The sequence below is a fragment of the Ictalurus furcatus genome, chromosome 28 (genome assembly GCF_023375685.1).
Source record: "Ictalurus furcatus strain D&B chromosome 28, Billie_1.0, whole genome shotgun sequence".
NCBI lineage: Eukaryota > Metazoa > Chordata > Actinopteri > Siluriformes > Ictaluridae > Ictalurus > Ictalurus furcatus.
The window spans coordinates 12,280,466-12,416,660 of record NC_071282.1 but is presented as its reverse complement, the minus strand read 5'-3'; the positions used below and the strand labels follow the sequence as shown (position 1 = coordinate 12,416,660).

Genomic DNA, 136,195 nt, shown 5'->3' with positions numbered 1-136,195 from the left:
TCCACTCTCCCTCTCTGTGGCTGAGACTTGAAGATGTGCGGGGGTGGCAGCTATGACACACCAAACGCACACTAACACACAGGCGCTTCCACTCATACTGGGAAAAGAACTAACAATCTGAGGTTTCACCGTGAGACGTGTGCATCCCGCAAAACAAGTGCTGCTGTAACTGCATGCCGCTAACCCTTAAAGAGCTCAGAACACACGCAAAGAAACGACATGGATCAGGAGCTCTCAGACTTGCTGCATTAAAAGATCACAGCACGTATTTATTTTACGAGAATAATCATTCATTCATTCATTCATTCATTCATTCATTTTCAACAACACGATCGCACACTTATTCACCTAGGGGCATATGGAGAGTTCCAAAACCATCTACTGACATGTTTCTGGGAGGTGGAAGAAAACCAGACAACCCAGACTAGACCCATGTGGACTGGCACACAGAGCTGAGGAAGCTAATGCAACCCTTCCTGTCTTATTGCACAATATGCAAACGTATCATTAATCATTTAATCAGCGAAAGCATTACAGCTTCTGAACTTTCCAACTAAAGACCCACACCTGTTAAAAATATTCAAAATTGCCATATCACCAGCACTTCTTCTAGTTTCTGTAAAACCACATACACACACGCACGCACGCATGCATGCACGCACGCACGCACGCGCGCGCGCACACACACACACACACACACACACACACACACATGTATATATATATATATATATATATATATATATATATATATATATATATATATATATATATCTGTGTTTACATACACTCATCATGAACATGAATCTTATGGGAATATTGGGTTTTCAATAATTTCTTTGAACTGTTCTTTTTCTGGGGCAGAATGAGGTGCCTCATTTTATTACATAATAATTTAAAAAAAAAAACAAGAATTTGGTTCACGAGTTTTAATTTATTCGGGGTTTTCTGTAGTCAACACAAGGTCAAAATTATACATACAGGGTCAAAAATATACATACAACACACTTAATATTTACTTGAATGTCTTACTTAGCAAGTTTCAGCTCGAGCAGGCACTTTTGGTAGCCGTCCACCAGCTTCTGGCATTATTCTGCTTGGATATTTGACAACTCATCTTGGCAGAATTGGTAAACTTGAATGAGATTTGTTGGTTTCCTGGCCCTGACTCGACTTTTAAGCACAGTCCACAAATTTTCGATAGGGTTGAGATCAGCACTTTGGGAAGGCCATTCCAAAAGGTTAATGTTAGTCTGCTTTATCCATTCCACAACCAGCTTTGATGTGTGTTTGGGGTCATTGTCCTGTTGGAACACCCAATTATGTCCAGGTTTCAACTGTCTGGCTGATGGTTTCAGATTATGCTGAATAGTTCTAAGGTAGTCCTCCTTCTTCATTATTCCATCCACTTTATGGAATACACCAGTTCCACTGGCAGCAAAACAGCCCCAGAGCATACGTCTGGTCATTGGTCAACTCAATGTTTATCTCATCTGACTTTCCTCTAGAAGGATTTTTCTTTGTTTATGTGATCAGCCGCAAACTTTAGATGGGCTTGAAGGTGTCCATTTTGGAGCAGGGGCTTCTTTCTTGGACGGCAGCCTTTCAGTCCATGGTGATGTAAAACTCGCTTGACTGTAAACAGTGACACTGATGTTCCAGCAGCTTCCAGTTCATGGCAGCCCTGTGCCCTGGTGATTCCTGGGTTTTTCCTGACCACCTGAACCAATTCCTCTTCATTCCAATTCATCTGAGGGTGACATTTTGGGTCTTCTTCCAGACCTTGGCAAAGTGGCTACACTTCCCAATACCTGTACTTACGTTCAATTGTTTGGGCTGATGATCTTGGAATCTGCAATTGTTTAGAAATGGCTCCACAAGACATCTGCACTGTGCTCCTTGGACTTTCCCATAGTACTGTGTGTTGGTCAATCCAATGAGTTCTGTAGTCAGTCATGAACAGGAAATTAAGAGGCCTTGGTTTTTGCAAATTAAAGGACATTTGGGAACTTTCAGCACCACTGAATTCATAATCTAAGTGTTTGTATGTATGATTTTGACCCTGTATGTATAATTTTGGTCCTGTGTTGATTACAGAAAACCCCAAATGAAGTAAAACTCATGAACCAAATTCTTGGTTTTTAAAAAAATATATTTTGATTAAAGATATATGTTGTACAATCATTCTGCCCCAGAAAAAGAAAAGTTCAAAGAAGTTATTAAAAAGGCCAATATTTCCATAACATGTCCTTGATGAGTGTATGTAAACTTCTGACTGCAACTGTGTGTATGTATGTATGTATGTATGTATGTATGTATGTATGTATGTATATATATATATATATATATATATATATATATATATATATATATATATATATATATATATATGTACACACACACACACACACACACAAATCTCTCTCTCTCTCTCTCTCTCTCTCTCTCTCTCTCTCTCTCTCTATATATATATATATATATATTATACACACAGCATCTCACAAAAGTGAGTACACCCCTCACATTTTTGTAAATATTTGATTATATCTTTTCATGTGACAACACTGAAGAAATGACACTTTGCTACAAAGTAAAGTAGTGAGTGTACAGCTTGTATAACAGTGTAAATTTGCTGTCCCCTCAAAATAACTCAACACACAGCCATTAATGTCTAAACCGCTGGCAACAAAAGTGAGTACACACCTAAGTGAAAATGTCCAAATTGGGGCCAATTAGCCATTTTCCCTCCCCGGTGTCATGTGACTTGTTAGTGTTACAAGATCTCAGGTGTGAATGGGGAGCAGGTGTGTTAAATTTGGTGTCATCACTCTCACACTCCCTCATACTGGTCACTGGAAGTTCAACATGGCACCTCATGGCAAAGAACCCTCTGAGGATTGATACAAATATTTACAAAAATGTGAGGGGTGTACTGACTTTTGTGATTTTATATATATATGTCTACAAATATATAGCAATCAAGTAGACATTATTGCTGCTTGTTGAACATGTAGATATATGTAGAACATATACTATATTTGTATTCAGACCCCTTCACTTTATTGTATAATGGATTTAATATAAAATGAATTGAAATTTTTTTTTGCCATGAAGCCACACAAAATAATGACAAAACGAAAAAAAAAAAATCTGCAAATTTTGAAATCTCTTTTATTTAACCATTGTTAACCCTTATTCAGACCCTTGTCTAAAGCACTCTACATTGAGCTCAGGTGCATCCTTTTTGCTATAATTATCCTCATCTCTAGAACATGACTGGAGAGCACCCGTGGCAAATTCAATTGGCTGGAGATGATCTAAAAAGGCATAAACCTGCTGATCTGGGCTTTATTTTAAATTGAGTTGTGTTGCACCACTGAATTTTAAACACAGATTAACAAATCGGGGATTAGAATTCTAACCTGCAATTCAAACCTCCATTTACGATTAATTTTCTCCATCCTGATGGATTCGCCATTGACAACATTGCGGCAGTGTATGTTTATTTCACAAACGTGGAAATATATGAATTCACCAGTGTAACTAAACTGCAGCACTGTAACTCTTCCACTTCCACTTGAGTGACTACAAAGGGATCGTGAACTTTAAACTTTGAATTAAAAAAAATTCAGCTGCCATTATTAGCCGCTCATTCGCGTAACCCATACAGGTTGAGAAAATGAAAAAATTAAAATAAAGAAAATTTAAAATCTCAGTTTAAAGTGATGGAGTAACAACATTATAGTTAATCCAGGTTTATTGTGAAATTAAAGCCAGGATTAACGTGATGATTTAAATTTAAGCCTGCAAATTTTTAAACAAGGTTTAAAGTTTGGTGCAACAGAATTATTAGGTAAACCTTGATTTAATTTAGATTTAAACTTAATCCTTATTGGTGCAACCCACCCTTAGGGTATAAAACCCTTTCTAACACTTCAGCTGTTGCTAGCAGCACAGTCGGATCCATCGTTGTAATGGAGTTTGAAACTACCAGGACTCTTCATAGAGCTGATCATCCAGCCAAACTCAATAACTGGGCTAGAAGGGCCTTGGATAGAGGGGTGACCAAGAACCCAATGGCCACTCTAACAGAGCTTCAGAAGTTCTCAGCTGAGATGGATTATCTCAGACATACTCCATCCCTCAGGCCTTTATGGTAAAGTGGATAGATAGAAGACACAGTAAAATGTATATGGCAGGCATGTAAGGCATAGAGAAAGATTCTCTGGCGTCATGTGACAGAAACTGAACTCCAACGCTATGTCTGGCCTTTCTGTTGTGTGCGAGAAAAAAATTCCAGGAGATCAGCAGTTTCTGAAACAATCAAACCAGCCCTTCTGGCACAAACATACATGACACGGTCAAAGCCACTGAGCTCACATTTTCCCACCATTCTGATGTTTAATGTGAAGCTCTTGACCTGCACAATTTTTGGCATTGTGCCTCTGCCACATAATTGGCTTATTGGATAAGTGCATGAATGAGCAGGTGTATAGGTTAGATTACATTTTAATAAAAACTATAACAACAGTGGTTGATCATCACCTTCACTGTTACATCATCATTAAAAAACAAATCATAAAATCATATACCACCTGGCTGTCACAGGATGGTCATCCACGTAAGCTCACACCAAGAACCACTGTATAAAGTTATGTATAAATATATAAAAACAGGATTATAATTAACAGCCATTTGTGCATGTATTTGCAATGGTTGCTTACCGTTTCTTTAATTCGGGAGCTAATATTAGTAAGTATTCAAAAATGCTTTGAAATTCATTATAGCACTTCTAAAATTGAAGTAAAGGTGAATTTCATATGGGGTACACTGATAACGATAACAGACATGGTGTGCAGGCTATTTATTGTACCATATATCAATTTTTGGAAAATCATTTCATTAGTGAAAAAATTCAGTAGTGAACAAATACAAAATAAGCAGGTAGACACAAACACAAAGCAGCTCCTGCTTGTATTTAGTGTCACTCTAGAAGTATAATATACAGTGTTGTGGTTTTTGATGTGCTGAGAATGAAAAATACAATATGACTTCAAAGTTTTATGATGAATGTTTTGACTAACAAACCTTACAGAGTGTTTGACATTTCTATAGCTCAAGAAAAAATGAGAAACCAAGACCTATTTGCCAGAGGCATGGATTGCTATCTCAGTGAGCTCAAAGCCATCTCTGCTGCACTTTATGTGTGACGTGATCTTTGAAGAAAGTGAATAACTTTATCTAGTAGAACTGTAACATATACAAATGGAACATGGCAATAACCATCAACATCAGTGAGAACAAAACCGCAGTGCTTCAAGGAAAGGCTAGCTATGACACACAATCCTTCCTGATCAAAAGCAGTTGTGTCATAGCAGTAGACAGTAGTGGGCAGATTGTGATCATGAATGCTCCAACTCAGCCAGCTGGGTGTCGAAAGATCTGAAAGATCTTTACCTCTCAGCCTAACTGGCCTTAGACTGAGCGTTGGATTAGAAAGTACTGTTTGTCTAGGGACCACCGTTCTCGGTTTTTCCCCCAACATCTCTGAACAATGATCCAATCCAAAATCGAACCTCCGATTACTTGAACAAACAAAAGTCAGCATATGCTTAAGTGTGGGTGTGGAGCGCACGCCTGCACTAGCTTCTGCCATGTATGTGTTTAGGCTCTGATCACCTCTTGTTCAGCCGCAAATGTTTGATTTCCTGTCATATTTTTAATATGACTCATGTTTATCACTCAAATCTATTTACACAACAAACGTCTTATTTCCAAGATGGGGACTATTTCCCATATCTTCTCAGAGGAAAACCGCTACCCAACAGTTCCAGTCAAGTCGGAAGCCACTGAACGACAGGTCTTATCCTTCTTAAACCTTGATGATGTCAACGTGCTGCAATTTCCACTCTACCATTACGCTGACAAGCACGGTCTTCCGTGCTTCCCCTTTAAATTATGTAAACAAACATTAAAGCTGTGAAGGCCATGGAGCCACCCAGACTTTTGTATGGTTAAACATTCATCAAAGGGAAGTCACCTCGCAGCCATCCATGTTGGATCTGATAACATGATCTCACAGGCATTTTTATATCGGTACACTATGAATTCCACTCCATAATACTGACATTTTATTTTAACTGCAACTCATCTTACTGTCTGGCAAACTATACATATTTCCCATTATATCTTATACTGAGCGCTACACTTTTATGCATGTTGTATGTTGAATTTAAATCTAGGTCAGAACTAGCCAATTGCATTTGGTCATACTGGACACGAGTAAAAGTCTTATATGCATCTTGTATGCGTCTTGTATGTATAGTTTTATGGGACTTTATGGAACACTTGACTTCTCAGGTCAATATCAGTGATTCAAGATTCATTTATGAGAAATTATCACATTTAAGATAAATGTGGATGAGGTGGATGAGGTGGCTCATTGATGAGGTGACTAATTTGTTTAGTCTGGAACCAACCACCAGCACCATACAGTCCCTTTGGGATGCAGAATCCATTCACAGACAACATTAAAAATCTTCCTACGTGTCACAGTAGCAGGGTTTCACAAGAAGCTGAGAGAGACAGGAAAGACTCTGCTCAGTTTCCACTCGGTGCTCTCCATTATCGAAATGGAAAACTAGTACAAACTGGGGCAGGGTATGAGAGATTAATATCAGCGAGTGTCAGCATACTCATTCTCTGACACACAACATGAGACAGGTAATAAGAGCAAGTTACATTAAACTTGAACTGTGAAACAACAATTGCAACAATTAGTCATATAGGGCTCTTCTGGGACATCAACACACTGCTAAAATGTGGTTGACTCCATGTTTACTAAACCCACACTTTAAATACAAGGTCTTCATTTCTCAATTCAAAGAGCACCCATTTTACACCAGTGATCGTAAAGGTGAACTCCACCCTGAAACACATTAAATGGGTTTATATTGAAATATTTCTGACGTGCTAGCGATTCTGGTGCTCATTTCTTGATTGTTGCTGTACTTTCATTATTTCGGTGAGAAGATCGTGGTTGTGTGACACTCTGACGTCACCGGAGAATATTGCTAGTGCAGTTACAAAGGTGTTTAATAGGAAAGAAAATTAAAATCATATCAAACATGAGGGGCAACAGTCATGTTTTATTGTTAGCTCCCACACTCACCATTTTCCAGTGACGTTCAAGGTCACATTAATGAAAAGTCCAATGGAGAATCAGTACATACCATAAACACTGGACCCAAAGCGCCAGAATTCAATGCAGCTATATGATGCAGCAGCATTAATTGAGTTAAGGTAGAGACTCTGCTCGGCAGCTTGGTGCTCTATGAGACGATTAGAGTGATGGCACTGACAGTGTGTGTGTTAGCATAGAAGTTGAAGCTTTGAAAGCTGGTCTGTTTGAGCAGAGTGTATAGATGAGGAGGTGAATGAGCTGGACAGAGTAAAGCACCACTACATCACTCTGAAGTAGCGATGATGCAAGGACTAAATTCCACTAGAGCTACAATCAGCAGGAAGTCAAACAGCATTGTGGGTAATGTAAGAACAAGCTGGAAATAGACCAGTATGTCGATGAATGACGTTTAAACTAATATGTAAACTTCCGTCATATAATACACTTTGGTAATTCTAAACTTTACCATGCAAGCCATTCAAGGTGGACTTTTCCTTTAAGAAATAAACAGCCTCCTCATACAGGAATGCGCTAACCACAATGCTAATTAGAACATCAGTTACATGGAAATCCAATATATTTGGCTGAGGGCAAAAATTCTGGCTGGGAATTTACTGCACTCAGCTCAGGAGACATTCATGCTCTTGCCTGTTCCACTGCACAGTGATTCATGGAAAATACTCAAGCAACTGCTTGATCACTAATCACTCCTACAGTGGTGTAATGGTACTCATGAGTTATGAAATGTTTCACATTTTCATAACATTTTACATTAAGATTCCCTTAACTAACTTCAAAAGAGACGGGGGAAAAACAGAGAGGCTGGTGATGGAAAGATTGTTTATACCTGTTTATAGGAACTAACTTGGTATGAATAGGCATATGAATGTGTATGTGATTGTGTGCCCTGCAATGGATTGGCACCCTGTCCAGGGTGTACCCCGCCTTGTGCCCGATGCTCCCTGGGATAGGCTCCAGGTTCCCCGTGACCCTGAAAAGGATAAGCGGTATAGAAGATGGATGGATGGAGGAATTAACTTGTCTTGCGGATGTTCCTTAACATTAAATGTAACTATAAACAGTTCAAATGTGTGATGTGTCATTCCTAAATAAATGAAATAATTGTAATATCTGTGGTATAAGCGGAATAACACACTTCAGACCTTGTTGTGATACGAAAATGTATATGAAAATAATATAGTTTGAGTCGGGCCGTATTGCACCAACAAGAATAATTTTTGTACAAAAGCACGATCTGCTGCGTGTTATTCCTTACTTATGCCACACTGTAGCTGAATTCTTGAATCGGATTGGTCAGAAGGTGTGCATTATTTCGTACAACAGCATGGCTCGGACAGTAGTTCCGGCTGTAACATGAATGATAGGTCAATATGAATGCGCTCGTTATAATACATTATTGTTTCTATAGTAAGAGATCATACATGGGTACGTGTATGGTGTAAGCTCCACATGATCTAAGACTAAAAATAAACGTGTAAAAAAAAACATTGTTTAACTATGTGAAACCTACAGTCATTGATGTGATGACGTTTTTGTTAGGAGATATACATTTAACGTTTATGGATGGAGCATCGGTCGTAAGTGCATCATAATGGTCAAAATGACGCTTTCCAATTTCTAGATAAAATGACAAGCGGGGTTTTTTTTTGAGAGACTGAGAGAAAAAAAGAGAGACGGTGAGAGAAAGAGAGGGAAAAAGAGAGCGAGAGAGAGAGAGAGAGAGAGAGAGAAAGAGGCTGGGGGGGAAATGCAATCATAGCTGTAATGTATGTGAAAACAAGAATTAACTTGTATCTTATACGTGCACAACATTAACTGTAACTATAAATGGAAAAGTATGTGATGCACCATTCATGAATAAATGAAACATTGTAATCGTTGGTAAATTGCCGTGGTAATGCGGGCTGAAGCGTGTTATTCCGCTTACGTCATGCAAAAATAATGCAACTTAAGCATACTCCTACAATGTTTATTCATTCCATGATGAAACAAATACAGAGCACTTTTTAAAAAAAAAAAAAAAAAAAAAAGCTGACAACTAACTGATCTTGAGCCTCCAGTTTATTGGGGTCTCCTACTACGTTATTAATGTTAACAAACAAATGAGCAACTCGGTGTGGTCTTATAATGCATTAGTGTTTACCACAGAACTGGAAATTGTGACTGAAATGTCAGTCTTTAATTCTGTGAAGAACTGGTGTCCAATTCCGAGTGTATTCAAATCTCCTGCCCTGTGTTCCCGGGACACGATCCAGATCCACTGGAATCCTGATCGGGATGAAGTGCTTACTGAAGATGAATGAATGAATGAATGAATGAACAAACTACTCAGTGGTTAGACGTCATAAAAATTTGTGTTAAAATGCATTCTGTATATAATTCTATAACTCTACTGATGATTCTCAAGCTGTAAATTTCAACTGGTCTTTAAAGATGGTACTTTACGATCAAGCTCTAACATGGTGTGGATTAAGAAGAGGATGCAAATGTAATACCTAAATACAAAACATAGCCCTTATTTGCTTAATAATCAAAACATTACCAGGATATTGATTTTGGGCTAGAAATGACACAACAATAATTTCTGTTTGGTATTGTAATATTTTTTCTAGTATTGAGTATTGTTTTTGGGGGTGGGGAATCATGGCATCAAGTCAATAACCGCATGATAAACAGAATTCAATGGCATAAGATGGGAGTAAAGTACAGACACAAACATTCAATCTGACCTAATACAGTTGTGTGTGTAAGTATTTGGGCAGTGACACAAACTTCATAATTTTGCCTCTGTACACCACCACAATGGATTTGAAATGAAGCAATCAAGATGTGACTGAAGTGGAGACTTTTGGCTTTTCAAGGGGTTTAACAAAAGTATTGCATTAATTGTTTAGGAATTACAGCCTTTTTTTTTTTTTTTTTTTTTTTTAAACAGATTCCGTTTATTTTCACAGGCACAAAAGTAATTGGACAACTGACTGAAACAGGTTCATGGCCAGGTGTGGCCTGTTCCCTCATTAATCCATGGCAGATTAAGGAGATAAAAGGTCTGGAGTTGATTCCAAGTGTTGAATTTGCATTTGATAGCTGTTCATGGGAACTGCTCAATATTCGGTCCAAAGAGGTGTTGATGTAAGTGAAGGAGGCCATCATTAAGCTGAAAAAACAAAACAGACCTATCAGAGAGATAGCAGAAACTTTAGGAATGGCCAAATCAACAATTTGGCACGTTGTTAAAAAGAAGGAATGCATTGATGTGCTCAACAACACAAAAAGGCCTGGAAGACCACAGAAGATAACTAAAGTGGATGGTCACAGAATTCTTTACTTGGTAAAACAAACAAACAAAAACATGGGGTCCAGATTTCAGGCACTAACTGCAAAGGATTTGCATCCAAGAATTAAAAATAATCCTTATTATTATGATTGTTAGTTTGTCCAAATATGCTTGAGTCTGTGAAAATGGCTGTGATTCCTAAATGGTTAATGCAGTACTTTTGTTAAAACCCTTGAATTAAAGCTGAAAGTCTACACTTCATTTCAAATCCACTGTGATTGTGCATAGAAGCAAAATTATGGAAATTGTGTTCAAATACTTATGGACTTGACTGTATGTCACTGCCTGGAACATTACAGAAACAACTAACAGTGGATTTGAATCAGCATACTTCACATGAAGCCAATTTTAGATCAATAAAATGTGTATATCATTTAGTATAATTTCCAGATGGATGAATTCATTTTTAACAACTGACTTTCTTCTTCATTCCCATTCTAGAAATCACGATGCTCTCAACTGAGATGCTCATAAACTTAATGCAAGTGTTGATATAAAGGCAAAGGGACATGTCTTAACCTGCCTAAACATGACTCAACATGATGAGTACAACTAGTACCACAAAGGTCACGAGTACAGGCACAAAGGAGGCAAAAGTAACGGTCCCACTCAATATAAACTGAAGATGACTGATGACTAACATACAATGCACTGTTGCGGGCAGATACAGGTGTTTTATTATGATTCACATACTGCTTTCAGGTAACTTCAGTCACCTACACTTTCATTCTGGAAGAAAAGAATGTGGTGTTAGGTGATTTTCTGCTGAAATAGGTAACACAAGCTGCATCTTTTCCACTACAGTTGTTACTTTATAATCCAAAATGACTCTCACTGTGCGAGTTCATTTACTACTTCCTAATCCAGGATGAGATTCACAATTAATTGCGAAATTAAGAGCAATGTAAGAAGCAAAATGTAATTGCCTGTATGTAGGAGAGGGTCATGAATAAAATACAGATAATTACAAAGTCCCTTAAGAGTGTCGAGTACTAGAGCAGAGAAAATACCAAGCTGAGCTAGCTGACCACTACAACATTAGACAACAGTTTATCATGGGAATCAAAGTGGTGACAAATCATCTTTTACCATCATTCGTTTGTGTATAAATATTTGATATTGCTAATATGATATCTGTCCCACAGCTTTCCACACTCTCGCTTACGAATGACGATACGACATTGTGGCTTTCTGTTGCACACCACAGTGTCTATATATCACAACACATACAGAATCACATCACCATCCGGCAAGCGAGAAATATTTATGATTTACCTGCTATATGCTCATTACCTGTTTATACGCAACAACCATTAACGAAGAAACCCATTCATTTTGTTTGCAATATACTGGTAGGTTACGTAAGGACTACTCATATTTTGAGGTAATGGAGCTGCATAATGGTGGTGCTAAGTAAGTTTTGCTCAACATTGCAGAGAAAGGGATGCTTGAATGCCTTACTAGAATTACTGATTAACCACAATGCAGAAATGAAAACAAATATAAAAAATTAATAAGTCTCGTATGTCAGCCATCTTATAAGGCAGTGCATTGACAGTTATGAAAAAAAAAACACCATTTGTGATTGGCTTCAAAGAATATTTCACAACATTAACAGGATATCGGCATTACCAAACTCACGAAGTCTGTTAGTCACGGAAAAAAGTATCATTGGGATAAAATACAACAAATATTTCTCACTTGATGTAGAAACTTAAGACAAAACCAATATGCTTATTTGTGCACAGAATGCACCCCCTCTTCTTCAGTGTGGTTTTTATGGGTTGCTGACACACACACATATAGATAGATCATAAGATATACAGGACAGTGAATGGCATGCATCTAAGCAGAATCAAAAAAAAGAATTGAATAGATAAAGGGGCCTCAGAAGGCAGCATATTCTGTGCGAACATTTGATTTAGACATGCCTATTTGTCTTTCTGCCTCCGAACACAGCCTTAGTAGACAGGCAGCATTACTTATGTTTCAGGCACACTGTACAATCTTCCTTTGTGCACATGCTGATTCACAGCCACCAGCCAGTTCTCCCCGATCATACAACGGCTACCAAGTGAGGAGGATGAAGGCCAACACGTGCTTCCTCTGAGACATGTGAATCCAGCCAACTGTGTCTTTTTGACCTGCTGCGTCACAGGGCAGCATAACCCGCATGCTATAGGAAGGTGCTATCTACCCTGTTCCACATACATGAGCTCACAACTGGTGTCGCTGTGATTGACAGGGGAGGGAGAGCACTGACAATTTTTCTCCCTTGACTCCAAACAAGCAGGTGGCTGTGGAATTCAAACTCGTAAGCTCTCATCTCCATTTCTAACTTACTGATGGCTGATGAGATGAAAGTGTTGCAACAAGTAACAGAGACTCATGGGAGAACACGCACACACAAAGACAATGGAAATCAAAAGATTATGTGAGTGATTCCATGATCCATGGGCCATTCAGTTCCCAAGGTAACATCTAAGCAATATAAAGGCCTCTCTCACATTGGCTTAAGTTAATTTTCATAAGTCCACCATCAGGAGAACACTGAAGAACAATGGTGTGCATGGCAGGGTTGCAAGGAGAATGCCACAGCTTTACAAATAAGAACATTGCTGCCTGTCTGCAGTTTGCTAAAGGTCACGTGGACAAGCCAGAAGGCCACTGGAAAAATGTTTTGTGGATGGATGAGACCACAATAGAACTTATTGGGTTAAATGAGAAGTGTTATGTTTGGAGAAAGGAAAACATTTCATTCCAGCATAAAGAACCTTATCCCATCTGTGAAACGTGGTGGTAGTGTCATGGTTTGGGCTTGTTTTGCTGCATCTGGGCCAGGACAACTCGCCATCATTGATGGAACAATGAATTCTGAATTATACCAGCGAATACTAAAATAAAAGCGTCATTACCATGAACTGAATCCCAAGAGAAAGTGGGTCATGCAGCAAGAAAATGACCCTAAACATACAAGCTTTTCTTCCAAAGAATGGTTAAAGAAGAACAAAGTTAATGTTTTGTAATGGCCAAGTCAAATTCCTGACCTTAATCCAATAGAACTGTTGTGGAAGGACCTGAAGCAAGCAGTTCATGTGCAACATACCAGAGTTGAAGATGTTCTGTACTGAGGAATGGGCTAAAATTCCTCCATGCTTACTGGAAACGCTTAGCTGCAGATATTGCTGCACAAGGGGGTCACACCAGATACTAAAAGCAAAGTTTCAATTTTTTCACATTTGCCACTCACAGATATGTAATACCGTATCATTTTCCTGAATAAATAAATGACCAAATATAATATGTTTGTCTAATTCTCTAAATTGGGTTCTCTTTATCTACTTTTAGGACAAATCTGATGACGTTTTAAAAGTCATATTTATGTACAAATGTAGAAGGGTTCCCAAACTTTCAAGCAATTCAATTCAATTCAGTTTTATTTGTATAGCGCTTTTTACAATAGACATTGTCTCAAAGCAGCTTTACAGAAATATCAACATGGTATACAGATATTAAAGGTGCGAATTTATCCCAACTGAGCAAGCCACTGAGTGGCGACGGTGGCAAGGAAAAACTCCCTAAGATGTTTTAAGAGGAAGAAACCTTGAGAGGAACCCGACTCAGAAGGGAACCCATCCTCATCTGGGTAACAACAGTTAGTGTGAAAAAGTTCATTATGGATTTATATGAAGTCTGTATGGCCTTAGGAGCAGCCGTAGTCCCAGCAGTCTGGAATTAGAGAAGATTTGAGCTCCATCCAGAGGCAGAAAGGATCTGGATCTCTAGTATCTCCATAAATTCATGTTTGGCTCGGCGAAAGGAGAGAGGGAGAAAAAAGATAATTATGACTGCGAAGTAGTAGAACAGAATCTAGTCAGGGTAGGCTTGAGTAAACAAATACGTTTTAAGCCTAGACTTAAACACTGAGACTGTGTCTGAGTCCCGAACACTAATAGGAAGACTGTTCCATAACTGTAGGGCTCTGTAAGCGAAGGCTCTTCCCCCTGCTGTAGCCTTCACTATTCGAGGTACCGTCAAATAGCCTGCATCTTTGGATCTAAGTAGGCGTGGCGGATTATATAAAACCAAAAGGTCGCTTAGATATTGTGGCGCGAGACCATTTAGTGCTTTATAGGTTAATAAAAGTATTTTATAGTTAATGCGAGATTTTACTGGGAGCCAATGCAGTATTGATAATATCGGTGTGATATGGTCGTACCTTCTAGTTCTAGTTAGGACTCTAGCAGCTGCATTCTGGACTAACTGGAGCTTATTTATATTCCTACTGGAACATCCAGACAGTAAGGCATTACAGTAATCTAATCTAGAGGTGACGAATGCATGAACTAGTATTTCCGCATCATGTAGTGACAATATGTTTCTTATTTTAGAAATATTTCTGAGATGAAAGAAGGCTATCCTAGTAACATTATCTACATTAGCATCAAATGATAGGCTGGAGTCAATAATCACTCCAAGGTCTTTAACTGCTGCACATGATGAAACAGAAAGACCATCCAGAGTAACCATGTGATCAGAAAGATTACTTCTAGCTACACGTGGGCCTAATAAAAGTATTTCTGTTTTATCAGAATTAAGTAGAAGGAAGTTAGTTAACATCCAATGTCTAATGTCCTTTACACAATCCTCAACTTTACTAAGCTTCTGTCTGTCCTCTGGCTTCGCTGAAACATACAACTGTGTATCACTGTATATGCATGCTTCGGGTAAATAACTAAACATATTAAAAGAACCAACAAACCTAAGTCTTTAATGACCACATGCCATTGGCATGGATCCTAATAATGCTCATACGATCCCATAAAAATCAACCCTGTTACAAAGTGCAAAATGCAGCCATCGTCAGCAAAGAAATCGTGTAAAAATGAGATATTGTTGCCTGTGATAGGTTAACACATTTTTTAATGTTTAAAAGCTGAAAAAAATTACAACAGCTAAATGTATTCAATCAATCAATTGTGAACTCAAACGTGTGACTGCATGCATGGTACAGTGATCACCATACACAGTCAAATTGGTCAAAATTTTTTTTTATTGAAATCATTTACAGAGTTAGTTGTGTGGTTGGTTGCATGGTCTGCACTTTAACACAAAGCCTAAGACCAGATAAAATTAGCCATCCTTTCTCTGGTCACGATGAGATGGTCTGAAATCTACTGTTTGAATGTGTGTGTGTGTGATTATATATATATATATATATATATATATATATATATATATATATATATATATATATATATATATATATGGCATCTCCCCCAGCGTACCAACTGTATACAATACAATAGCAGCATCTTTATTTACAACATAATTTCTCTGTACAACATGTATTTACAGTATAACCACACCCCAGGTGTGGGGGAGAACCTGAATTTGAGAAGAGAGCTATTGAATGTAGCAGAAGATGCAAGATGGGACATGTACACACTGCTCAGTGCTTCAGTTAAAAGCTGCCTAAACCAAACAGTTCACTTGTGCTGTGATGACAGTGATTTTATTTATTTTTTTAAACCACACACACACACACACACACACACACACACATCACTCACCTACTATTTATAGCTCTGGCTCAAGTTATTTCCTCATTCATTTAATTGACTTAATAAAGTCCCTTTGAATTTTTTCGTTTTTGGTGTTCTTCCCATCAACCAGTCAGTTTGCTAACTACAAATATGTTTATTTCATCACTTGCTCATTCACTCATTCAGCCTGGCTTTCCTTGGCCAGACAGTCTGACTCATGACAACACATTTTCCATGCGAGTGCTTCCACCTATATGATTCGAAACCCATTTCTAATTAGTCAAATCTAGACTTTCAGTGATTAACAGTAGGAAACTGAGGTGTCACTCATTAAAAATAAAAAATAAAAAAATCCCATCAAGCTGAAGACAAATGTACAGTACAACAGAGAATCTAATGTTCTGTAAAAATGCTCACTGGCCAGCCATGAGGTTCACTCATGGGACTCTGGGGCGAACAAAATAACAATTTATATTAAAATCTTTTTTAAAATGCCGGTAGTACCACAGAGAAGCAGTTGCTGAACATGTAGTGCATGTTCTGAGAGATTAGCGGGTAAGTGCGTGGTGTCCAGCAGCGCTTTTAGCTCGCGATTAAATACTGCCCTCTACAGGCACGCCTGTGAAATTGCAGTGATGGGGACTGATTCAAAACTAATTCGATTCAACTAAAAACAGCTCTTGTATATTCAATATTCTCCTTTCAGAACTAATCTGCGATTAAGAGCATAAATACCGTTATACAAATCAGCATTACTCTGTGATTTTATTTCATTATTATTAGTAAAATTCCTATAATGTAGGCAATGTACATATAAGGACATGTCCCTATTTCAGTAACTGCATGTGTTTCTATTCCATCCCATAAGGCAGCGCCCCAGCCTGAACATCACTACATGGATGGAAATGGATGCCTGAGTACCATCATCAGTGTTAACACGTGGCGTTTGTACCCGGCGACCACATGGCACAACACTCAACGTCTCCTCCTCCTTTGTGCAATTCTTTTCTTTTCTTTAGGTCTACGTTTGTGTGCGTAGCTTTTCAGCAAAATCTAAAGCATCAGTGCATGTCTGGTCACACAACAACTTGGTTAAAGTTAAACAAAAAAGTTCAGAGTGCCGGGTGCCACAGTCACACCCTGTAAAACCTGGCTGATCTGCTGAGACTGTGTGATGGAGGCGGTCTCGCTTTCCAAACCCTCCATTGTGCATTTCTTCACATGTATGTGTCAACACTTCCTGTAAAACCAGAAGCATCAAAGCAGGTCCTTTTGTCTCAACCATAAGCTGAACGTTAAACAAATAAAACTCTTTGTTATGGCAGTGTAATCCAGACTTAACTCAAATTTACTACGCTAATTAGAAAATGCAAATTCCTACACGTATTTATGATTTCATTTCAAACGTGGGTGTGCATGATTTTGTAACCGAAATTCAATTGCTAAACATGTCAATTGCCAAATGTCAGAGCTTTCTGCCTTATTGCAAATGGGGGCTCTTCGTATTTCAATTTCACTTCATCTTTACACTGAATCGTTGTGCAATAGATTTTGATTTAATGCTCATATGACTGATGCACACTCACAAAGAGAAATACAATTCCAAATACAGGATTGTATCACAATTTTCTAATTAGCATCGCAAACTGATTAGTTGATATTATGCTACCATAATTCACTGATGGTCACGTCACGGCATGTATAAACTCCCCGTGCTGTTGAGGGTGAGCTGCCCGTTGGAGGCTGCCTCACACGCCTCATCGTCCAACAGGCCTGAGGCGTCCGCATTGGTCAGGCTGTCGTGATAGCTGTTGAAGCTGATGTTGTCCTCCTTCAGCTCGATCGTCCAAAAGGGTGCGTTGATCTTGCGGTTCTGGTACTGGCGGTAGGTGTAGATGCCGCCTGCTGCACCCAGCAATGCCAGGACCAGCGTAATGATGACGGCCAGCACGATTACATTGAACTGAGCCCAGGAGACTGCTTCAGGGGAAGATGTGCCGTTGGCAGTGGGGCTGGTCAGGCCGGAGAGGAGCGCCGTGGACGAGGTGGGGAGCTGATCAGTTACATTAGGGCTGGGGGTCATAGTGGAAGAGTACACAGGTGTAGTAGGCACTGAGGAGAGAGAGAGACACATATGTACTTGTAGAACACCTTTTTATGGATTTAAGATGCAATCCTCTTGTATATACGTATAAGCATGCTCAGCCAGCTTCATTTTAAGCTTGGCATTTTGTTAACATGAACATGCAAGCTATACATAGAAAGAACGATAGAAAGAAAGACAGATGGTGAATAAATTAAGCTTTTTAATCTATTCACAAGAGGACAGCTGGTGAAACCATGAAAACATTACTTTTAACCAGCTCTATTACTTTATTTTATTTTATTTTATTTTTAAAAAATGCATACATTGGCTCTTAAAGCTGTGTATGAATGTATTGGGACTGAAGCTTTAATAAATTATTTTGGAATATTTGTCTCATTCATGATGAAACTCTTGCAGCCTGAGGACTATGAATCATTATAGGATCTGTAAGTTTCTATAGGCTTCTTTTCCTGAAAACCCAGTTTGATTGGCACACACAGTCATTTGATCTTATTATTGTGTTTATGTACTGATAATTACAATCATAGTTTTGCGATACGCAAACACAAATTGAGGCTTTTCTATCAGCTGTAGCTGATATTATAAAACCACCAGTTTAATCACAGTGCAAGATGGTGCTTTCTTTTGAGCGACTCTCGTCCAGTTCTGAGTTTCCAGCGAAAACTAAAGGCAAATTTGATCATTTTAGCACCCCTTAAAAGCATATACATTTTGATCTCTGTAGTTACTCCCTTGTGCGCCTATGTGAATTTAGTGGCTGCCTTATGTGCGTTGCAGCTACAATAAATAACTTAAGGACTCTTGCTACTGTTCAAAATAAGTACGTATCAGAGACATTTAACTCCAAAGGCAGCAGAATCTGGAACGTTCTGTGGATTAATCTGCATCAACAGGATTATTACTTTGGATTTCTAGAACACCTAAAACAATGATAGTTTCACTCAAAAAAGGAAAATCATGGTACAGTGCAATCTGCATAAATAGCAACACATTGATGATGCATGAACCCCCCCAAAAAACAAAAGAATTAAACACTACTACTTACTCTATTTTGCATTTGTTTTTGATTAATAGGTGGCAGCAGTTTCCTCACTGTCAGCTTCTTTAAAAGCATTTGGATTGTATTCTGCCTCCCTTTGGGAATCAATTTGCATAAAAGCACCTGACTAATGAATAACTGTAAAAGTATTAGTATGGAACTCTAAGGCCATGTCCTCAGTAGTTCCTCGTGCAGTACTTACTGAAATCTAAGTTTTTTTGTGGGGTTTTTTTTCTTCACTTTTTTGCCTTTGTGAAGGCATTCAGTAGGCCTTGCTGAGGATTAGTTAGCAGCTTTGGATGTAATTGTTTTGAACCCCTAGTGGCTTACCGATGGCTGTGCAGTTCCTGGCAAGGGCGTCTCCAGTGAAACCAGGGGCGCAGTGCTGGCAGTGAGACCCGGTGGTGTTGTAGCTGCAGTTCAGACAGTGTCCGGTGTCTGGGTGGCAGATGCGGGGCGCGCTGCTTGGCTCGGAGTTCTCATTGCATTCGCATGGCAAACATATACTGTCGGCGTTGTAGTATCCATCTCGGCACTGCACGCAGTTGGGGCCCTCGTACTCAGGGTTACACTGGTCGCACACCGGCTGGCCAACTGCGTCTGTCAGAGCACAAGAAAAATAAAGTAATTTTCAGAACTCTGTTCTTCTGGTCATAATGGTCCTTGGCTAACGAAAAGGTTTAATGCTCGTTATACTTTAATCTAGTCTGATAAAGCAACTACATATTACCCTTAAGCATAACAATAATCAATCATTCCATAATAATAAGGCTGTTTACATGGCACAATGCACTTCCAACATCTTCAAATGAAATCAATATTTAATGTGTGTGTTGAACGATGTTATGGACATGCTTGTGTAACATACAGCTACAATAAAGATTTTTCATTTAACTCAGCAATTTCAAATATTTTTTTACATTTTTCACTTTTTTTCCTTATAGTATCTCACAAAAGTGAGTACACCCCTCACATTTTTGTAAATATTTGATTATATCTTTTCATGTGACAACACTGAAGAAATGACACTTTGCTACAATGTAAAGTAGTGAGTGTACAGCTTGTGTAACAGTGTAAATTTGCTGTCCCCTCAAAATAACTCAACACACAGCCATTAATGTCTAAACCGCTGGCAACAAAAGTGAGTACACCCCTAAGTGAAATGTTTTTTTTTTGTTGTTTTTTTTTTTTTTACATATTTGGACAAGCAAGCATAAGATCCTCTTTGATATTTGATAAACTATCAAATGACATAAAGTTGACATTTTGTAGTAATTTTCAGAATTTAAATGAACAAAAAACAGATCAGTCACATGGAAAAAGTAACCACACCCATACATTTATCACAGCTTCAAATCCATACACTTTGAATCAGGTGTTTAAGATTGGGTGCCAGTGATTAGACCCTGCTTAGGGAGTGCAGGTGGAATCAGTCTTATTTATACCCCTCTCATACCTCTATAGTGTCTGGTCTTCCCTTTGCTATTGAAGTACGTGTTAACATCACGTCAAGATATAAAGAGTTCTGTAAGGTCGTCAGAAAAAAGGTTGTGGATGCCTATGAGTCTGGCAAGGCATTTAAAGGGATCTCCAAATTATTTGAAATACATCATCCCACTGTAAGGAAAATCCCATTGAAATGTTGTGTGTGTGTGTGTGTGTGCGCGCGCAACTGTATTCTTGCAACTGAAAGAATATTGCTATTGTTATTTCTGTTAAAGGGGGCAGTACTAGCTTCTGAGGCCAAGGGTGTACTTACATTTTCCTCAGAAGAATTGATATTTCTATCGAATAAATGATTGAAAGAGCTAATTCCTTGTAGTTTTGGTCAAGTGTATCAACTTCATTAATAGGCACTGTTTAAAAGATGATCAAATGATTCCTTGTCCAAATATGTCCAAAAAAGCCAACAATTTCCATGGGGTGTACTTATTTTTCACATGACAGTGTAGATGTGACATCTTTTCTATTTCTTTATCAGAAGAATTATCTAGCATGCGTGGAGCAAAGACAATCTTGGGAGCTTTTATTTCCCTAAAATTGGGAGCTTTTATTTCCCTGGTGGGCTAGCTAATGAAGTTCTGAGTTGTCCATCCTTATGTAACATTATAAAATCATATGGTGGTCTATGGCACATACATACAGTGAGGTACAAAAGGCTGAGACCACTAGTGAAAATGCTTCTATTTTACACTATGTTTAATTTAGAAAGTGAAAACTGTACTTTGCTAATTTAATTTCGTTATATTATCAGCACGAACCAGAGTTAGACATATTTACGTGAATTTCAGAATTTCTTATTTGGTATGTCCACCTTTTTGCTATAATGATGTAATTGATCATGGACTCCATTAGTTTGTCAAACTTGATCATTCATGTTATGTCAAATCCAACAGAATGTCGCCTGAACATGTACTTTAATGGAATGGACTTGACCTTTTGTACAAAGCAGTAACCATTGTCAAAATTACAAATTTGCTTACATTTAAATAGAGACCTAGAAATAGTGCATCTATTGAATCTAGAATATTAAATATTCAAGTTATTGATTCACTTTCTTCTTTGTAAATATTTAAAAATTCTAAAACTTTGTTTATCTCCCATTTTAAATTTCAGATTTTCAATGTAGTCTCAGACTTTTGGAACCAACTTTATGTATATAATAATAATAATAATAATAATAATAATAATACTTTTTTAAAATGCTTTTGTTTGATAGAAGGCAGTTTTCCCTATTTTTTTTTATTTCCCTATTCCCATTTTCTTTAATGTGGTGCCTTGTGTCTTTGGATGTGCAGAAATTAACATTTAAAGAAAATAGCCTGCTCTTGTTGAATCCATTCACATTATTTCCAGTGACTGAGCATTTAAATTGGTATACAACAGAAAACCTCTGAGCAAACCCAGCAAATTAAATCAAGATCATCTGGCCTAAGCACTGTGGATTACTGATGTTACAAACATTACCCTTCTCTAAGGCAGCTGTAATGATAACACATGGACAGTGAACAAATGTGATAACCTCTGGTGCTTCCCTGAACTGTCTGTATTGGAGGAATTCAATATTACAGTCAAATATAATCTCCCCAGACAGCAGAACAGGGCAAGCACCATCCAGGTCTGCATTTCAAAATATTTCCCTTCACAACAGTAAAGGAAGATCACAATGAATAATTACTGCAGTAGATGGCCAGAGGGACTCCCCCAGGTCATACCGCACAGCTTGCTTTTTGTCACACAGTGACATTCATCTGCTTACACTATGTAAGATGTACTTATTTTTCTAAGAAAGCCACATTCAAAGGCAACAATTGAAGTTTAAAGTCTTGATATTAATCAGTCTCTATTTCAAGAAATGAAATGGCAATTTTGTAGTGAGCTGGAAAAAAAAACATTGAAATGATAAGAAATTCTACCATCAATGTTGAGTATAGAAACGTTTCAGTTAAATAAGAAACCTAGTAATAATTGTAGTGACGTTTACGAAATAATGTTTACTGCCGTGAATGTGTTTTGTATCCATCTATTAAAATTGGATATTATATGAATGGACTCACTGTATACTCAACATTGATTTAATGCCTATGGATATTTTTGAAGTCCAAGCATTTGACAGAAATTCGGTAAATAAGAACTGAAAATTGTGTAGCAATTCACTCTTCCTATTGTACCTCAGGCTTAGCGCTTATCCTTTCACATGTAAGCCTAGGAAGTTTTATGATCATCTGGGGCTTTGTCAATTGGTTCCTGCTTCTCTCCCTGTTCTGCAGTAACACAGAGGGATTTTCTGCACAAGCCCTGACTGATAACCGTGGAAGTCTTAACAGGATTGCTTCCAAATTGATTAGACTCCATTTTACTCCCTGCGGATAAATCACAAAAATCACCCTGAATACAGCAGCAAAATGGAGCAGACCGAGATACTGAAGTGCCGTGAACACTAAAATGTGATGTTTAAATAGTTAATGCCTGCTGAATGGATTATGATGGTTATAAAATGTGTAGGCGTCTTAAGAGTGAATAGTTACGAAGAGGAGTTTTATATGCAAGTCCAGATTTTGATGTCCATGTTCCAATATACATGCTCATCCATTCCAGCATTCATTTTTAATGGAAAAGGTACAGAGACACCATATTAGTAGCTTCTCTGGCATAAATAATAATAATAATAATAATAATAATAAAAACCTGAACATACTAAACATACCAAATAACACAGTCAGAGATACTTTAACACATGAAGTTTGGCTGAACAGACATGCTGATTTAGATGAGAGAGAAGGAAAAACAGGACAGAGGGAATCTCATTTACAAGTGGCAGGGTAAGTGAAAAATGAAGAGAGGTAGTGAGAAAATGAGAAATGAAGAGGAATAGTATACCCATCAGGTATAATCACTGAAAACAAACAAAAAAAAATTATATATATATATATATATATATATATATATATATATATATATATATATATATATATATATATATATATATATGCCACACCACTGCATTTTTATTTATTAGCTGCCCTAAAACATGTACAAATGTTGTGAAAAAAAACCTCAACAGTGTCCGATAACTGTGAGCTGGATTCAGAGCTAAACGTTAAACGTGTATGGTGAGGATATAATACATGGCAAGTTGGCAGTTGAGTAAAACAAAGGTCTGTCTTGGTTAAGTGTGATTTAGAACTTGAAGTGAATGTGGTGTTTTTTGTTTTTACACAAAATCGGCCTGGTCTTCATTAATTTTCATTTTAAAACAATCTCTTGCTTTCATGTTACACATCTGAGAGCATAGAGACATAACACCCCCCCACTGTTTCCTCTTCAATCCACACCGTCTTTCCCCGTTCTTTCGTATTTAAAGTCAAGTGCTTTACTTAAGAAAACATGACTACCTCAAATGTGTGAACTAATTTGCATAATCTGAATGGATAGACGAGAAGATGAACTTAAGTAACCATGGAAACAAACTCTGAATACAGATAACGTTCCCCGCATAAACACTGATGTCAATTTTAGACTTAAGTCGCTGACTCTATAAGAGCTACGACCCTATAATACGACCCTATAAGAGCTTCAGCTTCTGTGAGCTCTCCAACACACGGTACACTAAGCTGCAGAAAACACAACATCATAAAAAAATAAAATGAGGGAACCAAATTTTGCCATTTGTATTTCTCAGAAAATTAGCCCAAAGTAGGCCTATAGTAGATTTTATATCCAGATTGAAATAAAACAGAGATTAAAAAAAAAAAACATTTTAGTTGTAATAGGTCTACTACATCAGGGGTTCCCAAACTTTTCCAGGGCAAGGTCCCCCAAATGGCATTACCGATGGGGGACCGAGGCCCCCCTTTTGCAAGATGTCTTTAAAACACAATAAAAATACAGACTTCTGAATATATCCCCCTTTTTAATTAACAATTACATCTTACAACTTTACATTACATTAGGAATTGATTGTGTGTGTGTGTGTGTGTGTGGTTGTCTGAGAGTGAGAATTTATTTTTCACACCAAATTGTTGAGGCCCCCCAGGCGCACCCTGGCAGCACCCACTTTGAAAACCACTGTACTACATCACCCTGATTTATGATCATCCAACAGCATAATTTAGTGTCACGTAAAATGATTTGTGTCACCGTAAGAGATGCCTATTGGCCATTAAATAGTGGATTGTATTATAGTGAAGATCACGGACTATAAAAACTTCGGTTTTAGTTTTATACTATGGAACTTATAACTAATTCCACATTAATGCACAAAACATCATAATCAAAATTATAAACAGTACCAAGCTTTTCAGGAAAAAACCCCACAATAATAAGCTAGGCTTTCCATAAGTCCCTTAAAAGTGCATTTAAATTTGTGGCTGTGCTCTCTGGATGGGAGGGACGGCGTTACTCTCTCTCCCCTGTCAAGCACGGGGACACTAGCCATTTGTGGGCATAAGTGAGCTCACGTTTGTGGAAGAGGGCAGATAGCTTGTTCCTGTGTGTGTGTTCCCCGTGATGCAGCAGGAGCAACAGTTTGAAAAGATGCGTTTGGCTGAATTCATGTGTCTTGGAAGAAGCATGTGCTAGTCTTCACCTTCCCTGGTTGCTAGGTGTTATGTGATAGCGAAGAGATGACTGATCGGAGGGAATTGGTGACCAAACTGAGTAAAAATGTGTTTTTAAAAGATATAAAATGGTATCAAAGTATTCAAAGGTGAATGCGTATCACTTTCTTAATCAAGAAAAACAACATCTAGGCCATATCACAATTTTATCAAATTAGCAAGGTGTGTGGAAATTCCCATGACTACTGTGATAAGCCAGAAGCAATGAACTTTTGTAGTTTCAATATGTACCATTTAGATGACATCAACTTGAAGTAATCTTACTCACGCCTACCGTACACACAAACACACCCATCCCGAAACGTTCAGACTCTTTGTTAGGTCATACTCTGTTTACCTCAGGCAAAACGCTGGACCTCACCTCTCGCCAGCTGCGTGTCATGCTAGCTCTCTCGCTCTGCACCGATCAGCTATGGAGGATTTCCGGACTTGCTTCATAACAGCGCCTCAGGGATTCAGTCCAGTCAATCATTAACCTTTAGAAACAGTGCTGCTGGCAAGGTCTGTTGCAATTTCCGCATTTGTCACTCACGCACATACGCTCTGTCAACACGCTTAACACAATGGTCCCTATACAAACACTGGAGCAGACACATGCACTTGTTGAGCAAAACTGAAACTCCAAACAAAGCAAAAATCAGCAATATGCTTCACTTTCTTTTTTTAAGTCAGTCACACATCACCTATCCACTCTGTGGTTTAGGCTCTATTAGTCCAGGAAGTACTGTAGCGCGAGACATAGCGAAGAGATGTGTGCAGGAAGAAAACGAAGCACTGATCGTGAAATAAACAAGACGTCGCGAATCAAACTGGTCACCCTGTCGATGCTCGGCTCAATGCAAATTCTGAATATTCAAATCAACGTGGCAGCTACAGAAAGAAAGAAGCAGGATAATCCTATTCTACTCCCGCTGAATCAATCGATGCTTAGCGATGTTGTTTTTCCAAAACAGCTGGTTTGTTTTGAATGGAAATTTCTAATCAGATATGCCACTGGGGAAATTACTGTTTACTTTTTAATTTGTTTCCTAGAAACATTAATGTTTCAGCCTCTGCGACAAATTTGTGGTTATATTACTCATCTCCATGACAGCCATCACTATGTGGTCCGATCAACAAAGCTGGTCTACGCCTTTTGAACAAGACGACAAGTCAATGGAACAATCACTTTATCTCGAATCCGTTTGGCTGATGACTGGCAAAAATGCATCACATGATGGATTAAACAAATATAGATTGTTTACATTAATACAATGAAACAATGTAAAGTTTTTCAATGTTAATCTACTACAAAGTAAAAAAAAAAAAAAAATACAATGCAACTTCATTAAATCATACTCTCCTCCCTTCAAAATCTTGAGCTGCCATCAGCAATAGCTGTAACAAGTTAATGTAAGAGTGACAGCCAATGATGATAATAGTAGTGACTGTGCCTTCAGTTGAATATAAAAACTCCTGTTCTGCATAAGAAGGACAGATTCTCTCATGTGGAAACAACCGTGGACATTAAAATAAAGTTTAAGTTAAATGTTTCCTCAGTATCAAGATAATAGGGTTGGGCGATATGATGACGAGAGAACATCGATACTGTGATAAATTCACTAGCATCATGACTTATTATGATTAAAAAAAAAACAAAAACAAGTGCAATCTTTGTGTCAGAGTAACTGATCTAATTTATACTGAACCTGTAAAATTGTAAGATGTCCAACATTTTTTTTAAAAGAGTTTGAAATAAATAAATACAATTTCTTAGCAAACATTTCCATCATGATATATTCTGCATTGCAGGAATGTCTTCAGGAATCATGGTACGTTATTTTTGTCATATTTTGTCACCCACCCGAAAATATTCGGTATCTAAAAATATCACTCATAAGGGTAACACAGACTAGTTAACTGACAAATCCACTAATCACCGAGTTGTCGACTAGTCTAAGCAAAAAGTGGAAAAAATAATTATTTTGTTAATCTAAAAATAGTGCAGACCAGATGAAGCCAATTCTGCAATCAACCGCACAAGACTGCATTGAGAAATATCGTTTAATGTTTACATTTTCTTTTGTGTTTGAAACATTGTACTGGAACATTTGTATGAAATGCAGCAGGTCCTGAAGGAACTCCTAGTTATTTTATATACTGAAATAAATCCTTGAGTAAATTCTATTGTGACATTTAGAGACATCGGTTGGATATTACTATTCAGTTCCACGCCGCTAGATTAGAGTGTGACCAGCGGTGCAGGCTAGCTGACGGATGCTGATCCAAATTTGTTTCGGTCTCAAAGCTCAACTCCTGGGTCACTGATCAGCTGGAAAATCATCCTTGACACAGCTGATCCTCCTAAACAGTCTAAATGGCAATGGGTTGAATCATGCTTTGCTTTAATTATGGAATGACAACTAACCTACCTTTTTGAATTAAGAGTAGACTAAGACAAATGTATAGATTTGAATATGTACAACAATCAGCCATAACATTAACACTACTGACAGGTGAAGAGAATAACATTAATTATCTGGTTACACTGGCACACAGGGTCATGGGCGCCCACGGCTCATTGATGTGTGTGGAGAGTGAAGGCTAGCTCGTCTGGTTCGATCTCATAGAAGAGCTACTGTAACAAAAATTGCAGAAAAGGTTAATGCTGGCTATGACAAAGATGTCAGGACACACAGTGCATCACAGCTTGCTGCGTATGGGGCAGTGTAGCTGGAGATTTGTCAGACTGCCAGTGCTGACCCCCATCCACTGCCAAAAGCTCCTACAGTGGGAACATGAGCATCAGAACTGGACTATGGAGAAATGGAAGAAGGTTGCCTGGTCTGATGAAATCATGCTTTCTTTTCTATCATGTGAATGGCTGGGTGCGTGTGTGTCGCTTATCTGGGAGGAGATAGCACCAGGATGCACTATGGGAAGAAGACAAGCTGGCGGAGGAAGTGTGATGTTCTGGGCAGCTGGGAAACCTTGGGATCCTGGCATTCATGTGGATGTTACTTTGACACGTACCATCTACCTGAACAATCGTACAGACCAAGTACACTCACATGATAAGTTGTTGTCACAAGGTGTTGACTTGGCCTCCAAATTCCCCAGATCTCAATCTGATCGAGCATCTGCGGGACATGTCGGACAAACAAGTCCGATCCATGGATCCACCACCTCACAATTTACAGGACTTAAAGGATCTGCTGCTAACGTCTTGGTGCCAGATACCACAGCACACCTTCAGAGGTCTTGTGGAGTCCATGTCTCGGCAGGTCAGAGCTGTTTTGGTGGCACAAGAGGGCCCTACACAATATTAGGCAGGTGGTTTAATGTTATGGCTGATTGGTGTAGATTAAATATACAAAACTTTACAATAGGTGGGTCCTAATGCCCCAGTATAGTGATGGGGACACTAAACTGTTTAACAAAACAAAACAAAACAGCACAGTCTTTCGGATGAGACGTTAAACCCAGGTCCTGACTCTCTGTGGTCATTAAAATCCCAGGATACTTATAAAGAGTAGGGGTATAACCCCGGTGTCCTGGCAAAATTCCCCCCATTGGCCCTTCTCATGCCCCCCTAATAATCTCCATCTCTGAATTGGCTCCATCACTCTCCTCTCCACTAATAGCTGGTGTGTGCCGGGCGTTCTGGCGCACTGTGGCTGTCGTCGCATACTCCAAGTGGATGCTACACACTGGTGGTGGCTGAGGAGATTTCCCCCATACAATGTAAAGCGCTATATAAATCGAAGGAATTATTATTATTATTATTATTAAAAGCTATCCAGACATGTCATGGCATTTAAGACACTTCATTTTGCAAAGTTTGACAACTTGGTTGAGTACAGCTGTTTGTAATTCAAAAGGAGGCGTCCAACAACCCAGACCATGCGACCGAACTAGAATTCTTGAAAAAAAATTCTGTGAAAGCTTTGTCTTTGTCCATTCAATTAGCATTCATTTTTGTTGTGTGTGCATATGCGAGTGTGTCTCTGCAAGGATAAAGGAGCTTCTGTCTTGTTGACATGGCAAAATTACAACGCTGAAAAGAAGTGATAGAATTGTTTTGTGCAGCGTATTCAAACAAAATGGCATTCACATTAACATAACAATTGGAAGGAGCAATTATAACTGCAGGCCAATTCGTCCTACATAATCAACAAAGACATGCTCATTTGCAGGAAATAAATTATTGAGGCATTACCACAAGCAATGATTAATTATTCAAACAAAAACAAATCAGCATTGTTACAGTGTGCAGATAGCTGATGTGAAAGGAGAAGGCTCCAGAAGAATTACTCGATACATTTTTATAATAGCACTCTGGAAAATTAACTTCAGAAACACATTCACATGTAAACACTCAATACTTCCATATACACGACTTGGCCACAGAAACAGTCCAAAAGGTAGAGACATCTCTGAACTGAATACAACTAACAGAAACTTCTCAATGATGACAATACAAAGTGTTATGTGCATGCTTTTCTGTTCCAAATAAACCTTGGTACCTTTTAAGCAGCTTGCACCAGTTTCCCCTGCCCCTTACACACAGTGGAGCATTTTGGATATAAACATAAGTTTGTCCTCGTGCATAAGTTTGATTTCCACGGTGTTTAAAATGCACCCTGCTTTAGAGGACTTGGAGGTTACACACTTTCTTCCTCAGTCACGTGACGATTTCGCCTCCGTCTGATGGTGACTGAGGTCATGTTGGGAATAAAAGGTAACGCTGATAAACAGTAAACTGGAGGAAGTCATTGTCTGTGAATCGGGTGTCTGCTAATGCTAGCGTGCGTATGACGTCATGCGCCGTCGACTAGGAAGCGGCGTATACTTCCGGTTAGTAAAAAAACCCACTAGTGATATATTTGAAATGATATTACCTTTCTAAAATCCACACACTAGACGGTAGAGTGCACAGTGTAATCGTACTTCATCTGGGATACAACTTTAGTATTTACTCTCCGAAGTGTGTTTTCGGAACAGAAGTAACATAATGAGCAAATCTCCCCTGTGCTGTGCGCAGACCAAATAATCCATAATGACATTCGCTGACAACGATTTTCATTATCGATCGTTATCGATTTTATCGATTAGTTGTTGCAGCTCTAATGTAAATATATAACATTTATTTGACAAATGATAAAATATATGATATTAAATTACTACATTCTAAATTATTTTAATATATTTAAGAAATAAATATATGATAAAATTCAGAAAGAGTCCAAAAGGAAATCAAGAAAATCAAGAAATTAATAAAATATGTATTATTGCTGTATAATTACTACTTTATTACAGCAGCGATAATCAAAATTATTTATTATTATTTATTTATATGATTGCTGTTATTACTACTTTATGAAAACAATAATAATCAAACATGTATTACTATTTATTATTATTATTGTATTAATTCTTTATAACAGCAGCAATAATAACCAAAAATATTAGTAATATTTATTATTATAAAATATAAAAATCTGTTGCTTTCAGAGTTCGTAATTGTTTAAAAACTTTGTTGAAAAGTTATAAAAAATATATCACGACTCTATAACCCCGCGATATCTCAAAAAAGTGCACAGCACTGCTTTTGTGTGGTTTAGATCAGCGCCCAGAACCATCAACAGCCACACCAGCCACAGCCATGCAGCAGAGCTCTCACATGTGAAGCATTTTTTTTCTTTTACACAAAAATGTGGTACTGCTTGCAGAGCATGGAGAAGCAGACCTGAGGAAATGCATTGGAACAATTATGAACTGTTTTGCAGTAATGACATCAGACATCTTCGCAGTTTTGCTCAACTGAGATAGGAAAAGGTCTGAAAAATTTATACTATTGTGGCATTTCTAGTGCTGGCTTATATATAGCAGGGCTTCTGTGTTTTTCACTTTTAATGTGGCGTTTTTTGGGAGAACAATTTGAACAGTGTGATATATGACGACTAACAATCAAAAGCGTGAAAGAATCACGGCAGCTCGACAGTGAGGGTGGGGGCTGCATCGGGGATCTGGATCAAATCAGAGCTGCTTAATGAGCTGTGTGATGCTTCCCTCCTCTCCTCATCATCATCTCGGAGAGATCTGCTTCATCAAGGCTTTACATGTAGTACAGCAGGTTTTAGCGAATGCAGTGCTAATAATACTGGTAGTTTCGCTCCAAAACAGAACAAGAGCCAGGAGGAAATTCTGTAATGAATTTTAACACGATAAGCCACAAGAGGGCATGTGTTAATCACTCCAACACACACGCGCTTTCATAAAACTGGAACAAAAAAAAACAAACAACTATGATAAAGTATGATAAAAATCCAGTATTCAATAAATAATATAATTTGTTATTAATATTTATACCACAGCATGGTTAAATTCTCAAATCTGATTGGTCATAAAGTATGTATTATTTTGTATAACAGCACGGCCCGGTCAGTAGTTCCAGCTGTAACATGAACAACAGATTACTATTAATGCGCTCGTTCTACTATGTTAATGTTTCTATGGTAACAGTTCATGCACGGTGACTTTATGGTGGACGCTCTAAATAATCTAAGACAATAATACAAAAACAAGCAAACAAAAAAAAGTGCTCTTTAACAGAGAAAACTTTGTAATCGTGGATGTGGTTTGTAAACTTTCCCAGCACAGGGACGTCTTCAGAATAGAGGAGACTACAGTTTACGGTTCCTTGGTAAAATGATGAGCTGCATTTCTTTAAGAAAGAGACTAAAAGAGAGGCTGGTGAGGGAATGACTGCTATAACCTAAGTAGAAGCAGGAATTAACTTGTCTCTCGGATATTCCACGACATTCATTAATAAATTAAACATCCCTGTGGTGGTATAAGAGGAATACCACATACCAGACCGTGAAGTTATATGAAATGAATCCACTTTGCATCATGCTGCATCACACATGTATGTATGGATGTATCCATGTATTATTTTCATATAACCTTATCATCTGTTGTAAGTTACTCAACTTTTTTTTTTTTTTGTAATAAAAAACTCTCACCAAACAAAGTAGTCAGATAACATTACGCTTTGGTTGCTAAGCAATATATCAGAAAAATACCTGCATTAGGGTATTATATGGACAGGACAGTGGTCAGTCATTAAGTATAATGAATTTCTTGTTTAAAACCTGTTCAATTACTGTAATCACATGTGTGTGTGTGTGTGTGTGTGTGTGTGTATAGAGGATGTTACAAGAGCTCCAAACGCAGCTCAGCAAATCAGGTTTCAAGATTCATAATCCGAGTTTGAAGATCTTACTTAGTGCTGGTTAACAAGATAGGACAAAGGGAAAAACGCGATAATGATCACTCTTACTTTCCGTTCACTATTTTCCATATTTGATCGTCGTAACGACAGACGATATCAAATCAGAAAACCTTTCCTTCCCTATACACACATTTAAGTCACACAGAAACACAACTGCTGTACATGCAGAAGAGCTGTACACAATAACGCACCCGGCTCGTCTACGTACCTCCTCGTCAACTTACAGCTCCAGTGATTTCTCCAGAGGACTGGACGAGCTCTACTGTTCAGCTACTGTTTCTGCTTCTTCCAAACAAGCCTTGCTAATGAAGAGTCAAGGGCGTATGGGAAAACGGGGATTAGTTTATCACCAGTGTGCGCCTGATCAGACTGCACCATCAGTGAGACCAGGCCTGCTTAATGCTAATCACCTGCTACCCTGTGGGCGTAGGCTATTAGCATACAATGAGTCAATAACTCACAAAAGTGGTGTACATGCAGTCATAGTAAATAACACACAGACGTGGAAGTGATTAATGCCTGTAGTCTATTCAGATGAGAAATGTTTTCATTACAGTTTTGACTTTTTACACGAAGTATCTTAATATTTATTCAGACCAATCTGCTCCCCCTATTCTGATTTAACTGCATGAATGGAAAAGAGAGTGACAGTTACTCAGGCATGTTATATTATGCTATATTAATTACATTATTATGCTAATTATTTTCACTCGTACTGTTTATATTTTGAGTTGACGTCATATTATACTCAAGAATCTTAGGCTGAGCAAAAAATAACACACAGTAATGTGTTATTAGCATTGTTTGTTCATATAGTTCAATCGGAAAGTATCTTAATATATACTAATAATTATTATATATTATAATATGTACTTAATATATCTTAACTTTAATATATACTTTCGGAAATATGGCGAACGACGAAAATAAAAATGTGTGGTTCTGTAATGCTGTGGAGAGAAATTTAGTGGCAGGGATTGGGTCCACTTGTCCCTTTAGATCAGTGGTGTCAAACTCCTGTAGTACACCGATGCCACATCAGTAAATCCTCTTAAATGCAATAGTCGATTAAAATAAATCTTACTTGTACAAATAACCTGAACGATATTTAGAAGATGATTAAAAGATACTGTTTTAAGACATGACCTCAGCACAAGTGTACCAAGTGGCTGGAAAACTGTTTGGAAAACTGACTTCCAGTCAGGAATTCTTGTTTTTGTTTAGATAAGCCTCCTGTTAATCATTTTGTAGACACTCTACTGGCTACTATACGGTATATCCTGGGGGTGGAGATTTGTGAAAATGGGCAGGAACTTTGTATGGGCAAATCTAAAAAGGTACAAATAAAACTGTATAAGTATTCACTGTTGTTGTCAAACCCCCTAAATTAACCAGTTTGAAGAAAACAAACAAACAAACAAACAAACAATAAAAAACATCATTATAGCAACAAATGTTTTAGCTTGCCAATAAAAAAAATACATTTGTCAGTAGCTGAGTTTATGGCCCTGAGTTTATTTGTCTCCCTAGTGGAATTACACTCTAGACAACAAGCTCTGTTTTTTAATCATTAAATTTAATCAGGCACCACCAGATGATTTATATTTAGAACCCAGATTTAAAATTCATTTTGTGCCAAGATAAGAAACTTTATTGGGCTGTATGTTTGACACCCTGCTTTAGAAGGACAAGGGAATAACACACAGGGAATTATGTAATGACCCAGAAAATTGTTAAACAAACTCAACCTACTTTATATTTTAAATTCTTTGCAGTATTTCTGATGGCATGTCTTAAAATTCCCAAACAGATAGAGCAAATAAGGTTTAAATTAAAACCATTGGTTTGAGGGGACGCTAGGATACTTCACAAAGAAATTTAAATATAGGAATTAGATTCAATATTTGCATTCATCTTAGAAACTAATTTTAACCAAAATATACACCTTTTATTCAATATACACCGATCAGTGCCTTGTGCCACCAAAACAGCTCTGACTTCAGAGGACTACACAAGACCTCTGAAGGTGTGCTGTGGTATCTGGCACCAAGACGTTAGCAGCAGATCCTTTAAGTCCTGTAAGTTGTGCGGTGGTGTCTCCATGGATCGGACTTGTTTGTCCAGTACATCCCACAGATGCTCAATCGGATTGAGATCTGGGGAATTTGGAGGCAAGTCAACACCTTGAACTGTTTGTCATGTTCCTCAAATCATTCCTGAACTATTTTTGCAGTGTAGCAGAGTGCATTACATTTACATTTATTCATTTAGCAGACACTTTTATCCAAAGCGACTTACGAATGAGAAAATACAAGCAATGATTTACCACTATTAAAATAATCGTTACATAACTGTTATTCTAGAATGTGTCCATTGAGAAGTTACTAGTTGACCACTACCCTGCTGAAAGAGACCACTGCCATTAGGGAATACTGTTGCCATCAAAAGAGTGTACTTGGTCTGCAATAATGTTTAGGTAGATGGTACATGTCAAAGTAACATCCACATGAATGCCAGGATACCAAGGTTTCCCAGCAGAACATTGCCCAGGGTATCACACTGCCACCGCTGGCTTGTCTTCTTCGCATAGTGCATCCTGGTGCCATTTCCTCCCAGATAAGCGACACACACGCACCCAGTCATCCACATGATGTAAAAGAAAACGCAGTTCATCAGACCAGGTAACCTTCTTCCATTCCTCCATGGTCCAGTTCTGATACTCATGTGCCCATTGTAGGTGCTTTCAGCAGTGGACCGGGTCAGCATGGGCACTCTGACCGGTATGCGGCTATGCAGTAAGCGGCAATGTATTGTGTGTACTGACACCTTTCTACCAAAGCCAGCATTTTGTGCTACAGTAGCTCTCCTATGGGATCGGACCAGACAGGCTGGCCTCCCCTCCCCACGGACAACTATGAGCCTCGGGCAGCACCCATGACCCTGTCGCCGGTTCACCAGTTGTCCTGCCTTGGACCACATTTGGTAGGTGACCATAAGACCTGCTGTTTTGGAGATGCACTGACCCGGCCGTCTATTCTTCACGATTTGGCCCTTGTCAAAGTCGCTCAGATCCTTACTCTTGCCCATTTTTCCTGCTTCCAACACATCAACTTCAAGAACTGACTGTTCACTTGCTGCTTAATAAATATATCCCACCCCTCGACAGGTGCCAATGTAATGAGATAATCAATGTTATTCACTTCACTTGCCAGTGGTTTTAATATTATCATCAGTATAAGAAAAAGGTGTAAAAATCCGGGTATCGTCCCATTTTATGGAGAAACTGTTTTTCTGAAGACCTAGTTTTTAATAAGTTTTCTCATTTTCATTTCATAACCTGAAGGCAAGAATCACAGCCACTATTAAAAGCACTGATGTGGACGTGTTGTTGTGTTTATGGCGACATTTGGATTATCACCTGGAGGGTGCTCATATTAAATGTCTAACTTTTGGGTTTTGTACATCTAAATTTTCTTGAATGGTAATCTTTATATACATACATACATACATACATACACCCACACTGTCTGGATGTGTTGTATTTTGACAATATAGTCATCTCGGACTGGAACGTGTCTACAGGCACACAGCTCTTCCCTTTGTTAGCACAGTGCACAGTTTCAGTATGACTGAGCATGAAACTGAACACACTGTACAAGCCCCTGCCCTTTCGCTGGCTTGTGGTGTTTCCGCTCGTGGGTCTGTACCTGAACACAGCTGCTTGAGAACACTGCTGTCAGCATAGAGTGCACCCACACTCAGAGTGAGGGAGGGAGCGAGAGAGAGAAAGAGGGAGGGGGGGGGGAAATAGATAAAAACCACAAACATGCGCATCTTGACAAAAACAATAACTCAAACAGTGCACAAAAGAGAGAGGGGGGGGGATTAAAAACAAGTAGGAACTCAAGCAATAAACACAGACACAGTGAAACAGAGGTAAAAGTGAAGAAGTGGGGGGTGGGGGGGTGGGGGGGGAAACCCCTGAAAAGGCGGGTCAGGCGAGTCTAAACAAGTCTGCACAGCTACCTTCCTGCCTTCATAATTCATAAACAAACCTGGCAGGGGCGTCTTCTGCCAAACGGAAAAAAACAAACAAAAAAAAAAACCCAACAACAACAACCCTCTGCTCAGTTTAATGGAAATACATCTGTTTCAAAGCTCTAACGTGAATTCCACCGCATTAACAGACAAACCAGAATGACATGACACACACACACGTAAACAGAAGCATGTTAAATCTCAAAGCCTGGATTCACGTAGCAGCCCCCCTGAGGACAGAGGAAGCTAGCCTGGCTAAGCTAAGCTATGCTAGGCTAATGTTAGGAGTTAAGTCAGGGACTCACCGAGTGTGCAGTTGCCTGAAGAGGTGACGCTGGAGCAGGGGCAGGGCAAGCACAACTTGCTCGGGCTAGAGCCACGCTCCCGGTAGAAGTTGGGTTTGCACTCTGCACAGTTGGGACCCCTGGTGTTTCCCTGGCAGTTCAAACAGACGCCTGGGAGAAAAAGGCACAGAGAGAAAGAGAGCGAGAGCGAGAGAGAGAGAGAGAGAGAGAGAGAAAGGGAAGGGGTGAGAATGGGAGTTGAGTAAACAGTCTGAGAGATCTGACTGACAGGACTTTGGTCCAGTGAGGAGCTTGCACACGGAGGTGCAGGTTCAGCAGCGCAGAAGCGAACATACAAAAAAGGAAATTAAAGTGTGTGCGATTGCGAGATTTTACAAAGAAACCTGGAACTCGGAGAGGAACACGGTTATGAGAAAGGACTTGCTGCAAATCGGGCCTGATGCAGGACTGCTGGAGAGGATATAGAACAAATCCAAATGCTGGAGATGCAAAATCACATGATTCTGATAAAAGTTGACGCGTACTCTAGGAAATCCTCATCAATATAGAAGAGTACAAATAAAAAAAATTGTGCAAAGTATGCGCATTATGTTGATGAATTCTTTTCAGTATCACAAAAATGGAAAAAAGCGAGATGTGTCTAACGAGGAACAGATACAAGCATGCAGTCAATGAATATAAATAATTTAGTTGTTAACTTGACCAGTACACCATGGGCATCAATATAACACTGCGCAATTTGAGGGGGAAAAAGAAAGTTAAAAAATAAATAAATAGATGGTCGAGGCTGTGGTGAAGAGCTTCTGGGAACGGCAGCAGAATTTGTAATGATCATGATTGCATCATGATTTGTAAGACTACAAATAAATGGCAGACAGAAAGAAGTGAACTCTGTCTCAAAAAGCTAGCGTAATCTGGCGTAAGTAAATACTTACTTACTAATACTTACTACTACTACTACTAATAATAATAATAAATCAATCAAATAAAATTCTTTAAAGTAGGTCTTGGCAGGTCTATTCCGACACCAACCACACTGTAATTAAGTAAATGATGTTGATCATAAAATGATCTATGTAAACAATAATGTGTAGCTTAAATGCTTTTATTTGGAGATCATAAAGCAGCATCATCGATAATGAGAACTAACTAATGCTTGTTTTGTCCAGGGTTGCCAGATCTGTGAGACAAAGCAGCTCAATATCCAACCAAAACCAGTGCAAAAACAAGCCTATGCTAAAACTTAAACAATGCTCCTCCCAAACATGTACACTGCTTTTAAATACGGACAACACTTTCACAACAAAATGTAAAAAAAAAGAAAAAAGGAAAAAAAAAAAAAAAAGAAAGAAAAGAGTTGGTCATTGACCTGTATGAATTGGGTAATGGATTTAAAGATTATATGTTATATGGCCAAAGGTTTGTGTAACTTTACCATCACGCCCATATGTTCCCTCACGCAATCTGCGATCGATTAATGACAGACGCTTTGTAGTGCCTACTCAGCGTGACTCAAGGTCCCTTTCCAGAACCTTCACACTAACTGTCCCTCAGTGGTGGAATGAACTTCCAACCTCAGTCCGGACAGCAGAATCTGTCACTATCTTCAAAAAACAGCTAAAGACCCACCGCTTCCGTGAACACCTAACTAACACCTAAAATGCCAACCCCACAATATCCTAAAAAACACCTACTTTGCACACTTTGCTTTTCTAGAACTCAATTAAAGATCTTGTATGGTAGCACTACTTGAATTCTTCTCTGCTTGTTAGATCGCTTTGCTTGTATTTCCTCATTTGTAAGTCGCTTTGGATAAAAGCGTCTACTAAATGAATAAAAGTAAATGTAATATGTGCTTTTTGAACATCCCATTCCAGATTAATTCCTTGTACAATAAACTTCATACTTTCACTAGATTTTGGAGTATAGTTGTGGGGATGTGCTCATTCAGCCACAAAAGCATTAGTGAGGTCAGGCACTGATGTTGCATGAGGAGGCCTGGGGTGCAGTCTGTCTCCCAGTTCATTAGGGTTGAAGTCAGGGCTCTGTGCAGACCACTTGAGTTCTTCCACTCAAACCTTGGCAAACCCTGTCTTCATGGACCTCACTTTGTGCACAGGGGTACTGTCATGTCCACATACATTTGGCCATATTGCACGGTTGGTAGGTAATATCATTTTGCTCAAACAGAGCCATCATTAAAAAAAAAGTTTAAAAAGTCTGAAACAGTTGAAAATTAGCCAAGAAGAGGATCGATCACTGCTTTCAAATTGTAAATTTAGTGATTCTTGCACTTAAATGAAATGTCAAATAAAATGTTAACTACATTCATAATGATGAGCTCTTGCATGCCAGAAGCTCTTCCTGAGAGCAAAACCACAAACTGCAGCTCCCATGCTTCACTGTTTCGTTTCACTCTGTACTGTACCAGCTGTATATGGTTGCAATAACAATAAAGCCACTTGACTTGGACTTGACTAAATACAACTGGAATCATGTGTCTCATGTGAGACCAGAATGAGTGGCTTTGTGAAAACTAGCGGCATCATGAACTCTACTAAATAACAACAGCATAGATTAAATGTAAACCTGTTCCCCAGAAGATTATGACTTTGGCATTGATAGATACATAAATAAGAATCATCCCAAACATACATCCAAATAGTCACAGAAGCGGTTGAGAAAACAGTGTTTTACAATGGGTTGTAGAACCTGTAGAAAAAAAAACAACCACCAACCAACCAAAAACAAACAAACAAAACCCAATACTGTGGACTTGGCAACACTGCCTCTGTTTTCTAGACAAGAATGTGGAAGAGATACAGACAGTAAGAGTGAAAATAACTAAAATAATTAAAATGATGGAGAGAGATAATTTGACGAGAGAGAAAGCCAGGAGGGCAGAGAGGTAATTGGTATTAAAGCACTCAGACAGGATGCGACTGTGATTCTCCACATGCTGCCGAACACCTGTGATAAGCACGTCAGAGTATATTTCCCAGAAACGCGTTCGATTTTTCATATTCATCCATTTTCTCCCAGAACGGCACTTCTGGCCCAGCTCACTCCAAGCAGGTGCTCAAAATGAGAGAGTGAGATATGGCCATGCAGGCAATTAAAACACGAAAAGGAAGAGAGAAACAGAGAAATTCATGGTAGAGAAAGGAAACTAAACTGTAAATTACATTTCATTGTTGAAAGTGAAAACAAAACAGAAACACTTGAGGCTCTTTCTGGTAGTTTATTATAACTGTTCGTTATACTGATTATATGATTATAAAATGAGAGACATATTGTTTATGTACACCTTCATAGCATTCAGATGCTCTCACTGTCCATAACCGTGCATTTAAGTTCCTCTGAAACACACAGTCACACAAAAGTACTCACTCGTTGACTCACTCAAAAAAAAAGCTTGAACATTTTTACATGAGATTTTTTTTTAAAAAAAGCTTTAAAATGATGAGCTAATTTTCTAATGTAGATCAAGTTCATTTTTCTCAGTATTACTAAAAAACCTTTAACCTGTTTGTTTCAGGGTCGTAACAGAAGTGAGTGGGCAAGAGTTCACTTCTGACGGCTTCTTCACAGATGAATCCTGTCATCACCTGTACCAGGCAGATGGCAGGCAGTGTGTAGAGCACTGTGTGGGTAAGAGTTTTGCTGATGCCAGCGTTTCTGAACAGTGGTCCATGATGGTGATAAGAGTTTTTGTATTTGATGGAAATTTGATTGCACTGAGATACCGTAATGAGATCCTGAGGCCCATTAAGTTAACATTCATCCACCTCAACATTTCAGCACAATAACGCATGGCCCCATGTCACAAGGATCTGTACAAGCTTCCTGGACGATTAGAAAATGCCCAGGCTCTTCCGTGGCATGCATACTTACCAAACATGTCACCCACTGAGCATCTCTTAACGGCTGTCGCAGATCAGAAAGCTGTGAGCTCAAACCCTGAACACTGCCAAGCTGTTGTTAACACTCAACTGCTCAATTATATACTGCAAGTCGCTTTTGGATAAAACGTCAATCAAATGATGTAAACATAAGTGAAATTCAAGTCAGAGCATGCTGCCTCAGTAGGACTACAGCCAACCCATTATCCCACTCAATGGAACAAACACTAGTTACTTATTTTATTATGGAAATCTTTGCATTCCTCGGGATTGGTATATACGACCCAGCTCCTACCGATATCCGACACACCAGATACGAATATAGGAATTCTGTTTCTCTGCTATTTGCATTGTCTGACCAAAAGGACTTTTCCCCAAACCAGTTGAAATCCATAGAAAAGAGTCTAGTGAACCCCTTTCAGTTGTCAGATTTCAATTTATTTTTAATATAAAACAGGTTTACATTTACATTACATTTACATTTATTCACTTAGCAGACGCTTTTATCCAAAGCGACTTACAAATGAGAAAAGGTTGTGTGTGACCTTTATATTCGCATGCTTTCGCTACCACACGTCCTAAGCTGTCCTGAGAACAGTGTTGGTGCAGGATCATTGCTGTTCAAAGGCTTGTCCTTTGTGTAGAATAGATGGTGTCCGCAGAGTGCAGTCTGTGCAAACACTTCCTATGGTGCGCAGAGCTGAAGGTAAGTCAACACACACTGGCAGCAGACGAGCCAGAAACCAGAGGTAGTAATCAATCTAGGGTGGTGAGTGCATGCATAGTCAATGACAAGATATGCGTGCGTGCGTGTGTGTGTGAGCGTACAATGATTAAATGCGCATCTCCTATACTCCATTAGCCAAATGAGGTCTCTACATCAAACTTCCTGAGATTCCTGCAAAAGTGTCACTCACTCTGAGGAGATGAACAGGGTTGGAGTGTGAACTGCACCTGATCTGAAATGCGTGTTTAGACAGTCTTTTTGTGCCATTAACCAACCCTTATATCCAGGAGGTGGCACTGCTGTGCATGTTCATCTCCTGTGTGGAGGTGACAGCGCAGCAGTGTGTGAGACAGCAGGGATGATAATGCAGCACAGCATGCGTTAAAGCAGAGCTGTTGTGTGGTCCAATACATCAGGGGCCAGACACAAAGCTGTTAATATTCTCAATGAGATTTCATAAGGCTCTTTTTAAGGCTTTTGCACATCTGATGTTCGATTTATTTAACAAACGGGGCGGAAAAAAAACATACAATTTAGAGTGCAAAAGTGTTTAGACACACTTTCCACTGAAAACAACTTTTTAATTTTACATCACAGATCAGTCAAATAAAATGGCAAGTTAGTGTGCAGATGAGTGTACAGTTGTTTTAATGCCAGAAAATCAGAGAAAGATGAAAACAAAACACTGCTACTGGCATGCATCTAGTAAGCACTTTCTAAGAAATTAAGGTACCAAACTGTTCTTTTCCTTGTCACTGGAGTGGTATTATCAAAGTACATGCCTTGTACCTTTATTGTGTATCTTTTATCCAAAAACACTGACGTTGTGTTTCTTTAAGGTGAGTCAGAGGTCCTTAAGGCCCAATTATGTACTGTTCCTCAAATTCTACTCACATTTTCAGGTAACAGATACATAATAAAGATACAAAAGATGTACCCTTGGAGGAAGAGTATGTGTGGTAGCTTTATTATGAGCGTGCAGAGTGAATCCTTCATTTCAATGCGTTCTTGCACTGGTTTAGTGCACATATCTGTACTAACTATACGATTATTATAAACATGCATTACCAGTGACTAGTCCATATTGAGGATATCCATCCATCAGTTTGCGTTTAGACCGTGTCTTTCCTCTGTGACAGAACAACAGCTGGTTTGAGGATTGAATGGCTGCTGTTAGGTGTACGCAGTACCATAGGGAGTGCACTGAGCACAGCAGAGCAGGGTTTGTGAATATCCACTGGTCTGAACCAGTCTCATTACTGCATCATCACATTACATCTGACTACAGAAAGTGAGGACATTTAAGAACCAGACAGAAATGACCACGCTTCTTCTGAATCAGAACGTACATTTTGTTCTGAACCATGGGACCTAATTTTTCGATCATGCTGCTGCCCAAGAGGGAAGAACTTCTTGGGTCAGAGCAGCAACTTTGTGGAACTGAAGCTTGTATCCCTGTGATGTTGTCATAAGGACCTACTGATCTAATGAAGTCACCCAAAAAGCAACGTTTTCTGATGTAAATTACTCCACCACCAACCCCTGGCCTTAAAGGTCATGTTCCCCAAGGGACTTTAGGGGTGACGAGGGAGCTATTTAGGCTCAGAACTTTATCCACACTTCCAACTGTCTAAACAACTGGCAAGCCTGTGACCGAGCGCTGCTAACTTAGTTGATTGGATGTCCCTCACAATACGGTGTGCTGTTGTGATGAGCAAAACATGCCACTTGGCTGGTCTTTTTGTCTACGCCGGTTTTGCGATTCTGCAACCCGCAATCTCCTTTCCAGGGCCTCTACAGCAGCAAGTCCAAAGAAGAGCCCTGGCAAACAAGGTAGATTCCACAGGGTTGATTGATGCATGTCTGGCAAAGCAGACTGTGCTAAAAACTATAACAAGCAATTTATTAAGCCTGCAGCATTTAGGTCAGAATCAAAATTGGCCCGATGGCATTGCCACACAATCAGTGTAGGTGATGTTTGAACAGGACACGGACTCTTTAACATCATCAGTACCGAGGCAGTGAGCAAATAGCGGGTGCCATTCTTCGACTTCGGGAGCATTCAAACCGAGGACGGTGGGGGCTATGGAAAACTCAGTGAAGCTTTCAAGGAAGAAACTGACTGGCAGGAGAATGAGAGGGAAATGGAGGAAAAGCAATTCCTGTCTGGTACTGTTGTATTAGTAATCCAGCAAATGTAAGCAGCGCACTGTATGTGCAGAGAGGGTATCAACTCAAGCATGCTAGCGATGCATAGCCAGAGAGAAACGAGTTGATAAAACAGTGGGTAGTGTGGGGAAAACTCTGAGCAGAAAGAAACACAGAGGGAGGACCTGACACGACAGGGAGAATTAGGGGTTAACGATGGGAAACTATGGTTGTGAAAAGGGCTAAAAACATGCACTCAAACATACGTACACACGTTTACCCACAAAGTCATGTCCTTCTTGGCTAAAAGCTCAAACTGTGCTTCAATGGTGTAACAGTACCCATACTACCTTCACAAGGGCGATCAGATGAGCAGACATACTGCGAGTGGAGCCAGCAGAAGTGTGTTCCATTAGGTCTGCAGCATCGATCTAGACAGTGTGACTTCACGCTGTGTCACTCTAATCACGGATGCTGGCAATCAGAGTGCATCTGTGTGGATCTGCGTATCCGTGTACGGGCACTATCTGACACCAGGACGCGCTCAAATTTGCGTGAACATTTTGCTGTGCTTTCACGTCAATTGACAATTCATCCACTCACTTGGTGGTGGATATCGTATTTTCAAATGGATGGGTAACGTTAGGGAGAACGTTGTAGGAGGCAAATCAATGGGGAAAATGAATATACACAACCATAAATGAAAAACATGAGTGCAAGTCCAAATGTCTTTTCCTTATCCACAAAGATAAATAATAATAATAATAATAATAATAATAATAAGAAAAAAGATTTTGGCAAACACTCAACATGGCTCAATTATGATAATAAGCACAGCAGCTATAAATGCATTCATTCCCACATCACCTTTTTAAAGGAAGTCTGTGATAAGAGGCATTACGAGAATGTCTCACTCTGAAGAGATACAGCGAGAAAGAGAGAGAGTGCAAATGAAAGAAAGTGCATAATATGAAACGAATACTTTATAATCTTTAACAATGCTCCCAATCAGGAGCAGAAAATGGTAGATGAAATAAGACATTCACCACATGGACATTCATTCTTCTGGATCAATCTGCATGACGAAGTGATTTGTTGTGTGTGTGCAAAATCTGGTGACATAAGATGGCTTCGGATGTTTCTCCAAAATGACTGGAGGTCTTGCGATATTTCCAAACATGTTTACAAATGAAAACATACACCAAATTCTTAAGGGCCAACGATGTAATCAGAAAACCAGAAGTAAAAGACTTCTATAGACTCTTGATTAATGTCTACGGTTAAAATTCTCCAGATTTTGAACCCCTGGCTGAAGCCGCACTCATCATCACCTGCTCCTAGGTAGCAGGAAACAAAAAAGTTAAAGAAAGATACAAACACTGCATGGATGTAGTAAACCACAGACACAACTGTGGACTACGGTTGTTGCTATGGCCTTGAGACTGCAGTTACCACATGCAGCTTTGCACTCGGGTCTGCTTTGATGAACAGTGGACTAGTTAAACAAAGACTTCATGTACAAACCATAATGAACTTTCTTTTACTTTCACACTATCCGCTGTTACCCAGATGAGGACGGGTTCCCTTCTGAGTCTGGTTCCTCTCAAAGTTTCTTCCTCTTATCATCTTAGAGAACTTTTCCCTCGAAACCGGCTCGCTCAATTGGGATAAATCCACACACTTCAAATCTGTATCCTGTGTTTATATGTTTCTGTAAAGCTGCTCTGAGACAATGTCCATTGTAAAAAGCGCTACACAAATAAAATTGAACTGAACTGAACTCTGGGTGAAGATGCAGCTGGGAAAATGTGGACATAACTTGCACCTTTGTTTCACATAATAATGGGATTATAATGAAATTAGTCCTGATTCTTTCAAGACTTGAGAATTGAAAGAATTTTTGTTTCCAATCTGCCGTGATGAAACTCACTATGTGTATGATACACCATCTTAGCCTGCTTGTCTAACGTGCATGCACTTAGAAAACAGTTTAAAAATAAATAAATAAATAAATAAGACATGGGGGAGAAGTGTGAGATGCTCTATATTTTCAAAATCTTTTTTTTTTTTGGTCAGAATCTTTAAAAAAAAGTGTATGAGGCTCTCCAGAGGAAAACCTCCACTTCTCCTAGCACACTGAAAATTCAATTAAGTTGGACAGACCATCACAGCAGGCTGTTCTCAAAGAAGAACTCTAAAAGCTGATTATGCATCAGGTGCTGAAAAGAAACGAGTCACCATTTAACATCAATCACCAACTTCATGATATACAGAATGCTACGCATGTATTTGTGCACAGTATATTGATTTAAAGAGTACATCTGCATTAAGCAGGTAGCAAAGAAGGTCTGATCCAAAGATTCGAACAAAATGATTTACTAGCTCATATAAAACCAAGTGCAGCCTTGTGTTGTAGCGCAGCTTAAAGGCAAACGGCACAAAATTAGGCTTCATCCGGGTCACGCTACAATAAACCGTCTCATAAACTCGCATCATGCACTGTCATGAGGAAATGATTTTGGCAGAGTTATCAGCAATCTGCAGCACATGTCAAAGAAATGTAGTGGTATAGATGAATTCATTTGTTACTGTTGATTGCAGGTCAGGTGAAATTAGTGCAATCTGTGTAATATATGACTGCAGCTGCTCAGAGAGAGTTGCCAGACTGGGTGAGGAAAGAGGGAAAGAGGGAGAGAGGAAGAGAGAGAGAGAGCGCGAGAGCGCTTAGTGCTGCTTCACACAAATTTTAATTAACTCTTCATTGTGCGGCAGGTTTTATAACCCCACGTCGTGAGAGAAATATTTGAACAGCGTAAAGGGATTGGAACACAAGGGATGGCTGATGTGGTGGTCACTAGTAAACTAATAATTGGTTTGATAAACACATGAAACAAAGCTTCAACAAAGAGCTTTTACCAGCTCAATAGAGATCTGTAGAATTCCTCGTTAAGAAGAGGCTCGTGTCCTAAATTCGGGGCGGCAGTGTCTCAGGTGGTAGAGCGGGTTGTCCACTAATCGTAGGGTTGGGGGTTCGATTCCCGGCCCATGTGACTCCACATGCCGAAGAGTCCTTGGGCAAGACACTGAACCCCAAGTTGCTCCCGATGGCAAGTTAATGCATTGCATGGCAGCTCTGCTACCACTGGTGTGTGAGTGTGAATGGGTGAACGAGACACAGTGTAAAGCGCTTTGGATAAAAGCGATATATAAGTGCAGACCATTAAATTTGTATGCTGAAAATCCATTTCATGCAAGTTGGGACAAATCACACATTTATTGGTTAACCCACCAGGAAAGTGTGCTACACAGTCCCATGTTTTGGTTGTCTTTGGTTGAAAACTAAACTGACGGTTAAAAAGTGGCAGCTAATGTAATGCGACAACATATTGCAAGCTAGTTAAGTGCATTAATACAAACTAAAGACTACTAGATTAGCACAAAATCTTTCATTTGTTGAAACAAGCGCCAAAAGGTTGGTTACAGGTAGGTTTTTTGAGGTGGTCTTTCAATAACAGGATGACACAGGTGACCTAAGGGCTAAATTATTATTTTTTTTAAAACAACATTTTTAAAAACGACCACCCGAAATGCATACAATTCTGTAACTTGGGTTGTGCAGGGTTCTTGGTGCCAAGATGTACATTTATGAGGCAAAGAAATCCATTGAATAAAATTGACATACTGTATATTTCTGGCACACCATAGTTACATCATGAATGTGCACTGAAAAATATGGAATGTGTGTGTTCAGTCAGATTTTAGAGAACCTATTACGTATAGTTTAAATAAACAAATATTGCATTTCTTACCAAAAGGGTGATTTCATTGCTTATACCTAAAGTTCTTTGCTTATATAGCAATTCATGTAGTATTAACATAACCCAATTTCATTATGAAATCCTATGAGGAGGCTGACACTGACGAGAAACACCGGTATAAATATAGTATTAAATTAACACAGTTAGAAAACGTGTAGTTGAACACCAGCAATCGAAGTTCGAGCTTCAGCTTAAGTGAGAGGGCAGAGTTAGATTTTATTCAGGAGTTCGAAAATACATAATAAAATCAGGTTGGATGGATGAAAAATTGTGTAATAATGTAAAACTATTCAATCACATGGAACCGAAGTACATGCATTTGAATTAACTAAACTGAGCCCCCCCCCGGTGTTGCTCCACCATGAGGCACATTACACTTTAACATAAAAAAAAAAAATGAAAGCTTTTGTTTCGCAAATAAAGAGCATTTTATTCTTCTCTCTTTGTTGAATCTATTTGTATTCCAGGTAACTGTGAATAAAAAATTAATAGTCTGTACATGAAATCTGATTGAACCAGAAATCCGGACAACTGGCTACTGATTTGTAAACTCAGCTTAATATACGCACATAACAGGAACTGCAGTTAATGTCAGAATCATCAGCAATAGCAAGAAGCTTGTGATTCCTTTCAATGTGTAACTGCTTTTGTTGTGAGCACATCTTAAATTATTTATGTATTCACACATTCGGTTTCCCAATTCTGTTCGTCAATTCCCACGCACTACTTCATTCTCTCCTATCGCATGACACCTAACAGCCATGGAAGGTGAGCGCCAACACGTCCAACTCCATTGCCACATCTTTTCAAACTGCAATTCAAGTCACTCTGATCAACACGGTACAGGGTAACGGCTTCCACCCCTCCCACCCAGAGAGCAGGGACAATTTTGCTCTATTGGACTCCAGGCCATGAATGGCTGTGGCATCGTCAGGATTCAAACACGCAATCCCCCAACAATAGAATGAATGCTTTTCTGCTGAACCACTCGGAAGCTCTAACAAGGCTTTACTTCAGGCTCAGCAAAATGTCCTCGAAATGTCATTATTAAACAGAAGGCGAGGGAAACGGTTCAAGTCCCGCAACATTCTGCTCTGAAATTAGTTGGATGCCCTTCAACCCTGCACGACCTCAAAAATTATTTGAAACCTTAAAATGATTTTTATTTCCTCACTGGACTGCAGACTGCGAATTGAGACAGATTTAGAAGTTTAGCTGGTAATTGTTCTTCCATTTTACAGTTAAAAAAAAAAACAAACAGATTTTCCATCATCCTCAAATAAGTTGAAATTTCACACCCAGTTGGTTTACACTCTTTCGAACGAAGCATACACACAAACTAAATTGTGTTGTCTATGTAGATATTCATGGTACACTTTAACTCGGAGTCTTTAAAGTCTGGTGAAGTGTGTGTGCATGTGTGAATATTCTCACCTGATTGTTTGTCGCAGATGCTGGAGTGATTGTTGCACTGGCACGGTTGGCATCCTGTGCTGCTGAAGTTAAAGAAGCCCGGAAGGCAGTCGTCACACTTGTCGCCATTCACTCCCGTTTTACACGGACACACTCCTGAGCTGAGAAACACAACAAGAAAAGACAGTGAAAGTGGGTGAATTCAGGCTATTAATATACAGCATTGTTTACACCATTTGGTGTTGAAAATATAGCCCAAGAAACATATGGCCTGAAGAGTCGGTCATTTTTCCGGACTTTCCCCCCTGGACTGCGCGTTCCTTTGCCAGTGAAGATTGGTGCCTTTTACCTTCTATAAAACGGCCTGTAAAAATAACCCCAGGTTAAACTAATCACGTGCAAATGCACTCTCTGTATTTTCTTTTCAGGTAGTCGATCCATTCTCAACATTTATTCCAGTCACCAAATGCCACTTATGTACCATTTGTTCAAACAGCGTTCGATAAACAAAGTTTCAGCTCTCATCCAGTTGCTTTTCTTTTGCCTTGTCGCTGCCATGATGTTTTATTAAAAACACTGAGGTGCAGCACCATATTGCCTATGATGCACAGGGCTGCTGTGATGGGCCGTCGGCATGTAAACAATGAAGACACGCCCATCTCTGCAATTTCTACAGAAATCGAATATCCCATGCGAACTGATGACAAATATCACAGATGTCCAGATTAACAATTACTTTACAGCCATATGTCCTGAAAACTAATCCAGTCCAAATAGGGCTTTTGTTTATATTTACTGTTTTATGTCTTCGGAAATTGTTTTTTGGAATTTTATATTGATAACTCTGAATCACTGGAGAAAAAACAATGACAAAATCTTAAAACTGCATGTGTTGAGATAAAAACTACGGTATCTGAGGTGACTGCTCAACTGTGAAATAAACTTCCCATTTAAGATTTACATTGGAGCAACGTCTGTAATTTGATTTGTGATCCATCCATCCATTTTCTATACCACTTATCCTACAGGGTCATGGGGAACCTGAGCCTATCCCAAGGAGCATTGGGCACAAGGCGGGGTACACCCTGGACAGGGTGCCAATCCATTGCAGGGCACAATCACATACACATTCACACACCCATTCATACACTACGGACACTTTGGACATGCCAATTAGCCTAATATGCATGTCTATGGACTGGGGGAGGAAACCCCTGCAGCACGGGGTGAACATGTCAACTCCACACACAAACCGTGTTCCATCACATTTGTGATCGTTTAAAACAAATCCCTTATCTGTAATATAAATTAGGTATTGTTATTGTAACAGGGAACATACATTAATTTAGCCCAGAGGAGAAAGCCAGTAGAATAAAAAGATGTTTAATATAGCTGCAAGCAGCAATTAAGGGGCCAAGCACCAGAGAGACGTTTGTATATGATTTTAGGCAAAATGGTTTAAAAGTCATAAGCAATTAAATCATATAACAATTGATTGCATTATCATGTTTGACCAACAGTTGGCGCTGTCACCAAATTGATGTGGTGGGGTCAGGATGGGGTGTCAATGCCACATACAACCGTTTGGTGTGGATATGCCAAAATGTTGCAGAGATATAGCCTCAGATTCAGTTTGGCATCATGCCTTCATTTTTGTTGATAAGTTCAACAAGAATGGTTTGGTCTAATTTAAAATCTTTTGATAACTTTTGGCTGGCAAGGTCTGAAGATGATCTGAACCAAATTTGGTGAAAATCGGGTCAACGGTCTAGGAAGAGCTTGAAAAAGCTGGTTTTCAACGAAATTCAAAATGTTTTTTTTAAGCAAATTCAAAATAGCGGACAGAAATTTTGGCCATCCATAGCCTAATTGGTATCACTGTTCTTGGCCTGAGCAACGGAATCTAGGAAGACCAGTGTCATAACAATAAGCAAATCAATCAAAATCAATTAGCATTTTTAAACATCACATTATAATTTTTTGACCACAAGGGGGCACTGTTTCAAAATAACGCAGATACACTCAAGTCATGATGTCAATGACTGCTCCTACATTTGGTCTGAATACACTAATTCACTATGGAGATATAGCCTCACATTCGTTTCGTCGTGATCGCCATTGAATTCGTCCACATTTTATTTGAGATTGGTTTGATTTATCAAAAAACTTTCGATAACTTTTTGCTGACAGTCTGAAGATGATCTCTTACAAATTCCGTCAAAACTGGATGTACGATCTGGGATGAGTTCGAAAAAGTGGGGTTTTCAGAAAATTCGGACAGGCATTTTAGCCTACCATGGCATAATTGCACACATGACAATGTGCAAAAGTAGTCAAACGCTATTAGCATTTTTTGTAACTGCATTATGTTGACCACACCACGGAAACTTTTTGAGTACTTTTGGGGCATGGTCCTGATGACAACTACCAATTTTTGCAACAATGCGTAAAGTCATTCATAAAATACAGCATTTAAGACTAAATTCAAAATGGCTTACCACCAAAATGGCTGACATTCGAAAATATCAAATGACATGTTATGCCCCACTGAATCTGTAAAGACTAGTTTCATGATTTTAGGACAAACCATTCAGTTATAAGCAAAAATGTGCTTTTATCCATATCTAATGACCACTAGGTGGCACTATTCTGAAACTGTACAAGTATTCTCAAGTCATGATGGCTATGACATACACCAAGTTTGGTATGAACACTAAAGCGTTTCGGAGATATAGCCTCCCGTCCAGTTTGGCATGCTTGCCATCGGATTCATTTGTGTATTGTACGAGAACGGTTTGCTCAATCAATAAGCTTTTGATCATTTGTTGCCAGCATAGTCTGAAGATGAACTCTTTCAAATTTCGTGAAAATCGGATGAACAGGAGGAGTTAGAAAAAGTAGCCTTTTCTGAAAATTCAAAATAGCGGAAAATCTACTTGGCGGAAATTAAAACCATGGTATGCAATTGAATCGTCTTGAGCCAAGGAATCGAGGAAAAAAGAATTTAGTTTCTTTTAGGGTTTAAAAGTTATTAACAAACATGAGTTCAAATATGGACATTTGGTGGTGCTAGAGGGATTGAGTTAGAGACTCCAAATTTGCTCTATTAACAGTTCAGACTGTCTATCTGTGTGCCAAATTTAATAACGTTTCCGCAAGCGGTTCTTTGAGCTGCCTTAGACTCAAGAGTGGAAATAGAAGGAGAAGCGAAAGAAGAAGAGAACTAATGGATACAATAGGTGTCTATGCACCTTTGGTGCTTCGCCCGTTTCGTTAGCTCTGTACTTGTACTCTGCTTAATGACAAAGTTAAATCTAATCTAATCTAAATATTACGGTGTTCATTTCCGAGTTATGTGTGCACAAAAATTGAGTGTTTTTTGTATTTGCTGGGTAAAATTACTGTACGATACAGGGTCCATCCTGAAGATTCCACCTATGGTCCCACACACTCACAAGCCAGCTCTGCTAATGGAGTATACACTTTAAACCAAACACACGCTCAGTCAAAGACAAGACAGCAAAAGCTTTATGTTAGCTCTCAGTCTCCAAGATGTTAAAAAAACAGCCTCGTTTTCAGATCAAACACCGGACGTTTTCCTCTGAGCTGTCAGACTGAATGCTCACTACTATAACTCTCCAGATCCCCAGACACTTTCCCGAAAACTTTCACTCACTTCAGACCTGGCTGTCGTTAGTCTTTTACACTGATCTTGGATGAGTTGTGTATCCTTTCCCCTGCAGTGCTTATGACTGCTCCTAGGAACACAAACAGCCTACCAGTTAGCGCTTTCGCTTTAAGAACATCAAACAGCCATGACTTGAAAAAGAAACCCCATTTTCTCTCTCCAGCAGCGGCTTGATTTTCCCCCTTCTCCTTACAAGAAAAGCCGCTTTCATCTTGCTTGGAGTGTGGGAAGAGCAGGGGAAAAATTCAGGTCTTGTTCCTGAACCTGAACATCAGTCACTGATAATGCTCTACTCTGAGAGTCGCACGAGGAAGCATTTTATCAGAGTGATGTTTCTTTGGGAGGAATGTCATACGGTCTCCTCAAGATCCCCCCCTGACACTTTGTATTTTCTTCACATAAAAGCACCAAAAGCATATCGACTTTGATATGTCCTTTCTGAAGTAATGTGCATCTTGATCTCATTCTGGCTCAGAGGAACGTTTATTTTCATTTATGTTGCGCGAAAGTAGCAGACATACATTACACAGTGATTTTGGAGTGGGCTTGGTTTCTCCGAGGGTAAACACTACAGAGTGCTCGCTGTGGCGAGTGCATCTAAACATTGGAAAATTACTACTACTTCTAAAACCTTTTTTTGTGTTTCTCGTAGGCGCCATTAAGTAATGTTTTGGTGTAACACCACAGTGCTGTTTAAATTCTCAATACTGAATATATGGAGTAATTTTCTATAACAGCAGCTCTGAAAGTAGCGCGCTCGTTCCAATACGTTATCGTTTCTACAGTAACAGGGACTTTAAGCCATTATCTATGAAAAAAGTGTTGGTATGTAACAAAGAAAATGCATCATTGTTGATCTGGTGAGGTTTTCTGCAAGGAGACATTTATGTAGCATTTATGGAAGGAGTCTCCAGTGTCAGCGCTTTGTAATAGTAAGTTTTTTCCCCGCTTAGGAGTCTTTTTATTTCTCCACAAGAAGACCTTTTTTGTCTTAATAATAACAACTTCAAAAACAAGAGGAAAAACTTAAGGGTGAGGGAACAACTTGCTAAAATTTACAGCAGCTATAAGGTAAGTGATGACAAGACTAAATTTCTCGTGAATGTTCCACAACATAAAACGTAACAATATACAATTAAAACGCATAATGCGTTAAAGTTAAAACTGTAAATTGCTGCCAAATCGCTGTGTGGATTAAATATTTGCTGTTATGGGAAAATAATAAACTTCAGGAATCACACCACCCTGTTGTACTTTATTGTTTTCATACGTTATTTACATTTTTTCAGTGCTTAAAAAATGTGCCTTGCTTTCATTTTGGACTGGAGAGTTTGGCAGAGATACACCGATCAGCTCTGACCCAATGAGGCATGTACTCCACAAGACCTCTGAAGATGTGCTGTGGTGTCGGGCACCAAGACGTTAGCAGCAGATCCTTTAAGTCCTGTAAATTGTGAGGTGGGGCCTCCATGGATCGGACTTGTTTGTCCAACTCGTCCCACAGATGCTTGATCAGATTGAGATCTGAGGAATTTGGAGTCCAAGTCAACACCTTGAACTCTTTGTCATGTTCCTCAAACCGTTCCTGAACAGTTTTCGCAGTGTAGCAGGATTCATTATCCTGCTAAAAGAGGTCACTGCCATTAGGGAATACCGTTACCATGATTGAGTGTACTTTGTCTGCAACAATGTTTAGGCAGGTGGTACATGTCAAAGTAACATCCACATGAATGCCAGGATCCAAGGTTTCGCAGCTGCCCAGAATTTCACACTGCCTTCTTCCCATAATGCATCTCTTCCCCAGGTAAGCGACGCACACGCACTCCGCCATCCACATGATGTAAAACAAAACGTGATTCATCAGACCTGGCCACCTTCTTCCACTGCTCCATGGTCCAGTTCTGATGCTCATGTGCTCACTGTAGGAGCTTTTGGCGGTGGACAGGATTCAGCACCTCATACACAGCAAGCTGCAATGCACTGTGAGCTCCGACACCTTTCTATCATAACCAATATTTACTTTTTTCAACAATATGTGTTACAGGAGCTCTTCTGTGGCCACTTTTGGTAGGTAGCACCCACTGCATACTGGGAACACGCCACAAGACCTGCTGCTTTGCAGATGCTCTGACCCAGCCATCTAGCCTTCACAATTTGGCCCTTGTCAAAGTCGCTCAGATCCTTACGCTTGCCCATTTTGTCTGCTTCCAACACGTCAACTTTGAGAACTGACTGCTCCCACCCCTTGCCAGGTGCCATTGTAACAAGATGATCAATGTTAATCACCTCAAATGTCAGTGGTTTTAATGTTATGGCTGACCGGTGTACAATGTAATAATATGCCTACCTAGACAGTGCTTAATGAAGTGTCAGAGTAAAGAAACAAAAACAAAAAAGCAGATTAAAAGCCACAATCATGGGGCCACAAACAAACCTATTATTAACCCAAGTTAATCCTCAGTGATTAGAAGCATGAGCAGAACATCATAGTGGTTTCTCTACAAGACTAACAGGCTCATAAAACCTTGCAACATCTGCAATTATTCCTTTCCCTCCCACACACACACAAATAACTTTAATTTAGTTCCCTCTAATGTACCCCCAGCAACCGCCCCGCAGCTCCAATCATAACCGTGCGTTCCTGAACCCACTATAATTGGCCTACCTACTCTTGTGCTGGATATGTTTGATGCTTTCTCTCTGATAATAACCTTGAGACTTTCACCCTAATAATACATCAGTGGAGAGCCTCAAACTCATTAAAAACATGGAGGAGAAAATTAACTACAAAGCAAGTTGAAATGTACACCGGCTGCTGCACTAGTCAGCAACATCTTCATTTAAACACTTACATACACAGAATTAGATCATAAACTCAGGGTAGAAGTGTAAAAAAATACAGAAAGAAAACAACTTCATTTAATAATAGCAGTGAGGAAAAACACATCACCGATTCCTAGATGCGCTGCAATTCTCTCTTTTTTGGACTAAAAGCATCATACAGTAGACCTGCAGTGAAACTTGCTTTTATGGAAAAAGTGGACTGTACCAATATTTCCAATAAAAGTGTGTAGTACATGCTAGGGTTGTCAAAGTCGTTTTCTAAATTGCATTTGAATGTGAATTGTCTAAAAGATTTAGTATTGAACTGCATTTGAATAGTTCACTATAAGCTGAAGTTCCACCTCAGAAAAAGTGTAGTAAGTGTCTGTTATTAATTACTCTCAGGAGATATCACTTCTAGGACACATACTTGACTTGCTTTTTACATTTAATCAGAAAATTGCTAAATAATGAAATAATAAATACGCCTATAATTCCTGCACTAGATGCTTTATTATTATTTATAGTACAGTATTATTTTTCACTGTTTATTATTTTGAACGTCATTATTCATATTAATTTATTTTCACCATCATAGCTTGCTAAGTTTTATATCCACAGGTATGTTCGCCTACATGTTTATTATTACAAATAGTAACTTGGTCGATAGTTACGTAGAGAGATATCTAATGTTTGTAAAGTGTTTTAGCGGTCATTTATCCACATTTTTAAGCCACTATGGACTTTTACTGTACCACTTTAAAAAAAATTTTTAATTTAAATGTTGTTATATATTATAGAGGTGCTTATATTTATACGTTTATATTTATGAACTAGAGTCCTCCCAGTGCATCTCAGCCATTTCCAGCACCGATTATTTATTAAATATTGTCATTACCATATATCACTGCTATTACTGTTTATTATACAGTGCATTCAGAAAGTATTCAGACCCCTTCATTTTGTTATGTTGCAGCCTTATGCTAAAATGCTTTAAAAAATTTTTTAAACCATTTTCACTCCATACCCCATGATGACAAAACCAGATTTGTGGTAACTGCAAATTTATTAAAAAGAAAAAATGTAAATATGGCATTGACATTCAGACGCTTTGATAAGACGATTGAAATTTAGCTCAGGTGCACCCCATTTATCTGGATCATCTCAAGCCATGAGGTCAAAGGAACTGTCTGTAAAGCTCAGAGACAGGGCTGTGTCAAGGCACAGATCTGGGGAAGGCTGCAAAAAAAAATAAAAAATCTGCTTCGTTAAACGTTCCCAAGAGCACAGTGGCCTCCATAATTCTCGGTAAGAGAGGTGACCAAGAACCCGGTGGTCACTTCAGTTGAGCTCCAGAGATCATTTGTTGAGATGGGAGACACTTGTAGAAGGTCAACAATCACTGCAACACACCACCGATCTGGGCTTTATGGCTGAGCGGCCAAACGGAAGCCTCTCCTCAGTGCAGGACACATGAAAGCAATTAACAAAAAAGCACCTGAAGGACTCCCATGGTCTGATGAAACAAAGATTGTACTGTTTGGCCTGAGCTCCAATTGTCATGTCTGGAGGAAACCAGGCACCGCTTATCACCTGCACAAAACCATCTCAACGGTGAAGCATGGTGGTGGTAGCGTCAGGCTGTGGGGGCATTTTTCAGCTGCATGGACTGGGGCACTGGTCAGGCTAGAAGGTAAACTGAACACGGCAAAATACAGAGATATCTGTAATGAAAACTTGTGAGAGTGCTCAGGACCTCAGACTGGCCCGAAGGACACCTTCCAAAAGGATGACCCTAGGAACACAGCCAAGACAATGCAAGAGTGGCTTAGAGACAACTCCGTGAATGTCCTTGAGTGGCCCAGCCAGAGCCCGCACTTGAATTCAAACTTATCATTATTATTCTTGCCCCCCATTACATAAACATTATGAAATTCTTATTTTATTTAAAAAGGGACGTAAAATGTTTTTGTAAGACTAAAGTCATAAAGACCAACGAAAAATTCAGTCAAATGATTTTTTTTAAATTCATATTAGAAAATAATAATTTTTTACCCAATCCTCAGTATCAGATCAGTGCCATCTCTAATAGAAATAAAAATCCAGATGCATCAACATGAATAAACAATGGATTTATAAAGCACACTGTGGCACCATGAATCACCATCAAATCAGGCCGTTGAGATTCTCATCGTCATTTAATAACTACACTATCAGCTACCGTATAAGCCTCTAATCATTTGAGCACAGTTAATCTGCTGTATTTTTAGTACTACATAAATCCGCCGTAAAAGCTCTAAAATAATGCGTGGAATTCGTCTCTCTCAATCGATGCCAAGGGGTCCAAGGAAGAGGACGCCCTGCTCGAGGATACGTTCTGTGCCACAGGCAGTGGGTTTGAGATGATGACTGACTCTGTAATCCTCCACAGCAGCAGTTTGAGGCTTTGATGCCTTGCTGTGCTTAGTCTCACAGTCAGAAGAAATATATTAAGACACAAACAGAGAAGGGGAGGGGGACAGAAATGGCTGTGGTTCATCAATTTTTGTGAAGTGTATACACAGAGAGAAACTGATCCCTTCATGTAAACTCACGCCAAAGTTATAATGCAAGGAAGCCAAGTAGAAGCTTTGTGCAAATCAGTGTTATGTCACCGAGTCCATAAAGAACTTTATTCCGGTTGGATAATGGTGCTCCACTGCTCCAACAGTGTTCTCAGTGTTACATAACACGGTACTGGCAAAACAGAGCACTTTCAGTGATTAAATATCAAAACACTCAGATGGTGTGTACATCTAAAGATACACAGTTTGACACAGGTCTGGATAAGCAACACACTAACATGACCGAATGACGACAGCAGTTCCCTTTTAATGCTTAACTATTAGTGGTGAGTTTATGGCTATAAATAATACAATTTGTTATATTTGTAATCATATTTTGTTTAACCATGGTGCTTAATGTTACCACTTTTAACTAGCGCCATCGGGGGACGAATAAACCCATACTTCTCTGTCCTGTCATTTAATTGGTTTTCTAAATCATACCAGAAAGAGTAAATAAAATGAGAAATCTATAAAAATCTGTGCTAATGTCGCGAGCTCTGTTACTAGTCTCTGTTCAATCATTTACATAATTGCATGTAATATACACACAACAGGCCACAATGTTTCATGGTTAGAAAACTAGAGTCGCTGAACTGCAGCTTGTTTATATATTTATCAACTCTGCTACAGCAATTTTTCAAGAACACGGTTAATACGCTACGGGATCTGCATTCGGATTGTGTTCTGCCGCTTGACGACCCCTAAACCTGGGCTCCTAATGTCACTGATATTGATATTATACCTAAATACTCCTAAAGCTGTTGAATTTTTTAATAGTCCCCCCCCCCCCAACTTCAATAACAGGACTGTGTGTGTTCAGCATCGACTTATTACTACTTGTAAATCAAGTAGTAATAAGTCTTCTTATTAGTTTAATATGAATGAATGTTTTTTTAAACACGTGTACCAAGTTTCAAATTTGCTCGACTAGGAAAAAAAAAAAAAAAAAAAAGAACAAACCAGACTGAAACGAACTGTCAAGCTTTGGTATTTATAAAATAGCACTGGGTCCAGAACATCCTATTATTTTGCATCTTATTTTTTCATATGGTGCTCTGATGGGTGCTTGTGCGCACAACTTAATGAAGCCACACGATACTAAACGGACATCTCGAAATCATAATATATGCACGGAATTCACTATTTAAGTTAAAAATAATGTCAATGTTCTTGTTTATTCTACTGTAAAGTTCACATGTGTTTGATTTGAAGGATAAGCTGACCAAGCACTCATCCGCTACACTTAGGGCTGACTTCAAGATCATTTAAACTGTACACAACACAATCCTTAGGTTAAACAATGACTAAGATTTGGATGTCCTCATTGGAAAAACAAAACAAACAAACAAAAAAACCCACCTTTTCTGTGGAATTCACAGAGACAATATGAAAGAATCAAAAGAATGATTAATAGTGTTTTATGTATATTAATCTTTGCCTCAGTGACATTTTTTCTGTGTATTTACAATGTGCAAAACAGGAATTTCAGCTTGATACATATATTCTGGTCAAATCAAGATTCAATCAAGAAGTTCCAGTGTCAGAAGTTCACATAACTTTTCTTCACTCTGAATATGGCCCGACGTGATTAGGTAAAGGAATATACATTTACATTTATTCATTTAGTAGACGCTTTTATCCAAAGCGACTTACAAATAAGGAAATGCAAGCAAAGCGATATATCAAGCGGAGAACAATACGAGTAGTGCTACTATACAAGATTTATAACTGAGTTGTAGAGAAGCAGAGTAGAGGTGTAAGAGCAAGTTGTTGTTGTTGTTGTTGTTTTTTTTTTTAATAATGTGCGTTTGCAATGTTAGGGGTTAGTTAAGTGCTCACGGAAGAGGTGGGTCTTTAGCTGTTTTTTGAAAATTGTGACAGATTCTGCGGTCCAGATTGAGGTTGGAAGTTCATTCCACCACTGAGGGACAGTTATATAGAAATAAAATGGTATGCAACAATATATACGAATGTTTCACTCACAGAACAGCATGGAAACTTTTGTGAGTATGAAAGGACAACAGCAAACCATAAAACAACACATGAAAGGATGAAAAGGACCAAATGAGCCATGGCAGCCAGAGTGGAAAAACACACACGAGGCCAGAAGGAAGACAAAACACAGCATTACTACAGACATCACTGACACTGTGAGATTATCCAGCTTGCTTATCTGAAAGACTTATCTCATTCGATCTAAAACTGTTAAGCTTACCACACTACCCCACAAAAAGCCCTGCGGAGGCATGTTTCCATGGCAACAACCCCAAGAAATGTGAGCGGCTATGATCAGAGGGACTGGGTGAAAGTCTGCTGTAATCACAACAGCACAAAAAAAGAAGAAAAGAAAAAAAAGAAATGCGATGCATGAGTTAGAACTGAAGCACCTTCTGCTCAAACACACACAAGCAAGCTAATGGCTGTCAAATTGTGGTGCCTCCCCTTCGGAAATGACAAAGTGCTTCACTGGCCTTGAAAGTCTCCGCAATAATGAGCACATCTGCAAAAATGTATCTAGTGTCTCCGAAAACAATTAGGCATAATTAGTGGATAAAGATTGCTGATTGGTCTTATTGCCGCCAGAGGAAAGCTCTCAGAAGTTGGAAAAGGTTAGCTCTATAAAGAACAGACCTGCTGTGATTGTCGAAATGAGGCCATTTATTGCCTTTACAGCTTTTTGCTGTTGTTTGGGTCTTTTCCAGCTCATTAAGAAATAGGCACACTCCCCCTGAGTCTAGCATTGAGCTCACTCGGGTCCTGGGTATTTCCTGAGCTATTTTTTTTTTTTAACTTTATGTGCAGGACAAGAATATAATTATACAAAAACAAAACAAAACTGAATCTCTGTTCATATACTCGAGGATAATATCATTTGAGATAGTTCTAACAGTAAAAATCTACCTAATATTGTTCTGGAAATACATATATGTATCGTGTTATGTAATTGTATGAAATTATACAGATATGATGTATATCTGAGATAAGATGTACGTACTGTATATAGTATGTTGCAGTGATCTTGGTGGGCATGTTTTTCTAGATGAAGTAAAGAATAGTCTGAGCACATGAGGTCATCTTGTGCATTTCAAACAAATTTCTACCAAAGTTAAAAAAAAAAAAAAAAAAAAAAGAAAAAAAAAAAAGGAGAAGAAGATGCAAAGCTCCACTTCCCAGAAGCAAATGCTGCCAACAAATGGCAATCCATGCCAAACACCTCCCAAGGACTGATACCCATGGAGAACTCATCTGCTGCGTCCTTATCACCTTCTTAGAGCAAAAACAGCAAGACTGGGATGAGGATCAGGAGGATGCGATGCCAGCAGAGGCACATGTTATAAGCTACTCATGCTTGCACATTAAGAAGGATAATTCGCGTCCTCATTATCGTGCCGCAACATTATTGTATCGACTGAAAAACTCGACTGAAAAGCTTAAGCCAATTGAAACAGGTACATCAGTGCCCTAAAACGGAATAATACTGATTAAACACTGGAGTCTAGTTAAGTATGCTGTAAACAGACAGATTAGACAAATAGAGATTAAGTGGCAAATATCTGCAATGCAAATATTAGCTTTAACAAACTGTGGAAAATAAGCAGCAGTTACTCTGTTACTCTCTGTGTCACAACTCAGCACAAATACACCAATCAGCCATAACATTAAAACCACTGACAGGTGACGTGAATAACATTGATTATCCTGTTACAATGGCATCTGTTAAGGGGTGGGATTTATTAGTCAGCAAGTGAAAAGTCAGTTCTCAAAGTTGACGTGTTGGAAGCAGGAAAAATGGGCAAGCGTAAGGATCTGAGAGGCTTTGACAAGGGCCAGATTGTGATGGCTAGATGACAAGGCTGGTGGAGTGTTCCCGGTATGCAGTGGGTAGTACCTACCGAAAGTGGTCCAACGAAGAACAGCCGGTGAAATGGTGACAATGGTTATGGACCCCCAAGGTTCATTGATGCGGGTGGGAGCAAAGACTAGCCCGTCTGGTCTGATCCCATAGAAGAGCTAACTGTAGCACAAATTGCTAAAAACGGTAATGCTGGCTATGAAAGAAAGGGGTCACAACACAGTGCGTCGCAGCTTGCCACAAAATATCAGAACTGGACCATGGAGCAATCTAAGAAGGTGGCCTGGTCTGATGAATCACATTTTCTTTCACAGCATGTGGACGGCCGTGTGCATGTGTGTTGCTTACCTGGGGAAAAGATGGCACCAGGATGCACTATGGGAAGAAGGCAAACCAGTGGAGGCAGTGAAGTTCTGGGCAGCTGGGAAACCTTGGGTCATGCCATTCACGTGGATGTTACTTTGACACCTACCAAAACATTGTTGCAGACCAAGTACACTCCATCATAGCAATGGTATTCCCTAGTGGCAGTGGTCTCTTTCAGCAAGATAAAGCGTCCTGCCACACTGCAAAAATTGTTCAGGAATGATTTGAGAAACAAGGTGGCTTTAAATGTTGGCTGACATCCAACACTGGATCAAGGGCAAGGTCCAGAGTCAATCCCGGGTGCATTGTGTGTGAAGTGTGAATACACCATGAATGGCTCACCAGTTCATCACATTGCATCATGCACACACACACACATTCACGACTATGGGCATATTAGAGCCATCAACTCCACCTGTACGTTATTGGAGGCTAGGAGGAAACCCACATGGACACAGGGAGAACGTGCAAAACTCCACATAGAGTAAACCGTAACCCAAGCTGAGGATCGAACCATGGACCTTGGAGCAGTAATGCATCAATGCTGTGATGATTAAGAATCATCATCAAAAGAAGTTTTAAACTGGTTCTTTTCACAGTCATGTACGGAGCTTCTTTTCTAACAAATGAAGGTAATGGGAACGTCTGGAGATGATGCCTGTGCTCGGTCATCCTCATCTCAGTTTCCCCAGACACAGAGAGTGTTTCTAAGTTATCAGTGGAGCGAACGGTTACGATTATACTTCTTAAATATTTGGGGAGATTAATCTCTCATAGTTGTAAGAGCCACACATATTAGGCAGGCTAATTCATCTCATAATGCATCAAAGGCTGACTAATTGCACTGAAAATACATTTTAAAAAACGCATTTCTAAAGCAGGTAGTCGGATTTCCCCTCTATATTTTTAGCATTTGCCTTACAGACACCCACCACGATCATTTAACGAAAAAAGTGCACACCATCATTCGACCACTTCTTTAGAAAACTGTGAGCAACAAATTGGTGCTACATTAGAAGAATAAAGTCAACACAGATGTCAGAATGAAAAGAGAAAAAAAAAAAAGAGGACAGGAGCTTCAAAAATAGTGCTGGCTGAAAATGTTTTAAGTGTTGGGTAAGGCAGTGGGCACGGTGAACAAAGAAGCTCTGTACTGAGAGCTGAGCTGGAAAGACCCAACAGCCCCTCCGCCTGCATGCCAGAGCTGGTGAGAGTGAATGCAGAGGACTGACCGGGAGAGAATGAAATAGAGAGAGAATGAGGGAGGAGAGCAAAAGTGCTCTTCAAAATGACTCAATTTGCGTCTGTACAACAACCCTTCTTCCCGAGAGAAATTACAGGACGGTGTTGTATCAGCAGTCTCGAACATCACTACTCATTAGCATTAAATTCACACTCTATGATAACCTAGGCTAAAAATATCATGGTACTCATCAACCATAACATGAAAAGTATTTATCATATTGCTGAATGAGACTGTGGCTGTGAGGACAGATGGAACGTTGAAACGCCCCAAAAAATAATATATACGTGCAGTGTCGCTTAGCAAAATACAATAGCTGTTGGAAACTTGGGGAGATGCAGCCTAACACAACAGGGAGGGAAAACACTGAAGTAAAGACTCGACTGGGTGAAAAGAACAGCAGGTTGACGTAATAGATGGAAATGTATTTTAGTTTCTATCCTTCTTTTTTTATTAAAAGTTAATGGTGAGGTAACTGTCTGATAAAACACAGTGAAACTACGACACTGTAACGACCGTACTACCCTTCAGAAATACTCCGAAGTCCGTAATTTATGCAAACTGAAAGCACAAGCCATTTGTTTTCCAATTCCGAACAAGAACAGACCTCGGAGGGTCACTTGGCTGAGGCTTAAAAGATGCCAACTCGCTTGTGAAGGATGAACCTAAGGAGTACACTTGGTGAAGTGTTCTGGACGAGTAACAAAGAAAGGTGACATTTGAGCACATTGTCAGGTCCCATTACTGTCTCAGGACCAGAACCCGAGGCCTTGCACCAGCCAAGGGATTTCACCAGGTCTAGGAAATGAGATGTGATTGATTGCAGCCAAAAAAGAAGAAAAAAAAAAAAGGAGACCATCAACGTCTCAATGTCATTGATCAATTCTGTCAATATGCTTTTGAGCTGAGGAATGGCCTACCTCTCTCCTACCACAACCTAATTAAAAATGATCGGTCCATGTATAAATATGAAGGAGAAGTGAGGCTGGGTTAAATATTTTATTGAAATTTAATTGGTCATTTCCAATTCAGAATTCGCAAACCAATCAACTTCTCAACCAAACACAGAGCAGCTATGAGTGCTGGTTGATTTTTATCTGCCCACAGATTAGAAAAGGGGGATGCTACTCTACAAATGTATTCGCAATAAGATCTCATTTAGAAAATTTGATGCTAAAGAGCACGTGTGCTGCAGATGAAAAATAAAAATCATTCATGTATTACAATATCAAGGACTCTCTAAATAAAGATACTCAAATACACTCTCTGTCATTTTTTTCTATCCACTTGTACCTAATCCTCTTATGAAACAGTGATTTCACAGCTGTTTACTTTTGGAACATTGCTGTTCTGGCTGAAATTATTTTCACTCTGATGTCTTTTTCGACTTTGTGATTTCTCAGTAACACCTCAAACAATATAACATCCGCATTCACTAGTGAAGGAGAAAGATCCCACAGCAGGAAATATGTACCGCAATAACTGGATAGCAGCAACATTCTTCCAGAGTTCCTCCTCCATTAATCACTTTGTCAGAAGGTCATGGAGAAAAAGGTTTATTAGATGTCCATGCATAGCCGTGTTACAGTATTGACGGACACGGGTCAGGGCACGAGTCATGCCTGACATAGGACGAGCTGGTAGAGATAGGAAGTTCCAGCATGGATCACTGGAGACCTAAAAAACCATCTGGTTCTCATGGACTTTGCATGAAGAAAAATGCTTTAGCATGAACAGACAGTCAGTCATCACCAGTGACTGGGACACACTGTGAGCACTTCAACAAATGCACACGGACACACAAGAGATGCAATATTCCCCAACACAGATTTTAGGACGTGAAACTCAGGACAAATCAGTAATCCGGGCACCCGGGGCTAATACATTCTAATCTTGGACAACCAACATACACAGTATGGCCAAAAGTATGTAGACACCTGACGATTACATCCACATGAGCACCTTCCAAAACTGTTGCCACAAAGTTAGAAGCACATGATTGTATAGAATGTCTTTGTATGCTGTAGCATTATGATGCTCCTTCACTAAAACTAACAGGCCCAAACTAATTCCAGCATGACAATGCCCTTTTGCACAAAGCAAGCTCAATAAAGAAGTGGTTTGCCAAGATTGGCCAGAACCCAGAGCTCAAGCAGGTACACACACACACACACACACTATATGGTCACCTGACCGTCACCCTCATATACAGTATGCTTTTTGAACATGAACATAACCTCCACTCTTCTGAGAAGGCCTGCCACTAGATTCTGGAGCATAGCTATGGGCATGTGCTCATTCAGCCCCAAGAGCATTAGTGAGGTCAGGCACTGATGTTGCATGAGGAGGCCTGGGGTGCAGTCTGTCTCCCAGTTCATCCCAGAAGTGTTCAGTGGGGTTGAGGTCAGGGCTTTGTGCAGACCACTTGAGTTCTTCCACTCCAACCTGGGAAAACTCTGTCTTCATGGAGCTCGCTTTGTGCACAGAGGTATTGTCTTACTCGAACCGGTTTGGGCCTCTTAGTTCCAGTGAAGGAAAATCTTAATGCTACAGCATGTGCAGACATTCTGCATAATTGTGTGCTTATAACATCGTGGCAACACTTTGGGGAAGACCCACATATGGGTGTAATGGTCAGGTCTCCACATACTTTTGGCCATAAAGTGTATATCCTAATGAAGCCTGGCGGAGTCCCTGCATCGTTCTGAGACACTTAAACTTTCAATTCTGTGTGCTTGATTTAACTCTTTGCCTACTTTCAACAACCGTTCCACAGCAAGCCAGTCTGCACTCTGACACACAAACATGTTAGTGAGCATTGGGCACACCAAACCTTCTACATCTCTAAATCAGCAAGGATAAATAATGCTAGGGTTAGCTTGTGGTCATTACTATGACAAAAATAACTGGAAAAGAACTGCCGAAATACACTGGAAAAACAAATGATGATGATGACGAGGGAATAGCAACAGAGCCAATTTAGAAAAAATGCATTGTGTCAACTGTAGGAAACATCGAAAATTGTCCCTCTTTTTTTAAAAAAAAAAAAAAAAAAAAAAAAGCACAACCAATTTTAGAGTATAAACTATTAGAAAACACAACGAAAGCAGACTGCATAAGGAAGGTGAGACATGCGAAAACACTACATTGACAAAAGAAATGTCAGTTGTCAAAAGGTCACGATCATCACTATCACTGAAAAAAATCTACTTTTCTTACTCAGAGATGAGCTACCAATAGTTTACCTGGACTACCCGATTTGAAAAGCTGGCAGCTCAGAAAAATACTATAATCTTCTACAATCTGCTCAACCCTGATGGTTATAAAGTACATGTTATTAGCTGTAATAATTATCCATGTCTATAATCGTACTGAGAATGTGAAAGCGCAAAAGGTGTACTTTCTATAGTAAGACCGATACACTTTCTTTCAGAGACATTTTCCCTCAGGAATGCCGGTATATTTTTCATCCAGACTTTATTTGAATATTAATGCATGCCTTGGGGTTCTGCTCACTGAAGTCAACTTTGTTTAAATGTTTAATTTACCTGAGATTAAAATCTGAATATTGCTTTGCATAGGTAATGACACGGTAGGGGCAGAGTGCCCGAGGCTCGAGAGGAATTACAGGGGGGCTGCTGGAGCAGAGCTTAGTGTCCCATGAATGCCTGGCCTGCATTCGCAGCCATTTATCAGCGCCTGGCCTGCCGATAGGATTAGAAGCTCATTCCGTCAGCCCACGGCTTCTGGAGGCTGGTTACTTCTGCGCAGCTTTGTCACAGTCACATGGGGTGTGGGGAGAGAAAGTCCAACATTCAAGATAGGGCACATTGGAAGAATTATTCTTGTTTATGATTGCCCCCCTGCAAGCACCGCTCATTTCAAGAGAAGAGAAGCAGGAAGTGTAGTGACTAACAAACGACTGGGCGACTGGACTTTTTTACATTACATTTCATTTAAAACAGCGTACAATTGAGACTATTACAATCCAGGCACAGTGCTGAACAGCTCGGACTTATGCGGCTTGTTCAAGGGCAGTTCACCAACAGCACTAAGATCTGAACTCACACCCTACTAATTAGGGCTGTGACGGTGGCAGCTTTTTACCATGGTCATTAACCAACTGTCGATAAAATGAAATTTATATCACTATTTAATATAATATGTAATATAGTATATTAATAATAATAATAATAATAATAATAACATTTTATAGACTTAAATTAAACAAAACCTGTTTCGTAACAAAACTTATAGCACTTCTATCAGCGAAACAACTCGATACAGTCTTGCGTCACGTTGTTGCTATGAGAAACAGCCTCAGGGCGCTGTGGGATATGGTACTGTGATTGACCTGCGATGGGAGAAGAGAAGAGAAGGAGTATAATAAGGAGATGAAACACAGTCGCACGTTTCTCTGACGAATTCTTTATTTCTTTTACACGTGTATACCACAAGCCTATAAAACTACAAATACCAATAGGACGTTAAACTAAATAATATGTTAAAAATCTAAATATTAAATCAAATTTTAAAACGCGGTTGGGTGACATGCCTGGAGATGGCTCCTGAGATTTGTAGTGTTTGCCCGTTTAACACATTTTTTTCCCCACAAAGCAGACATATAGAATCATTAACGTGGTGTGTGATGTGACACCACCGCAGGCGGTGCGGTTGTCATGGCCACCGTCACAGCCCTACTACTACTCACTAGTTTATCATATTAAGCACTGAGCATTTTTTATTTTTTAAGACCATTGGCACTTGTTTACACTTCAGGGATGAGTAGTTGAATTTCTTCAGTATAAAATATTCATCGTCACAGAAGGCAGGTGCTTAAGTGTTCCACACAGATGATCCCTCAGAGATGATGATGTGGATTTTCTGTCGGTTTAGTGCCAGCAGCAAATGCATTATGTAATACGCTTGTGTGGTTTAAACGCCTCTATACGATTTTACACTGTCATGATATCCAACGACATGATTATATTACTAGATCTGCCAACGGAGCTCTACAAAATAATCTCAAGAGAACGCCAGTACAAGTTAGCACTTAAAAATATGCGAAACAGCAGTCTTTTTCTCTCCAGTAGAACAGGAAATGATTCAAATCAACATATTAATCTGAAATGACTTAAACATTCCCCTTTCTAACATGTTCTTGATTGGCATACAACGAAGGTCAAATTTAGAACTTTACAAATATTGTTATTGGCGATGTTGATTAGAAAGCAATTAAACACCATAAATAACCGGCTTTCGTGGTTAGCACTCAAACATGTTCAAACACTTGCAACTGCAGCTGAAGAGTGAAAATATCAGCCATGTGGACATTATACAACTATTCTGTAAAAAAAAAAAAAAAAAAAAAAAAAAAAAAAAAAGCGTTATACTGAAAAATGCACTTTTTTATTTTTTTTTTTTTTTACTGTTTACTGCAGAATCACCTAAAACATTCCAGCATCCAGCTGAGTTCTGTGATTGCTGCTGCTGGCAAGCACTTTCCGACTACACAGCTGGAAATATTATTACACCCTCCCCTACTCTCCTTAAACCCGAAATGGTAGAAATGCTCATTTTCCTGTTTTTTTGAGGATGATTAATTTAAGGAGGAAAAAAAATTCATATATTGCACAAGCCTAGTATGTAAAACTACTTATGACTGAAATAAACTTTACTGTATCTATCCTCAGCCAATACATAACTAAATTTATCACGTATTGTAGAGAGAATCTAACTTCTATACACATTAATCATTTTGTTTTTCTTGAAGGCTATATTATATATATATATATATATATATATATATATATATATATATATATATATATATATATATATATATATATATATATATATATATATAGCCAAATAAGCCAGAACAGAAGCAATGTTTGCCTGAACTATTTTCGACCAGTTGAGGGTTAGTACCTCCCTGCTTGTATGTTTCTAAACTAACAGTGCAGTCAATCAATGTTCGATCAATTTAACACTACATGCAACAAACAAACAAACAAACAAATAAATAAATAAATAAAACGATGCCTAAGACATTAGCCATGTTGTCAAAAATAAATTGTCACATTTTTTCATTACACGTCTGGAGAATGTTCGGCGTGCATCTGGATTAAGTCTAGCCGATCCAGCGGCAGGTCTAGCCAATTCCTCTTACACACAGGAAAAGGACACGTTTTAACTTGTTTGGACTGACAGAATAAGAGTGATGGATTTACAAGTGAAGTGTCCTGCTGACGGATGCTAGCACCCTTGGTCCATTCATAATTAAATCCTCCAGGACAGATTCGGCGTGAAGCATGACGGCTGGCCTCCAAGCCATGTGAAGGTGACATAACGTTCATTTTTACTAACTGTCATTGAGAATGGTAAGTCGTATCCACAGCTGAGCTCGGCACTGTTCATTTGAAAGATTTGATTTATTTCACGAGTAGCCTTCAACAAAAGTCAATTTGTGAAACATTCTTTTATTTGGCTACAGTGGTTGGGCTTTTTCACAGTGAGCGCTAAGCAATAATCACATGCTGTTACTCTGATGTAGTGCTGAACAGAGGCACTGAAGAGACTCGGTGAAGATTTTTTCTCGGAGGAGAAATGGTAATAGCTATATATACACTGTAGCTTCTAAAGCTACCTCATTAAACACAACTTAAATAACGCACTAATCAGGGTGGTTGTTTATCACATAGAAGCTAGGCTTCATACTATTGTAGCCTCAATGGCAGATTAGCAAGGCAAACTGTTACTCCCTTCCAAGCTGAATTTTTCTTCTTAATGTCTTTATACACATTTAATGTTTGTTGTATTCAAGTTTCTTTTCCATTTTTTGCATGTCAACAGTAAACGGGAACTAACTGCAGCCAGGAGTTTAAAAAAAAAAAAAAAATGTCAGACCACATATGCCATAGGATTTGTCAGAGGAATCAATTGAGCAAATTGTTTGTATTTGTCGCTTCCCTGCGTCATACCTGATCGGCACAGGATTGTGAAAATCACCCGAAATCACAGCTCCATGTCGAGCACGCACACGAAAATTAATGATCGGCTGTTGTTTTGTCACGCACTAGTGTGAATTAATCAGAAAAAATAACTGGTACTAAAAGAGTGCGTTAATAAGAGTTACAACAGTGCCGAGTACGCTTGGGAAATCATGGATATATCGCTCTGTCCCACCTGTGCCATTATTCATGGTTGAGTGTTTACTCCATCAGGACCTAGGGCAGGAGCAGAAGGGGGCAACTTCCCAGAATTAGCCAGTGTGCCTTAGGCCTATTAATGATGACTGCTTCATGACATCCTGATGACCACAACCTCCTGTACGGGTAAAGCTCCAAGCTATTCTTTCCCAAGCAGATCCTACTCTTACCGTCCCGAGCTCCTTGACTGACTGCAGATTAAGACCAACATGTCTCCTTTACCTACACCTTCACTATAATGGTTATAGTGATAACTAGCGCACTGGTATCACTGTCCATGAATTTACATCCATAAAGTCAAGAATAATCCGACAATTGCTGGTCAGTGTATGACTGGATCCACCCATTCCAAAGGTTTCCTCCTTCGCTCCAGGTTACATTTTTCCTTACTATCATCATGAGTTCAGGGTTGAGGCACTAAGACCTTTTAGTTTTGAGACCATATGTATTGTAAAAAGGAGTTTTCCTTTTAAATACAGTATAGTGAGTTAATGCGTTGTAATTTTGGCACAAAATTTTTATGCATGTTGAACCAAACCTTATATATAACCTAATAAATTTTCTTGAATACTGTTAATAGTCTGTGCACTTGTCTGGTCTGTTTAGTATGTTACATGTCATAACATGTGCACAGACCATGACAAATGTGTGACATACTTGGCAAGATAAAGAGCTTCTGAAATCTCAACAATAAAGCTACTTGGTTAGTCTGATATAGAGGTCGACCGATTGATTGGCTGTGCTGATTAATTGACACAGATAATCTGTTATCAGCAAAAATCCACAGCGATAGTTTTTCCTGGTTGTGTCTGTTGCAGGAACGGTTGAAAAGGTCCGCTGTCATTACAGTACGAGAGCGGCCTCTAGAGGCAAAATAAAAACCATTACTGACAAATTTTGTTGTGTTCATTGAAGTGTTTTTTGATTCATTTTGGATGTCTATATTTTTATTTGCTATTTGGAGTGTTACTTTATGCTTTGGATGTACATCTTTACTTTCATATTTATCAAGTTTCATTCTGCATCAATTTTAAAAACTATCAGTTGATTAATCGGTTATCGGCAGGTACTGCCCTACTTAGTTCTCAGTATTCATAAAATCCACCTCTAGTCTGATATTAACGAAAGATTTGCTGATAGTAATTATAGTACTAATACTATAAGCAACAATAAAGACAAACTGTTTAAAGTATTAATATATTAACTGTTTAATATATCTCACATCAGCAACACTAACCCTTCTAAAGCCAACCTCCTCAATCATGCTGTGGTAAGTGATCCTGACCCTCCAGGCTTTCACTCCAACAGACCTGCCCAAGTGCGTGAAAAATCTGAATAATCAAATCCCATTTCACACAACCTTTATATCAAATATGCAACTGCATAATGAGACACTGGAGGAAAGTGAAGCCTCCAGTCAAACTTAATTTCACTCTCCTGATTTCATTTAATTTTCCCTTTGTCTGCACTTCACAGCAATTCAGCCTCTTTCTCTAATCATCCGGAAACCAACCACCTCATATTAACCAATTAAAATCCTGTAAAGGTGTGCAGGAGGCTGAAGTGAACATTATCCACAAAGAATAATCTTTTTTTAATGATTTTTTTGGTACTTTTTTTATTACATGGAATAAAATGTAAAAGGCAAAGCAGGTTGTTCAAAACATGGCAAGGAAAAAAAAAAAGCAATGTTTTAAAATGCTTTTTGTTTAAAATTAAATCAAAAGCAGGATTCGGGATATTTCATATATAGACTTTCAAAGCATTGCAGGATTTCAACGAAGACATCAACTACTGCGTGCTGTATTATTTCATCAATATAAGGCACTTGGAAACAATTTTCAAAGCCCATGTCAGAATGCAACCAATGCTTTCCCCCATGGACTGCTGCTGCCAGCCAGACTAAACGTCACCGAGCTGGAGAAAAAGCGCTCAAGTGTTTCTGGAGTGATTAGTCACAGAAAAAAGCCTACAAATGTCATGTTTTATGATTCATCCTGTTGGAACTTGAGCACTGCAGGACCACAATGGACAAGTATTGGAGCAGCTTGCTTGGAGGACGACTTCAAGGAGGTCGAATATTGGCCAGATTTCTTTTTTTTTTTTTTTCCATCTGACGTGAATAAGGCCTTTTTTGATGATATCAAATGAGGCCTGTTTGTTCGCATGCAGCCGTAACCGGCGTAGGCCGGTTAAAGACATGGCAATGGCGTCAACCCTGCCCAACATTCAGGCCAATGAAAAGAGCTTTTGGAGCTCAATGAAGAATGGATCATACAAAGACAAGGGTGGGACAGAGGGAGGAAGAGGGAGAAAGGGTTGGAGAGACAAAGGAAGGCAAAGAGACACACATTAGGGCTTTTTGTGGTAGACCACATTAGCTGATTAAAGGGGAAGACGACAAACATCTGGTCCGCCCCTCAGCCAAATGGACTGATACTGTTATTAGGCTTGTGTGATATCGTTTCCCAGCTTGCGATCTACCAAGTTTACAGTTGCAATCAAAATGATTCAACCCCCATTGCAAATCAGGTTTATTGTTAAAATGTACAGACTTTCAGCTGTTTGCAATGAACAACTCAAACAAAAGCAAGTGAAATAGTTCAACACAACGAATGCTTCAAGTGGTTTCCTCAGATTCAACTGAAAATGCAACTGATAATGACTTCTCCAGTCTCAAAATGATTCAACCCCTGAACAGAATCCCTCACAACAGCACAAATATGCAAAACAGGTGTCTCAAGCACACCTGATGCAACTAATCAAAGGCTTCAGGTCATTTTTGACCAAAATATTTCGGTTGCATCCCTAATAATATAGTTCTGAATAGAAAACCAAATAAGAAAACACGTTTACAGCAACAAATTTCTCACACAGAGACAGGTAGTCTCCAAGTCGACCTGTTTAGCAGATGGTGCTGAAGAAGCATTCTTGGGAATTCTTTTCTCTGCTTCGAGGGAACTGCATGTTTCATGTGTTCACAGGCAATGCATGAGAACCTAACAGTCACATGGATCAACTTTCATTGTGTTTTTTAATCGTTTTAATCCTAAAATTGGTTGAGCCTGAAAAGGGCAGCTTTTACTGCAGTTTCTGGATGCTTCCTCCAGACAACTCGATACATTTTCTCATTTGTCTCTGGTGCTGTACAAACCTGTGTAATATCCTGTATTCAATCCACTCTAAGTGATCTTCCAGTGTATTTGGAAATTTCTTTTCCGCTTATTTTTGTCTTGGTATTGATCGTAATTCGGATTTATTCCAGTCATGTCTGCTAATGTCGAAGCTGTACTGGAGCTGCTTGCAAGGTCTTCTGCTGTTTTTTTTTTAAATCCATAACAGAGGTCTGTTCATTCTTACTACATTATTTACAATTCTTCATTGGGTGTCAGTTTCAGATCTACCTTCACTTGCTGAAACAGACTTTTCTGTCAAAAAACCCCCAACAAAACAGTATAAATTATTTGAAGGTTGGCCAAGTTATTTTAAGACATTTGAAGCCCGGTGTTTAATAAGTTATCATCAAGCAAGTTTAAGTAAAAAAAATGACTAAGCACCGGTGACTTACTAAACTACTGATTTATAACATTTACAACAATTGGAATTCATTAATCATGCTATAGGCACTATTTTTTGATGCTAACTTTCATTACTTCATCTACCTCCCGTAAATCTTCCTTAAGCGCCTTGTTTCCTCATCGATCGATTATTAAGCATGTATTTGCAAATGCTTAGGCTGTGTTTGTTAGTAAGAGTTTCTTCCACCATTCCCACCATCCATGCAATCTGATGGCTGGTAAAAACATGTTCAAATCTGTAACCTATTCGAAAACTGGTGAACAACAAATTGCTTATTGTCATTACTGGCTTTCAGATTCAATTTTGCAGAGAGGAATTCATTTACATGCGCTAATAGGTTTGGTACATCGGATCCTACGAGTGCTGCGGCATCTGCATGTGTGCAAAAATGTCAACACTCCACAAGTCGCAGAAGCTAACAGCTGGCGAGGGACCAAGAGCCGGCTGTGCAGCACAGGACAAGAACTACATCCCTGTGCAATCGTGAGCCTGCTAAACTCATCTCCATGATGGCCAGTGAGAGAGAGAGAGAGAGAGAGAGAGAGAGAGAGAGAGAGAGAGAGAGAGACATACACAGGGATAAAGGACAGAAAGGGAACAATTGTATTCTCAAGAGAGCTAGAAAATTAACGAACATCAGAGCTCGAGCTTCATGGGGTGATAACTCTACACTTGGCAGCTTGCCATCGCGCAAGAAGCATAATCGTCAGCAATGCTACAATAAAACTGCATCAGAAGCACAACAGAGGAGAACAGAATAGTCCATCATTCCCCTCACCCAAACCTTGAACTGGCAATAAAATGAGATCCAGACAAAGTAGACTGGTAAGCCAAATCTAAACACATCATGTGAGGTGCACTCACAGACAGACAGGCTTCGTCTTTCCCTTCCCTTCATTTCTTCACTTCTCCCTCAGCCTTCCAAACGCCATTTCAGTGATGAAACGTGTGTCTGTGTGTGTGTGTGTGTGTGTGTGTGTGTGTGTGTGTGTGTGTGTGTGCGTGCATACTTGGAATAATTACTCAGTGTTCTGGAGTGCAGTGGTCTCTGCTGTACCTGAAAAACCCAGTGACCTCTGTATGACTGTGCAACACACAGTCCTCAACCCCAAACCTAACCTCAACACACTGATTTATAATAACTCCGCTCAAAGGAACAGTCTGAGCAAAACACAAATAAAAATGACATTCACGTTCCAATCTGCATAATGTACAATGCATTTTCAATCAATATCAATGAGATTTGATTAACTCTAATAATGTGTTTTGATGAGTTTGGCATTTGCGTCACATGCTACTTTGTGTGGTTTATTGACTCACTGTTGCTGAGCTGCTAAACAAAATCATGGACAATAAGCCCAAACATGCTTATAATAAAGCACCCATTTCCATTCCATTCGCTTCGGTAAAAGGTTAGAGCTCAGGTGCAGTAACAAGAATGATCAAGCTTATTAAAAGAAATGCTACTGGTTTGATTTTAGACCAAAATGACATTATCTATCCTGTTCTATACTAAACTGTACCTGCTGCTGCATAGCAGGACGGAAATGCACGACAGAAATAGACCACTAAAAGCTTCATTAGCTCATGAACGAAGCTCTCTCAGGTCAATGAGAGCAGTTAAATTCCCGGTGTGTGTCTCTGGAGAATCTCAATCATTTCATTACGTCTAGCTGAAGAGTTCAGCTCACAGAGTTCTGTCACCTCAGCATGTGCTGATGAATGAGCAGAGGTGCGTCAGAGCAAGAATACACCCTCAAGATGGCAGCAGATACAATTTGAGCTCGAACATATCATAGCTAGTATGACACCAAACAATATATATTAGGAACACTTCTAACCCTGCTCATTCATGCAGTTATCTAAACAGCCAATCAAGTAGCAGATAAATAAATTCATGCAGCTACAGGTAAAGAGCTTCAGTTAATGTTGACACTAAACATCAGAATGTGGGAAAGTGTGATCTCAGTGCTTTAGCTCTTGGTGCCAGATTAGCTGGTTTGAGTATTTCAGAAGCTGATCGCTGATGGGCTTGGATTTTTAACAGTCTCTAGAGTTTTCACAGAAATACAAACAAACAAAAACCATCCAGTGAGTGATAGTTCTACAAATGGAAATGGCTTGGTTGATGAGATAGGTCAGAGGAGGAGGGTCAGACTGGTTCAAGCGGACAGGAAAGCTATGGTGACTCGAATAACCACTCTGACGACCATGGTGAGTAGAAAAGCATCCCAGAATGCAGCAAAGTTAGAAGCAGGATTTCCTCGGTCTGTAAGTGAATGCAGGAACCAACAGAAATAAAGTCTATTGCTAAGAAGCAGGTGGCATGGTGGTGCAGCGGGTTGTGTTGACGCCTCACAGCTCCAGGGTCCCTGGTTCGATCCTGAGGTTGGGTTACAGGTCTGTGTGGAATTTCAGATGTTTTCCCTGTGTTCGTCTGGGTTTCCTCTGGGTCCAGGAGAACGCGTTTCCTACCGATGAATGAATGTACCATGTTCTTTATAGAATTCTTGTTTATATGACTGAAAAGACTGCCACAATGTAGGGACGTCACGAGAACCGATACTTCGGTACCAACATTCTTAAAACGTGACGGTACATGTTTTTCTGCAGTTGCGTAGGTAATGTGATGAAGTAATGAAGGTACCGAGGTTGCAATTTTTCTGGAACTGATGGGGGCAGCAAATAAGTGTTTTAGTCAGTCCACAAGTGGTAAAGAAGAACGCCAACAAGCACACGGGAAAAACTACAGAAGATGGTGACAAGTTTAGCTCCGCCCCGACTCGTTGCGAGGAAAGGTGGTAAGAGTTAAATATGGAAATACTTCGCATTCAAGGCACATGACTTCAAGCATAATTGATGCTCTGAAGCCGGTGTGTAACCGATGCTATTGTTCATTATAAAACAAAGCAAGGAAACACCTGGAATTTGGCGAAGCACCTGAAAGACGGTCCTATATTATATTTGTTTGAGGCAGCTGCATTGTGGCTGTGAAACCAGCTAACGTTATGCTCCATGTAATGTTTGTGATAGCCAGTTATTTGTTAACGACACTATTGCGTTGCAATGTTATACACTTCCTCCTAATGGGCCACCATGCATCGCCATTCAGTCCGTGTCCCGTCAGCTAAATGTAGCCTAATGTCACTAATAATTATTCACATGTTCATGCTTTTAATAAATCTTTTTGGCCTGCCACCATATCAGTGAATTTAAACTAATGCTTGCATTCAGAGTCCCGGGGGTTGGGGTGGGGGGGTGGTATCAGTACCGACTACTAGATTTTTGGTATCGTGACATTCCTACCACAATGACTGTAACAGAACATCTTTTAAATATCTGTTGGTACAGTAGACAGGTCTCAGCATGGGCACATTTTTGTGAGACATTTCCGAGATGACACAAGTTCTGTCCAGCTATACCACACAACAACCCACAAACCACACGAGGCATTTCCAAAGGAGATCAATTCAAAGAGAATAAACACTGCAGACTGCAAATTGCATTCAAAACCCATTACACGGTTTAGATAAAACAGAACGGTGCGCTAACCTTTAATCAAGAACGATCCATTAACCCTTTAAGAACTAACGCACTGGCACCAACACTTTGTTTTAAACTTAATTACCACAACAAACTAGAGCAATGTGTTGTGTATTATTGTGTTTGGTCATAGACGGATCGTTTCACGCACAAGTGGTGAAAATGGGAACACAATTGCATGTACTGTATAAACTTATACACACAAACTACCAGTTTTATTTGACCATAAAGTGTTTTATTGTTCCTGTTATTCATTGCAGGTGTTTTTTTCTGCATGTTTTCATTGACTGTGCAGTAAAAATGCACCAAAACAAACACAAAACAAAAAAAAAAAACCTCAGTTTCCTGCTGTGATGAATATATTTTTTGCATAGTACTTTCATCTGAAATCTTACTGTGTGCTGAGGACATACATAATGTACAAATCAGAACGTTACAGTTAAAAATAAGACTTTTATATACAGGAAGCCACTTTTAAGCTTACGTTTTGAGATAAACATCAAGTTACACACTCACATTCAGCCACAGATTCATTCAGCCACGTGCCTCAAAACGTCTGGGAGGCTCTTTCGTGCCATCAGCCATCAGACTATACAATGCCACAATACCCAGTACCTCCTACTCCACAGTCTCACAAACACACACACCCAAATCTTGACTGTCATTGCAAGTGCTGGCTTGGCAGTTAAGGCTCTGGGTTACTGATCGGAAGGTCGGGGGTTCAAGCCCCAGCACTACAAGCTGCCACTGTTGGGCCCTTAACCCTCTCTGCTCCAGGGGTGCTGTATCATGGCTGACCCTACACTCTGACCCCAACTTCCTGACATGCTGGTAGAATTTCACTGTGCTATAATGTATATGTGATCAATTAAGACTCATTATATTGCACGTGTACAAATAGAACTCTAATATATGTACAAACACACAGATCTGTTTTATTGTTTCTATTATTCCTGTTGTATAGGTATTTATGAAAATTCTTTTCTTGTGCTGCTATGTCAACTTTAATTTGAGGTACGGTACATCTCATCTCATCTCCAATGCTCACGTCTGTCCATTGTTTTTTACAAATATAGACAGTCTGATACTCCGCAAGACAATTTCCAGGAAGAGATTATGTGGAAATTTATCACCATTATGGTGTCTGGTGCCACGGGAAGTGCTTCCTCCAGCAAATCCTGTTACCTTGTCTTTTCATTTTCACAGAAATGCTTCAGAATCATAAGACCCCCCCCTCCCCCTTCAGGTTCTAATCGGGTTTTTCGGTTAGGTTTGGATTTCGAAAAGGTGAACTAGGCTGCATTGTTGCACAATTTGCTGTCGTGTCATCAATGTCCAAACTCGATGCTAGTGGGTGTGCATTATTAGCAGATGGTCAACTGCTGGAAAATTAAGCAGAAGGAAATCATTTTGCAGTTCTCCTTTAATGCCTTCTCTTCTCAAGTGAAGGAGGAGGAAATGAGCTCATCAGTTCTGTGAAAGAGCCTGTGGTGAACGGTAACTATGCACAAACAACTCATAGGAATCTGCTAGCCTTATAGTCGAAGCACTCCACTCACACAATTAGTAATATTGTGTGTGAGAGACAGCAAGGTCAAGCACGCGAGTGCTTAGGAAATTAGGAAACACAAAGATGCATTGGTATGAGTTTTGTTTTGGCTATATAGAAAACTAATTCCTCAATACAAGATTTCTTCACTGAGTCATTTGTTAAGCATTAGTCTTTGCCCCCTCAGGGGAAGCCCTCTCATTAGAGGTTCTCTAACGACGTCTTTGGATATAAGCCAGTCCATGCCGGCTGATTAGAGATCTCTTTCTGATTTCCGACCCCCAAACTCGATCAATGCAACGATCGATGCAGCCGGCCAAGACTCAGACGAACGAGGGCGGCAAACCAGAATAAACAAATAAAGTGCGCGTTGACAAATCACATCAGAGCCATTTTGTTGTTTTACACCGAGAGCCAGAAGGCTTGATTCCAATGACCACGATGTAATATTTCAGGATGACGAGCAACGTGGAGATGTTGCCCAAATGCTTCCTGTTGACAGGGTCAGACTGTTTTACATCTCTGATAACATAAAATCCCATCATCTATAATGAACCACCAGAAGAAAACACTCACAAGGCGCCGTGAAGGAGAAAGGATTCTATGCTCGCCGTATCCAGACACCAACATTATGCACCCATGAGTATTTGATGCAGCGCTGCAGAGGCTAATTACCTCCACTGTAGCAGATCTGCTGATTGCTCACTGTATGTGGAAGAAGAGTGGAAAGCTCCAGGCTGGCTGTCTACTGATTCATACACTAGAGGCTTATAATAAATTCCTAATGCGCACCCCAGGTAGGTGATGTACATCAAACCGGTCCTCCTTTCGTGCTTGGCAGGTAACCAAGAAGAACATAATGAATAGCGTGGGCTCAGAAAGAACGTGGTGGAGACATGTGTATTGTGTTGTGGTTCGGATGCAGAGCCAACTGTATATGCTGTTGTCATTATGAAGTGTTAACTCGTAATGCATTAACACCTGAAACAGGATACTCAGGTGAGGAGGAAGGCATGGCTTATTTGGATTGTTAGCTGGATTGCGTTTGATGGGAATTTGGTTTTCCAAAAATAAACATAGGACCAGATAATGACGAATGGTGCACTATATAATCAGATTCGAACTCGCAATCTCCGAGTGCTAGGGTGATGCTTTTCTGTTGCGCCACTCGAGAGCCCTGCAATTACACATAAATCCGATGGCATGTGACAGGATTTTGTGAAAGTTTGTGAATTTCATCACTTGCATAAAGTTGTATTTTTGTCTTGTCTACAGCCCATTATTTTACTTACTGTGGTCACCTGTTAAATCAATGTGACACTGAAATCCTGATCATTCACAGCAGCTGTGAGTCTGTTAACAGAGGCAGATTATTTGTCGTAAGTAATTTGTCCAAGCATTAGAGAGCTTGGTTGTCATTCCAGATCAGCGTGGTGTGCCAGCAGAACCTCGCCTCACTGCAACGACCTGCCTAACATTTTTTTCATCGCCCCGTCTCCATCACCCCCCACTCACCCACCCACACACACCTTGTTAATACCAGTTTCAGAAGACGGCAGCCACAAGTAACTTCCTGTTTCCTTTGTCAGAAATAGCACAGGTCGTCTTTTTTTTTCAAGCATACCACAATGCTTTTTAGTGCAAAAATAATACTTGTCCACAATCTTTCATAATGGCAACAATTGGTATTTAAGCGTCTCGTCTTTGTTCTGTCGTCTGATTGTTCTGCTGCGAGCGATGTAAAAGGCATGCTGCAAGGCTACGCTGAGCGCGAGCCTGTTAGGAAGCTAATCAGGAAATTGCCGAAGGCATCAGACACCATCAAACAGCAGCAGCAAGTTACAATGAAGAGAGAAAAGGAATGACTGCCGCTCCCACAGCACATCATGCCAACTGTTGCACGTAGTCACACATAGTGAAGAAACAGTCTGCTAATAATTTCATTCGGAACAATTTAAGAAGTTGTGATTAAGCTAAACGTAAAGAAATGGACAAGTCAATGCACTAACAAACTTCTAGAGTTTTAGCGTACAAAGAAATACAAACTTAGAATTGTAAACGTAATCCCTTTCTATATTGAACACACCTGTTCACAGAGTCCATGACTGGTCTCCCGGGCAGGTAATAAAATACATGTATACACATGTATTCATTTTCTGTACATAATGCTGTCCTACAGAATGCCCATGTACAGTCACAGCAACCCCAGCACAGTTTCTATTTCTCCCTATAAACTGCCACGGGCTGTGGGAAACACCTGGATTCCAACTTGTGCACATGCAAACAGACCCTGACAACAAGATGTAGCTGTAAACAGATGCAGGTCAAGCCATGCAGACACGGCACCCGGTTCATGTCTGTGGATCGGTGCGACACACATTTTCATGTTGCTCCGAAACACAGACGCTTCTGAAAGTTTTGCCCTTCGGCCTTGTGACCTCAAGATTTTGGTTCCTTGGCTCACTGCTGCTTTCATGAGTTGTCAAAAATAGCATGGCAGCGTCCTCACCAAGCAGATCCGCACTCTCAGACTGGATGGCCAACTGAAGGACGGAGATCTACTCTGAATGCAAGATCAAGATTCAGATGCAAGAGCCTCTAGCACAAGCAGCACACTCGTATGCGCTTAAGTGCAAGTTATTGTGTAACTGGAGATCACGTCACTGGTTGTACACGATGCACTGGCTGATTCCTAGGTTTCCTCCAGAGACTGCTAAACAGCATCAAGTCCCTGTCTATCCTTAAGCATCACAATGCACAGCACAGTGGATGGCATTACAGCATTTCTAAATGGGAAGAGGTGCCCAAACCCACCATAGTCCCCTATAGAGATGTAACGGTATGAAAATCTCATATCACGATTATCGTGACCAAAACTATCACGGTTTATCAGTGTTATCACGGTATTGTTCAAATGTGCTGAAAATGTACAAAAGGTACTGATACACACACTGAAATCATTTAAACAGGTTGTACATTTGAAAATCAACAAACAACAAATAAAATTAGTAGCACTACAATTACAAAACAAAATATGTAAACAAATGCAAATGTGCAGCTGTTTACACTATAATTACAACACTAAATATGCAAACAAATCCAACGTGCGTGGCTCGCTGAAATTCCGGATATTTCCTGTTTATGACCGTCGTCAATCGCAACGCGGTATGACACAACGTTCATCCTGAAACTCCGCCTTCTTTCATGTCTCACGCTCGCTCCTTTCATACAAACACAACTGCTGCCATCGTGCGTCTCTGTTGTAGTTATCGATTGTATTGAAAATGAAATCAGAGGACTTCAGTATTCGTATCGGACAATTGTTTTGTAGACTGCAACGGATTACAAAATAATAAAAGAACAGGTCAAATTTTAAAAACATTCATCTCCAATCACTATTTCATGTCCCCGTAATTATTTGAAAAGCCGTGTATTAGTAGTATGAATGTACATTATCCCATAAATATCGCACTTATTTATTACTGTCTTGTTTGATCTTGTTCGTTTGTCTTAGCTCAAAGCCTTGCACTTACTAGGAACTTTTTCTTCGCAGAAGTTTGCGTTGATTACAAGTGAGATGAGAAATTATTTCAACCCAATTCAATATTTTGTGTTCAACTATTTACTTTTCCCCAACTCATGCACTGAGCTAAAAGTTAACTTACCTTGCATTCACTATAAAGTGATAGATGGTTGTCACGAAGTTGACTCGGCAGATTGGACGTGTTGCCCCATTTCACAGAGACTTTCTTCTGGCAAGCTCTGCAGACAGGGTGCACATCTTCTAAGGTTCCCTCAGCATTTGGTCCTTTTGGAAGGTTGGAAAATCTCCCGAGCACCGTCACTGCCTTCCGCCATGTTTTCACGCTCAAAAAACAACAATGTTGCATGCTGCGCCTGGGTCAGACTCTCGCTGGGTGTGTGGACGGCATTTACCGCGAGTTTTACAAATCATGATAACTGCGCATGGTTTTAACGATAATTAAAATGTGACATGATACTAACTGTCGAGGAATTTTATCGTGGTTTATCGTGAAACTGGTAACCTTTTCATCCTTAGTCCGCTAGGAGCCTACCATAGTCCCCTCCTCTGAATGTGTGAGGAGGACTTGAAGTGTCTCTGAAAAGTGCCTTCTTACTAGAAATCATTTTGGCTAAAAGTGCTGAGGAGTTGTACGCTCTGGTGATGAGCTCGCTTTGCATGTATTGATGGCCACATGACACTCGGGTGACCTTGTGGATGAATCTGGGTTTTCTGTCCAAGGTTAGATCACCCAACTTTGTGAATCAGTTTATTCACCTTGCAAGGCTTGACCACTAGGTGGAGCATCTCCTCCTCATGCACCACATTGGGAAGTCTGCCATCACCATGCACTTTTCTCAGTCTAACTTAATGCCTTCCAGTGCTCAAAGTCTGGCAGTAATCATTGAGCACTTTGCAAGAGAGGACTAAGGCGAGTCCTGTTCCTCATGACTTTGCCGGTATACGTTTTCCATTTCACACCCTTGGAAGTTAGGAGTAAACTAGGACCCTGGTTACATATGTAAATGTGGTACTAGATAACCGATACGGTTTCTTGTCATTCAGAACTTGCATTTGCTCAGCAAGAAGGTTCAAATATTGAATCATACAACATCATGTGTGACCTTGTTGGAAGATCTTGGCATGTGTGCAAATGCGCACAAGTTGGTATCGAGATGGTTTATACCGTCCTCGAAGGTTATCCGGTGTTCATATAACTGCAGTTACATACCTGATTGGGTCAGATTCGACTGCAGCAGTGTCTAAATCTGCCAGCTGAGCGTGTTGTGTCGACATTTCCACAAAGTCAGCGCAGGCAATGTCAGAGTCAGATACTGTGTCCTTTATGAGGTCAAAGCTGAGGTAGTGAGTACATACCTGGTGTCCATCTCCAGCTTCCTACTGTAGAGCCAACTGCATGAGTACATGTCTTGCAGCATGGTAATTTTTGGCTATTCGGATAGCATATTAGGATAGCATGATCTATTGGGGAAATCCGGCCCAAGTGAAAAGAAAAAGGGGTGCATTGTGTGGAGAGAAAACAAGACTCAGACCCTAGAGCTGCGGATTAGCGGAAACCCAGCTAAATTAGCAGACTCAGCAATGAATAGTGCATGCCATGTCAAGGGAAAACCACTCATCCATGCTAGCAGCATATTATCCCCCCACCCCCCTCCAATTTAAAAATGGACTTACACTTTACTTTGGGGAACAAAAACATACCTGCACAGTGCCTTCTCTCGGTCAAAAAAAATGCCACGACAATCGACAAGACGTGTGTTTAGCGCCAAAAAGCAGGATTTGTGACACAGACTGATTACGTAACACAAAAATGAATGAAAATTTAAAATGCTTTGTTCCAAATACAAGGGCCAAGACAAAAAAAAAAAAAAAAAAAAAAATCCAGATCAATTCCCCTGAAACCTTCTACATTCTGAAGACCACTAAAATGACAGGCTACGCAGAGTTAAGCCCGACTTTGACAACAGTTTTTAAAGAGCATATGTATAATCAGCAGAAGAAATGTCATAACCTTTAAATGAATGTCTTACTGACAGAGAAGCTCCTCATTCATCATGCTTTATACCAAGAAAGAGGTATTCATGTCTGAACATGACCTTCTAAAGCCTTGCATCATCAATGTAACGTGCTTTTACTAAGATATATGCTAATTCTTTGTACTGCAGTAACGTTAACATCTTTAAAATCACACCTGCTTTCTGGAGCTTCTTGCTGTTAGCTACACTGTTAGCACTGAAGCGTAATGTTTGGCCCTACCAGAAAAGAAAAAAAAAACAACAGTTTTTGATTTGAACTTCGATTGATTGCCATTCTAAGTTTATACCAGGAGGGTTAAATCTGTTATAACAAATATAGAAATGTAACGTGTAGGCAAGATAAATAGGGAACTTTACAGTATTGATTCAGTCAGTAGTTTTTGCCATACTATTTTCCCATCCTGCTGCTGTAGGCATTTTTTTTTTAAATATCAGAAATGACAGTAGTTATTATAAGATGACAAGAACCTCTTGTTCTCCTCCCAAAGAACTGCTGCAGGCTTTTGATCCTGTTGACATTTGACTGATGATGGCTTTTTAAAATCCAAAATTTGGGGTGGCAAGTATATTATAACACGACACTTGGAAACATTTTGGTGATGCATGATAATGTTCCACATTATTCGATTTCGCCAAGGCTTTGCTAAATGACTGCCAACAAAACAGTGTAGCCATTTCAGGAAAGGATAAGTTTAAGGGGGAAATGGAAAACATACACAGTAGATTTCAGTGACTAATCTGTTCATTTTTATAGTTAGTGACAATAGAGTAGTGTAACAACCAAGACTTAAGTGAGATAACTGCAATCCATTTAAGGAACTGACAAATTCATAGTTACTGGATTTCAACTCAGGATTCATTCATTCTCCAAGCCTGGATTTACATACTGGTACATGCAACAGAATTAATTAATAAATCTTATGTAATGTAATGCATCTTAAGCGTGCCAAGTGCAATTTCCTTATCACATTTACGCAAGCAAAAATGTACATTTCCCATTCATATAAAGGACAAAATCGATAGGCCAATGATCATTAAACCATAAAACAATAGAGCTTTCTGAGGCTGTGGATAAACTCATGATAATACAAGAAATTGGTGCATTTATATGAATAAATAAACAAAAAAAAAAAACTGCATTATAAAAAAAAAAGGATTTTTAAAAATATTTAAAAATAAAACTGACTTAAATGTTCCTGTCTGGAACAAACCATGTGACAGAGTATCAGGCTATCGGGAGTTTCACAAAGTGCCATGCCACTGCAAATCATTCAGCAATGTAATCAAGTTTGAAAGTCATGGTCTAGGTCAAAGAGCTAATGATACACAACCGTCCGTCCGTCCGTCCCCAGACAATATGATTTCTAAATACTCAGGAAAATTTGAGATGTGTGACAGTCGAGCTGTACTTGAACAACCCTGGATCAGATTCTATATTTATTTCCAGCCTGAAAGGCAACAATTAACTATTTCTATTTGTGAGAGTGTGAATTTTCCTGTGCTGATACTGATGAATTATGAAAGCAAAAGACATTTGTCATTCTGGTTTCACAACCCCACAGCGGCATTAAAGGTACTTTTCCATGACTGTAGTCTCCGGGGCAAACCCATAAACAATGCAAGTCTGGTCTATATGGTAACATACAGTTGAGGAAATTGGTACAGTTCCAGTCAATCACACCCACACACACATTCAGATAGTGCAGATTAGATATCAAGTCAAGACAAGTGGGGTTTTATTTGTCGTCATTCCTCTATACAGCTTGTATACATTGGAACGAAATGGCATTTCTTCAGGAACCACGGTGCAACACAGAACAGTGCACAAGACTACATATAGTACGAAACGAGTGCAAAACAATAAATACCCAGAAGAAAACAAGAAATACACAGGACATGGACTGTAAACTGTAAGCTATTGTGTAATATTATAGCGGCAAAAACGAGTACCAGGCAGCAACAAAGCTTAAATGTGGACCAGTGGTGTTCACCATCTGCTTGTCTGTCTGCCAAAGGTCAGGGATACTAATGTCTGGTCACCCTCACACACATGACCGAATCATATATGGCTGATTCAGAATTTATATGCTGGCCTTGAACCCTTTTGACCTCATTTGTATTTTTACTATCTTACTGGCATGGTGTATGACTCCCAGGCAACACCAGTGACAGGAAAAATAGAACTACTGGAGTTGAGTATATTTGCTCGGTTATATTTACCTAATCATATATAAATCAATTAGCAATGTGTCACCTTAGTAAAGGGGCCTAAAAGAAGCCTGGTGTCCATTTTGGTTTTATCAGTATGAGTACTAAACTGTGATAACCGTGCATACATTACAGAATCCCTGACCGAAACGCAAACAGTCAATATGTCCGCTATGACCAAGAGTTAGGAGTCAAACCCTTGATTAAACCGGAATGAAATTTAAATACATTTTTAATCATGTCAAATGAATTCCACTAAAGAAACATCTGGCTTACTGGGAAACAATATCTAATATGCAATAAATCAGTATTACTGAAAGACTGTGTGGTGTAAAATATCAAGTTAAACTAATGAGATAATATGTGGATATAATGGCACGATAACTCAAAAGAACAAGTTGTTAAGCTGCAACTATGACAATGTCTTGAAATAATAGGGAATTAATTTGAAATCATGACATAACTGCTTGCTGTGTGTGCAAAGTCGAAAATAAAGCTGAAAGTTTACGTGGCGATGAATGGATTGATGGAGCGTGAAGAAAAGAGTGATGGGAGATAAGGACGTGCAGGTTCTTAGCAGAGATAAGCCTGTGGGCGTTTGTTAAGGTTACATATTTTTGATATTTGGAAAACAGATGTACAAGGTGTCCCAAAAGTCTCCATACATAGGGGAAATTAACACTTTTCAGCAAAATGTATTCCAAATTTGTTATATTTTATATATATGTATCATACACACACCTTTTAGCCTTTAAGAACACCTTTGACAAAAGAACGTATTGAAATCATTCTCATGGCTGGATCAGGCAGCTGTCACGAGGTTGCGATGGACTTTAACAGGAAACATGGCAATCACATTACACATGACACTGTTGCCAAACATATTAACAAATTTAAAAAGATGTGCTGCGAAGTGTGGCGGACCGACCGAGAAGTGGAGGTCCAAAGAAGGACGCTTGTATATTATATCTAAAAATAGTCTCTGTTTGGCCTGCTTCTTCCTGTACTACTTTCAGTGCCAAGGTTATTGATTGGTTAGATTATTGAAAGAATAGATAAGTGTGTGTGTGGGGGGGGGGGGGGGGGGCGATATGGTAGCCTTAGATTATGACCTTTCAAAGGCTCTCAAAAAAACCTAGGCAGAATCTGAGTTTGACCCCTGTTAAAAAAAAAATTAAAAAATTAAATAAATAAATAAATAAATAAATAAAGTCTTGTCTCATCTAGCAGACACTAAACATTTTCACATATGCATATAATTTCGCTCGGATTACATGTAATGCATATGTAAAGAAGGATTTCTTGATATACCCTGTATAGGATGCATATAAACAGTTCATTTGGAATCAAATAGCCACAAAGTAGGATTCGTTTCTTTACTTCATGCCTTTCAACATGGCACTAATCAAAATGCTAAAAGCTCTTCTTGTTTCAGGAATGTTTCAGGAATAGATGAAATGATCATACAGTTGTTATGGAACTCCTTACACTCATGCCTATGAGCATATTTAATTGTGCATTCGACAATTCCAAATTTCATGCAAATAAACAAATACAGATCTCCTAGTAATAAAGATCCTAGCAATATGCCATTTATGGTAAGTGAGGGAAGTGACGGAAGCAGGATGGTGCTTTGTAAGCGGTTTCATGCCAGAGTTTAAATCAAACACTGATGGGTCACCATTTAAGGCTCACATGTGAAGGCCATACACAAATCACTTCCTCTCTGTGAGAGAGTGTGCAACCCAGCACAGAAAGCAGCATAGAACTACTCGATCTGATCTAAGAAGCACTAAATGTTTCCATCTTTACAGAAAAATGCAACTATTCGTGGTCACATCGCAGCTATTTTGATGTCTGAGCAATAAAAAAAAAAAAAATAAATAAATAAAAAAAAGAGTGATACAGACAACATGACTGTTTCTGAATCACAAGTTCCTTCACATCCGTTTCTCACTAATTTTGTTGCAGGTTCTCATTATGGAGCCCCACATACTGCCAAATCCCTAACGCACAAAACATGCGGTGGGTGTGGAAGCTCTTCGGATTTCTTTCACAGATGGTGGTCCTCCATAGTACCCTTTTCACCGCCTCAAAAAAATTTACTCATTGCTGTGCCCCCATTAACAGCTGCTAAACAATGAAACAAGTTAGCTCCTGCTATTGTTTACGTTAGAACAGCTTTGAATGAATGAAGTCAGTCCCTCACCAGACTCTCTTTCTCTCTGTCTTAACGTTAATAAGACCAAAAATTCCATGGCCAAAAGTATGTGGACACCTGACCTTCATATGTGGTTCTTCCCCTAACAGTTCCCACAAAGTTAGAAACACACGGTTGCACAGAATTTCTTTGTATGCTGCAGCTTTAAGTTTTCACTTCACTGGAACTAAGAGGCCCAAACTTGTTCCTATGAACACACGGTTTGCCAAAGTTGGAGTGGAAGAACTCGAGTGGCCTGCACAGATGCCTGACCTCAACCCCAGAGAACACCTTTGGGATGCAAGTGATGTCCTTACCCAACATCAAAGCCTGACTTCACTAATGCTCTTATGGCTGAATGAACACAAATCCCCACAGAAACACCCCAAAATCCCGTGGACCATCTTCCCAGAAGACTGGAGGAGGTTTATTATTACAGCAAAGGGGGACTAAATCTGGAATGGGATGCTCAACAAGCACATGTAGCTGTGATTGTCAGGTGTCCAAAACATTTGGCCATATAGCGTAGAAAGTGTGAAACTCCCAAGGTGGAAAACTTTGTGACGGCTACAAAGCACTGACACTTGAGACTCCTTCCATAAATGTTAAATAAACATCTCCTTACAAACTGATTCACCATACCAACACCTGGACCAACACCTTTTTTAAACAATAACAATCTATATGTATATTACAAAAGCGTATATTGCGTGTCTGTCATAATCCCTGTGAATGAGTTGTTAGTATAGAAACAATAATGTATTAGAACATGGACATTAATAAACCTGTGGTCTGAATTACATTGGGCACTACTATCAGAGTTACTGTTGTAGTAAATTAATCAACAACTTTTGACCAACCGGATTTGAGAATTCAGCAGTGTAGTGGTATGAAAATTTGTGCACTAACCTAACCCAAAGCAACCCTATTGTTCTAACCTTTGCTCTGGAATCATCTTGAACCCCCAATAAACTCAACTTCCTCTTATAAAAACCGTCAGTCACACACACACACCCACACCTTATACTATGATGTTGCTTTTCAGCGGCCATTCTTCTGGCCCATGTTGTCTGACCACATCCAAGTTGTGTCTAGGTTTACTGCTAAATTCATGGTGAATGACTGTCTGTGTGTGTGTGTGTGTGTGTGTGTGTGTGTGTGTGTGTGTGTGTGTGTGTGTGTGTGTTTTTTTGGCTGAATTGTGGAAATCTCATTATGGCCACTGTGGCTGACCGGCTCATGGCTTGGCTCTCCGATCTTATTTATGTCCAAGTCTGACTGACGGATCAGGACTAATCAAGTCAGGACTCAATTGTGCATCTAATTATGACTTTAGAAGTCATGTTTTGAATGCTAATGCATTGTAGGATATTGAGCGGTTGTGTGTGTGTATGAACTGTATAAATACAGTGATTAATGGATATTGAAATGACTTTGGCTGTTTTTAGCATGTGGGTTTCCACAGTGTGTGGTGTAGTATGATGTAAGCAAGTAAACACAGCCATCCTGAACCATGAATTCATCGGTCCTTAAAGTTGCCCAAACCATAAACAAGACCATAAATAGTTTTCCGCATTGAAAAGGAAACTGTTCAAGATGGTAATTCAATATAAACCATGTCATTAGAACACACTAGTGAAACATGAATAAACAGAATATACATGCACCCACCACCTTCCCCGGAAAACCAGTAGACTGGAAGTTAAATGGCATTTTGCCTACAGGTTTGTTTGCTTGAGCGTCACATTAAAGAGGTGCAAACAGTGCAACAATGTCTATACTGACTGCAATTTTCCATACATCACTCACTACCAGGCCAGTACCTATTCAGAAAAAAAACCATGCCAACTACATGATATCTGATAGGATTGATCTGACTAAATTTCCATGTACGATGTATGTTTCACAAGCCAGGGCCTTCAACCCTATGACATGAATTGTGGAGAAAAATACTGCACATTCATACCGCACTGTGATTTTAAAGCAAATGCAGCAGCTTCCTACATATAAAACAAACTGAAACCATACATTCCAAAAACAGAATCTGAAATTAGGGTCGGGTAAATAATTCATTCATTAGCTAGCCCACCAGGCTAAGGTGTTACCCAGTCCTATGTTTTGGATGCCCAGAAATATAACTATCTAGACTAAAATGTAGTAGCAAACATAATTTAATGAAATCTGGTGAGATATTTATATAGTCATGTGAATTAATACAGACACAAACGTGTATAAAAACTCATTTTCCACGACAGTGTCTGAGGTAGCACATCATGTTTGTGGCTTTTATTTAAAAATGCATACCAAATAAAAAATGCTTCTTTTGCAAAAGCCAATAGCGAGTGGGTTTCTGTCTTCCTCTGGCTGAACGAGAGAAGAACTCTGAAGTACCTGCGCCTACTTGTTCACAACAACTATGAATATATATAATAATTTTAAAAAAAGTAAACTATAAATAAAAAAAAATTATTTTTACATAGTGTAATACATAGTGTTTTTTTAAAAAAACATTTTTATGGTGCAACAAACAAGCTAGAGAGATTAGCTAGCTACCTAGCACAGTGAAACAAGCAAACTCTGTACTGTATACAAACACCGTACTGTTGTCGAATGCAGATAAGGCTCTCTCGCTGTATTTATTAAACAGTGGACTCCGGCTAATGCTACACTCTCAGAGAAATAACTGGTGCTAAACTTTCAAGCCTAAAACTCAATAAGTAGCCATGGTTAGCTGCACGTAATCTCCTAGAGCTGACCTACAGAACGCTTATAATCTAGAAAAGCTGGGAAATCTTACGCATCTTGTCTTTTCAGATATCAGGGAGTAAAATAAGGGTTTGCCTGCTGACTCAGACTTAATGCTGTGCTTTAAGAATTATTCAGAATTTTACTGAAGCCTATCATCTTCTTCCAGGAATTGCTAAGTCTGTTGTCAGTTAAACGAGCACTGCAGATTCTCACCTAATATAGCTCTCCAGCCACTATGTGATTTTAGTTAATAAAATGACCTACTTCTACCAGAACATTGCATTGGTGGCACGTTGGCAGCTCAGTTTATCATCGGTCAGGGAAGTTTTACTTTCCTGGAATACACACGATCTGCATTTGAATATGTAATCTGATGGACATTAATATGGCGTGGTATAGTGACATTTGATTGCATGACGGTCAAGTGATGCATTGACGCAGTGATGCAATCCTAACAGATTTTCCAGTGAGATTTTCAGCTCTCCAGCAAAACTGCTGCAGTGACACCTTTCACTCTTTGGCCAATCTGATTCGTTATCAAATTAATTCTCCCAAAAGGGTGTGACAATAACATGTTTTATAAAGGTTAGAGTAATTATACCAGGAAAACTAACAATGAGTGCGTTTACATGGACAACAATAATCCGATATTAACCCGATTAAGACAATACTCTGATTAAGAAACTAGCATGTAAACAGCGATTATTGATGACCTTAATCCGGCTAAAGTCATACTCGAAGTAAACAGAAATGGAATTAAGACACGTGGAGTATTCCTGTTTTAATCGCATTATAGGCACATAAACACCTTAATCACACTATTAACGTCGTGTGGGAGTTTTCATCATATTTTGCAACAGGACACGTACACACACAGCAGTGCTCAACCGTTTGACGGCAAACAAGAGAGCACGGCTGCGTCCCAAACCACGTACTTACCTACTATATAGTAGCTGAGATACATGTATTTCAGCTACTGTATTAGTAGGAAAGTACGCGGATTGGGACGCAGCCCACGGCTTCAAGCAGTCGTCTGTTAGCACATATCGCATGACAAATAATTAACTGCATTTGAAGCTTTCGTAAGATGAAAAATGAAAACACCCAAAACTGTATACGGTTCCATAACGAAGACGAACTGTATGTCGATACGTGAAATTCTGGAGGGAACATCGGACGGCGTGGCATGGGGACGAATTGACGTGTGCCGTTAATCGAGCTATGTTCTATAACATGTAAATCCTGAACATGAAAGGAGTATTCTAAAAGTAACTCATGTAAACACCTTAATCACAATATTGTCTTATTCAGAATAAGGTCAATAATGAGATTACTGCTGTCCATGTAAACGTAGACAGTGTCTAATTTGATCCTCTGAGATGTAATGTGTTTCTGTGGTAGAAAAATGCAATTGCAAGGTACATTACAAGAAGAACGTTCTGAAACCTTGATTGTGCTGCATTCATCACCACCTTGCAGATTAATGTAACAGCTGTGAATTCCAAGTAATACACGGTCAATGAGAAATCAAGGCTGCATTTGAAACACCATACTGCACATTACGTAGTAGTACTTTGGAACATGGTCCAAGTATTTATAACTCTGGGGACATAAATAATGTGTTACTGTTGGTATAACTGTCACATTAACTTAGTACCATGTGAATAAGCATAACCATTGAGTTACGGTCAGCTGGTTAGCGCTGACTCCGACCGCCAGGTCAAGCAGCAATGCCTGTGTAACTGTGTTCATTCTGCAAGATCATAAACGGCACATAACCTCATTAACCCGTAGTTTCTGACCTCCGACTAGGAAGAAAACAAAAGCAAAAATCTCAACTCGGAATTCCTAGTCTGGAACTTGGGACTGTCTCCTCAACCCAGAGTTCAGTAAATGATGTCAAATCAACATGGCTGCTCACATCATGGACAGCACGTCACAAAATAGTTCAGCTTCATCACTCTACTACAATATGACTTCCAGTACATCAATCCACTGAAAGGACGCATGAAGGTTTTTGGCTGCTGTTTAAAAAGGGACAGGCTCGCAAACTTTCCTGCATAGCAGCTTGTTTTTCTTTGCCTTTATCTGTCCTTTCTAAGCATGGCTACATGAATGACACCAAACTCTCACGGTCATGCCACAAAAGAAAGCTATTACAAAATTGAAACTATTAACTAAAGTCAAAAATAAGATTAACACCACCACCACCACCACCAACAACACTATTTAATGGCTGTTAATGGTAATGGGACCTTGTCAGGTTCCAGTGCATATATTTGACCATGAAGGAAGGTGGCATAGGGGTTACAGAGCAGAAGGGGCTATCAGTCAGGATGATTCATTACTCATAAACCATCAGCATTCAGTTCTGAGAAATAGAGAAGAGTGCAGTGATGCTGGATCAGCTTTGCTTGTTAGTTCCTAGTGAATACAACTTGTTTAAATGTTCACACGACTAACTCCATAGTTAAATATGCACTGAAGCCACTGACCATTATCATCTCTAGACTGATGTGATCTAGAATCATTACCTCTAGTAAGAAATTTTTCAAGCAGACTAGAGTTATTAGGGTTTAAAATTTCCACAGGAAATCACAAAGGATTCACAATATTAATAAACCATTTAAAATGCATGAGTCAGTGTTAAACATTTTTAAAAAATGAAATATTTTATAAAAGACACCAATCAGCCAGAACACTGGATTGGATTGAGATCTGGGGAAGGCAAGATGGCAGAGACAGTGTGATGCTCTGGGCAATTTTCTGCTGGGAAACCTTGGGTCCTGGCATTCATGTGGATGTCACTTTGACATGTACCACCTAACTAAACATTGATACAGAACAAGTACACCTCTCCTTGCCAGTGGTATTCCATAATGACAATGGCCTCTTTCAGCAGGATAATGCGCCCTGATACACTGCAGAAATTGTTCAGAAATGGTTTGAGGAACATGATAAAGAGTTCAAGATGTTGACCTGCACTCCAAATTCTCCAGATCTCAATCCGATCAAGCATCTGTGGGATGTACTGGACAAACATGTCAGATCCATGGAGGCCCAACCTCATAACTTACAGGACTTAAAGGATCTGCTGCTAACGTCTTGGTGCCAGATATTAAACAGGTGGTTTTAATGTTATGGCTGATCAGGGTGTGTGTGGATGGATGGATGAATAGATAGATAGATAGATAGATAGATAGATAGATCTTTCTTAGAAAGATAATTTTGAGAATGGCTTTTTCATAAAATCTCTTACACGGTCAGTATTTATCACACTGTTGTTGCTGAAAAAGAATGTGTCTGTGAGGAAAGGTACTGAGCTGAACTAAAAACAAAAATGTAACTAGCATGGCATTATGAAGCGCTGCTTAGCCAAAACTGGCATGCTTGTTTAGTTCTGGTCAGCAATGCGATGTTCTGCTGTGTGTTTTATAGCCCTCACGTATGATACAGTTCGAACATTCCAGGAGCGGCAGCAGCGGTAGCAATGTAATGTTTACAACAGTAATAGATATCAGATCCAAATGGTTTTTAGTGCAGAAATGTTGGTTGCTGTAGATGATTTATGAGCCAGAGGGAGGGGGTTTGCTCAATTGTTTGGGGAGTTACATCTGGACATGAAAGGAATGAGAAACACTGAAGTAATACACTGTCATACACTGTGACTAACTGTGAAACTGACATCGTAACAACCCTACGGTAGACAAACGTTCCAGGTATTGTACAATTTGTTTTAGTTCTGCATGGTGACTATAATGTGCTATAGCCATGGATGTACACACATGCATTTACTGTATGGGGTGAGCCATTCTGTACAGCTTCTGCAAATTGACAGCTACTGCTGAGAAGCTCCAAATACTCATGCAGGTCTAAGGTCCTAACCTAGCATGCCAGGTCAGTCAATAGCAGCAGCTGATCAGGAGTATTACTGCGATGCTCACTCAGGAGCAACTGACAAAATGTATTCTTTCTACTCTTCCTGTCTCACATGGGCCAAAAAGGCAACCAAAAAGTCTGCATTACCCACTGAGTAGAGCAAATTTGAGGGAGGGGAGAGGGAAAAGGAAAAAAAAAAAAAAAAAGTCTAGAAGAGTCCAAACAGTTCTTGGGAGATGCCAGTCGATGACAGTTTATCATGACAGTTTAATTTTTGGACGCAACTTCCTTCTGATGCTCAGTGGGAGAGCAGGAGTGTTGAGCCGATGCCTGGACTCAAACTGAGGCGGCTGTGTGCTTTGTGCTCTCTCCAATCCAAACACAAGTGTGCGGCAGAGACTCGCTTGACTGTGGTTTCCAACTGCAGGCGGTCTGCTGCTGCCAGGCTATAATTACTCACACTGTCGCGGTACAGCAGAGCAAAGCTAACTTCAACCTCACACGGCATATATGCAACACATGCATAAAGAGATGAATGGAGGAAACTACTAGAATCCCTAATTTGTTTCAGAGCAGCGACAAGTTTTCACCGAAAAGTTTGAAATTGACTAATTTTCCGCATGAAAGCAAAGACATTTATTAAAAGTCCGTGGCCTTTAACGTAGCCTGGGTTCATAAGCAAGTTGCAGATTAATCCTACTTTCACACTAGTGAGCGACAAGTCCCTTCTGTTGCTTGTAGTTTGTTTCTTGTGGGCATGGAGAGCAGGCGTGGAGTGTGTAAAGAAGGCTTTTACTTTGGCTCCCATCTCCTTCAGCGATGTTACTCAGGAAGCACAGGCTTAAATAGACAGCTTGTTACCAAGTCACAACACCGTATTCAATTTTGCGTTTGAATTCCAAAATCAGAACATTTTGGATGAATTCATTGCCTTATTGTTTACAGTACTTCTCACTTGTCATGAACAGATAGATCACGACGTGTCCTTGATGAGTCTGTAAGAATTGACTTTCAGTCACACACGGGAAAGGCATAGGCTTCAACTGGCAGCTGCTTCTGACCTTTTGTTTTGGAAGTCCGGCATGTTGGTGATTTTATGACTGTGCGTTACACAAACGTTACGTGTAAAGTGAACGCAAGCAACTTCATCATGTAAGGAACACCAGAAGACAGACCACGTGGTTATACGAAAATAATCCACAACAATCGTTCCGATGTCAAAATGCCGCGCTCCCGCACGTAATGCATAAATATTGGCAGGTCTGAGAATATTAGGTAATTATTATGCAGAAAGCAACAGAGTCATGGCTGCCAAGACTACGAGAGTCATGGATGAGTAGTTTGAATATCACCACCTGTCTATGGCACAGTGAACGTAATTAATAGCTAAATATATTTTATGGTCCCTTGCCATTACGTGGATAATGCACTGGCTCTGATGGCTTGTAAGCTAAACTGCTTTTTTAATAAATTATTCTTTTAGTTGCAACACTAGCACTGTAACGATGTCTTGGATGTAGACTGCGACTAAACGTGCTGGCTGTGCCCTTTATCTAGGAGGGTCTTGATTTTATGTGTACCATAAAACTAATTAAGACATAATGAAGCAAATCTGGAAAAAAAGCGACCTGAAAAAGGACAGGAGCGCGTCTACCACTGCCAGAATATATTCCGGGAGAGGAGTCGGTCGTGTCTGGCGGCAAATCACGGTGGAATCCCGCCAAGCCTATATAAGCTTGTGCTTCAAAACAGTGACACAAGTATATGAATCTCTGCACAAAACACTCAAGTTTATTTAGCCTGTTTCCGTCTGAAGACCTGAGACATTATGCCTCATCATACACCATAACTGATGCGACCTGAACCAAACAAAAATCTTGGCAGTTTAACAGGAAGCACTGGTACCATGCATTTGTTGTCAACCAGTAGCACAGCTTCAAGAAAGTCATTATTTCAAGCCAATTGAGCAAAACTGAAAATGAATGTCTACTTAAATATGATTCACAAACGGAAAAAAATGACTCATGAGCACCAAATGATTCGTCATCTCACCGTGTCACAGTTTCAGCTAGCTGGCACCATCAAAGGCATCAAAGATACAGGATGACAACAGGTATACCCTTTTGATCGGTGGAACAGAACAGGACGATACTCGCATGCGACCGCAATGACACAATGTACATGAAAACAAACGCTGAATAAACATTAGGACTCTTACATGATGTGGAACAGTGTGTGAGCTTCATCTTAAGTCAGTTGCAGCTCATCAGTCAGTGCTTTACATGGACAACAATAATCCACTCTTAACCCGATTAAGACAATACTGTGATTAAGAAACTACCATGTAAACAGCAATTTTTAATGACCTTAATCTGATTAAGGTCATACTCGAAATAAGCACTAATCGAATTAAGACAGGTGGAGTATTCCTGTTTTAGTCGCATTATGGACGTGTATTACAGACATGTAAACACCTTAATCACACTATTAACGTCGTGTGAGTTTTCACCGCATTTTGTGACAGGACACGATCACACACGGCAGTGCTCAACATTTTACAGCGAACGAGAGAGCACAGCTGCGTCCGAAACCTTGCCTACTATAGGCCTTTAGTGGGGAAAAATACATGCATCTCGGCTACTATATAGACGGTAAGTACGTGGTTTGGGACGCACCTCACGGCTTCAAGCAGTCGTCTATTTGCACTTACAGCATGACAAATAATTAACTGCACTTAAAGCGTTCGTAAAAAATTAAATAAAAACACCCAAAACTGTATACGGTACCATAACGAAGACGAACTGTATGTCGATACGTGAAATTCTGGAGGGACGTCGGACGGCGTGGCGCGGTGACGTAATGACGCGGGCTGTTAATCTAATTATGTTCTATAACATGTAAAACGGGTACATGACAGGAGTATTCTAAAAGCGACTCATGTAAACACCTTAATCACAATATTGTCTTATTCAGAATAAGGTTAATAATTAGATTACTGCTGTCCATGTAAACATAGTCAGTGTGTTAGATCACTGCAAGTTGTTGTTTCATTTAAGTCACCTGATGTTGTGGTCGCCATATTTGGGACTGAATTTCTTGCTTCATACGAACGTGAACATTACGGGAATGTAACCGCAGGTGAAAGATGGCTAGAATTACTCACCTGACATCAGAAGGGAATAAATGGTGCTTCGACAAAGATGACGAAACAGATTTATGTATTTTCCCCCAGAACTGCTGATTCATCTTACACTGGCAGAACACTTACCAAATTTGTGTTTTCCTGACATATTTATCCTCATACACAACTCATCTGCCTGTCCTGAGTGGCTAAAAGTTTTTAAGAGCACAGAAGTATACCAGCTCTTCATATCCAGTTGAGTAAAGGACATCAGCAGGACAAAAAAAAAAAAAAAAAACAACCCAAAAAAACAACAGTCTTTATAGAATGCGTAGGTCCATATCATGTAAATAATTAACTTTCGCTAATGTTAGCAAGGCTTGCGTTACGGTGCGTCCCAATCAGCTACCTAGTTCAGTAGTCAGGGCTGATCATGGAGTCGGCCATTTTAAGGGCTGTCTCAATCGCAAAATCTTTCCAGTGCACTGGAATGTTCGCTCCCTAAAACAAATCCCACAATGCACCAGATCTGCTGCACTGCCGTTTGCTGATGTGTGTAGTGGAGTGCATTAGTGCAGTCGATCATCAGTATAAATGAAAATGAATATTCTTACTGAAGCACAGGCACAATGACATTAATGCAATGGCGGCGATTATACAACCTCGCATGTAACACTACACATGTAACTCGCCTCACCTTTTGTACTTTTCCACTTATGACTCCACCAAGGGTAAACATCTTTCATGCAAATGAGCAGTTTGCTTTGACTTCAACTGTGAACAACTGTTATGGCGACTGCTTTGTAAGGTGCATCGATTTACTTGAGGGAATCTGGCATTGGCTGCTGGAAAAACGTGTTCTGTGGGGGGGGTGGAGGAAAAAAAGTCACTTACCTATCACACTGCGGCCCCGTTGCTCCGGATGAGTCACAGTCGCATGGCTGGCAGCCACCTGTGCGGTCTCTGAAATAGCCGCGGTAACACTGCTCACAATGGAGCCCCGAATAGCCGGGCAAACACTTACAGCCGCCGGTGAGTGGGTCACAGCTGTATGGGACCACTGAGCCGTTTGTACTGCAGTTACACTCGGGTCCTGAGAGAGACAGACAGCGTGAGAGAGAGAGAGAGAGAGAGAGAGAGAGAGAGAGAGAGAATCAAAGAAACAGAGAGACATAATAAGACCCAGAGAATCCGAGAAGGAGATAGACACAGAGACAAAATGACAGGATGAAGGAGGGAGATAGATAGAGACAGACAGAGAGAGACAGATAGAGACAGACACAGAGAAAGAGAGGCCGGGACAGAGAGAATCAGAGAAGGTCAGAGACAGAGATACAGCAAGACAAAAGGTAGGAGAGAGAGACACATAAAGACAGAGACAGAGAGATGGAGGTAAAGTGAAAGATTGAATAGGACAGAAACAGAGAGATAGAAAGACAGAGGAAAAGAGAAAGTGAGAGTGAGAGAGAGAGAGAGAGAGGACAGCGTTGTCTGAATCATACGTTGTATAAATTGTCAACCAAACAAAATCACATGCAACTTTTTTTTTTTTTTAAACCTTTTTTGTCCTACTGTATGAAAAAATCTTTAGAACGCAAAAACCACAAAACAGAGAAAAGTGAAAGATTAGTAAAAGAAAGCATACGTGGGCCAAAATCAAAACAGTAACTATCGATATATTTGTTGTAAACATGCCGCCTCGCCTCTCTCAGCAGTCACACTGAAACCTACAGAAGTGTGAGAATGCTTTAAAAAAAAAAACCAAACAAAAAAAAAAACCCCAACCTTTATTGACACATCTTAGAGGTGGAAGGCAATTTTGAAAGACTCCAACCATTAAGTGTTTCTGCTATCTGACTCTAGCCGGGTTTCTGTTCAGACGTTATCAGACCTGATAATGACTGAAAATTGATTAAGAGCAAGTGGCCAAAATGCACAGCTGTTTCTCACCAGAGTACAGGAAGAAATCAGCACCAAAACAGCAGTGAGTTCACAGATCTGACATTTGACGTCCGTTCACGCATGCATTCGTTTCTCTTCAGGGTCTGATTTAGCCCACTCTGGGTCACAGGGACGTTTGACGTTGCTTTCATTATTAAGAAAAACTTTGGTCGTGTTTAACTTTGACCTTCATATAAAGCTGAAATGTGACTTATGACATTTCTCCCTCAACTTTAATGTAAATTACAACTGAGCCTACCATTTCCTTGTACATCAGGATGGTAATTGTGTTGTCCGAGATGTGTGGTGAATGTGTTGCGTTACGAACGAATGCCAAGAATAATTCCTAATACACAAATGTATATGGCAAATAAAATGATTCTGATTCTGCATCAGTTATTTGAAAACCCTGCTTCCTTCACCGTGTCGCACCTCGTCCTTATTAAAAGACCAACTTTTCCACCTCAGCCAAAGCGCAAGATCCTTTTCTGCAATATGTAGACAGTTTTTCAATTTTCAGGCTGTCATTCAGTCAGAGTTTTTATTTTATTTTATTCGATTTTTCAGAATTTGCATTAAAGAGCTGGATGGAAGACCTCACTACGATCAGAAACGAACAGAATAGTGCGTAATAATATTTTTCCCAAAATGAACTAAGCTGAATAGCTAAAGAACAAATTGTACAAGGGTACATTTTTAAAATGATAATATATTACATTACGTATATAGGTGACGAACTAAAAACTAAAGCTGGTAAGCGGTGGATACGGTCTCAAGGCCCATTCTCGATGAAACCGGTCCCTGCTATCTCTTTTGTGCTGAATGTGTATGAAAGCTTTCTTTGGAATATTTTGTGTTGAATATGGCTATAATTCTGTAAGTCATCTCTCACAGTCCTCAGTCCTGCAGCACTAAAGTCCTTCGTGTTTCCTATAGCCACTATATATATAGCCTTTAAATAACCCCACTTTTGGTTTTTGCCATTCATACTGATCACTCTGCAGGGATTATTCATCTTGTACACGATAAAGAAAACAAATGGAATGAGATCATTGTGTGTTGTTTTCCCCCTGTGACTAGCAAGTCATTCTTACTCACAAGTCGACAAGTAATAGCAGCGAGGATTCATGCTGGGTATTGTAGGGACTGAACGCTGACAAACACCTGAGTGACAGTGATACAGAATCATAAATTCTGTCAAAATCCGGAGGCGGAACGGGATCTCAGTGACTTTGAGAGAGCATGGTTGATGGTGCCAGATGGGCTGGTGAGAGTGTTTCAGAGACTGTTCGTGCACAACAGTCTGTAAAGTTGGTGTGAAAAACCCCCCCTCAAAAAAACATCCTGTGAGCAGCAGTTTGGAGAGAGAGCATGGCCAGACTAGTTCAAGCTGACAAAGTCTACTAACCAATCTTTACTACCACGGTGAGCAAAAAAGCACCTCAACAAGGTGGATGGGCTACAACAGCAGAAGACCTCATCAGGTTCCACTCTTGTCAGACAAGAACCGGAACGCGCGGCTAAAGCGGGCACAGGCTCACCCAGACTGAACATCGCTGACTGTTGTGTAACATCGCTGAACCTCTAGAGACGGTTGTGCATGAAAACTCAAGATGATCAGCCATTTTTGAAATCGAATTTGAACTCATTATAATGTAATAATATAATATTAACTGAAGCTCTTGACTTGTAGGTGCATGATGCTATGCATTCGGCTGCTGCCACATGATTGGCTGATATGTAGGTATGAATGAGCAGGTGTACAATAGCAGCGTTTCCCATACATCGGCTCTACTTGGGCGGCCTGCCCAGGTAGATAAAATCCGAATTCCGATTTTTATTTTCAAATCATCGAGACACGCAATTATCAGTTCATAACGAACCCAAACCAGCGGACCTGTGGGCCATATTCACACCAAATCGGGCATTGCGGCACATTCCCGCAGGGTTACCGATCACATAATAATGTTTTATCGCTCCCGTTCACCGGCTCTCTCTCTCTACCACCGCTCGTCTAGCTCGCGTGACCACCGCTCGTCTAGCTCGCCTGCTCCGTGCTGTCAGCTCGCTCTCTTATCATTTACAAAATGAGTCGGGAAGCCGACAACAAGCCTGGCTTTACTTTTAACGTTATCAAATGAAGATGGACCAGCCCCTGAAGCATACCCCTACAGACAGGTGTTGGAAAAGTTTTTTTCCAAGCCAAGACAAATGAAATGTTCCAGCAAGCAATGCCGACTGTGCAAGTAGGCACATTTTAAAATGTATTCCATAATGTAAACAGTTCTTTATTTTGACATGTTCATCAAAAATAAGTCTGTATTTTGGATTATTTTATGTATTATTTTAATATGTAGTTATTTATTTCTTAATAGTTCATGTTGACATATAGATAATTATTTATTTTGAGTCGTTATTCGTTTGCAATAAATAGTTTATTCATAAACCTTTGCTTGACTGGTTTATTACTGAACCCGCACCGTGTCACGCCGCACCAACAACCACCACCGCGAGTAAATTCTCAACCTGTAGGAAACACTGAATAGAGTGGCCAGTAAGTGTAAAAAACATTTTAATTACAGGAAGATGCATTGGAAAAGTGTGAAATATAAATTACTGACCTTTTTTTAAACTTAAGATACACTTGCAGAAACACAAGGGCACAAGGGGGATTTCCAGAAAACTTATAGAAACCACATACTGCGCTGAAAGAAATGGTAGTGGAAACTCTGAATGCATTAACGTAACACTGGGAGGATTTCTTGCCCTTTCACTTGGTTGTCCATCTCATGTGACTTCCTGCAGACAGTCTCATCTACATGGTGCACAGCGGCTGGATGGACAAGCAGCGGGGCACCACACCTCATCTGTTAAAGTAAACCTCTGCGCTAATGTAGGAAAGAAATATTCTGTCAAGCAAAGAGAAGAGCTAAGAATGTCATCAAATGTTAATGACTATTCTCTGTTGGTGGGGCATTTTGTTGCCGGCCAGGGTTCTACATCTCCTAAGGCACGTTGACATGGAGTGGAAAGCAGAATTGTACTCATTAAAAAACATGAAGAGTAACATATTGTTCCTAACTGTGTGCTCAGAATTCTGAACTCACACACTGTAATAATTAGGTTCAAGCATATCGAGTTGTTATCAGTGGCCCAAACTGTGGACAAACAGTTCTCGCTTTCTGACTAATTTTTACAATTGATTAATCTAGGGATTATTCCCTGTTCTGATGAGGGATTTAAATGATAAATTTGACTATTTAAGTTTGCCAACCTTTACACATTTTGCACAGGAGCTCCATGTTTTATCAGCAGAATACACTGGTTTGATTGTTTTCCTCCCCTCAATAAAAAGAGCAGATGGGCTCAATGTATTAACAAACAATATATTCATCTGGAATGACTGACAGTTGTAGATTAACTCTACAATATTAACTAAGCCCCCAATATTAATTAACCCCCCCCCCCACCAAAAAAAAAACAAAAACAAATGACATGTAAATCTGGAATGATTGATGATTGGCAGGTGTTTGGAATTCTCAGTCATTAAGTGACATTCTGCAAGCCCCGCCCCTTTTCACCAATCACAGTGAGAAATACTAAAAATGCACTGTTGTATATGTTTTTGGTGTTTCTTTTTCTTTTTTTTTACCGCATGGGGGCATGGTGGCGTTTCCCTCGCACCTCTGGTGTTAGGGGTTAGATTCCTGCCTCCACCCTGTTTGCACAGAGTTTGCATGATTTCCCTGTGCTTAAGGGGTTTACTCTGGGTACTCCGGTCTCCTCCCCCAGTCCAAAGACATGCACTGTAGGCTGGAGGAGATGAGGATCTTCTGGGTGTATTTAACTATTACAGCATGGTCTAATATACATCCAATATACAGCTTCTGGTGTGTCACTGTGGTTTATCCGTAGCACATTATGCTCCAAGTGTCGTAATGTCACTGGGGGAGGTCTTATACTGGCTGTAATGTAAACATTTTAATTTTTTTAAATGATTTGCTCAGCAGCATTTCTGCTGGGGTCACAAATTTAAGACGGCATATTTAATCATCACTACTGAAACACTGCGTGATGCTCATAATGCTCGTACAGTAATAATGTACTGTATAGTACAGGGTGGTAACCGAATATGAAAATATTGTGCAGAATGAACAGATAATAGCTTGCCAGGTCCACAGGGTTGAGATTAGAGGTGTGGATTGGGACTAGGATCCTGCAGGACTAAAAGGAAGCTTTTCCTTTCATGAGGGTGAGAACATGTACGCAGTCAGATTCACTAAACAGATATATGTACTGTAGATAGTGTTATTGTGTACTACCCCTAATATAGTACAGTATATTAAACACTGTATAGAAATGCTCTGACGGGTGTCTTGCTAGTTTGCTTCTCTTTTCTCCTCCTCTCAAATGCAGTTAGTGTTGCACTATATTGGCTGTGAACCGTGTGATCATGAGGGAAAAAAAAAAAAAAACTGCTGCCGCACGTTCCTTTTTCCTCCAAAGATGAGGCAGGTGGTATCTCCTGGAGGAGGCTACTGTGGGCAGTCATGGGCTAAGAAGGGACTCGGTGCGCACATGCTGAAAGAAAGCCACTGGCAGGCATAACGGTGTTGGAAAGGTTTTCGGAAACTGCCTACGCCGGATTGTTGTGCTTGGCTGGGAGGTCAGAAAGTAAAGCACGCGAGTGAAGCGGTCCTCCAGAGATGAGAGCCTGCTGCTGATTTTGCCGCATAATTCGTCATTATAAAACTGTGAATGCCTGCTGGTTTTATTGCACAACTCACAAATCAAGCGGCTGACACTTACTGTGGCTGTACTGCGACGCTCTTTTACAGTAAACCGTCACTGAAGTAATTTATACTATATGCTCCGAATCTTTGATGGAGAGAGAGAAATGGAGAGCAGGGATATATTTAGAAACAGCTCACAGCTAGTACGGTTCCCACTGGAAGACTGAGGGGCCGATATGTTTGTGGACGGGAGGTGACCTTGCTAAAGATAAGATTACACAATGGGAAAGCGGAGAGACGCGCACCATCACACTGTAATAATACCATCCGCCAGGTTCAACTGGAGGGACGTGGATTTTTTATCCATTTTATTTTTTTTCCCCCATTCTGATTTTGGACACATTTTAACAGATTAGAATGACTTTATAAATCAGATTTAGTTCATGATGCTTAATGAATTTAAGGAATAAATTGAAGTGTAACTAAATCCTGGACACTTCGATGGCAGTGTTAATCGCCACAGCTTTCAAAATCAGATTTGCCAGAGCCTGAGGCAGAATTCATCAGAATTTAAAATTTTCATCAAAAATATCAATATTAATACTAAACTGCAAAATTCATCTTGTAAAAATTCATTTTCCTACTGCCTGCAAAGAGAGACAGATAGTGAAGACTAATGAAGAGACATTCTACATAAACACACCTACTGAACATTAGGGCGGCAACAAATGATTATTTTGATAGTCGATTATTTATTCGGTTAATCGATTAGTTGGATTTAAAAGGTCAATTTTTCTTTTTTGTGTTTTTTTATGAGAGAAGAAAAAAAAAAACAACATTATTTCACATTCTGCCTGATGTTGTCCTTCAAAAGTTGTCCAAGTTGAAGGCTATGAAAAAGGTATTAAATGTATCTATGTGGATTATTCTATACATTGTGCAAAGGATTTTTTAAAAATATCAACATTATATTTTGAAAAAAACAAATAAACAAAAAAAAAAAAAAAAAAAAAAAAACAACGGATTGTCCACAAGCTTTAAAGCAGAAGTTAGATCACTATATTAAAAATGCTAAAAAAGTAAAACAAAAGCACAAACTAAGTGTCAACTGGTAAGAGGCTGAATGTTCTGCAGTAACACACACATTCACGCATCTGAACACAACACCATGTTCATTTATTCTGTAAATGTGACACTTCTTACATTTCTATACAATGACATGTTATAGCCCCATTACAGTTACTGCACTCAAACACAATTACTTTTGTTTCTAAATATAGCATCAAACTACATATTTGATCAAAAATGAATATTTTAGTCATAATTATTCCGCTTCATTTCTGTTAGATTGATGAATTCAGTGAAGTGTAACGGAGACTCGCTCGCTGTCAGGACGAGCCTATATGTAAAATGGAAATACTGGCATGAATTTCTAACATTAATGGATAAGGATATAAACGTAAAATGTCATTTCTGTGATGAAGAAAACATGTCTAGAACACATTAAACGGCATACGCATCTGCCGCAGCATCTGACACAACAAGCCACGTTAATACACTTACGAGTTTGTGTGAAGCGCATAATATAAGACACTCATGTTTTGGACGACCCGGATCGTGCACTTTTCCCGCAGCAGCTCACTCTGTGACCTCCGCTGTTTCTCACGTGTGTTTTATTCATAGAAATGTGTTGCTCGTTATTGTGAAGTGATGTTACTGACGCGGGGGCGGCGGGGTATCCACAGTGACATCACAGACATGACTAACCCATAATGAAATTCGTTGTCGATTATTTTAATTATCGATTATTATCAATTAGTTGTTGCAGCCCTACTAAATATAAAAACTGAAGCAAACACTTTGAGCAGAAAAATGAACAGTGAAATCTTTGGTCATGTAGAGATTAGGCAATTGATTTTAAAATAGTTTACCGTTTACTACACATTAGCTGGGTTTTTGTAATTGCCACTGCCAGCAAGCAGTTCCCGACTGCACGGACGATAATGTTATTAAACCCTCACCTACTCTCCATAAGTTGCCATATGTTTTTAAATGTCATTCCAAATTCAACTCCTCAAAACTCAGGCTATGACAATTTAGTTTAGAAAAATAAATAAATTTTATATATTATATATTTTATATATATATATATATATATATATATATATATATATATATATATATATATATATATATATATATATATACATTTAATCAGGTAATAAACTCAGAGGTGAGGAAAATTCATACAGCAAAAATTTAAAATAAAGATTAAAAGATTCATGCTTAAAGACTTTCTGGATGAGATGTTCTCTTGTGAGTGGCACAACAGAAAAGCATTCACTCTATAATCAGGACACTGCGAGTCTGTATCCTGATGGTAGAAGGAATGACGTTAATCTTTCTTTTGCTAATTAGAGCAATGCTAGCCAATCATGGGTGTCTATGAGCTCATGAATGTGGAAGAGGGTAGATAGCGATTTCCTCAGAGTGTGTTACACTGCCCTGTGATGTAGCAGCAGTTTGAAAAGTTGACTGCATTCATGTGTTTCAGAGGAAGCACGTTAGCCTTCACCCTCTCTGGTTGGTCTGATAGGGGGGAGCTGGCTGGTGGGCGGGAATTGGCAAATAACCAAATTGGGACAAAATAAGGTTTTTAAAAAAATGTAAACTTGTATGTATGTAAACTTAAGGTGCTGAACAAGTTTCACAAACACTGAATTAGTAACCTGGACTTGAATTGCTAAGGGTGAAATCTGGGGTAACATTTACAAATATCAAAAGGTTTGCAGTGAAATTTGTAACATGATCAAATCTTCATGCAACCCCATGAATTTAGGCAGCTCTGAATCTGATTCGACTTGTAACCTAACTAACTAGTTCCCCTTCAGTGCCATGTAAATGCACTGGGCATCATCTTATCCTCATTTTCCTGTTTTCTGCCATTTTTCAGTGAAACCTAATTAACAGAGTCAGCAGAGAAAATGGAAGCCTCCAAGGACTCAGGAGAGCAGAGTAGGAAATGATGTACAGCGTTCACCTGAATGCAAGTCCCTTGGTGAGTATCTGTTACTGATCCACACAGTTAACTGAGGAAACGAAGACATCGAAGCCTCCAACTGACCGGGCATCTGGCACAGGAGCAGAAACGAGGCACTGAGTAAACATCACGGTCCATATTTAGAGCCGGTCTACACCTGCGAGACTATAGTTTGTGGCTGTTTACCAAATGATTATGGCTCTAAAATGAGCAATTGAAGTGCACAGATGAGCTCTACTGATGAGACATTTCAATGGTCTTGCACAAAATTGCAGCACAAAATTAGTGACCGCTACAAATAAAGCAGTTGGAGACATCCACTGCTAGAGATTCTGTATCATCTAACACTTGTCACCTGCCTCACTGCAGGAGTGCTCAGTGCTGTCAGATTACACACAGAGGGGAGTTCGACACTTGCTCAGATTGATGAAAGCCCTGCCAGAGCCGTACACATGTGGAGCGAAGCCAATGGCAGTCAACATCTGCACATTTTCCTACTGCCTGCAAAGTCAAGAGAGACGGATAGTGAAGACCTCTGAATAGTGACATCTGACATAAACACACCTTCTAAATATAAAAGCTGAAGCAAACACTTCGAGCAGAAGATGAACAGTGAAATCTTTGGCCATGTAGAGATTAAACAATTGATTTATTTTTAAAAACGTTTTACTGTTTACCACGCATTAGCCGAGTTTTCATACTGCCACTGCCAGCAAGCAGTTCCCGACTGCACAGACGATAGTATTATTACACCCTTCCCTACTCTGCTTAACCCTGAAATAATAGAAATGCTTGTTTCCCTGTCTTTTTAAGCAGTTTATTCAGTGCTGGGTGATTAAATAGTTTATCACGATTTTTAAAATGGTAAATCACAAGCAGTGAAAATAAAACCTATATGCACAAGTCTAGCTCCCACTAATTGATACTTCTTGCATCAGACACCTTCCAGACATGTCCTCAATTGCAATGCACTGTGTCCTAGATTGTGTACTTTCACAACCCACCCTAATAACGATGCAGACCTGTAATTGAGAAAAAAAAATTTACATTTACTTTAAAGGAAAAATGCATCCCGAGTGCCTTCCATATCAATATTTATACACAATATGTGCTCTTAAATTGTGCAAAAAGATTTCTCTTAGGATTCAATTCGGAGTGGACTTTTGGCTTAAACTTATTTCAGCAACAATTTGCTCAATTTTCACGTTCAACTTTCATCAACGCTATCGTACTGGTCATCTCTTGGATCATTAACTAGCTCAATCAAGTCTCAGACGTAACTCATGTGTCACAACATGTGTCGTCGTATAGCTGCTTTGCATTCTGGAAGTCCAACGTTTTCATGGTTTCTCATTAATGACATTGAAGATCACTGGAAAACGCCAAGAAGCTCTTGCTCTTTTATTTTTAGGAGATAACAACAAAACCTCTCCTTTTAAAGCTGCACCAGCAATGATACAAGTGCCAACTAACTTCTAACGGGAATAATGAAAATACAGCACCAACCAACAAATCAGCACCATCAACACTACATACACACATCACAAATGTTTGAATATAAACACGTTTTTCAGGATGGAGGATTCTTTTTTCTTCATTAATCTGCATACCATTTTTACACGGTCTATTACATTACTGAACAAAACTATAATGTGTATTGTAGGATTTGTGGATTCTGATCCTCAGGATAGTGTTCACACTAGGACAAAAGCCCAGGGTCAGCTTTAGTGGCTTTGACGTTGTTACATAAGTATGTTACAGGCTGATAATACAGTGGCAGTGTGTGATTCTCTCGGGCTATGTGGCATCCTGTCACTCTGCATTGCCACTGGCTTTCCAGGAAAAAAAACAAAAACTAAATAAACCAGAACAATTCCATATGGCAGATGATACTCTATACCCCATCAGGCACAAGCGCCCATCTGATGTTTGCATAGCATATGGGCTAAATACTCACTGATGCATGCTAGCTCCATATTCTTAATATACGCACGAGATGATAGAAATTCTGTTTTCCACACCTGATAGACTCCACATCAGATATTCATTGCCCTAAAACTAGCACTGAAATAGACTGCAATGTCTGGCGTCAGAGCCATTATTATACGTGAGGGTCTATTTTTGTCTCGCTGATCAGTTCATCTCATTTCTGCTTTCCCGTTTACCTCACCAGTCTAGATTCCCACCTGAGAGCTGGGTAATGAGCACAGAGGGAAACGGAGGCAGGAGGAGAGCATTCGTGCGCCTCAAACATCTGGGCATTATTAAATTGGACTCTAATAGGCTGGATTCATATTCAGGCACAACCGAAAAAAAAGCAAGATATCAGTCAGTTAACAAAATAGCCTATTGTGAGTGGGAAAAAATAAAATCTCTAAATAAATGCATGGGGTTCCACTCTTCAACTCGTACAGCCACAGCATACAGGCATGACGCCCAGAAAAACAATTAAGCACGGTTGTATTAATCCATATCCAAATGCTCTACTAAGTCTTTTTCAATTATTTTCATCATGTTGTTTAGTGTTGGCAGGTCTGTAATGGTCCCACTGTGTAATATTTATTAAAAGGATATGCCTGTGTAATGCACAAACGGATGCACTAATTCTGCAATATCATGCCATCTAGTTCATTTAGAGTAAAACGTTCATTATTATCATAATTATCATCCGTTCATTTATTCATCTTGAGTATACTGCTTCATCCTGGTCACGGCCATGTTGGATCGGGAGTTTATCACAGGAACGCTGGGCGTGATGCAGGAACACACCCTGGATGGGATGCCAGCGCATTGCACGACACCATGCACACATACAGTACAGTGCCATTGGTGGGGGGAGGGGGGGTATAATCTTAATCTATAATCTTCTGGAGGTGGGAGGAAACCAGAGAACCTGAAAGAAAACTCCAAACAGACAGTAACCTGAGCTCAGGATTGGATCCTGTAGCCATGAGGCATCAGCGCTCCCCGCTGTGCCACAGTGCCACCAGAGAAATGATCATTTACAATTTAAAAAAAAACAAATAACATTGAGCTTTTTGCTTGATTGCACAAAGAAAGAGCCCATTAATTATTTTCATGGGGGTAATGGTGTAGGAGAGCACAGTAAATATGGATGACTGTTTAAAAAAAGAAAAATGAGGGGAAAGAATTACGGAAAATCTTGAGGTGAAAGTCCCTCCCCCCCAATGAATGATAATAATATACCAACTGGACTTGCTGTCAGATACGTTGCAATGTTTTGGCAGACAGAAACACACACATATGATTAATGCTTAAAGCGTTCTGCAATTTAGGCTCATTTTTACTTGCTTTCACCCTAGCAATGTGCCCTATGCGCTATATATGGAAGCAGCTCAGATTGCCTCAAAACAAATTCCCTAAACTGCTGAAGCAAGAGAAAGCAGTGTTGCTGCATTTAAACTACTATTTCACACCGTAGCTCCTGCTGTGTTCAGAATTTGAGACTTTCTTTCTCCGTGAGAGAACGATGCACAAGATACCCAGTAGAGTTACTGTACAGACTCAATTTGGTGCAGTAGTTATAAACGAAGCCACAAATCATCTTACAGCGCTGTGTTTCTATACGGACAGATCGTGTGCAGAAATACAGGTGAACAGATACACATTACACTACAACATTATACTCATGTAGCAAATGCATCTTTAGTACTATTCAGATGAGATTTCCGGACATACGTCTGTTATGTAATATTGCAGGAGAAGGTCTTTTGTAATTATTATCGATTCATATGGGATGAGCCATTTCCGTATAAATCGGAGATGGGTGTGTCTTCATAATGTACGCATGCATGGTTGTCACATTAAAAATACCATGCATACTTTATTATAGTATATTATATAATACATAGTATTATAGTATAACCACTAGTTGTAGTGTGATGTTGCATTTTATCATTAGTAGGTCACATGACCATATGCCTAGGAACTTTACTTAGGCTAGGAACTCAATAAACTGCCTAAAATCCCCAAAGCATCACTTCTCTGATAAATCCTTTTTTAGCATGGTTGATATTTTACTGTTTTGCATTTTTAATCTGGCCAAAACCTGGTTAGGTTTTGCGTTCAGTAGGAGGCAAGAGTGCTTCCTGGAGTGCTTTATACTGAAGAAAAAGCACAAATATTTTTCCCCACAGAATATAATGGAATCTTTACCAACATGCCAATTTGGGTTTATTTCTAACCTTTGGTTATTTCTACATGTTCTTTTATAGAAGGGAAAAATATGCCATAATCTCTCCAGATCTGTGAGCGCACAGTCCATGATGCTGATGGGACTACAATCACAGAGATACTCTAGCAACAATTACAATTACCTCTCCAAGTAAAATCTATCCAGTCAGGATAGGGCTGTCAGCTACATGCAGTTTTTATCCACACTTGTCTTGTCTCTGGGCATCGCTGCCCTTTTCCAAGCCAATGTTGGAGAAGGGAAGGTTCTTCTAGCCCGTCTTCAGCAGATGAGTAGCTAAGCAGCTGAAAATGTCAACTTAAATTGAGAGTTGTGGAGAATTGCTGACTTTCTCTAAAGGAGTTTGTGGCATGCAGCCATTTTCTGTTCACACAGACAATGAACTTAAATCGCAAACGCTAAAATGTGTGTGCGGGATGTAAAGCTGAAATAATAATTTGTAAGAAAACAACAGAATTATAAACTTACAACAAATCTAAATAACAGCTGTACAATAATCATACAGTTATGGTACCAAATTATGTTTTCTTTTGTTCTAGGGTGCTTACATTTCCCTTTAGAAAAGAGAATCTCAGAGGAAATGAAAGGAATAGACATAGAACAAGACACACATTTAGACAAACGAGACAAAAGTTTAGACACACATGTTCTTTATTTTTATTTTTCCCCCAACATTTTAAAAATTATAAATAATAATAATAATAATAATAATAATAATAATAATAATAATAATAAAGTCATCAAAACTCTGAAATAACACAAATGGGACTATGGGAATGATGATGTGATAAAAATTCCAAAATAAATCTAAATAATTTAATATTTTAGCATCTTCAAAGTAGACACCATTTCTTGAGGAATTTCCCTGAGATGCTCTTTAAACAGTATTAAAGGAGTTCACACCCACGCTGGACACTTACTGACTGCTTTTCGGAATATTTCGCTCCAAGTCAACCATTTAAAAAAAAAAAAAAAAATTTCATTTATTTTCTAATGAAATAAATGAATGTTTGCACAATTATATTTTTGTCTACAACACCGATATCAAACATTTAATCATACACCTTCAGATCAAAAGGTTTTTAAGATCACGAGAAACATTTCAGTCGAGCTTCTCCAAACTTGTGAACGGTAGTGTAGGTTCAACAATAATTTCTTCTCAGTATAGTTTTTCCACCCGGCTTTTCATGCAAATTTTATCAAATTGACCTGAACTGCAGTATTGAACTTTTTTTGTTGTTAAAAATGAACAAAAATCAGTTATTGAGCAAGTACATGAAATATCAGTGCTCAAAAGTGTCTCCCGACACCTCCGCTGTCAAGTTTTTAAGCTAATATACAACTCAAACGAATACCTCAAACCGCCAGATTCATCCGCGTAGAGGAGCAGTGCCGAAACACAACCCACGTAAGAAAATAACTCTGCAAGTAACTTTGTGTTTTATGTTTCAAACGAAGATGGTGATAAAGAGGCAAAAGTTCAGTACTGCAGCTTTTACAGAAAAACCATAAAACAGGAAATCACATATTGCAAAAATCATTCTCATGCTTGGCCAAGATATAACGACGAGATACAAAAAATAAATAAATAAAAATGAATGATATGGCTTTTTTGAATAAATGATGACATCTAAACAGGGCCACAGAGGACACTCATGTGATGTGTGAACAGACAAAGACGCAAATGTTTTTTCTTGATATTAACAACAAACAGCAACATCAAACTTCACCAACCCGGAGTGGATTAAAGCATTTAGTAAAGATGAATGAATATATGGACAGACGGACGGACCTAAAGACATCTTTCCATGTCCTCTTTCTATACCCAGAAAAAAACAAAACAGTTGTGTACTTTGACTACGTAGTCTTTTCCACTTTCCAATTTCAACTTCAAATGAGATCAGCATATTCCTCTTTAGTGTTCTGTATCCTTTCCTGTTCGAGTGAACTGACTCATTCCTCAGGCACAATTTCCTTGGATTCAGTCTTGACTGCTGCTCAACTCATTCTGTCTATCCCTGAACATGAAGTTGTTTCTGCAATGTCTTTCCAAATACCAGAGACTAGCTGGCTTCCTCTTTTGTCTTTATTGACCCATTTGTCACAAGCGCTCTAAATGGTTCATCCATTATAAATCGGAGCAATCAAGGCGGGAAAGAGCGGCTGGACTATGAGACTGAAGAGGGAAGTGTGATAGAGGAAAGTAGACAGCGGGGAAGGTTGAGGAGAGGACAATTTCCAGTTTGTCACAGGGACTCTGCTATACTGCCTGCTGAAGAAACAGATTAACACCGACCTTGCTTCCAAAGGACACAATAAGAGCGTACTTGGTGGAAGTTATAACGGATGGATATTGCTCAATTTGGATTTTTCTTTGAAAATAAAAAAAAAAGCTACCAAAAAAAGAAATAAAAAAATTAATAAAAACTGCTCATTTTTATTTTGAGCTTGATTTCGCCTTTTGCTAAAAGTCGAAGCCTGAAAGGCACCTCCATGTGATCGTGACAGAGTTATGATCATTATTAGTCCATAGATGCAATACAGACGTTCCCGTCTTGAAAGATGTCGACCTATGACCACCAACATTGGGACAGTAAGTATTACATTTGCCTTAAGGTCAGGGATTGTATCATGTTATCCTATCTAGGGCAAAGAAACTGATGCTTATATGTTTCATTCCCCTAGTGAGAGGAGAACATAAGCAACTCTAATAATAACTCTGTACATTGATTCACTTCCATCTGAATCCATTTATTGCTTCAAAAGCACTTTGATATGATGTTTGCTTTTCCCATTCGCAGGTGGTGAGTCAGCTCACTTAAGGTAATGTTTCCAGTTTCGCTTGGCCCATGAACAGAACTCTTATCAGAGAAAAGACACTACTTACAGAAACTCACAACAAATTTCTACATAATGTAACTTTGGTCCGAGAGGACAAATTCATGCCGATTGATAAGGTTCCCAGAAAAGACTGGAACATCAAGGTCAGCTTATTATCATGATCATCAAGGTTGAACAGGAAACTCAGTAATGATTGATGGCCAGCTAGCCAGCCTTCATGGACCACTACAGCTCTTGATATTAAATACTGATCAGGATGTTTGGCTCGCCGGCCATCAGTCATTACCTTGAGTTTCCTGTTCAACCTTGATGATCATGATAATAAACTGACCTTGATATCGGCAAAGACTGGAACGTCAAGGTCAGCTCATCATCATGATCATCAAGGTTGACCAGGAAACTCGGTAATGACTGATGGCCAGCAAGCCAACCTACATGGACCACTAGAGCTCTTGAATCTGAAGACTGATCGGGGAGGCTTAAGCAATACAACAACTCATCCAGGTACTAGATACTCACAACTGGCCTCTCTCTCCCTAATTGCTGCCAAATCAGTTTGCTGGCCTGGCTACCCACTGTTAAGGCTCTGTAGAGGACGTCTATCACGACCTAGTCCAAATGATGCATCAACTGTGATGGTAGCCAACCTGACATGATGATGTCTACACTGGGCGCTTTGAAGGAGGAGCATCCACAAGAACCATTTGTAAGATCGTTCCAAACTGAATAGATAAAAACATACATCAAAAGGGCCTCATATATGCAATATTATAGAAGAAATCAACTGATGGACACACTGCTCTTGGGAAATCTTTGAACCATTATTAATCTATAAGCTATGACAGCTGGTTAGTTTATCTATAAATGATTTTACAAAATGAAGAAAAAAAAACCCAGCCAAAAGTAGTGCTGGTGCAAGTAAGCACTACCTCAGGTAACATCCCATAATGTGTATTTGTATTTCTTTTTTAATTAGCCTATTTTATAGCATCAGATTAAACGGACTGATAAATGAGACAGAGTGGGGATGGTTCCTCTGATGAGTCTATATTGGTTAATTATTTAAGGAATAAACCAATTTGGGGCGCATTAATATAAACCCGTGATTCGCCTTGTTCTACTGTCAGTGCAGCTTTTACAGGAAATTCATTAACACTTTCTGACCAATAAGATTTATGAATTCGAGAGACTGCTATTTCAAGGACACTTGTATATCTGTGGGTGCGTCTCAATCGGCTCAGAGTTCAGTAGTCAGGGCACTGATCAGGGAGTCGGCCATTTTAAGGGCTGTCTCAATCGCAAAACTCTTCCAGTGCACTGGAATGTTCGCTCCCTAAAAAACCCACAATGCACCGCAAAAACCAAGGAGCATCGATGCTCACTGGAAATGACCTCATGTTTTCTGAAGCCTCAAAGCTCGGGATAAAAAAAGGGGGTTGAACTCTCAGCCTACTCCGTCTACAAATGTAAATAGCTTGTTTTTGTAGCTCCCAAATGATTACTTATGTTAATAAGTTTTAACTTTATTTAACATCCTACATACGTACATTACTACATATTGAGTCCAACGACTTTTAAGTGTTTGTTTATTTTTTTTAACCTACTAGTTAGCCTACGATCCTACTTGACGTACCATGACAGAGACGAGTGTATTTAAGCTAACAAATTTCTGACATACAAATTTTTTACATTTTTATGATGGTGTTTTACAACGAGAGTACGTAATCATGTCACCTGAAATTGAGTTATCAGTGTCCCGATGTGTAGCAAGCCAGGATCCTTACCAGTCCTCGAACTCATGTACACAATATACTGATTCCCAACCAAGGAAGCTAGGGAGCTGGTTGAGACGTACCCTGTGCTCCTGCCAGTTATTAGGTATTACTGTTACCATGTCCTTTTTTCCAAGCCTCCTTGCAGTTGTGTAGTGTGTGTCGCTTCAATGCTTATGGCAAATGTTGCACTCATGATCATCAGCACTTACTCTGACCCTTTCGGCGTGTACACTGTTGAGTGTTTTATTCCTGTACGGTTTTTCGTCACTGGTACAGTACCGTCGGCTCCTTTTATGCTTGGATTGCATTCTGCCTCGTTTGTCGCTTTGGATTTGAATAAAAGCGTCTTTCGGGAAAGAAAACATGTAAATGCAATGTAAATATATTCCTTAGTGCAATTCTGAACATGCCTTCAACTTGGGGTGACTTTAAATGAGAGCTTTAACATCAGTCATTATACGCTTGTGCAAGGCAAACCATTAAGTGGAGCAAACCAAACCTCAAAGTCCATTAGTTTAAAATAGAACTTTAATGAACTAATTTTATTAAAACAAGGCCATTTTTAATCTGGTTTTAATATCGGGAACAATCCTTACTCCTGGAGGCACTGCGAGTCAGGTTTAACCTGTATATTTGTGACACCTAATGTCAACTGCAAACGTGTAAAAACACGATGAGTAACAGGTCGCTAGCAAAATAAGAAGCAAGCCTGAAAAACCTGCCGTGTCTAAATGTGATTTCCTCTACACATGCGAATACAAAAGGATGGCGTGCCAGGACTTTCCAAATTGGTGATTAACACGAACCTGTAAATGTGAACGACGTTCAAGCCCCATAACTCATAAGTACCAGGAGCTTGTTGGCTTCCCCCCCCCTCCGACACCATCTTCAATCGTCTTCAGTGGAAAAGTGATCCTAGATGAACTTCGGGTAACCCTGAACAGAGCTTGAACAGTTCCTCTTTACAACTTGCCATCTTTATAATTACAAAGCTGTTAAAGAAGACCGTTTCCAAGCTGTTTCCATGATCTACATCTGCACAGGACAGACTTTCCAGCCATTCATAACAAACGTTCTCCTAATGTATTTCTGTATTATTTTCTGGTCACTGCCAGGGCACATTAAAAAGGTGTGTCTCATTACAAAAGGTACAGGAAGTTTAGAGCTTTGTATGGTCTTTCGCTTTTAGTCATTAATTATTCCTACACCAACAAAACAGGCTGAGATCTCACACCTTCGCAGTGGAAACGCATCCTGTCGCCGGGACATGTTAATACATGGCAGAGCAATTTAAGCACGTCAGACATGAACGTGAACATAAAGAACAGTGAACATAAAGAACAGGAATCGAAAATGGAGAACCATTTCTTAGCAGTGCCTTGTGTCCTGCGCAGTGTGTCTGTTTTGTTGAATGAGACGTGCATACAATTTCCAGGACATGCCCTTGACCATGGCAAGGCCAGGTTTTAAGACTTGAGGTACTCAATACATAGGACAAGGGTGCGTTTACAGTAATGTATAAATGCATAGATGACATATTGACATTATTGTATATTGGCTTCATGGGATTCTGTATAGTTTCTAATAATAAAGGGTTCTGTTCAACACAAATACAACTCTGCAGTGATGAGGTAAATATGATTGTAGTCTGCATGAAGTGTACAGGAGTAATAGACCTGTCAGAGATGGGTTTTGAGGTGGGGGGGGGGGGGGTTAAAGGGGTGGCAAGGACTGGTTCAAGGGTGGCAGCTGCTATCCAGTTTAATTCATACCTACATTCAATATACAATGTCCACTGAAAGCTTTAGTTTAGGTAAAAGTTACCTTTTTTGGTGGTAAAGTCGAGTGTGGTGATGGTGGTGGTGGTTGTTGTAGTGGTGGTGGTGGTGGTGGTGGTGGTGGTGGTAAAATCCGTCGTAGCCGTTGTAGTTATGTTTTGTGGGTAACTCGGTGTAGATGTGAAAGTAGTTGGTAGTGAAATGTTTAGCTTTGTCGAGTTTTGAAGCGTTGGAGCCATTGTTTTGGGTACAGGAGCGACTGTATTTGTCACCATGTTGGTCACACTGTCCTCTGGAGTTGTGAGAAATTGCGCTGAGGTCAGCAGTGAGAACTTCTCCTCAGGTAAATGGTTTGGGATGGCCGTGGTAGCAAACACCTCCAGCTGGTTATCCGACACGGCACGCGCGTGCCTCGCGACGCTTCTGCCGTGTGAGCGGAGTGCACGAGACCAGCCAGCCGTGCACGCGAGCAAGAGTAACTGAAACACCGGAAAAACTAACATTCTGCATGCAGCGCACACTTTAGCTCCCCATGTGAAAGGTTGGAACAGTAAATCCGTTTTGTTGAAAGCCCAGTCCCGGTCAGGTCACCACGCTACAACGAACGCCTTTACTTTAGAAGTCGTACAGCGCGAGATCTGCTGTTCCACTCCACAACTACTGACATTTCTTCTGGCGTTCGTCTACTACAAACACTCCCCCAACCAATCACAGGCTGCAAGACGGGGCTTTCGAAGACAGACGTTTCTCTGGACCAATCACAGCACGTGGATGTGGAGCTTCAAAACTGGCTCTCTAAATGAACTGTCTTAATGGAAAAGCTACAATTAAACCGCCAGGATTGTTCGATTCCAGACGTTTTTGGAACCGACTCCACTTCCGAGTGTAGGGAATCGACTGAGTCGATTCCAAGAGTCAGTTCCGCTCAATATTTTTTAGTTAGGTACAGAAGAATGAAACAAATGGAATGAAACCCCTGTGGCTGTGTTATTGTTTTGGGAGGCATTTGCTGATTGCATGATTTTGGCCTACATGTCCCATAGTGGGAAGGGCCACTGTAAGTAATTACAAAGTTATTCTGACTGAAGCACCTTGATGAAACAGTTCTATCCTGTTGGGAGTGGTCTCTTCCAGGATGCCAGCAACCCCATATAAACAAGGTTCGAGGGCTTACTGAATGGTTTGATCTCAATCCAAGTCAACACCTTTGAAACACTTTGGAGTTTGGTGTTTGACAGCACTCTCAAACACCATCATCAAAACATTAACTGAGTGAATATTTTTGGAAGAATGGTCATCCCTTCAATACAGTTCCAGAGACTTAAAGCTGTTCTGACGACTTGTGGTAGCCCAACACCTTACTTACATCAGCTTACATACATCACCATTAACAATAACTATCAACGAGCAATGAACTACACAGTCTAGTAACAATAAATTAATATATTGAAATAAAATTTAAAAAATAACACACTGTAAGGCAATTTCATTTTTGATTGCATTGTGTATGGTGGACTTAAAATCACTGGCTCAATCTGTCTATTGCCTTTATGTTTATAATCTTGATAATCTTGAACATTCATGATGATAAACTGCCAACTATAGTTTAGTTTTCATAATTTAAATATTTAACACCAACTAAATTAACCTATCCCAATGGGAATCCATTCCTTTTTTGGGAATGACTCACAACCTTAATAATGGCTAAGTAAAACAAGTTTCCTCATAATTTCTCTGATTCTTTGATAACAATATAATTAATTGTTTTTTAAAAATGGTGTGTGTTTTGCTTTTTATAGGTCCAGTATGGTGTTGTATATCTTTAATGGGACAGGATGAAAAAGCTCAACACTTAGTCTTAACCTTTAACCTTAAATTGAGTTGAAAGCAATGTCAAACGGTAAGTGAACTAAACTCAAACTTTGTACAAGGAAAACATGTACACTGTATGGCCAAAAGTATGTGGACCATCACAGCGAGCCTTCCCAAAACTGTTGCCACAAAGTTGTCTTTGTATGCTGTAGCATTAAGGTTTCTCATTACAGGAGCTAAGGAAACCAGTTCCTGCATGACAATGCCTCTGTGCACAAAGTGAGCTCTATGAAGACATGGTTTGCCAAGGTTGGAGTGGAAGAACTCGCTTGGCCCTGACCTAATATAGAAATACGACTACTTGCTGGGCCTTCTTGCCCAACATCAGTACCCGACCTCACTAATGCTCTTGTGGCTGAATGAGCACAAATCCCCACAGCCATGTTCCAAAATCTAGTGGAAAGCCTTCCCAGAAGAATGGAGGTTATCATAACAGCAAAGGGGGACTAAATCTGGAATGGGATGTTCAACAACACATGGGTATGATTGCTCAGGTGTACACTTTACGTACTAGGTTCGAGGATACATTTTGAATGTTTTGAGTCGCTGAGCAATAGTGAAATTATGAGTCGTTGGCGCCATCTTGTGGCAAACATCCACCTATTTCACATGCACTTAGCGCCAAAAACCACAAATGATTTCCAATCGTGCTCTTGCTGTTCCCTGCGTTTTAAAAGAGGTCTGTATAGAACCCTACAACACATGATTTCCTTTTCGTAAAAGGTTCCGTATAGCAGGTCTTTAAGAAGTTAGCACCTTTAACCACCCCAACAACTACTGAGAGACGTTTTTCTAAGAGTGTACAACTGTAAGTACACTAAACCTGCCACAATCTCAAAGCAGATTTGAACGAGGATCTTGTTGTGTTGTACCTGCATTGTCTTAATACTACTATTTTATTCTGCTTTATTCTTTTTTTTTCAAGCTGAGAATCACTCATTTACAATATCCTGCTGAAAACCAAGTTTAAAAACAGACAAATTATGTGAAGCATTATCAGTTCTGTTGGTGGTGGAGAAATCTACACACTGTGTAATTTACCTCTGTGAGATTATCACTGGAACCAGGGTCTGGAGGTGCCAATAGACCTGAAGGTCTGGGGTAATTACACTTTAATAGGAACACCGGTACACCTGCTCATTTATGCAATTATTCAATCATGTGGCAGCTGCACAATGCATAAAATCATGTAGATACAGGTCAAGAGCTTCAGTTAATGCTCAAATCAAACATCAGAATGGGGGGAAAAAAGTGATCTTGGTGACTAACTTTAACCAGGTGAGCTGCTTTGAGTACTCCTAAACACAACACAACAGTGTCTAGAGCAGTGGTGTCCAATCTTATCCGGAAAGAGCCGGTGTGGGTGCAGGTTTTCATTCCAACCAAGCAGAAGCCACACCTGAATCTATTGAAAGCCAAGATCAACTGATTAAACAGGTGGAATCGGGTGTGGCTCCTGCTTGGTTGGAATGAAAACCTGCACCCACACCGGCCCTTTGTGGATAAGATTGGACATCCCTGCTCTAGAGTTTACACAGAATGGTCCATCCATCCATCCATCCATCTTCTATACCACTTATCCTTCTCAGGGTCACGGGGAAACCTGGAGCCTATCCAAGGGAGCATCGGGCACAAGGCGGGGTACACCCTGGACAGGGTGCAAATCCATCGCAGGATCACATACACATTCACACACCCATTCATACACTACGGACAATTTGGGAACTCCAATCCACCTACCATGCATGTCTTTGGACTGGGGGAGGAAACCGGAGTACCCGGAGGAAACCCCCGCAGCATGGGGAGAACATGCAAACTCCGCACACACAGGGCCACGGTGGGAATCGAACCCCCGACCCTGGAGGTGTTCTGTGGGTGGAAACACCTTGTTGATAAGAGAGGTCAGAGGAAAATGACCAGATTTGTACTAGCTGCCAGGAAGGACATAGTAACTCAAATAATTTCTCTTTCTAACCCTGGTTTGCAGAAAAGCATCTCAGCATGCACAAAACATTTAACCTTGCGGTGGATGGGCTACAACAGCAGAAGACCATATCAGGTTCCACTCCTGTCAGCCCAGAATAATAATCTGAGGTTATCATGGGCACAGGGTCACCCAAACTGGACAGTTAAAGATTAGAAAAAAAATCACTTGTTGCTATATCCTTCCTGGCAATTTTCCTCTTTCCACCTACAGAACTGTTGCTCACTCAATGTTTTTTTGTTTGTTTGTTTGTTTGGTTGTTTTTTTTTTTGCATCACTCTTTGTAGACTCTAGAGATTGTTGTGATTTAAAATCCCAGGAAATCAACAGTTTATGAAACACTCAAACCATTAACCATATTAACTGAAGCTCTTGATCTGTATCTTCACGATTTTATATATTGGGCTGCTTCCACACGATTGGCTGATTGGATAACGGCCTACATGAGCAGGTATATATGTGTTATTAATAAACTGGACACTGAGTGTATATCAAGGTCATTATAAATAAGTCAGAGATGGTATTGGAGACCTCCCCCATGCTTTAGAGATGGCTTGTTACAGTTAATCATAGCTCAGTAGTCCTTCTTTAAGCCATTTGTCTGTCTAGAGTGTGTATGTTTCCTGACGTGAAGAATTTCTCCTGTATACTCTGTACAAGTCAATACATTCCTCACCGCAGTGGATTGTATATGTGATGATACTGGCCTTGTGTTTCGGTGCCCTTTCTGAAGCACAAGTGTTTGTCTGGGGTTGTGTGTTGCTGTGGTTGAAATAACGTTTACTGAAGATCCTCAAACAACGTTTACTGAAGATCCTCTTGGGTTTTTTCCTTACACCTTGCCATATAAGACACGTCCTGAATTGCTCGTAGCTAATTTGTCCTTTATCCCAACCTAACCCAAAACATGTTTAACTTTCTAATTAATCTCATTTGTTTCATAAGATGAATAATGCAGTAGCCATTCCAACATGCACCAAAAACTATAACAAAGGCTAAAAAGTGTTTAGAAAACCCATCAAATTAAATCCAGACCCTCCAAAACCAAACACTTCTTTTCTAATCATTACTACAGATAGCAATAATATGGTAAATTGGCTATATTGTCAAAGAATCCATGCACAATCAAATGTTAATAGAAATTAAACGCTGTAAATTTATTATACAGTAAAGTCTGCAAAAAGTGAAGGGGTCTGATTATTTTCCAAAGCCAATGTAAATATCAGTTTAATGTTGTTGAGATACTTTGTGCAGTCTGAACTAGTACAATATTCAACTTTGCTGTTTGCCCTTTCCTGCTCAAGTAGTGATGGCTTGTAAAGTGACTTGCAATCTAAGGTTTAAACGTACATGGTTCCTGGTTTCTTTTTGGGCCATTCTTTACTTTAAAGACAATAAAATACACAGAGAAGATTAATAAAGGAGGCCATCTATGTCAAACTGGCCAACCATCTTTGAAGAGATTGTGAAATTAACCAGTTTAAACAGTAATTGTCGAAGGAGACACACTTTTGACAAACTTTAGATTACATTGGTGAAGACCAACAGGCTCCACCAGCCAGATGAATACCCATAGACAGGAGTGCCCCTTTACATGATATAGATGGATGATTACCTGGTTAGTTTTCGAGATCAGGTTTAAATGCATAATGTAAATACAGTGAAGATCCTCTCTCTTTTTAACTGACCTGTAGAGGAAGCCTATTCTACCTAGTCTCCAAGTGCTCATAACCTTATGTTTTTTATTTATCATGTGGCATATTTTACAGTGAAACTAGTCATTAATGTGAAGTAATTGAAACAACAGTAAGCAAAGTTGCTCAAAGATTCTGCAAGGCCATTTTTACACATGATCTAACCCAGGCTACCTAGGTTCTGGGGTTCAGTTCTATGAATATGAAAACTTTCCAGAAATAATGGATTGTGGGTAGATGCCAAATTCCGATCTACGTCATGAGGGGAAATATGCATTCAGATACTGCATATATCCATTTCAAATTTACAGACTACAGTGCCCTCCACTAATATTGGCATCCTTGGTAAATATGAGCAAAGAAGGCTATGAAAATTTGTCTTTATTGTTTAATCTTTTGATCTTTTGTTAAAAAAATTCACAAAAATACTCTGCTCTTATGGATATCAAACAATTGCAAAGAAAACACAAGTTTATATAAAAAAAAAAGTACCTTTGTTAAATATAGGTGTGCAACAATTATTGGCACCCTTTTAGTCAATACTTTGTTCTACCTCCCTTTGCCTAGATAACAGTTCTGAGTCTTCTCCTATAATGCCTGATGAGGTTGGAGAATACATGGCTGTGGGGATTTGTGCTCATTCAGACACAAGAGCATTAATGATGTCAGGCACTGCTGTTGGGTGAGGAGGCCTGGGGTGCAGTTGGCATTCCAGTGGATCCTAAAAAAAGGTGTTCAGAAGGTTTGAGTTCAGGGTTCTGTGCAGGCCTCTCGAGTTCTTCCAATCCAACCTTGGCTTCATGGAGCTGGCTTTGTGCACAGAGGCATTGTCATGATGAAGCATGTCTGGGCTCCTTAGTTCCAATGAAGGTAAAGTATAATGCTGCAGCATACAAAGACATCCACGACAATTATGTGATAACAGTATTGTGGGAACAATCGGGGGAGACCCACGTATGGGTATGATGTTCAGTTTTCCACAATCCTTTGGTCATATAGTATTTACATGTGCAATGTTGTGGTGTAAAATAATGAAATGCACCTTTACAAGTCTTTCACATGTGATCACATACTCTCCTATGGTGGCCCTCAAGGGCAAGGCAACTAAAAAAGAGAGAGGCAAATTTAAATGAAAAAGAAAGTCAAATGTAAATATAGTTAAATAAAAAAGTTTATTTAAAGTCAACGTTAAATACTCTTTGCATTTAAAATGGGCTTCTTTTTATTTGAAGTCAACTCTAAATACAGCGAGTCAACTTTAAATAGAAGTCACCTTTTGTCACATCCACCTGTGACATGGCGCCAACCCCAGAGGGAACTGCCCACCGAATTCTAATGGAGAGGTCTTCTGTTATCATGCACACTTCCTGTTGCCACAGTATATAAAGCACATGGACACGCTGATTGATCTCATTTCTAAGCCATTGACTGTTACTGTGGGGGACATGGTGGCTTAGTGGTTATCATGTTTGCCTCACACCTCTAGGGATGGCAGTTCAATTACTGCCTTTGCCGTTCAAAGGTAGAGACAGAAGCAATCGCAGATTTCTCAAACAGTTAATAAACAAACAAACAAACAAACAACAAAACAAAGACCCTAAGACAACTAGGCAAAATACTGTGGCTAAGGCTAAACATAAACGATGAAACAAAACATGGTGCAGGGACAAAGATCAAGATGAACCATACGTAAGACGAGGGAGCTGTACCAACAATGGCTATATATATGAGTGCTTGTTAAACAGAAACGTGATACAGGTGCAGGTGGTCATGTGACACTGATGTAGTATGGTGCAGTGGTTGCTGGGAAATGAAGTCCAGAGTTACCTCCTTGATATATGGCACTTTGCTCTGTTTGCATGTTCTCCCCTTGCCTTGGGGATGTCCTCTCCCAATACAAAGGCATGTTTTGTAGGCTGATTGGCATTTCCAAATTGTCCATAGTGTGTGATTGTGCCCAGTGTTGGGTTTTCAGCCTGTCCAGGGTGTCCCCTGCCTTGTGCCCTGAGTCCCCCGGGACAGGCTCCAGGCTCACCTACAGCCCTATGTAATATAAGCAGCATAGAAAATGGATGGATTCCTATAGTGATTTTGTGCATGGCCTTTTCCTGGTCTCTTATTCTTTTGGATTCACCTTTGGATCTTGGATATTGCATGCCAAGTACTATATAAAGTAGTGTAATTTCATACATAGTATAAAATCCACACATAACAGTACATTGGTCAAGACAGGATATAATTGTACTGAAGGGTCTTGCTCAAAGACACAATCAGGGTATATTGGTGGTGCTGGGATTTGACCACACAACCTCCTGATTTGTTACTTGCACCCTTAACCAATGAGCCACCACAACCAATGTTGTGTGGGTATATGCAACCAACTTGCATTGAATCAATGTAATCTTTTAGTGGAGTTAATTCAGTGGTAGAAGTAGTTAAATCAATGCAAGTTACTTACAGTGTCCTTGTGTTGTAGCATTGTTGGCTCAGTGGTTAAGACTCACAAATCAGAAGGTTGTGTGTTCAAATCCCAGTGCTGTCATGGTTGGGCAAGACCTTTAATTGTATTCTGAATGAGCAAGTATACTGGCTTACGTGTTATTTTATACAACATTACGATTTGACAGTATTTTAATGTAAATATGTTTTACAGTTGTTTACTGTTAACCCCAGCTGCTAGCAAATTACTATAAAAGGAACAGCAATTTCTACAGTGTGTGTATTTACTGTCGTCTGATTCACTCTTTTGCATTTGCGAATTTATTTCATATACGCTGATATCTCTGTGTTTGATGCTGATGTTCTTGGTTAGTGATTTTTGGATTATGGACTTTGTAAATAAAAAGAGTCAACTTTTAAATAAACAAAATGAAAAGATGAAACGAATTTAAATGACGAGTCGACTTTAAATAATAAGTCAAGTATAACTAAATAAGTCAACATTAAATAGAAATAGTCAGCTGTAAATAAACAGAAGCAACTTTAAATGAAAAAGATTTCAACATACACGTTAATGTATTGTTCACTGGAGGTTCAAGCACACTCTCTATCTTTATGTCCATTTCTATATTTGCAGAACCCTTTTTTTTTTTTTTTTAAATGCAAGATATTTTATCTTATGCTCATGAAATTCAACAGCTAGCCTTTAACAGAGAGGGTTTTGTCTGTAAGACTTTTTGCTATGCAGCTCTAATAATTAGTCTAAATTACATTCTCCTTGAATGAAGAATAGGTAAGTTTAATTTACAAAAAAATGAGAAAATGAAATGAATGTAGTATTGTAAAAAGTAATGTAAAAATCACATGATTCAGGAGCATAGCTGGAAGTTTAACATGATAAATCCCATAATAAAGCAAGTACAGATGTCCCTGATGTCTCATCTTGTTTTCAGGTTTTCAAAATTTTAGCAATCAGGACCCCTTTTTGTAGTGCAGATTCATTTATTATTCAGAGTACCAAATACTTCATACATAAGAAATATAGCAAAATCACTCCTGTTGATGGTAGAAATGAATGATATACTTAAATCTCCCAATCTCAATAATAATACAAAAAAGGACAGATTATTGGAATATTGTCACTATTTTGAAGATAACCCTTGAATTGTAGTAGTTGTTGTTTTTTTTTTAAAGAAGTTATTATTATTACTGTTGTTTATATGATTTTATTATTATAATCTCTGATTAATCTATCCTTCCTTCTGTATGTGCATCAATAAGATGGTTGCAATAAATGAGAAAAAAAATCAGTTATTATTTAAATGTGAAAAATAATATGTTGGCAGTTTATTATATGTGTTTTATTCCCATTATTTTATTACAATTATTTATAAGCTTTACTTTATTATTGAGGTTTCAAGTACACAAATTAAATTCAGTTCACCAGTAAAGTGGGCTAACAATTACAAGAACTCAGTAATAAGTATAATAACTTTTATAATGATAGCTTGTGATTTTCACCACTCTAATAAAATGGAAAAAATCCCAGACACCCAGCAATGCTTCCCAGACCCCAGGGGATCCCTCGAGAACCACAAGTCAAGAGGATCATTATCTTCTGGTATGTCCTGCAGAAGCTACTTTAGCCTTTCATGTTGATGCATTAGTTGTTTTTGTTTTTTGTTATTTTTTTCAGGTTTTTTTAATAGTAAAAGTAAATGTCAATACAGTATTTCCAATGAAGTATGTGGTAATAATTATGAAAGTTCTTATCGAAGTTGTTGTGCAATATTTTAAGTATGTGCTTACTGGCATTAAATTACAAAATGATGTCCAGACCTGCCTTTCCTTTGCTTTTATAGCTGATGTGTGCTGTTTGTTTTCCTTGAATTCACTTTCAACTGAATTGAAATCACTTGTATATAAAGGAATGTTATCATTCTCTCTCTCTCTCTCTCTCTCTCTCTCTCTCTCTCTCTCTCTCTCTCTCTCTCTCTCTCTCTCTCTCTCTCTCTCGGACTCCATAGTAAAACTTTCAGAACAACCAGTTACAGTTTTCATGCCTTTAAAACAATTAAATGCATATAAACCTTACGCATGTTTACATATTGGTGTAACAACACAATGAAACCATCTGGAATCAGAGTATGGCTGATGAAATTTGCTCAGACATCAAGTTATGTCACAACCCTTCTCCTCTACTCCTGTCTCAGTATAAACCCTGTTTAGGAAACTGCACTATAGACATTTGATCTGACATACATAACCAAAAACATACAAAGATTGCTGAAATAATCGTAATTGCCATAATGGATTATATGGAAATGGTAAGAAAGGTCGAGTAAGTACATAAAATACCAGGTATCACATTTCATGTTTCAGCTCCATTTATTGTCCAAATAAATAACTTTTACTCCAAGTCCTCAGGCTTCTGTGACACAACAAGATAAGACAGATGCTAACAAGAATAAAGATCAAATTCCTTCCATTTGCTTGGTTTTCTGAGGATAATGACTGAAATTTTTGTGCGTGTTGATATTATGAAAAGCTTTTGAATGGTGCTATTATGTGTAATCTTTTACCTTTGCTTATGTGTGTTCCGCCATTTAAATGCTCTTTTGCACATGTGGCCTTATTTACACTGACAGAGAGAAAGAAAGAGGGATGTAGTAACATAAAGGACTCTGGATAAGTTTGAGAATCCATGTGTTGGAGGTTTTATTAAACAAACCACAATTCAATTCACAGTCCAAAATTCTAATAGGAGCAATGCTCAAAGCTAGGGTGTAACGATATACTCCACTCATGATTCGATTCACGATACTGGCTTCACGATTTTGATTCAGAATATTTTGAACAAAATTTTAACAAAGAAAATTTAGGACTGAAAAGACTTTTTTTCCCTGAATCGTAAACAATGCAAAACTGTGTGCATTTTTGTCTGTATAAAAATAAATAATTAAAAAATGGCTACAAACAGAAGGTTAATATTGTAAAAAAAAAAAAAATTTGTACTACAGGTTCACCAAATCTTAAAAACTGTCTGGGGAAAATGATCAACTGAAACATAATGAGCTCCGTAGCAGAAACTGAGTTCCAAAGTCGGCTAAAATGGTTGGTTTCCACTGTAGTTTCTGGTGTTGCTTGAAAGAGTCAAGATTCACGATGGGCATAATACATATTTTTTGCATCACGATGCATCATGTCATAATGTACTGTAACACCACTAGTCAAAATACAATCAAAATTAAAAAAAAAAACGCAAAAGGTAAATCCAGAAAAAGAATAGCCAGAGAAAAAAGGCAAGGATCAAGATACATAATAGGCAGAAAGAGTATACAAGGCAGAAATTTTGCACACTCCAAAGTTTGCAGGACTTTTCAGGGGAGTGGAGCCTCTGTTGGTGAGAAGGTGTAGTGTCCCTGACTGCCATGACAAACGTGATTAGGATCCACTGTTGGAAGTCTTTTAGTTACATGATTATCAAATAATCTATCAGATAACATCCTCTGCCCAGTAGGACTTGGTGGTATGTTTACAGAATAAAATTGTGTTTAAAGTAGCAAGAGGAAGTATTCACATGAACGGAGGAGGGGAATGGTAAGACATGATGACTGAGGGAGAGAGAGAGAGAGAGAGAGAGAGAGGGAGAGAGATAAAGAGAGAGGGAAGTCAGATCGCAATGCCTCTGCACCTTCTCACTCACACTCACTCACGCTTTCTCTCTCTCTCGCTCGCTCTTTCTCTCTCTGAGAGTTGGGAGAAGAGTCAGTGACAGTAGAGTTTAAGCTTCTGCCTTCATACTTCATACATCCAGCAAAAATGAGGAACTTTATCAAAGAAGCTTTTACAGACTTCTTCTGCGAGTATGAGACCCCCCGGCAGGTGCTGGTGAGAAATCCGAGAGTGGGTATCGCCTGCAGAATCCTCCAGTTGGGGGTGCTGGCTTACATTGTCGGGTAAGAGCTTGGAGGGGTTTTTTTTCTTTTTCGAAATACTGTCAAATGCTTTAAAAGGGGAAGGAAAAAACATATCTGAAAAGAGTGTAAGTGAGTAACTCTGCATGTTCCTGTCTGCATGGAACGGATATGTGACAAGAATGTATCATGACAAATGAGTTTTTTCCAACGGTAAATGTCATAGTTGTGTATAACATCCTACAGCACAAAGAAAAGATAAAATAACTCGAGATTGAAAGCGTTAATAATAATGTGGGTCAAGAAATAGTATGCATTCTGTCTCTCAAAACACGCTGCACATGGGATTGTTCAGATTCCTTTGAAGGGACAGACGTAAACAATAACCTCAGGGATGAGTTGTAGCTTGAATGGGGTATAGGCATTTGTATTATAGCTTAGAAATACTTTGTAAGCATACAGTAAATGTTGCACACAATTACTAAGGGAAATAATTACAATTTTCCAGTCACTCACACAACAAGAGAAACTGTTTACCTTTGTTCAGACAAAACATTATATTTTATAAAGTATATAATATATATATATATATATATATATATATATATATATATATATATATATATTAGTATATATATATATATATATATATATATATATATATATATATATATATATTAGTGACACCCTCGACGATTATTTTGATCAACAAATAAATTGTCATTCCTGATAAAATTCCAGGAACTGGATTGTTGCATTAAACAATGCCTCTCCTGGTGTATAAATACGCGGTTACATATAAAACCTCTTTGCCATCCATTGGTCATGCATATCATCAGCATATTTGGTGAGAAAAGCAGACTGCATACAAGGGATAGCACCAGAAAGCCACTGTAAAATCTGGTGGCTGATCAGTGACGCACTGGGCTGTTTTGTGGCTGGTGGTTCAGGGGCTTGTATAAAGATTGATGGCTGATCTGCTAAATACCAGGATCAGCCCAAAATCTGCGTGCCTCCACCAGGATGTTCAGTCTTGGCCACAGATGACGCTTTAAACACGATAAGGCAAACTTATTTCCAGATCAACACAGTAATGGTTAAAGAAATACAGAATTGATGTTTTGCAGTGACTCTCTCTAATGTCTCCAGATTTAAACCCTACTGAAAACCTGAGGTCTGAATGGAATAGGGAGGTGAATTGGGCTGTAGGACTCAAATCTGGTCTCAAGAAGTTTTCTATATTAACGTGGAAATTGTACTGTACCTGGACTTTTGGTCTAGCTAAATATGGTCTATATTTCAGCTGGGAGATTGTAAAAAACAATGTTCATGTTATCTTGTCTTTCAGCATGCACAAAGTTTGACAAGAAGTAATTTATTTTTATTTTTATATATATATATATATATATATATATATATATATATATATATATATATATATATATATATATATCCTTTTTTGCTTATTTTCATGAAGGCTGTCAATATAAATAGTTACACAGATGAGCACTGCTGAGACAAAACTGTGTTAATGTTGTAAGTTGACCGCACAGGTTGATGCATGTCCAACCATTTCCAAGGAAACAGCACATTACATTGTGTAGTAGTCATTTAGGCATTACATGCATGCATTCCTTGCGTGTATGCGTGTGAGTGCGTGTGTGTGTTTGCTGTATTTGCCAAGAATTTACCAAACAAGAACACATTTCTTTGAATCATAGTAATGTGTATGATTTATTCCTCACAAGCAATTTAAAGTAATTCAGTATATTTTTGTTGCCTCTGCTTACCTTCACTTTATGCTGGATTTATTTGCCTACATGCATTTGTACCTACATTTAGGAATACTTGTACCTACATACTAGCATACTGGCTTTAAGGAAATTTATAGAAGGAAATTTTATGGAAAGCCAAAAGGATTTCCATAAGGAAATGTAGCTTTCAAAGACAAATGTGCCTACTACATCTTCAGAAGCAAATGAAGGGCTTTGGGTTGAAATGTCCTAAACTGACATCTGCACTCAAATGGTCCACCACCCAAATAATATCTGCCCAGAAGTGGTGTTATGGTGGTACCTTTCCATTGATGGATGGGGTGAAAGTCAATTTTGTGGAAGTATACAGTATATCAAATGGGTGACGTGTTAAAAAAAAAAAAACACAAGCCAGCACAACAGCTTTGATGCACTTTAGCATATATGATACAAGTCTCTGGAACTGTACTGAACAGATGAACACTGTTCTTCCAAAAAAATATTCCCTCCATTGGTGTCTGGATAGTGGTGGTGGAGTGTGTCTATTATGCTGCTCCAAAATCTCTCAAAGGTGTTTACTAGGGTTGGGATATAGTGACTGTGAAGGACCTGTGATTTACATAATTTTCCTACTCTTCAAACCATTCAGTGGTCTTTCGTGCCGTGTGGGTCGGGGCGGAGTCATCCTGTAAGATACCACTACCTTCAGGATAGCAGTGTTTCATTACAGGATAAAGTGATAAAGAACGTTGTATTGATTGACTGTGACTCTTCTCACTAAGGAGACAAGTGGACCCAAACTGTGGCTGCAAATTAAATATCCCCCTGAGTATAACAGCGCAACCGTTTATTTTATTTTACTTTTTACAGTAGCATACTAACAACTCATAAAGATGTTTTGTTTTCTAAATATTTACAAATTGCTCATTCAAACTGCAGTGTGCACTTCATGCATGCCCTTTGTATCCTTTACTAAAGCTTTCTGAAACACAACAGATAATGACACATGTTAACCCAGATCTAACTTCTCTATGTACCATCCTGCACTTCCACTAAGGGCAACTTTGTTATCATGTTATCAGTGATTATGTTAAAAGTTTAGTGTGTAATTGTGTAAGACTTTATTTTGTATTAAAGTCTGAACTGTCAGTATGTGCATTTCGCCATACAACAAAAAAAAGGAAATTAATTTAGGGAAATGACTGAACAAAATTGAAAAAAATTGTAAAATTTTAAAATTGTAAGAAATTTTTTTTTGTGTGTTAAAAAGAAGATGTACTAGGACTATTTGGGGTAAAAAAAAAAAAAAAAGTGGGCTGTTTTGGGCCAAAAAAAAAAACCCCCCAGAAATTGCTGTGTTGTTAGGTGCCATTAATTTACAAACTCTACAGTACGTTGGCCACTATCTTCAGCAGCCGTTCAGGAAGGCAATGATCTGTTTGAAGCATATGAGTGTGTGAAGCGTACTGATAGAGACGCAGACAGAGTGCGAGGTAACAGAAATAAGAGCACTTTAATTGACTTGACAAAAAAAATGCCTGTGGTGGCCTAGAAGTTTTTGTCATTACTGATGTAAAAGCAGTTACATAACTGAAAAAACGTTGTATAGAAATTGCATGTTTAAAACATAAGAAATGAAAAGTTTATGTGAAGCCGTCCTTTGCTTCTGGGAAACTGGGTTATTACCTAGTTACACTGGTAGATATGTCTCTGCCTTGCAGTATACACACACACGCACACACACACATGAGGTTTCACAACAGTGCACAAGCCCACTGTAAGAACCATATCATGTCTGATCTCACACTAGTAAAGCATTTAATGCTTAACACACACACACGGCAGTATACTATATACTATATATCAATCAGATGCAGCATATATATATATGCAGAGATACTGTGTAATCCATCCATCCATCTTCAACCGCTTACTCCTTTTCAGGGTCGTGGGGGAGCCTATCCCAGGGAGCATCGGGCACAAGGCAGGGTACACCCTGGACAGGGTGCCAGTCCATCGCAGGGCACACAATCACACACACATTCACACACCCATTCATACACTACAGACACATTAGACACGCCAATCAGGCTACCATGCATGTCTTTGGACTGGGGGAGGAAACCGGAGTACCCGGAGGAAACCCCCACAGCACGGGGAGAACATGCAAACTCCGCACACACAGAGCCGCGGGAATCGAACCCCGACCCTGGGTGAGGTGAGGTGAACTTGCTAACCACTAAGCCACCGTGCGCCCAGATACTGTGTAATGCAGGTATTCATTCCAACACCACGCATGCATGTGCTGCTGGATTACATTACAGCAGCTGAAACTTGGGCTGCACTGCGATATCATTTTTGACACGTCCATATCAATCGCCTTGTAGGGATAAAGCAAATAACATCTTCCATTATCCCTCTTTCCTCCGTCAGCCTTTTCAGCCTCTTGGTTCATTTACTCGAAAGAAAAACTAGCGCTTGTGGTTTACCATGGAGAGTATTGCAGGCCTGGAGAGTCTAAATGAACACACTGGCAACCAGAGCAGTTCAGAGAGACGTCTGGTTTATTGCAGATTTCACAGAGGTTTATATAGGTACAAATAGCCGTGCATAGGTGTACTGCTGTGTGGAAATAATATGGCAGTTAAACTATCTGGCCACGTACATGAAAAATATCTTGGGCAATACAAGAACGTACAGGTTTCTGAACATATATTGTATGGTTCGCTTAACAGAAAATAGGAAGTTCCTGTGGTGACATGTTTACTGGCACGCACACATCAGACAGTTCTAGAAAAGTTCATGAGACAGAAATTAAACTATAACCTAAACATACGTATACATATCTGAGGGAATAGAGAATAGAGAGTTTCCAACATCGCCCCTGCCAGTTTTTAAGCTACATATGCTACTCCTGAGTTAACAATGAGATTGACTCTTTCTGCTCTCCGGACCTGCCAGATCTGCCCTGATGCCCTATTTCTGTTTGGAGTTTTTATCACCTAAATAATCACATACTCCTGCTAAGGATGTCCCCA

At 39.4% G+C, this 136,195-nt stretch overlaps 3 protein-coding genes across 4 annotated transcripts in view; 1 reads left to right on the top strand and 2 right to left on the bottom strand.

Moving 5' to 3' along the window:
* si:dkey-220k22.3 (uncharacterized protein LOC796870 homolog) overlaps positions 1-288 on the bottom strand; it is a 5,830-nt gene extending 5,542 nt beyond the window's left edge. Inside the window, exon 1 of the mRNA XM_053618631.1 lies at positions 1-288. This exon is cut by the window's left edge and continues 207 nt beyond it. The gene's annotated coding sequence lies outside the window, so the exon portion shown is untranslated.
* Positions 289-15,788: 15,500 nt separating this feature from the next.
* On the bottom strand, positions 15,789-119,781 carry si:dkey-220k22.1 (multiple epidermal growth factor-like domains protein 9). The gene is made up of 6 exons (XM_053617640.1): positions 119,544-119,781; positions 100,071-100,269; positions 49,001-49,140; positions 36,972-37,121; positions 19,564-19,833; positions 15,789-18,199 (listed from the first exon to the last, which is right to left on the bottom strand). The coding sequence occupies exons 1-6, from the start codon at positions 119,770-119,772 to the stop codon at positions 17,778-17,780; spliced, it is 1,410 nt and encodes a 469-aa protein (XP_053473615.1). The 5' UTR covers positions 119,773-119,781; the 3' UTR covers positions 15,789-17,777.
* An 11,106-nt stretch (positions 119,782-130,887) lies between these two features.
* The window catches only part of p2rx1 (purinergic receptor P2X, ligand-gated ion channel, 1), a 35,642-nt gene continuing 30,334 nt past the window's right edge, over positions 130,888-136,195 (top strand). For both annotated transcript variants that reach the window (XM_053618126.1, XM_053618125.1), the window contains exon 1: positions 130,888-131,445. In XM_053618126.1, the coding sequence (XP_053474101.1) occupies positions 131,309-131,445 (137 nt within the window). In that variant the 5' untranslated portion in view covers positions 130,888-131,308. The remainder of the gene's footprint in view (positions 131,446-136,195) is intronic.

Excerpts from the sequence above, each read along its gene's own strand:
- si:dkey-220k22.1 (XM_053617640.1), bottom strand. The coding sequence starts at position 119,772 with ATGGTGACAAATACAGTCGCTCCTGTACCCAAAACAATGGCTCCAACG. Across the intron at positions 37,122-49,000 it reads CATCTGCGACAAACAATCAG|GCGTCTGTTTGAACTGCCAG; the intron begins GTGAGAATATTC and ends TTTTTCTCCCAG. Across the intron at positions 19,834-36,971 it reads TTCAGGCAACTGCACACTCG|ACGCAGTTGGCCAGCCGGTG; the intron begins GTGAGTCCCTGA and ends GTGCTCTGACAG.